Raw genomic sequence first — 143,087 nt, forward strand, 5'->3', positions numbered from 1 at the left:
GTTACAAGACAAAAGCCCTACAACTTTAAAAATGTGTGATGTGTACCATTGTATTTTGAACCATTTTAACTTTGCGCTCCAAACTTCCAAGATTTTACTAATACTTATCGTGTTTAATTTCATACCATACATCAATACTTCGTACCCCATTGTTTTACAATTCAATGAGAACATTATTTTACTAATTTTCTTGTTTAATTGCAACACATTTTCAAAAAAATCTAAATCTAAACAAGAAATTATCCTCGGTACGCCGAAAGATGGCATGATATGTACATAGTCCAAAAGTAAGCAAGCAGTTCGAGACTTGTAACGACATCTACAATAGTACAAGAGCTATACTGGACTTGTCGGATAACAGTTCAATACATATAATCCCATTTGAATAAAAGGGATCAGTTTTTTCCATCATCGTAACTTATATATTCTTACTATGTACATGAAAAATATTTTTATAGATATATGTAAGTTGGGTGTTAGTAACAATTAATAAAAATAACTACTTCTAAAAATTTTGCGCATTTGTTCTTTTCAGATAAACGTCTTTAAAAATGTAACGTTAATGAAAATACAAAACGAAATTATTTCTATTTTCGAAATACTTTCAGTTATAACAAAAAAAAAAAATTTTTAGAAAGTTAGAGTTTTAATGTTTTTACTTTTATTTAGTTAAGGAAGATTTGATGTAAAATTATTATTTTTTATCTCCAAAACGTAGTTGAAATATGGCAATATTCATTTTGACTTCCGGCTGTCAGCTGATAGACTCTTCGTAAATTGCTTTCCAACCAAAACTAATTTCGATTTTCGCACAGAGAAAACGTCAGGCACCATTCAACATGGGCTTGAAATACGCGATCAAAAGCTAGTTGTAGCTGAAATATTGCTCTAATTGTAGTTTTATTGTTATTATAGTTTCGTTTTACATGTATATTGTGTAACTCATAAATTAGTCAAAAATGGATACATTAATCTTAGGATATCACAATTATGGCGTTTGTTGATCATTAAAAAATTACGTTCGGTTGATCATTTTCTTTCTACTTAATGTCTGCTTTTCGTTTGTGATCGTCTGTTTTGTTCGCGTTTACGTGTTTACTCGAAATGGTTAAGGAGAAGCCTAATTCTATTCGTATTTACGACGACGAAGGATTCCGACGACGCGCCGCTTGTATATGTGTACGATCGGATGCCGAAACCGAGGTTAGTGTTGGAGCGCAATATTAATAATAATAAACATTTGAGTAAAATGTGTGAGTAATGCGGCGTGGTCTGTCGGCGTAGGTGCTGCTGGTGACGTCGTCGCGGCGACCTGACAACTGGATCGTGCCGGGCGGCGGCGTGGAGCCCGAGGAGGAGCCCTCGGTGACGGCCATGCGCGAGGTTCTGGAGGAAGCCGGCGTCATCGGGAAGTTGGGCCGCTGCCTGGGCGTTTTTGAGGTCAGGATTTCACTACTTTAGTTTGACAGATGTTTTATGTCAAAATGTCAGTCTTTCAACACTATTGTAGATGACCATGCTGTTATATTTTTTTGTTGAATCATTCTTAAGTGTATCCTGAAGTTTTATTTCTTTATTGCTCTAAAAGTATAATACTCTGATTTTAAAAATGATATGCATGAAAAGTGTAACTAATATCAAGATATCATCTATATACTAAAACAAATTAGTTGTCTTAAAAATGATTAAGTTACTATAATGGTAAATTAATTTTCATACAATTTTTTTCTGGTAAATCATATTTTTGCAATAAGTTTGATAAAACTTGATTTAACTTATTACATGTTAATATCAATTGTTGAAATGATGTTACTTTTGATTTAAAAAAATTAGACCATGGAAGAAAAAGTTGCTCAACATTGTGACGGACTAAAACTCACGCAAAACGGAATTACAGTAAGGATAGAATCATGAACAACAGATAACACACTATAAATCTTATTGTTAGGTAAAGATTGAAATTACAAAGCATGTTACTGGTGACCCGTGTATAGCAGCAGTATTTACCAACATTTTTAATTAACAAAGATCTAGTTTTTTTTTCTACTCTGTCCTCGGCGGTATTTCCAAACAGTTACGACTTAGGGACCTTCAAGAAAAGAGCGTATACCTTCCTTAAAGGCCGGCAAAGCATCTCCGATTCCTGGCGTTGCGGATGTCCATGGGCGTTGGATCAAAAAACTTTCGGTCCGTTGCACGTTTGCCCCCTTCTCCTATAAAAATCTAGTTTCCCTAGGAACAATTTTAGATTAGATTCTACATTTAAACTAAATAGTACCTACATAAAGATTAATAATAATATCACCTTCATTAATAATTTTGAACAAAACCTTAAGTCAATGTTTCAAATTTCACCGGCAATTCTGTGAAATAATACTATAGCAGCTGAAATAATAATATACAGATCACTTTGTACAGTTTGGTTTACAAATGTTACCGTGTTTTTAAACAAAATAATATAATTTTGTATGAATGCCAATACATAATATACAAGAACATTCATTCTAATTTGAACTTTGTGTGATTTTGTTGTTAATTCTACAATAGTTTGAAAATATTTCACATGACCTTCCTTCATTCAAGGTCACACAAATCAATCATCGGAATTTTGCTGTCGGATATGTTTGAAATTATTTGAAAAGATGTAAAATATTTATAAAACAATATTGATACATTTGTTACTAAGGGTTATTTCATCAACCTGCCCTTTCCTCTATGTAGTCTCCATAGTACTTACTAGTCTTCAATACATCCCTATCAGCCGTCATATCTGTCTACCTTTACACATATCCTCTTTCACACAATTCATCCAAACATACTATGGTCTTTCATTCCGTTTGTAACTACCCACCCTCAAACATATTACTTTCTTGTTTATGTTTTCATATTAAATTTTAAATTATTTTCAATTTGTTGATATGAAAAAGTAAATGAGGCCATAGCATATCAGCGGTATACCACAACTGTATAAACCACATGAAACTTGATACATTTGTATCCATTTACAAAATTTAAGCAATATCCACAATAAGGTAGGAAATATCTTGTTTAAATGAAATTATTATAACTTCAAAGAACATGTTTTATGTATCAATGTTTTTGTTAACCTTTTCACTAATCACTTGGCACCTCCACTCGGTAACAATTGAAAACGAAAAGAAAACTCTGATTGTACTATCTATGAGTAAAAACAATAAACATATCTTCAATAATTAATACCGAAAATGTAATATTAGATGTTATAGCAGCTAAATAGTTAAGCTGATGTTTTTTGACACCCAAAGAATTTGATTAAAAAATGAAACCATAATAGTATTTCGGCATGTGTGCTTTTTATATTTTTAATAGCCCTTTAATTGAATCAATGGTGTTTATATTTCATATTTGTGACATTCAAATTCCAGAACAGAGAACACAAGCACCGCACAGAGGTGTATGTGATGACAGTCACCCAAGAACTAGCCGAGTGGGAGGACTCCCGGCAGATGGGCAGGAAGCGCCAGTGGTTCTCCATCGACGATGCTCTCGCCCAGCTGGCGCTGCACAAGCCCATCCAGCGCCACTACCTGCAGCAACTGAAGCGTTCCAAGCAGAAGCCGGACGACGCCCGCAGCTAACTTGAAGCGCTGCAAGCGCTTGCCAGCTAAGTCCATAGCTCGTAGGTAACGGCTAGCTTGCGACGCCTAAGTAAAGGTGTAACACGATTTGCAGTACCGTACCGCTCGCTCTGCTCCGCCTCTCTGAACGTTCTTATCAGCAAATGTTGCCACTCATATAGGGGTAAATTATTTTAAATATTTTCTTTAACATCTCAAGATTAAATTGTCTCAAATATCGTGCTGTATTTAGATTATGAAAAAGTTTTAAATCTTGCCAACGATTACTGCGACAGATAATCGTCAGTCCCTTTCATTGATTTAATATTTTTCGGTATAGTTTCTTTTAAATTGAAAATTTTATCCCGACAAAAAATACTTGAGCATTACAAAATAAAAAATTAGAATTTTTTGGTAAGAAACTTGCTTTTTCAGTAAAATACATAAATGCATGGAATATTAATCAAGACACTTGTTTTCAAACAAAAAGTTCTGTACTTAGCATTGTCACATAAAGACGATATTGACGTAAACACAAAATGTGTTGTAATAAGTAAACAGTGTCTAAATACATCAATACAAAAAAACTAAACATTTTCATAGACCTATGTAACAGTAGGTACTATTAATGTGAGGTTTTCTAATTTACTTATTTATTAAATTATATTAATATATAAATATTGACGATGCTACATTTATGTTCGGAAATGGTGGAAAATGTATGTACTATATGTTATAAATTGTATGATTTGGGGCTTTTGTATTTATTCTAAAATTCATTAGAGTGTTTCTTCATAATAATATTGCTACCGGAAATATCAACTTGACAACTTGATGAAGTTAAAATTCATTATATCATTAACCATTGCTTTCTGAGACCTAAATCTCTTTATAAAACATATCATCCCCATCATTATATTTGAATAAATTATGTTTCTAAAGAAAAAAATCGTTATTGTGAGAAAACTATAAAAGATAGATATATGCTATCGCGGACTTTTATTTAGCACATTTAAAGAGCTACAATTCGTTCATACATCATTTTTATGTAGGTCCTATAGTTTAGCCTACGTAAGCGCTGAAAGCAAAAATGTCCCTAATTTTCGCAACAAATTTTGAAGCTATATTCAAAATCTACTAGTCTTCTAGTTATTTAAAAAAAAACAAAAATGGGACCCATCTGCAAGCACTTCCTTTCGATTAAAATAATTTTTATCAAAATCGGACCACCAGGGGCGGAGTTTCGCGGTAACACACATAAAAAAAAAACAGTCGAATTGATAACCTCCTTCGTGGTTTAAATGGGGATTTTAGTTTCAGAAACCCACTGTAAAAGTATTTCATTTGACTCATAGTTCATATCATGTTTTGTGTGCCTCAGGATTTGATTGAAGTAGGTTTAATATGAAATGGGCGCTCTTTGCTGCTTGCAAGAATGGCTACTAGCTTATTAAGTTATGACTAAAGGCTGATTGTAGAGTGTAAACGTTAATAAATAGAGAGATTTGTATGTACTAATTTAACGTACACATTTAGAGATCAATTCATAAATTATTTACTTTTGTTTACATACAAGTAAGTCTGATGTTAGCTTGATATGCGGACAGTTGGAAATTTTTATGAAATTGTTAAAGGTTTATATAGAGGCCATTACGAACTTTATCAAGTTAAATTAGTACAATCTGTTTCAAAATTATAATTTCTAGTAAATTTACAAGTCCGTCATTTTATTTAGATTTGTCGCATTTTACGTAAGGGCCTTTCTATACAATTTTGTATGTCTATGATCATCATAGTCTTTGCATAACAACTTATATATTTTTTAGAAAATTTGAAGATATTTTAGGCTTGTATATTTTGGCTCGATAATGTAATGAATGAAGTATCGATGTTCGCGTAGAGTTGTGACGGTACTGCAAATTGTCAGTTTGGCGCGCATTGTCTATGACAGCAACGTCAGGCTTCACAAGATGGCGGACCCGCTAGTACACGTAACTCTTGTAACATCTCCTTTTTCTATTTTTACGTATATTTTTATACTACGATGGAATAAATGTTAATTTTATTTTGTTAGCATTAAAACAAAAGACATACAATCTCTATTTTTTTTATTTTAAATTGATTTTTTTTTGTTTTATAAGATTCCTCGATGACATTTAAAGAATAAATTTTATATTGCTCTTCTGTAGAGTTTTGTTTGACAATAAATGCGCCTTTGCAGTGACAATACGAAAGAAGAAAATACAATCGGTTAAAGTTTCAGTTATAAATCAGTTTATTATTAAAAATTATACCACTTTTAAATTTCTTAATTCATTATAGTTACGAGAACGTAAAATTCTTTATAAGCCTTTATGTAAGAAAGAGATGAAATGAAAAAGTGTGCATCTCACTTTATATCCTAGTAATACTAGCTAAGTAAACCCACAAACTGATCACGTTATTAGGGTAAGCGTAAATTTGAACAGCGAGCGCGAATTCTACATTAGGGTCATCGTTGACGTGCACTGATGTCGCCTTGACATTCGCCAACACTGACTTTGCATTGATGTAGTGCATGTTCAAAGGGAACCCGAAGATCTAGAAAAAGTCGGCAAACATTAGCCTATATCTAATACAACTGCTTAAAAAGTCCAAATAGAATGACAACTGAAATGACCAGTGATAAATCTGTCTGGTGGATGAAAATCTAGTGCAAATTTAGTGCTTAATTTTTTAAATTAAGGCATAAATAACTTACCTTGTATGTAGCCATAAGTTGTTTTAACCTGTGACCCGGCTCGGGTCTACGATCCGTCGTGTCGAAGGACCAGTACTCCCATTGGGGTAAAGTCTCCCGTAGCAACGTGCAGTAATATCTAATAAACATGAATAAGGATTTACATGGAACTAAAGTTCTCTATTTAGAAGACCGTTATCATCAAAATGCGGTAAGTATATCATCTCAACTTGAAGGCCTATGAAATTAACTTTAACCTGTTCCAAACAGTTTTAGTGCGAGGTCGCCATTTCTGCACCTTGGTCATTAGCTTAGCCTCGAGCGAGTCCTGCAGTCTGCAGACATCGCTCGGCGCGCGGTACATCTCCCTCACACATCTCACTGGCTGACTGACAAACTGTCTTGGTGTGTCAAATACCTACAATAATAAAATATTTCATCATCAGCTCACTATACGTCCACACCGAGGGGCTGGGAGCCTACCCTAATTTAGGGGTGACTAGGTCATAGTCAACCACGTTGGCCAAGTGCAGGTTGCATCACGATGTTTTCCTTCACCGTAAGAACGTCGGATAAATGTATATATGAAAATAGAAAAACACATTGGTACATGTCGGGATTCGAACCCAGGACCTGCAGATTGCAAGTCAAGTGCTTAACCCCAAAGCCACCGACGCACGAATAGAACCGTTAAACGAAATATTTAAGAATTTTAATATAATTATACTAGTATAATCATATTTCACTTGGGCTGTGGGGAACGTAGTCTAAATGTATTACGTATATTTAATAAACTATTTTACCTGTTGCCAATCTGATGATTTAGAAAAATCAAAGGAAACAGTTTGGCAGTCTTGTGATGACTGAATATTAACCCATATCTAAAAATAAAAATGTGGAAAACAATGCATGTATAAGAATTAAAAAAAAACTGTATAAATTAACATGAAGTTTTAAGGCTTATAGTACACGTAATGTTTTTTTAAAGATTTGAACATAAAACTACATAATATTAGGTCCTTACATTTGAAATTGGCGTTTTTCGTACTGGCCACTTTAATCACGAATTTCTCCTCTTTGGTAAGGAATTCCAAATTCAAATTTGTACAGCTGTAGACTCATGTATTTGTGGTTCGATGACCGTCATTCATTTGTTTTTTTTCTTCTGTTTTTTTCTGTTTGCGTCACTCATTTTACAAAATGGAAAACTTAAAATATCGCATTATTTACGAGTACGAGTTCCGCCGTGGCACTAGTGCTGCGGAAACGACTCGAAGGGTGAATGATGTGTATGGCGGTCGTGTTGCAAAAGAAAACACAGTTCGTTTTTGGTTCCAACGTTTTCGTTCTGGAAATTTCGATCTGCAGAACAAGCCCCGTGGACGGCCTGAGACTCAAGTTGATAATGAAGAGTTGAAGGCTATTGTGGAAGCGGATCCATCGCAAACCACGTCCGAGTTAGCTGCAGGCTGCGATGTTAGTGATAAAACTGTTTTAATTCACTTGAAGCAAATTGGGAAGATTAAAAAGCTTGAAAGGTGGGTACCTCACGAATTGACTGTAGCAAACCGGCAAACGCGCGTCGACTGTTGCGTTACATTACTGAACCGGCACAATAATGAAGGTATTTTAAACCGAATCATTACCTGTGATGAAAAATGGGTTCTTTACGATAATCGGAAGCGCTCAGCACAATAGTTGGATCCTGGCCAGCCAGCCAAATCCTGCCCCAAGCGAAAATTAACCCCAAAAAAGTTACTTGTAAGCGTTTGGTGGACTAGTGCCGGTATTGTTCATTACAGTTTTCTCAAATCTGGCCAGACTATTACGGCTGATGTCTATTGTCAGCAATTGCAAACCATGATGGTAAAGCTAGCGGCTAAACAACCTAGGCTGGTCAATCGCTCCACGCCACTGCTGCTTCACGACAACGCTAGACCACACACTGCGCAACAGACGGCTACTAAATTAGAAGAGCTTCAATTGGAAAGTCTAAGACATCCTCCGTACTCCCCGGACCTTGCTCCAACAGATTACCATTTTTTTCGAAATTTGGATAACTTCTTGCAAGGGAAAAAATTCAACTCCGATGGGGCAGTCCAAATCGCCTTCAAAGATTTTATTGATTCCCGTCCGACTGGTTTTTTTAGTAAAGGGATCAATGAACTACCTATGAGATGGCAAAAGTGCATAGAAAAATTTGGTTCATACTTTGATTAATTAAATATATTATATTAAAAAATATTCGACTTTTTGTTCCTCCCATACAAAACGCCAATTTCATATGTAAGGACCTAATATATGCATAAAAATACTTACATTGTACTCGTCAAACACAAAGAATACCGTCTTAAGAGGACAAGCGACGTCTCTCAATTCAAACTGTTCACCACTAACCGCATCATAAACGTGCCATACGAAGTCATCGCTCTTTTTAAAGAATCCTCGACTTTTGTAAACTTGATCTTCGCCTGTTGTATATTTACGTGTTATGAGATCATATTTTACTAGTAGGTATGTACTCAAGCCGCGAGGTAAAGCTAAACCTGTCACTACCCAGCACTTGATGCCTAGGTGAAGGAAGTAACTGGCCAGGAGTATCGTGTGATCAGTCGGAGAGCCATTGAGAACTTGTAGCAATTCCTGATAAATGAAAGATGAATTAATAACCTTTTCATACCATATTTTTAATTGTATAAGGTGAAAAGAGCAAGCCTCCTAAATTCAACGAAATGGCGAAGCGACCGCTACCCTTAAAGATTCGCAATTTTAGATGCGTTGCCTACCTTTAATCGACGGAGGAAGAGACGCAAAGAGACTATTTCCCCTTCCTATGCGTATCCTCCAACAAATTCTATTCTACTCCCCTATTCCTATCCGTTCCTTATAAGAAAAGAGAGGAAAGAAGACTAAATTGAGGCCTCCCAAACACACACTCATCAAACTGTACGCGGAATAACTTCCATTTAGCGTGTGGTCGCGGCATTGCACCGGGCGAGCCGACCAATTCGTGCAACAGATGTTGTTGCTGGTGTCTGCTAATGCGATGAAACATTGTCAAATTTAGCGATGTCATCCTGATGATGTGATACTAATTTGATTGTTAGTTTACAACCATCACAAAATACTTCATTATAGTATGCAGATAATAATAAGTAGAACTAACCGATCCTGTCAATGTAATAATTTCAGTCCCTGGAACTTCGTACGTCGGTATCAACGCTACATATCTAATGCAGAAGTTCAACGCTTTGGATAACTGACTATCTTCACTTCTCCAACTCTCATCGAAACCACTGTAGGCGTTCACTTTTTCTTCTTTTAGAGGAGAACTCAGTTCATTAGTCTTTCCACTACTTTTAGAAGAGCTTTTTGAATGTCCCGAGCTTTTAGATAGCGCAGATCCTGGTCTCTTTGGATTCTTTGGAAACCATTCCAAATCCGGTATCGGTATAGGTTGTAGAAATTCTGTGACACATATATTTTTTCCTGAACTACCTACATAAGTTAAAGATATACTTCTAGAAGGAAACTCGTTTAGATAACCAGTAAGAAAATAATTTAGATGTTTTATAGTCCGATCATCATTGGAGACATTAGGAATTGGTTGTGTGTAAGTTTGTACTTCGCCGAGATGCGACAAACTTGTCGTAATTTGTAATGTGAGGAAACAAATGTCTTTCTTTATCATTCTCTTCACTTGCGGTATCAGAGACCTGGCCTCGTTCGGTTCGGATGAGTTCTCATAGCCTATTAGCAATGGCGGTGTTGTTAATTTAAAAGTACCCCGGAGCTACAAACAAAATATACAAATGTTATAAAAGACCACTAACAATTCCGACGGCGGCAGTAAAACTATAACAGCTAATTAATTCTTAAACTTACTGTTCCTTGGTTCAGCACCGTAGTGAGAGGTAGCACCAACTTTGCGAGCCAACGCCCACAGCGGTGCTGTTCGCTGCCGGACGCATCCTGCACTGACCTCGCGCTCACTTTGCACTCGTCGTACACGTTCACATGTATTGACGATAACGGACTAAATCTGGCCAAGTTAAAACTCAATACATATTTTATTGGAAGCATATTTGTTAAGGATATTGCTGGATTAAATTCTAGCGTGATCTACTTTCACGATCAGTTGAAACATCAATTACCGGAGACAGTAGAGACTTACTTAGTCCTTATCTTCAAGGTCTGGTTCCAAGAGGGGTAGCAACCAATGCCCGGCGCGCTCTGCGCTGATGTACCGTGGTAACTCAACCTCACGTACGGTCGTAATGGACGTACTTTAAAGCCTAAAAGAATATGACATAGTAGATACTTATATTATTTGTACGAGTACGCCTTATATCGTTTTTCCTTTAAAATTGCAATTATTAAAAGGGTTCAAAATACCAGCAATCCTCTCGGTGTCCTCATCCTCATTTTCAGTCAACAAATCAGCAGCCCTGTCTGGTAGATTGAAAGCTCTCAAAACTGTCGCTTGTATTTCTTGTTCCGTGGATTCACACTCCCTTAATATCTGATTTCTCGTTACATGAGAGGAGATCGACATTGACATCAAATTACTTTGGTTTGATAAAATGCCTCTGGAAAAAATATTAACTGTTATTTCAGTACAGTACAGTATAATCCATCGATCTAGGGTATTTCAGTGTCATACCTTAAACTTAAATCTTTAAAATCCTTAACCACATCTCGGTGTGTTTTCTGAAGAAGAAATTCGTTAACGGTTCTTTGCACATTTTCATTCAACCCTTGAATATATTTAAGACCTAAATATCTTTGTAAATCAATAGGATCTATGTCTTCGCTATCATCAAAGTTGTGTAAGTCTATCAGTCGGTTGGTCCGCTGTAAAGTGCTCAATTGCTCTGTAGAAATTTGACTAGAGAACAGAGGTACCAATTTCTTCTCAATATTAACAAAGCCACCCTTATTCCTTAAGAGTAATAACCTAAGTCTAATACTTTCATCACTGTTTTCATCAATAGCAAACACGTATTCATTTTTTACCCTAATTCTACATATTTTCTTTAAAGAATTTACAACTTTTTCATCATTTTCTATATTGCGATCGTATAAATAATTTATCATTTGTATTAAATTATTAATGTTCGGTTTATCTATGCCGTTTAAATAGCGTTTAATTTCTTTCTCTACCTGAATTGAGTTTAACACAGCTTCGTGACTATTTTCGTTAAATTTTTCATTCCAACCTATCTTCATGTTAACCTCGCAAGCTGTGTTTAATTTACCTTTAAATAAATTCCCGCTTTTTAATCTCACTTTGTTTTCTGTTGCTATTTCTTTTATACTAAAACCACTGCCTACGTATTTATTACTTGGTGGTATAACATAGTCAGCATAGGTAAAATTATACGGTTTAACATCCGCTTGCGTTATGTTCTTTTTAATTTCTTCTATACTCAAATCTGTAGACGAAACCTGAATATCATTTTCATACAAAATAATGATAAGGATTTTGTTCTTTGGTAATATTTGAACGGAAAATGTTTCTGATATTTTCAAACTGTGCACAAAATCTTCAAAAGTGAACAGTTCTGATTGGCATACAAAAACATCATCTACGTATATCTTGAAATAATAATCATTGGATCCTAAAACATGAACAGGTTTTAATAAATCTTTCATATGTTTTTTACATTTCAAAGTTATTCCTATCTTATCTTTCTCTAATATCCTATCTACTAAAGTTTCTGTGTCAGCTTTGATTTTAACCTCGTCTATTACTAGTTTTGGTTTATTTATATTTTTCTTTTCAACTCCATTTGAATTATATTTAGACTTATTTTCTTTATATTCGAGATAAGCGTTCGCGTATTCGAATTCAATTTTATCAAGCAAATCCAAATACTCCATTTCAAATGCATTATTCCAATCTCTTTCATAATCATCTTTAGTTATTGGAATTTTATTGATTTCCAAATAATAATTTACTTCTATTCTATTTGTTTTCTCCCTAACCATTTCTACATCGGACCACAAGGAAAGTATTTTATGTACAGTTTCTTTTTCTTTCTTTAACATTTCCATGTACGCATCTTTATAATAAAATAATGCTCTAGTGTATTTTAGAAGGGTAGCATCAAATCTTACGCCATCCTTGTTACTGTCACTAATTTTAAGTAGCTGTTGTCTTAAATTGTTCTTAGTTTCTCTACTTATTTTAATATTTCTACATAACTCTTTTAGTGAGTTTTCAATACTCAGATATTCATTGTAACAGTCAATTAACTTCACTATTAGTAATGTTTCGAGGGAAAATTTATAATGATGAATGAATTTCATATTTAGTATTTCAAAGTTGAGAAACTTCTGACTTTGTATTAAGCCATCATCAGCTGTGTAATCAGCCATCAGTAGATTAAACATCACCGGGTCGGAGTAATGAACGCCGACTGGGAACTCCTTGGCGCTTGTATTTTCAAGAACCTTCGGAAACGTCGGGCTAAGATTGACAGGATTTGTTAATTTTCGCCTAAAACATAAAATCGTCAATATTTTTTGGAGATCGAGAGTTTTTTTTTATTCTATGAAGATGTCAATAAAGTCCACTTTTCAACATCAAGTTTAGTAGCACTTGAAAAGGGGGCTTTATCAACTACAGATGAGCTCTTTAGATACGTAGTATTCCACTACAAACGCATGAGTCATAGGATAACATGGTGAAACATGGATTTTGTTTAGTTTTTCGGCCGTGGAAAAATACTGTAATATGTATGTGTTGTTTAAGTAATAACATGTGTGTCCCTATAACATAGACCTTTTAAAAATATACGTACCCTCGTTCAACATCTGAATGGTTCCATTTCAACATTTTTAATGTAGCAGTTTTATGATAAACATTCTGTAGTTTGTCATGATTTACGAATTCAATAACATTCTCACGTATAGGTAGTGTCGCAGAAGTTAATTCCGAATTAATTATATCCATAATACTAGAGGACTTATTATTCTTCGCTTTTTTCTTTTTCCCTTTACTTTTTTCTTTAGTTTTTACATTATGCTGAGTGAAGAAATCGTAAGCATTGATATGTTTTGACGACGGTGATATAGTAAATGTAGTTTCTTTTACCAAAGCATCTTGATCAATTTCGTGATATTGTTCTGAATCACTTTCATTATAAGTTTTAACGCAGTAGTTCTTTAATTCAATATTCTTAGACATTATTATTAATATTATCACGAAATACTATTTCGACTATACTGTCGTCATAGTAACGAAAGTATACAAACAAAATACAAAATTTTGACATTTTGGCTTTATTTGATTTTTTGTTGTTATTTTGAAATAACTGAGATTTGAAGCATCAATAACAATTTTATTTATAAACTAGCTACCGCCCACGACTTCGTCCGCGCAAAATAGAAAATACACAAAGTGTTTAATAACTGAGACAATTGCATTGTTTCATTTTGAAAATAAAACATAATATGAGCTTCTTTAGATTTAATGGTATAATTTTGTTCCCGGAAAGGATAAATTTTTGTAATTTTATTAATTTTCTATGTTGAATGTTGTTGCCTGGCACAGAGCGTATGCAGCCTGGTAAAAATTTTCATTGGCAACACTGATCAAGTGTCAAAGTCAGCATTCAATCAAAACAAAGTAAAAGTTCATGTTAGTTATATTTGCGCAATAAACCATTAATAAAGCTGATAATAATGGTTAAATTTTCACTAGAAGACAGCGACCCTTATTACTTAACGTTATCGGAACATCCAAAAAGATTTGACGCTGATAGTCCTGTTACGAACGTATTTTTCGACGATACCAATGGACAAGTAAGAAATTTTTTTTTACATTTATTCCTATCGTATAAGGTATGTAATTCTACTTAAATTCTAGGTATTTACGGTCCGATCCGGTGGAGTTACTGGGGTCACCGTCAATAGCATGGACGAAACAAAATGCACTTCGTTTCGCATGGAGGATAAAGGCCCAATTATTTCGATAAAATTATCATTGGACCAAAAAGTATTAGCAATACAACGTAATAATGAAGGTCAGAGTGCGACTGTGGAGTTTGTAAACTTTAAAGATTTAAGTCCGACAAATGTGGAATACTCACATACATGCAAGTGGAAAAATTCTAAAATATTAGGATTTGTTTGGCCTAAAGCAAATGAAATTGCATTTATAACTGACCATGGCATAGAGCTATTACAAGTTCTGCCTGAAAAGAAACAACTTAAAACACTAAAGAGTGTTTCGTTCAGGTACTTATAACTTTTATTTATAAAAAATCTCACTTTTAAGAAATGTGATAATGAATAATGATTAGTATTTTTAATTAACTTATAATTACAATCAATACTGTACTGACACTTGGCTCCATTTTAATGACAAACATAATTCAATATTCACAGATAAAAATATTATAATTAGGAGACCCTTAAACCAAAAATAATGTTGAAAATAAAAATTAAAGTATGAAAAAGATTTAAGGGAAGGGGATAAAGGCTTGTCTTATTTTCCAAAAAAATAAAGTTTTGTGTTATTGGTTAAATTTGAAATTGTATGTTTGGATAGTTTTAAATAACCGAGATTTGAGTTTTGAGATTAGTAATTTTTGTTAAATTTGTTCAGTTGAATATCAAAAAACTATGTTATATACTTATAATTATGTCATAACTTGCAGTGGTGCTTGGTTCTCATGGTGTGCACGGAGTAATATAGTAGTACTGGCGGGCAACAATGGAGCTTTGCTGCAACCCTTTTACTTCAACAACTCTACCATCATCAAGTTACAGAAGTTGGAATGTTAGTGTTTTTATCTATTTATTATTTATTTATTTATTTATAACTAGCTTTTTACCCGCGACTCCGTCCGCGCGGAATAAAAAAATAGAAAACGGGGTAAAAATTATCCTATGTCCTTTTCCTGGTTCTAAGCTACCTGCCCACCAATTTTCAGTCAAATCGATTCAGCCGTTCTTGAGTTATAAATAGTGTAACTAACACAACTTTCTTTTATATATATATAGATACAGTGTTATCCTTGGAAATACAACTGTCCCACAAAAGTATTCAAAATAATTTGACTGTAGGATCAAAAATTATTTTTAAATTTAAATTAATATCAAATAAAAGTAAATAAGTTAAGTGTAATAAATATTTTTTGAGCTTTTTTAAATTTCCCTTTGCTACTTTGATCCGTAATGACAATTTAATTAATATATCTATACAGTATACATATTAATTAAATTGGAGTGTATGTAATTTAAATTCGAAAATAAAAATTATTGTCTATCTATATGTCTGTCCACATGACCATGTTTGTTATGGGTAATCTCTGGAACGGCTGGACGGATTTTGATGGAACTTGGATGAGAAGGTGGCTGATGCATATGGACATGTTTTACTTTTTTTAATTCTGTACTGTTGAAGTCCCGAGCGACAGTTAGTTAAGTTATAAATATCTAAAGTTGAAAATGATTGTAGTGATATATTTATTTGCAGTGGAGACATCGCGGCCGGTGGTGGAGCGTGACGTGTGCATGGTACTGGTGGCTGATGTGACATGGTGTGCTATCTTCCGGCACGCACTCACAACAATCGCAGCGCCCGGGCCAACCGAGGTATTATAGGATTTAATTTGTTGGTTCATGGTGAATGATAAATGCTGCACTTTCGTCTAAATTGTTGTAAATTCACTTTTGTGCAGTGAGTAAAATGTTTAGAGCCACTAAAACATTATTTTCCCCTATAATAAGAAACTTTAAAAAATAACGACCAAACTACAAGCCTTTTATTTTTCATTAAGGGCATTCTTTACTGTAAAAGTCTATGTTTCGTTCATTCGTTACTGTAAAGAATAAAAATATATGTTTAAATATTTTTTAAATTTTAGTTGAATACGATTTCCAGATATGGCTAATGCCATTGTCAGGTTCAGGTGTGAATTACACGCACATACTGAAGACTGGACTCATGGGGAGATTTGCCCTCAGTGTGGTGGATGACCTGGTTGCTGTTCATCATCAGGTTGGTATTGTTGAAAGGATAAATGAAATGATTTTAGTAAATTAAAATTCATGGAGTGAAAAACCGCAGTGTTGGTGAGGCCATTCTAGACGGATTTACATTTACCATCAAGATTGATGATATATGTATGTAGAAGAATATAGACAGGTGTGTCAGAAGAGTGCCAAATGTAGATCCGTGGTCTCTGCCTACCCCTCTGGACTGATGTATGTTGTTGTATTTTAATATTATTTCCAGTCAAGTCAAACATCCCAATTGTTTGACATAATGGAGGAGTGCAAGGTGGAGAACAACACAGTGGTACACCTGCCGCTGGTGCCCGCACACTCCATTAGGCCAGCCGTGGTGGATGAACAGCCCTGTCCTATGTGTATCCTTTACTTTATCATCAGCCCCATTGAGGGGCTCGGAACCCACTCTAAGTTAGGATTAGGCCATAGTCAACCACAGCCCAGTGTGGGTTGACTTCACATATATTTTTAGAATTTCTTCGCAGATATGTGTAGGTTGGTTCAAATCGAAAAACACATTGGTATATGGCGGAATTTGAATCCAGGACCTACAGATTACAAGTCAAGTGCTTAACCCCTGAGCCTTTGAAATGCAAACCGATTGAAATTTAATGTTTTGAACTTGAATAAATCATACCAACCTAGAGGCTATGGTTGGAATGTTATTTGGGGGTGGGCAGAGTTAGGAAGTAGCTGATTTTTCCAATATAAAGGTATCCTGAGCTGGTGCACAGACTCGGGCAACTGGGTGATGTTCCAGCCAGACTATGTGATAGACGCACGCCGCGGTTGTCTGTGGCGTCTGCGTCTTACACCTGCGGCACTCGTCCACAATGTAACTCATACAAACATACATACAATTCATACTAAATTTGTAACATGAAAGTTTTTAAGTATTTTGTTCCCTTTGTACTCCTAAACTAGTAGATAGATTTTGATAACACTTTGATACACTAGAAGTAACAGATTAATAAATGTTTATAGAGTATAAAATAACTAGCCGTCGCCCGCGACTCCGTCCGTGCTCAATTAAAAAAGAAAATTTAATAAGTAGTCTATGTGTTCTTTCAGACTATTCTACATCTATGCAAAATTTCAGCGATACCTTTAGTAGTTCTGGAGATACATACTTTCAAATATTCATCCATCCATCTAAACATTTGCATTTATAACATTAGTAAGATTCCTACATTTAGGAAAGTGAAATGAAGTGATACATGTCGTGTCATAGATCGAGAAGGATGACATAGGTAAGATAGTGTCATGCCTGCTGCGGCGACGTGGCGGTGCTGACGTGGTGCATCACTTGCTGGCTCAGCTCGTCGCCAGTGCGCAGCTCTACCTGCTACAACTTACACACGCTTTTGATCAAATTAACTCTGTGTACAGGTATCTTACTAATATTATGTCTTTTCTCCCTCTTGTTTTCACTTTGAGTTCACATTTAAACCGAGTCAATATGTACCTTGTGTAATTAATTAATTTATAAGTTTCAATTTTAACTAGCTTTTGTCCGCGACTTCGTCCGCGCGGAATTAATTTTTTTTATATCTCGTCCCACGGAAACGGGATAAAAAGCATTCTATGTTTCCTGATTCTAAGCTACCTCTATACCACAATTTTCAGCCAAATCGGTTCAGTCGTTCTTGAGTTATAACTTTTTTATTGTAATATGATGTAGTTTTTAAGTGCTGTGATGGTGATTGTCAGACAGTGGGCGGAGGCGGAGCTGGCGCGCAGCACTGCGGGGGGCGGTGTGGGGGGTGTGCGCGCGTGGGGGGGAGCTGCGCTTGCACAACACGAGGTGTGCGCGCGAGTGCTGCAACCGCACGCAGACAATCCCTACATTGTGCAGGTAACTTCATACACAAACTTCTGTTTAATATAACGAGAAGTATCATATATTTTCTTGTACATTCAATGAAGGTGCTGACGTCGTACGTGGCGTCTTTGTGTCGACACGGACTGTCTGTGTCTGCGGGCACGTGCTCGCTGTGTGTGCGCGCGCTCGCGTGCGGCGGGGGAGGGGGAGGGGGAGGGGGGCGGCTGCGGGCGCTGCTGCGACGAGGTGCGCTGAGTGACTCCCGGCCACTGGCATGCCAGCTGCTGTCACTGGCGCGGCTGCACCCCGCCGCCACGCAGCTGGCGCTCGACATGATGTACCGTCTGCGAGCTAAGGAGGTAATCTCACCCCCATACGTACTTCATTTCTCACTAAGTGAGCTCTAGCTATTATTTAATTAACTGTTAACAGACTCTTAGTACGACAGTAGATGTAATCGTGCGTTTCCATTGATATAGATTTAATTAAGTGAAAAAAATTCTAATGTTCCGTTGCCTTATTATTTTTCATATACCGTTGTCTGAAATAAGTTAAATGCTTGTGTGATAACACCATATTATAAAAGACAATTAGTATTTGCCATTTCTTTATCGCTGTGAGGTCAGATCTCGCGACCTCCATTGTCAAATAACTTCATTGATTATACATATGTATGTACAATTAAACTATTTCTTTGATACGGACAAAAAACATGATACTCCTGTCTCAGTATCATTTTATGACTTCAAATTATGACTTAAAAAAATAATTTTATGATGTCAAAAGACACAAATGTAGGTTATGGAACGTGTTCCTTTATAGAGTAACTATAAACATAAGATGGGCATTCCGCACTTGTCAGGAGATAGTGGAAGTCCTGCTGAGTTGCGAGGAGCCGGTGAGCGCGGTGGGCGCAGCTCGCCAGCTGGACCCCGCCGGCTGGCTGGGCCTAGCGCCGCGCAAGTTGCTGGCCGCCGCCCACGCCCACGCCGTCCAGCGCGCCCAGCCCCACGCCTTCGTCGCCGTCTACCACGCCCTGCAGGCGCGCAACGACAAGCTCAGGGGCTCACCGCACTTCCTCAAAGGTATCGTATCTACTTCACTTACACACACCAAGTATTTTCATCGTAGACAACCAGAATATTTAACGTCGAATTACGGATACCAGTTAATCTTATAATGATAATAATAATAATAATGTATACCTTCGTATAGCGTGGCGACCCGTCGCCACGTCAAGCGTCGCCACGCCAACTATTCGGTTTACAAGTGAGCCTATAGATGTTTCACATCAAAAAGATATTTTTTTTTAAACAATTTACAGGTAACTTGCGTAATGTAGACACACCATGTCGTCACATGATGCAATATTATTTTGAACACCATTATTGATATGTACAAAATTAAATAAGCAAATGTTTTTACTTCAATTTATGTAAGTAAATATCTATATTTCTTGTGTTATATACAAAATGATACGACGTAGATAGTACAATTAGGTACATAAACGTGTTAAATTGTTATGACATCGTGTCGAAATCCAAGGTCACGAATATTATCTAATCAATACGCAACATCACTAAATTCAAGAAAATTTTAATAATAGTCATCGTCAATGATTTAATTCAAATCGAAATATTGAAAAAGTAAATTAATACTCCACATAAAATAAGAAAACTAAAAAAAAATAGAGAAAATTCAAAGATATTTAAACTGTACTTGGGTATATAAGAGGTTATATTCATTTAAGTGACTAATATTATTATAACAGAACTTGAAAAATTAAAAAACGTGAGAATATTAACAACAAAAATGGTAACTTGTGTTTGTTACATAAGCAAAAGCAAGTATCGTATCAAAATAACGACGGCCAAAGGTTAAATGTCAGTCGCCATGTTTTCATAGTGTGATAAACCCATGAAAGTTATGGTAACACTGATAAACATTATTATAAAAAAAGCCACGCAGATGTCCACTGTTTAATTTCAAATTTTACTATGCAACTTTACATGCATTTAACATAGGACAATTATACCCACATTATCACAATTTTTCTTGTAACATGTTAAAATTATGTCTTCACTAGCTGCTGCCCGCGACTTCGTCTGCGCGGAATAAAAAAAAACAATTAGTAGCCTATGTGTTCTCCCAGACTATGTTCTATATCCATGCCAAATTTCATCAAGATCCGTTGAGCCGTTCTAAGAGATACCTTCAAACAAACATCCATCCATCTAAACTTTCGCATTTATATTATTAGTAAGATATGATTTGATTCATTCCCCTAAGAAATAAATCTATGACAAATATAATTGTCTAATTATTGCATCATTGCATTAAAAAAGCAGTTGATTTTGACTTATCCCCTTTCAGGTGAGCAGTGTGAGAGTTACGTAGAATACTATGAGAAGGTGACAGCGGAGAGATGAATCCTGCAGACAGGATAACCGACTCTGTGATCCCACAGTATTGCCAGACAGAACAGACGCTAGCTGTTGTTTTTTTATAACTATTGTTATATGTTGAATGTTGACATATTTGTATATGACTTGTAATATATTTTGTTATGAATAAAGGAATTTTATATAATCATTTATTTACTTCATTAGTTATAACACCTTTCATTCCTTAACTTGTAAGTACAAAATCAAGTAAATTAACTTATTTAACTTTACAGTATGTGTAATAAAAATATTTAATGAATGGAAAAGCTGTGTAATTAAAATTTATGTTCTACTTCCCATATTAGATTGAGATAAAAGATTGATAAGATTGACATAATTTAAATTTTAAAATTTTAAATTTAAAAAGAATTTTTGTATCCAACGCAATGCCCTTATCAGCAATCCTATCACTCTGGTCAAGCAAACACATTCACGTTTGCAGCTTTTAATCAAATAAGTAAAGGACCTGATTAATAAAACAATCAAAGTTCTGGAAACATTACTGTAATGTAAACATTTAATAGCTTATACAAATTCAGTATTAAAACTTAATAACATTCATAAATGCTTCTGAATACAAAAAATATATTTGGATTGGTGTTAGGCTTACATGTGCACCACAGCTCGGATAGATTTGCCAGTGTGCATCAAATGGAATGCCTCATTGATTTCCTTTAGTGGAACATTGTGAGTAACAAACTCATCCAAAGGCAGCTTCTTGTTAACATATTCATCAACCAACTTTGGAACACTTTCACGGCTCTTGTATCCTCCAAAAGCGGTGCCTTTCCATGTGCGACCTGTCACCAGCTGGAATGGACGAGTGCTGATCTCCTCTCCTGCTGCGGCCACTCCGATGATGACTGATACCCCCCATCCCTTATGACAAGCTTCCAGGGCCGCACGCATCGTGTTCACGTTACCGATACATTCAAAAGTGTAGTCCAGACCTCCATCAGTCAAATCAACTAGAACTTGCTGAATCGGTTTGTCATAGTCCTTAGGGTTAACAAACTCGTTTACTCCAAACTTCTTGGCCACTTCAAACTTATCATTGTTAATATCGACACCGATGATGCGCTTAGCGCCGGCCGCCTTGCAACCTAGTGCTACAGCCAACCCAACAGCACCCAAACCAAATATAGCGCAATTCGTTCCAGGTTCCACTTTAGCAGTGTTCAATGCGGCTCCATAGCCGGTCGGCACGCCGCATCCTAGAAGACAGACTTTGTCCAACGCCGCTGCTTCGTTAACCTTACACAACGAAATTTCCAGAACAACCGTGTATTCACTGAAAGTGGAACATCCCATAAAATGATAAAGTTCCTTGCCCTTGCAGCGGAATCTCCTAGTACCATCGGGCATCACACCTTGGCCCTGGGTTACGCGAACTTTTTGGCAAAGATTGGTCTTAGGGCTCATGCAAAATTTGCAAGTGTTGCACTGGGGCACGTACAGCGGCACGACGTGGTCGCCGGGCTTGACCGACGTGACGCCTTCGCCGACGCTCTCTACGATTCCACCACCCTCATGACCGAGAACCACGGGGAATACGCCTTCGGGATCTTTACCTGACAGAGTATAGGAATCGGTATGACAGACGCCTGTAGCTAAAATCTTTACACGCACTTCGCCGGCTTTAGGAGGATCAACTTCAATTTCTTCAATGGAAAGAGGTTTTCCGGCCTCCCATGCGACTGCGGCTTGACATTTAATAACTTTACCGGCTGTAGACATCTTGTTCAATTCGGGTACGACCGATTACCGCAAGCGAATAATGCAAATTGAATATTTAAATTCAAAATTACAGTACCTAGTACTAGAGAGGTTAATTCCTATAGTGGCGATGGCGAACCTTGACACTGAGCTCCAAACTTCAACTCAACTTGACGCTGATAAAAGATATAGTTTACGTAAATTTGGTTTAATATAGCGAAGTTGGTAAGTTTCAAATTTCGCGCTGTATGGATGCTTAAATATTTTGTAACTTAATTAAATATTAAAGTTATTTATATATTCATTGATTAATCTCTGTGATTAATTAAAGGCTGATAAGAGCATTTTGTAAAGAAAATTTATATAGAGACAAGAACCTATAAGCAACTTTAACCGAATCTAACTTCAATACTATCACTAAAATTGCGCGCACTATACCGCTGTATTACGTCATACAATATATAAATATCAAGTGTTGACCTTGAATTTATAATTTGAGTCGAGGAAATGAATTCACAATTCAGAAAACATTTCAAAATGCTCTTGATTTAATGCGACCACATGATATTCTAAATAAAATAAATATTTGTGTAGCGTTGTACAAAAATGTAAGTGAAATTTATTTCTAGCTATCCCAAGAAGTTGATGTAATACTTTGTCAAGTATTCCCTTTGGTTTCTCTCCTGATAAAACGGAACGCTTTTAATTTATGTAACTTGGTACTTGGTAACACTAAATAGTTGTCATTGTCAAACATGATGTTTGACTTTAAAACATAACCAAAATATTGTTGATTTTCGTTAAGAAATTAACGCGTTACACCTTTTTAAACAATGGCGAAACTACACAATTATTACGTATTGTGTCCACTTATTGATCAGAAAAGTTTTTTAGGTATCACACATGATAAAGAAGAATCCAGCGTTATTGTATCGCTTGGCCGGAATGTGGTTAATAAGTATCGGGTATGCTAATATTTTAATTAAAATGTTTACTTACATTTTTACATCGTTTAATAACTGTACTCGGATTAAAAAAATGCATTTTGAAATTAAGTTATTTTATTATTGACATGTGCACTAAAATTTAAGAGGTTATAATCATATTTTATTGGATTTCGTTTAGCTCTCGGATCAAAAGCAAGTCGGCGGCTGGACATCAAAGGACCACATAACTGCCGCAGTTATTTATGACAATGAGCAAGATCACTATGTTGGAGTTTTCAATAACAATGCAATAAAAACATGGAAAGAAGACTCTGATAACTTGGATAAAATCAAGAAACAGAAAGTATGATATTAGAACATCTATATATATAAAAGAAAGTCGTGTTAGTTACACTATTTATAACTCAAGAACGGCTGAATCGATTTGACTGAAAATTGGTGGGCAGGTAGCTTAGAACCAGGAAAAGGACATAGGATAATTTTTACCCCATTTTCTATTTTTTTTATTCCGCGCGGACGGAGTCGCGGGTAAAAGCTAGTATTAATTAACTTTGTAAACTAGAATATTTGATAGTGAATTTAATGTACTGTAGATAAACGAAATTGATCTTTTTAGGAAATTTTATTGGAAATAGAATTAATGTAGTGATTAACATATTTTAAAATTACTCTAAATTCTTTTGTTTTCAGTTTCCCATGAACATTTTGAAGCTCATAAGAAGAGGAGATGAGTCTCCACTTGTTATATTTGCGAATGGCAACTGTGCAGCTCTCTCATTTGCATTGGATAATAGAAAGAGCATTGAAAGTAAAGCCTTGATAAAGGAAACAGACTCAATAGTTGATATATCTTATTACAAACTCAATAATACACCACATATTTGCTATATTATTAAAAACAACAAGGATAACTATGAAATTCTAACCTGTCCCTTGAGAGAAGAATTAGGTGATATGGAGAAAACAAAACTGCAAAGGATGAAAGTGTCAAGAACTGAAGATGTTTATGTAGTTGGTCATCTTATTGCTAAAGAAAAACTTGGAGTTTATATATTATGTAAGTATTAAGACTATTTTCAATTGTACCTCAATTATTCTCTGTTATCTGTGAAGTGTGAATAACAGCATTGTTTTTTTTTCAGGGAGTGATGGCAAACTAACTGTTTACGACTTTGAGAAAAAGAACTGGAGAACAATTGGTTCAGTTCCATGGATATCTACATTTTCCAGTGTTTCCATTGCATGGATGGGGAAAAACCATTTGATATTTTTTGGTAGCAACGTGGAACAGGATGGGGCCATTATTGTGGCGTATAATATAGTGTTGGGTGTCGGTTCCTGCAAGTATCCAATGAAAATGTACACCGAAAGTGCTAAACTTTACTGTTTTGATAACCGTATAGTACTAGAAGCTTCCAACCATATTGGAATGTTGCCATATGTCGTGGAAACCAAGAGAAATCTGTCCAGCCTACTCGGATCTCACGAGGTGACAAAAGATGAGTCAACAGAAATTGCAGACTGGGGCACACCTACCAGACCATTATATCATAGTAGTGAAGAAATTAAAGATTTAGTTAATTTAGGTCTAACAGAAAGAAGTATATGCTCACAAATAATACCATTGTTGTTGGAAAAGAATGACCATAACAAAATTGTAAAAGTTTTAAATGATTTCAAAGATGTGCCGGAATCAATTTTAGTTCTGTTACTCTCATACGCTATTAAATTAGTGAATCCAAATAATATTGATGTTACGAATAACGAAGAATTCCTGAGAATATGTGAAAGTGATTTACAATCTGAAGGAGCAAGAGTACATAATAGTAAATTGAATTTCTTAAACTATGTGCTACAAATACCAGTAAGCGATGCCACACTTGTACCATATTTGCGAAATGGATTGACTCTTGACAATGCGTTATTCCTCATGAGCTATATATCCTATTTACTTGTTGATTCGGAAATGGAAATTGATATAGAATATGAAAGTAAACTGTTAGATTGGTGTACACTACTGATGGATGCATTTTACCAACAATACTTGATGACTAAAGATGAGAAAGTCACATTTGTTTTGGAAACAATGAAGATAATAGTAGATAATCTCGTAGATCAGTTGATGGTAGTTGACAGTCTGTTACCTAAATTACACCAAACTGTAAGCGGAAAACAGGCAAATAATAATGTAGATGATTTATTGTCATACACAATAGAACTGATGGAAATATAGTTGTAATTTTTAAACTTTGTTTTATTTCTTCGTCTCATGTATGATGAATTTTCACCAACGCATAAGTATGCAGACTTTTAGAACCTATCTTGGTTAAATCTAGTAAAAAAAATTTGGTGGCATATTGGAAAATATTTTAAAGAATAAGATTCAAGTAATTAATTAATAGATTTTTTATTAGCAGCTCTTGCAAATTGGACTACCATGGGTTTCTCTTTAAGCATAAAACCATTTGTCTCAGTCAATGCATTTTCAGCTATCCTAACAGATGGGAAAGTGACAAAAGCCTGCCCTTTCATTCTACCCTCTTGCATCACCCGAACATCAAAACCAATTTGTTTATCTTCAGGTAGATTTTCTATATAGCGTCTATAAATTCTTGTAACATCCTGCTCAGTGACTGTTTTCGCTAAATTTTTTATATACAACCTCATTGATGGCTGACCAGGATGGTAATTTTTGAAAACGGGTAATACTTTCATGTCTCTATATGAAATTCTGTTTCTTACTAATTCACTTCTACTTATTGTTGGCTGTTCTGGTTCCACCTGTGGTTGTTCCTCTTGTGTTTCCGGAAGTTCTCTCTCAAATTTGCCAAGTTCACCGATAACTTCAGGTTCTTCTGTCGGTTTTGTCAAGGCATCTTGAGGAACTATTACTGATATTTTCTTGGCTTCAGGAGCTGGGGCTACTGTTTCAAAAACTTCTTCCTGGTTTACAGTTGGTTTCTTTGTTTTTGGTAAAGTCGCTGTGGACAAAACAGCAGCTGGTCTCTTTCTTGTAACAGGCAAAGTATGTATTCTACGTCTTGGTAAACTTGAACATATTTCTTTGTTTTGTTCAGTCTCATCACTTGATATTTCTGACTCGGGTTCACTGGGCACCGCAGGTAGCTGGATAGTAGGAGGATCAGGAAAGAATTGTTTAAAAGTATCTTTGAAAAACAATGATGCTTTTTCATTTTCAACAAATGATGTATCAAGTGACATTTTATTCATAAGATGTAGGGATTGTATATAAAATGGTTTATGTGTAAATAAGTTATAAACAATATTTACTACTATGTTAGGATCTACATCAGGATATTTGTATTTAACATGTACTGGTGGTGGCTGGTAGAAATTCACAGAAGGATTCCAAGCGTTTAGAAGTTTTAAAAACTCTTTTACATGTTTAGTTGTAACTGAAGTTTTCTCTTCCTCATATTTGATTTGATTGACTGGTTCCTTGTCAAAAGAAAATTCTACTATTAAACGTCTTTGCGCGATTTCAAGCTGATGTAATCTAAATAAAGATTCTTTAGCCTTTTCGATGGTAGCGAACGATGCAAATATATAATTACGCTTTTTAGGGGTTTCCCAAACCTGTATGGCTCCAAAATGCATCAAAAGCTGTTCCTTGTCTTTAAAAGATAGTTGTTCAGGCAAATGTCGAATGATTAGCACTTTTGACATATCTACAATTAAATCAGCTTTCAGTAATTATACTCGGAATAAATAATTTATATTTATTGACAGTTAGACGCTCATAATAAGTCGTAGTAAAATATTTTCCCAGCACATCAAATCAAAACAAACTTGACATTTGAATTGTTTGACAATTGATTTTTTTGAAGACTTGACATTCATAAAGTGACAAAAACCATCCACGAAAAAAAAGTTTGAAATCGGTACACACTCGGTACTCATGTAAAGATAAACAAATCATAAAAAGCTACATTTAAAGGTTTAGTTTGCTAGTAAGTTCTTCAGTAGCAATTCCTATTTCTATTTCTACGGTACTTTTGTTAATATTTATTTAATAATTTGAAGGTTTCGAATGCTTTGTTTTTTCCTTTTGTCACTAATGACAGTAGCGATGAAAATCTAGGGGTTTTCTAACGATTTTCTGGATCACAATAAATCATCAACTGCACACACCACACTGCATTGACTTGGTTGGATAAGATTTTGTTGGATAAATAAATCCAATTTCGTATCATGATGATGTGTCATCTGCATCTGTCAACACAACTGTCATCCAGTGACGGACAAGTCACAACAGACGACCGGCGCGGCGTATTGTGTCGTTGGCAATCGGCAACGTAAAATAAAACTTTAATATCTTAAAAAGTAAATAATAAGTGCCTTATATTACGGCTGTAACATAAGTTAAAAAGAAAACAGTAAAAACGAGTCACTATGACAGATCAACAACCAAAAAAGTCTGTTAAAATTGTAGTCTTAGGGGATATAGGTAGAAGTCCGCGAATGCAATATCATGCTTTATCATTGAGTGATAATGGTCTAAAAGTTAATATAATCGGTTACACGGACTCTTCTCCGCTTACAGAAGTACTTGAAAATCCAAATATAACCATAACACAACTTCACAGCTGTAATTTTGATAAGGGTCCGAGGTTTTTACAACTTATATTGAAAGCAGTTTGGCAGGCCATAAGTTTGTTTCTAACTCTTCTTATAACAGGAAGTTGTGATTACTTACTTTGTCAGAATCCTCCAGCTGTCCCGACTCTGCCTGTGTGCCGACTGTACTGCTTAGTTACAAGAACAAGATTTATAATAGACTGGCATAATTATGGACACACCATCATGGCGTTATCAATATCTCCGAGTCTTAAAATTTTACTGAAGATATACACTTTTTTAGAAAAGTACTTTGGTCAGTCAGCACAATATCATCTTTGTGTCACATATGCCATGAAAGAAGACTTACTGGATAATTGGAATATAAAGTAAGTTTATTTTACAAAATTCATGTTTAATTTAACAATTGCTTCTTCATATTTTGCACTAACAGAAATCATATTGTTTAGTTTTCCTACATTGTATCTATATTTAACTTCGTATAATGTAATCTGTTAAAATTTCTAGTGCTACAGTGTTGTATGACAGACCACCTCACATATTCCATCCAATAACTCTTCAGGAAAAACATGATTGGTTCGTTAAATTCTGTCAAAAGTATCCAGAGCACTTTCCATTACATGATGTGGGGAACTCTGTTGATATAAATATTACACCTTTCACTCAAATAGTAGACAATGATGTTAAACTAAGACAAGACAGACCTGGATTACTGTTTAGTAGCACCAGCTGGACTCCGGATGAGGATTTTGGTATATTACTGGAAGCATTACAAGGTAATACAAAATCTTTTTCTCATAACATCCTTGTTTTTTTTTTTTAAATTCTTAATACATTGTCACTAACCACTATTATTATTTAGCATGAAAATTAGTGCTACTGTTTATATTAATATGAATATTATCTATGTATTAACACTTGGCATGTGGGCATACTTCTCCGCCGATTTACACGTGCAGCGGTGGTTACTATCGGGTTTCCACAACAAATCTACTAAATACGTACTTTTACATGACCTGCACTCTTGTGACAGACTGCCAGAATATGTTGCCCGCATGCCAAGTGTTAAATAAAAAACTTGAGAGGTGTCAAGGGACACCCGGATGGAACGAAGTTCCTTTCAATTAATTAGTGAAGGAACCAATGTTTATACTATGAATAAAAAACTTAAGTCTTCTCAAGAAGTACATTTTATTTCTATGAATTTTCGTTATATATTGTCACGTCGTTGCCATGGTGAAGTAGCGCTCATTCGTCTATAGCAAAAAGTGTCGTGACAACTTTTCGTAAGAATTTTTTCCGTCTAGCCCCCTTTCACAACGCGCGATAAGGAACTTTGTTGCAAAAATGAATATGTCATCAGTATTAGGAGTAGTATTAAATTTCATTGTTTAACTTTCAGTGTATGAAACAACACATGATTTAACTAAGAGTCTACCAAAACTGATTTGTGTGATAACCGGCAAAGGGCCCATGAGAGAGCATTACTTAGACTTAATAGCATCTAAATGTTGGCAACATGTGACTGTGGTCACCCCCTGGCTGGATGCCAGTGACTACCCCACTATGGTGGCCAGTGCTGATTTAGGGGTTTGCTTACACACCAGTTCTTCAGGCTTGGATCTACCTATGAAGGTTGTTGATATGTTTGGGGCCGGTTTACCAGTTTGTGCTGTTTCTTTTAGATGGTAAGTTTACAAAAATTAATTAGTTAACATAATATAAGCATTTTATGTCCCACTTTTTTTTATGTATCCAACAGAGTATTGTTTTTGTAAATTCAACTTTAAAATTATAGCACTAAATATTATAAATGGCAATAACACTATTTTATTTATGTAAAACAATTTTAGTCTTGAAGAGCTAGTGCAACATGGTGTTAATGGTTATATATTCAAGACAAGTGATGAACTTTCAAAGCTCATAGTTGGCTGGTTTGAAGGCTTCCCCAATAATGATGAGAAGAACAGGACAGCTCAAGAAATGAGAAGAGAACTCACCAAATTCCAAGAAACAAGATGGGAGGGAAATTGGAACTTGAGAGCAAAGAAATTTTTTGAATGATTGAAATTTTATTAGGTATGGCAAATAATTGTTACAGAATAAAAATAATTATAGTGTATAAGATAAAAAGGGACTATTTTTTTACCTTTATGTGTTTTGAGCACTTTTTAATATTTGAATTGTTTATTGATGTGTTGATTGAATATGTTGATCGTGAGTCATTATTTAATACTTTAGAGACAATAAATATATACACAAAATTTGGTTTTGTCTTATTTTAACAAAAGTCTATAGAAGTAAACAAATGGTGTAGCTAGGTAAAACAAAATAAAAGTAAATAAATCTTAATATACTTATGTATTCAAAAAATATGATTTTTAAACGCACACATGGTCACACTTACACTAAGAGTCTTTCTATTTCTTGTTGAATACCCTGAATTTGTGGCTTTAACTGAGAGCCCTCATTTATTGTAATGGAGCATGCCACAATGGGACGGGAGACACCACAAGCTCGGCCCAATGCTTGTTTGGATCTAACAAACACATATGGCACATTCTTGTCTTCACAGAGTATAGGAATGTGTAGAACAATTTCCAGAGGTTCAGCGTCCGCCGCCATTATGACGAACTCTGATAACCCGCGGTTCAAAGTTTTCGTCGCCTCGTTCGCACCCTTACGCAGCTGCTTGTAGTTAGCCGCCTGTTGGACTAAATTCAAGATCTTGGCGGTGAGGGCAGCGTCAGCCAATGGGTAGGCTTTAGGATTGACAGCCGGTTCATTTTCAGCCTAGAACAAAACACCATGCCATCTAAATATGATACGCGAGTTAATTTATATGAATGAGTGATTTCCCCTCTTAATGATATAAAAATCGCTTGCATATTACTACAAGTGGGATTTAGAGTATAAACTTTAGATTCAAGAAACAAAAATACATGAGTAACAAACAACCGCACGGTAAACATAACCTCCAAATGTACACATGGATTAGCGGATGCATAAAATGTTCTCGGTAGGGTTTTTAACATACATCTTTTTATTTATAATACTTAAATAAATATTACACTTACCATTTTTATCAAAAACTTTTATGAAATATCAAAAATTAAGAATAACCTCTCAGCGATTTCTCGCGTCACTGAGGGATTATCTACTATTTTAAAAGAAAAAGCTTTTCGTGAAAATGTTAAAATTTGTCTTTCTGATAAATATCAGAAATACAACACTATGAGATAAACAAAATTAATACAAATCACCACGGTTTAATTTTAATTCAGACTCCCGGTCCCGCTTAAAAATTTATCTACATAAATATCAGCACACTTTATAAGTGAGTGAACCATAGACAAAAAAATTATCTCACAGTGTTGCTATGAAAATTCATAAATCGAGAAAGATAAATATTATCTCTGCCTCATCAATACCATCAAGGCTATCGACTTGCATTTCATAAGTTTAAAAAAAATTGGATAAACGTGATAATAAATGAACACTCTTCACTATATTATATTTTATTAATAAGGTAATGTTAACTAACAGAGAAATTACAATATTTTATATATTCACAATTACTAAAATTATTGTTGAGAAAATATGTTAACACAATTTATAAACCGTATAGCATACAATGGATAAATCTCACAAACTTATCTTACTAATATTAAATGGCGCTAGTCACTCCACTTCATACCTAATAATAAGTTTTATAACATTTATACAAGTCAAACACTTCTAACTTGTATACAGTGTCCATTATTCAAATTTTATAGCTATTTGAAAGCTAATACTGAAGCCAATTTAAGTTGGCTTCACATACCTATACTAGTTTTTTTTGTACATGGTCTGATTGTTTTGAGTATTCTGATTGGAGAGGAAAGCAAGGTGACCTTTGGGGCACTTGTTAGCATAATGACCCTTGGTTCCGCACTTGAAACATGTCACTTCTTCCAATGGCTTGTGCATGAGACGGAGGCGATGAGCATTGACATCATCAGTCTCGTTGGCCGGCTTGACATAACCGAGGGCTCGGTATCTCGCTTCCTCTTGTTTTTGTGCTGCTTCTCTTTTCTGAAAGTTTAAAGTTACATTAGATATTGTAATAAGTTTATACAATAATTAGTTATCTATGAGATATTGATGCAATGCAATGCTTCAACACTTTCTGTCACTAAGCTTTAATGCGTCTTATAAATCATCAAGTAAAATTATTGTTGTGAACAGGAATAGAAACATTAGATTTTAGGTATATTTAATGAATTAAGAGTATGAAATTACTAACCTCTTGAGGAATTTTGTTGCAAGATGATGCCTTATGCCCAACTTCAGAGCAGTAGTGGCAGACTGGCAATCTCTTGGCATCTTTGGTCTGCTCGGGTGGTGCAGGAAGCTCAAACCTGGGATGCATGTATTTGCAATTTGGCCCATCCGGACAGAAGCCTGACAAGTAATTTATGCACAAAACTCTTCGGACATGCCTGTGTCTGCAGTGTGGGCCGTGCCGACAGAAGCCTCTGTCATACCTAAAGGAGTTTTAGTATAAATAAATTAAGAATGGCTTAACTCACATATGATTGCCCAGTGGTGGCACCAACTAGTTTAGGACCCGTCAGGGTCTTAATTAATTTTTTTATAATGTCTCACCAGGGTATTAATACATTGCAAGCAGAGCTGGGCATTAACTCGTTAATCCGTTAATCGTTAATTAACGAAGTTAACATTTTGCTTAATGGATTAACTTTTAAGTTAACTTCAAAAAGTGTTAACGCTTTTGTTAACTTCCGTTAAACTCGACTTCCGTTAATAAAAGTCCGTTAATCGTTAAATTAGAAACTTGGAGACGTGCTGTCATTTTGTTTGAATTACGTGCCATGCCACGCTCGTAAGTTCAACTATGTTGGGCGACTGTCGGCGACTCGAATGGTGAACGAACGAGTTGATAATTGATATATGTGAAGTTCGCGTGCTAGTATGATGCATAGCGTCTGGGAAAGACATGACCGACAGGACAAAATCAAAAGAAGATTCGAAATAGTATATTTCATTACGAGTATATAAAACAAGAGTATCTAATAGCCCACATTCCAAACGCTCTTCGTCCCTGCAATACCCTCCAATCCTTTTTTGAGCAACTGTATTAAAACAATTTTTACTCGTGCTTTTTCTTTAGCTTTTCCAAACTTCTAAAAAGAAAATCCTAATTTGTTACAATATCAGATTTAATGATTTGATTCAATGAATTAGGTTAGGTTTCATTTTATTTCATCTCCATTTCATTTTCATTTCATATTAATAAAAATAATCTACTGAAGACTTGGTCGTTTGGACATAGTTCCCTTTGCCTACCCAGAATGGGTAAGAAAACAAAAAAAATCTCTGTTTGTATTCTTTTACAATTGGCGCCATTTTTCCAATATTTTTGTTAGTTGAGTTTATTGTGTTTTTATTATTCTATTAAATTGCTTCATTTTTTCGCAACTGTATTAAAAATAGTTGTTTAGTTGTTACACGTGCGGAACTGTCATTACAATTTGTCGGAACTCTTTTCCGCACTCGTAATGAAATATACTATAATGCATACATACTTGTCTCCAATACTAATTTGTTATAGAATCTATAATCAAATTACTATTTTAAACAAGTGTCGCCACAATAAGTGTGAAATTAGTATGTATAATTTTGGTATGGTTAACTGTTAACGATTAACTTTAACTTGCGTAAAATTTTCGAGAATTTAACGCTTTAACGATTAACGAAGTTAATTATTTAATTAACGAATTAACGATTAACGAAGTTAACTTTTTGATTAACTGTGCCCACCTGTGATTGCAAGTATATTTTATTTCAAGTTAATTCATATGGCTGACTTACCATGGACAGTCTTTAATCTTGCTCTCAGGATCAATATGTAAAAATGGACATTCTTTATTGTGGCATGCATTAAATCGGGCGTAGAAGTAACATTCCGGCATCTTAGACATATCATACTCATGGAGGAATTCACATTGATCCCCCTTCTTACAAAGCCCTCTTAACCAATGCTTGCATACCACTGTGCGGTCGCCGCGCACATGTCTGTACGGGCACTGAGGACCATTGTTGCAACCTCCAGGGTTACTGTAAAATTCGCATACCGCAGCCGTTGATTCTAAAATTAATGGTTAACATTTAAGCCACAGTACTGAAAGGTTTTCCGGATCAATATACATTTAACAAAAATAAATTAAATATATTTTAATATTATACATACTATCCATTCCTGGAAATGGTAAAGGTAGAGCTCCATATTGCTGTTCCAAAGCGTAATCTATATCGAACTTAATATGGTCAACGTTAGCAACAAGTACTTCCATTGTTAATTGTTAATATGAAATATTTTTGGCGATAAGATGCGATTCAGTATTCAGTAACGTTAATTCAATTTCTTTTATAATCGCGGTCTTTTTTGATTTCGCCGAAATCTTCAGTAACGTTATCGAAAAAAACAAAATGCTACATTGAATTTTGACATTTTTGACATAATTTATAGAAGTATAGAACAAAGAGTATGTAATTGTTGTATAACAATAAACATTCTTGTTAGTTTTAACATTAAAAGTCAGAGGCACAGTAATGTTGTTTTATTTAATATAATCATATTAAGTTTTCACGACACCATTTTCACAACATAATTTTGAGGCGAGAAGCAGGAGCACAGATTAGCAATTTCACACACATATAGAATCGAGTACGTTCAGAAACCAAATAACAGACACGTTCAAAATCTAACAATTCATCGAAGAAATGACAGTGACAGTTGTCAGCCAATAAAAATCTAAAATTTTGATGCTTGGAAATTCAGATATTTGGATTTGGTGGGATATTTATTTTTAAATTTATGAAGATTAGAAGTAAAGTTAAGATAGAAAGATGTCTATCTCCGATTTAAAGCATTCGTTAAGAAAGTTAGAGTTTCCAGCATGCGCCAAAGAAGCATTATTAAAAATTGGTAAGCATTTTTAATGACTGAAAAGTTTGTTCTCAAATATTTAAATGCATTTCTATAATTAATACACCTCATACTTTAGCCAGTCTAATGTAATATACTCTACTATTTTCTCAATGTTTTCAGAACAACTATTGGTGGGAAGGGTTGCGCCAACAAATAAACAAATGGATGCCGCAATGGAAATTGTATCAGAATTTGTGTTTTGTGAAGCAGACCGTCGCGGCGGTCGCCGAGGCGGAGGACTAAACCCACTCCAAGAATTGCAGCTCATCGACATTATTTGCGACTATCTGTCTGCTTGTAATAATGAGACTACTAAGAATACAATATTTCTATCTCTATTTGGAGGCATGGAAAATCAGCGGAAGTTAAAAATATTGTGTATTTTGGCTAGCATGGCTGTGTCTGCCTCTAGCACTCCAGTAAGTCACTCTCAAAAAATAAAAGCTGTAAATGCTGCACTGGAAATTCTTTAACAGATTGTAGGTCTGCCATTTAAAATTCTAGTTATGAGTTTTCAAACTTAAAATCAGCTTTGAGCTATAGTTTAGTAATTTAGAGGGTATTTTGTTCAACATGTTACTCCACAACAGCAACTCTTAAGTTGTGTATGTTTTATAATCACTTATATTGTTTGTTTTTTTTGCCTTCTTATTTTATCTTTGTTATCAGGTGCTCCTTGCAGTCGGTGTGTGGCTGCAACAGATGGGGTGCTCATCACCTCAGTCTTTGCAACTCATAGAGAGTATAATCCGAGATCATTTCTATCTTAATACGACAAACCAAGTGGCACTACAGTCCTTGGCTGGCACAGCTCCACAGTTTGTTTCAAACTTTATCACATCTGTCACAGAGTTGTACATGATAGATGGTCAGAATCCTATAAAGTTGCCTCCCAAGAATCTTCTTGAGGTTATTACATTGTGGGTTAGTATTATGTTAAATAACTCTTTAACAACAATAGAAGATGTTGTTGTAACTTAATTGTGGACTTTGGGTGTCAATTGTATTATTGTTTTCAGGTGTATACCACACCAACACTGTGTACGTCAGCCCAATTAAATGCAGCAGCACTACCTAATGGTGCAATACCTATGGCAGCTGTAACACCATTTGCAGGACTTGTTAGATGGTGTGCACTCGCACCACTGTATATTGATCGAGGTAAAACAAAACCTTAAAAAGTATTTTTTGTTTGTATCTATGTAACACTAGCTTTTACCTGCGACTCCGTCCGCGCGGAGTAAAAAATAGAAAACGGGGTAAAAATTATCCTATGTCCGTTTCCTGGTTCTAAGCTACCTGCCCACCAATTTTCAGTCAAATCGATTCAGCCGTTCTTGAGTTACAGTGTAACTAACACGACTTTCCTTTATATATATATATAGATTAGTGTTGAATCATCACTATATTTATATTTTATAAAACAGATGCTGAAATGGTAGAAGTCCAAGTTAAGAAAATAAAACTCGAAGGTGAAAAGTCTCTGAAATCTACTACGAAGGCACAAACTGAATGGGAACTGTATATGCAGTTGCAATTAGGTGTATTGCAGAGTATGCGCGCGTGGCGGCGACGCGGTCCGCCTGCCGCCCTCAATGCCCAGCGCATCGCCGCCCTTACGCACCCAATCAGAGAGTACACACAGCGCCTCAAAGATCGGGGGTGTGATATAATCCAAGATGATAGCTTGCAAGTAAGTCGCCAAAAATTATACTAATATTTAAATTGTTTAAATTGACCTTTGAATTTAAGGGACCTAAATAATTTAAATAGTCATTGTGTAACTAAACCCATCTTTGCAGGAAAGCCTTGACAGGATTGGCCAGGCGGTGCAAGTGGCATTGGCAAGTGGTTGCGTTTATGGAAACATTAACCACCTGTTAGCAGCACTAGATTCTTTACCTGAGAATAGGTTACTGAAAATTGTTGTAAAGGCACACCAACAGGCTATCTGACAGGGTCTATATGCAAAGGATTAAGGACCAACTTGACAAAATTATAAAACATAAAATCCACAGAGTAAAATCTTGTGCTACTAATGAGAGTATATAAACTGTGCACTGTAAAAAAGTTTTTCATCTGTGGCTGAAGAATTAGGGCAGTAACCAATTATTGGTCTTAGTATTTAAAAAAAAAAAGAAAAAAAAGACCAGTTCCATTTTGTAAATAATTGTATCATAACTCACTAATCAAGGAATTGCTTAAAGGTGCGGTAAACAATTACAATAAATAGTAATATGTGTATAATTGTGTAAAAAAGGTTATGAATAAGTTTATTTTTATTATATTTTGTAAGATATAATTAATTATTTTCCAAATTACAATATGAAATTAAAAATTATGTTTGCTTTAAGGCCATTTTATAAAACACATTTTAAATGAAATAATTGGTAATTATTAATTATTTTATTAAAAAGGTTTAAATCTTCTACTCTGTTTAATTTGTGCAATTTTTCTTTTATCCTCTTCAAACTTTTGCCTCAGTGCAACAATATGTTTCATTTTAGATTCCCTTATTTGGAAAGTATAGAAATTTTTCAGTTCCTTTCTCTTTTTATTATTTTCTTCTTTAGCCATAATTTTGTTTTCAACTTTGTCGGAGCGAGCAAAGCTTTGCACTTTCCCTCGTTTTGTCACAGTAACCCAACCTTCATCATCTTCCTGCTCCAATTGTTTTTCCTTTTCTGCAGCACTCTTTGTATCCTCATCATAGGATTTCATAAACTCTTCTATGCTTTCTTTCAGGTTTTTAGGTAACAATATTAAGTTATTATATTCTTGTATCCATTTATCCATACCAAGTTTTATTTCATTGTCGGTATCATACATAGGCTTTAATTTTGTCAGTTTTAGGGCTTTGTCAAGCTGTGCAACTTTTTTAAATACTATATAGGCTATTCTAAACCTTGGATTTAATGTTTCTGGTAAAAATGTTTTGGTAGGTTTTTCTTCTATTTCATTGGGTTTATTACAAAAGTGCACGGAATGCACCGTACCAGCTTCTTGAAAGGCGTTTATGAGCCCTTTTTCATCTGCATATGGTGGCAAGTTGACAACGAAAAGAGTTCGACCTGATGGTTTGTCAGGACTATGTTCTCTCACAGAATGCTCTTTAAAATAAATGATATGGGGGGACACCGACTCCTCAGTGAGTCTTAGTTCTAAACCTGAAAACATAAAGTTGGTGAGTAACAATTTGAGGAGACGATACAAAGATATATTTTAAATTAAATAATTACCTTTAAAATCTTGGTTTCTTTTATTGGATTTCATTGTTGTTGACAACAGTCTCCTAATTAAAGTTGTAATGTACGGAAACGATGTAAAACAGTTTTATTTAAAGAAGTCACCGTTAGTGAAGCATTGGCATTGTTTACAACTTGCATGCAATTGCAAAAGCTAGGTTATTTTTATTTGTCAAATTGAAACAAATCATAGACAAAGATCGTGTTCTACAGAGAGAAGAGCATCCAAGAGCAAGTAGAACAGTGGTGGGTAACCTTGGAGGCTTTTTTTGCAAACTATTTTAACTTTTACTTATTTCAAATATGTTATTCAATAAATTAATCCAAACGAAAAATTTTCGACCCATAATTATTAATAACTTTCAGATGTAGCTAGGTGTTAACGAATTTAACGTCCTTTACGTTAGAACACCAAAGTTTAATCTTTGTTTTGTGACATTGATATCAATTGACATATTTCTTACAGAGTCTATGACACATTGTATTTTCTTGTCTGTTGGCATAGGAAGTTGGTGGAGAATCGTTTGTCTACATTAAGTTTTTACAGTGTTTTGGCGTTATTTTACGGCCATGTGTGGTTTTATTTATACATTGAACAAAATTCCTAGTGATGCTATCCACTTCAGTAAATAATAAAGTTAAAAACTCAAAGGGATCCGAGAGTTCCGACGGTTTAGATAGAAATGAAATCGGTCAAGAAAACACAACGGATGATAAGGTCAGAGGTTATGTTGGTTCGTACGATTCAACGTCCTTTGGCGGACCGCACAGAGATGGTAGATTTCGGAGCCGAGGGCGTATCACTGAATTCAGACATTCACGAGGGAGCGGGCGAGGTTCCGGTCGGGGCCGCGGTGACTTCCCGCCAAGGTCTGAACATGCTCATGATGAGAATTCCTATAAATATCACGAACCGTTAGGACCGTCGAATAATGACGCCTGGTCCCAAGGAAATAGTAATAAATTTTATGATAGATCGGAGCTTGTCGTCAATCTGCCTGAAGATCCACGTATATCAAAGCTTTTACGTCGCTTGTGTGCGGAAGTTGATGTTGAAAAGTCTCTGGTTATATGTAGTAAACTGCAGGATGCGGTGATGCTACCTGAAAATGCAAGATATATACGAAGATCTTATGAAATCTTAGTGGAATCACTGTTGGATGTTCTGTTTGACGCTCCAAGTCCAGAGACCAAGGAGAAGGCAGCAGTTGTCTTGGGAAGGATTGGTTATGTTATGGGACATGATTATAAGAAACATCTGGATTGGATTCTGATGACATTTTCTGAGCACAACACATCTATTAAACATTATTTGACTCTCTCTTTTGTTGAAACATTTCAACTAGATTTTAAAACACCTACCCTATCTGACTTTGCGGAAATGACTCTAGATCGTTTACAGGAGATTATAGAAGGTACCGACTCTGCTGACGTGTTTATGGCTGCCATCAATGCCATGATTGTAATGTCAAATTTGTACCCTGAACATTTTGCAAATCACTTTGTAGATACAGTAGATATTCTTGTCGGGTGGCATGTTGATAATGCACAGCCTAAGAAAATTAAAGAATTTGCTCTTCAGTCTTTATTCAAACTGAGCCGCCATTGGCAAGCAGATGTTGGATTTTCGGTAAATCTTTTAAATCAATTTGTTGAAGACATGGTGGCCTATACAAATGAACTTGAATCCAATAACCATGAGTCTGAATCTGATTCTCACGAAGATTGTATGCAGAAAATAGCATCATTTCTCAATGTCTTCAACACTGTTGCGAAAAGCTTGGGCACCCTGCTTAGTCCAACAGTTTCTCAAACTGTCTCGTGGTCGTTCCTCACCGAAGCAATGACGAAAATAATTCAAGTATTGACTGAAGTGCTAAGTGATGATGTTGAACCAGATTTGATAATGGCAGGTAATGAAAGTATTACATTGCTCCTGAAATATTTGCAGACAAAGGCAACTTCTTGCTCTTCAACACTATTTTCACTAATAACTGTGGAGTTGACAAAATATCTATTGATTGACACAGACGTCTGCCTCAGCATTATCAGTCTTATTTCCATAACTATTAAAGAGATAGCTGCAAATCTACCATTAGAATTTATCACACAAATTATTGGCCCTCAGTCTTTACTGCGGCCTTTGAGGTTTACAGATAATACTAAAATCCTCACAAATGTTATGTTGGTGTATAGTAATTTCTTAAATTTGAAAAATATCCCCTTATTACAAGAAACATACAAGTTTGTCTTGATGGATATACAAAATGCCTTTTCTGTTATTATACCCGGCATAAAGATCATCCAAGTTGAATATGCAGAAGAGCTTTCCAAAGAAGATGCAGAGAAAAATATATTGTTCTATTTACAATGTCTGTCTGACCTAGCTAATGCAAGTAACTCCATCATTGGTATGTGGGCATTGAAACCGAGCATTCTAGAGCTTTTAGCAATCAAGATGTGTCCCCATGATGAGAATTTTATAAAACAAAAGCCTGCATTGCAATATGCTATATTGTATTTACTTTATTCCCACTGTAAGAAGAATAATCACTTTATTGCATCAAGTGACTTGGTTACTAATACTCAACAGAGAACAAGTGATATTTACAGTCTATCAAATCTAAATATTGGTGATGTTTCAAGTGTGAGTCCAACATCGGGCCATTTAGCAGTTATATTAAACACACTGAGTATTGTTTTAGAAGAAGACGTACCACAAGAAACATTGTTATTGGTATTAAATTGGATATCAGATATTTTCAGTCAGCTTGATAAATATTTGCCCATTGTAAGCTTGTCAAAAGGTTTCTTGGTATTAACAACCAACATGCTGATGCATGCCCACAATTTCAATGAAAATGTTACTCTCATTGTTTTACAGAATTGTCAGCAATTACTAAAAAATAAAGGTCTGGTGTGGAATGCTATGTTACTAAAAAAAATGGCAGTAGTATGCATTTTACATATAGATAATCTGAATAAATCAGTGTCAAGTGTGTGTAAGGAGGTACTCTTTGAACTGCCCTGGGATATTGTACAACAAGAACTTGACAGGCAGATGGTTAAAGTTTTTACATCTAGAAAGGTCAGCCTGACAGTGCTTAACAGTGACACAAAGCTGAATGCTTTAAAAGAGTATCTGATGAGAGGATCATTTACAACATTATCAAATATTCATTTCAAATCTATAATGAATTATTTATTACAGTTATCAATCACTGACAAAAACTTGTTGATCAATGCCTTCTTAGTGTCATGGCCAATACAAGGACAAGACTTAGATGAGAAAAATTTACTATTCTTTCGCGAATGTGCCACTTGTTTCTCTTCCATTTGTGTGAGCTGGGCACTCTCTGAATTGGCACAAACTTGTATCACACTAAAATTGAGAACTGCTTTGGGAAAACCACAGGATACTTTTACGAAGATAGAAGGTGCTTTAAAAGCAATAGCCAGAGACGTATCTTCAACAGAAACTAAGTATGTAGCTGACGATGACAATAAATTGCTGGATATTGTAGTTGCAGAGCAGGTCCGAACACATTGGTTTATTGAGTTCATGACATTCTTGGAAAAGTACATTTATAATGCAGCCGAAGGCACAGCCACAGTCCTGCCCGTTGTTGGAAAACCTGTAAGAACATTTTTTCATACAAACTGGCCAACCTGTCGAGAATGGCAAAACAGAGTACGTCCAGCCACATTAGCTGTCAGCTTACATTCGGGCCATTTCGGCGCTGTTATTTATCATGCGTCTCTCATCCTCCAGGCTGCACTTTCCAATACTAACATCGATATTGAGGCTATAGCAATTAGTATGGCGCGAGCGATTATCAAAATTCAAGAGCCGGAAGTTTTACATGGTTTATACATATGGCTGAAACAAAATTTTAACAAGAAACTACCCTGGTTGAAGGGGGCAGCTGAACAAGCCAATTCCCGCTACGAAGTTGCAATCGAATTTTACAAGAAGCTAATTGCCGAAAAAGATAGCTTTGACACTGATTCTAACACAGTTCTCTTAGATGCAAAAGGAACTAAATTTGTTGAAGAGCAAATAATAGATTCTTATAAAAATATACAAAGTTGGGAAGATATACAAACATTAAAGATTTATAATGATGAAAATAAATCAGATTCATATTGGGAGTGCTCATCTGCGCTTAGCATGTTTGAAGATGGCGAAGAGATCACTGATCAATTATCCGACTGGGATATTTTACGACCTGAAAGTACAGAATTGTCCAAAAATACTTGTTCTTATCAAGGCCTGTTAAACAAGATCGAATCCACTTTGTTGTACACGGCAATTAATTATTATTATAATGATTACGACGATACATTCGATGACATCCTTCTAAATTGTAAGACATTGCTCAATTCAAGCGCAGAAGAATTTGCGAGGACGAACGCTGTTCATCTTTTAAAAGAAATTGCTGTACTGCAACTAGCGAATCACGGATTGACAAGTGTGATAAAGAACGGAAAAGCAATATTAAATCCATTTAAACCGTCTGTTGTCAAAGATCATAAATATGGAACGCAGCTGAAAAATCTGAGCAAAATTTTGTGGTGGAATCAATACTTCACTAAATTAAACATGACTGAAGAAAATATATTTTATACTGAATGTTTAAGACTTGATGTCATAAAAAGTGCAAGAAAAAATGCTAACTTGGGCATGGCTAAAAGAGAACTTCTCAAACATTTTAAGCAAAACCATGCATTCCAAATGTGTATACACAATATTGACACTTTGGATGACATAAGCGATTTACTGCTGATGTCTAATAATACATACGATTTAGACATTTGGACATTAAACAACGCAACTGCTTTGGCGGAACTTTGTAAAGTTACATATGCAAAAGAAGATACACGAGTACGCGCTATCAATTTGTGTGCGAATATTGCCCTTGGCTTTTCTCAGCGACTTGCTATGGGCGAACAAAGCTATGAGCTAAGAGAAAAAGGAACGAGACTACTGTTAACGCTTTCGAAATGGGTACAAAGCGAAAACGACGAAGTAATAGATAATGATTCACCCTTAATGAAACTAGTATCAGCTTTACCTGAAATCGGCTTAGTGGATAATAATATTTCTGAAAACGTTATTCCACTTTCGGACTCGGCTGTGGGTAAATTGTTGCAGTTTGGCGTTAATCAATGCCCGGGCCTTGCGAAAGCTTGGGCGAGTTTCGCCTCATGGTGTTTTAGATGGGGACGTAAAATGGTGGAATTCAGCTCCAAAACAAGGGAGCAGCTCACTGATAACGATAAAATTCAAATAGAGGGAGTAATGATCGGATGCTCTCCGCAGGATTTCGAGGCTGTGTGTGAAATTTTATCCAAAACAAAAGCAACTTGCGACGATGAAGATATCGACTGGAATGAAATAAATACTTCAGAAATGATCGAGAATCACCTACGAACTGTGCCCTCGTTAAACAACGCTTTCCCAGAACATTTGGCATTGCTTGTCGACATATGGCGTCAAGCGCAAAAAAGAGTATTTTCATACTTTGAGCTCTCTGCTGATGCTTATTTTAAATTTTTACAACTTATCTGTGCATCAGATTACATCAACCACAGTGGTGAAAATTCTGTAGTAAACGCTACACTGCGATTGTTAAGATTAATTGTTAAACATGCTATGGAGTTACAAACAGTCCTCGAGTCCGGATTGGCAAACACTCCCACGCAACCATGGAAGGTGATTATACCTCAACTATTTTCTAGACTTAACCATCCCGAAACGTATGTGAGAAAATGTGTTTCCGATTTACTATGTCGGCTGGCAGAAGATACTCCTCATTTAATTACATTCCCGGCCGTCGTGGGCGCAGTTGAAAACGAACAGAACAGTTTAACGGAATTGAGTGTTCCCCGGTCACTTTTGTCCAACGAAGATGTCGAAAGCGATGAAGATAATCTCGATATGGAAGACAATGGTAGCGACAAAACAACAAATAATGAATTAAATTCTTGTTTCCTCGACATGGTGGAAACATTAGCCAAACAAGCCCCGAAGACTATTCTACAAGTAAAATTGTTAGTGAAGGAATTGCAAAGAATAAATTTACTGTGGGATGAACTGTGCCTCGGGACATTAGTCCAGCATCATTCTGAATTTAACAAGCGATTGACTCAATTGGAAGCCGAAATTGCCAGAGTAAAAAATAATGTTAATTTATCTGCGGAGGAGAAAGAGAAGCTGATCAAAGAGAAACATCGAATTATTTTCGAACCTATCGTATTTGTTTTAGAACAGCTGAACCAAGTTACATCGGCTAAACCTGAAACACCACATGAAATAGCCTTCCAAGCTAAATTTCAAAGTCTTATAACAGATGTTATTGATAAAATGAAGAATCCACCGAATCCCGATAAACCGCAAGAATCATGGGCGCCTTTAAAGCAGTTACAGATAAAATTGCAACAAAAAGTCAACAAGCGCACATCGTATATTTTAAAGATGTCCGATATTAGCCCAGTTTTGGCTGAAATGAAAAATACCGTCATTACAATGCCGGGATTGCATACAAATCAAAGAACCGTTAGGGTAACGATCAAATCCGTGGAAAACAACGTCGCTATCTTACCTACGAAAACCAGACCAAAGAAATTAATCTTCTACGGATCGGACGGTAAAGCGCACACGTATCTCTTCAAGGGGTTAGAAGATTTGCACTTAGACGAAAGAATTATGCAATTGTTATCAATAACGAATACTATGCTGGCGCGCGACTCCGAGAACAACGACAATCAAACATATAGAGCCCGTCACTATTCCGTCATACCCTTGGGACCGCGGTCCGGCTTGATCAGCTGGGTGGACAACGTCACGCCGCTCTTCGCTCTGTACAAGCGGTGGCAAAACAGAGAAGCAGCAATTATTTCCGCCAAAACCAATAAGACGGTGAACGTTTTACGTCCCTCAGAGCTGTTCTATAACAAACTGAATCCTCTACTTAAGGAGGCGGGCATATCGACTGAAAGCCGAAAGGAGTGGCCCGTCTCGATCCTGAAGCAGGTGCTGCAGGAGCTGACGGCGGAGACGCCGTGCGACCTGCTGCGCCGCGAGCTGTGGTGCGCCAGCGTCACGCCCGACCACTGGTGGCAGACGACGCGCCGATACAGCTACTCGCTGGCCGTTATGAGCATCATCGGCTATGTGATCGGGCTCGGTGATAGACATCTGGACAACGTGCTCGTGGATCTGACATCTGGCGAGGTGGTGCACATCGACTACAATGTGTGCTTCGAAAAGGGCAAGACGCTGCGTGTGCCGGAGAAGGTGCCGTTCCGCATGACGCCCAACCTGGTGGCGGCTCTCGGGGTGACCGGCGTAGAGGTGAGTTTTATTTTGCCTTTGTTTTCGTGTTAAAAGTCTCTAAGCTGAGTTGATGGTATCGTAATAACCGTCAAGTAGATTAAGAACGACTGCGGGACAAACATACAAGTATTCGTTTTTGTTTATATAGATTTCATTTATTCTCCTATTCTCTTGAGGCCACACACACATAGACGTTTAATGGTTCTAAAAGTAAATCACTCTTTTTAATTACTCAACTACTCTTAGTGTGGCAGACTTTTAAAACTTATATTTTCTTAGTCAATTTGCGTCCATACTCTGTGATCAAGACCTTGTCATTTTTTTGGAGCGCATTAAAGTTAGCAACTATTAAATTCGATCGAGTTCTACAAGCATCAACAGTAGTATATAACGTGTTAACTCTGTGTTAGAAGAGCCAGCCTGATCAGTAGACGATCAATACAAAGGTTCAGATCACACACTCCTTAACCACCTCGTTTTGGTGAATGCTTCAGCGCGTGGTACGACCCGAACGTGCCTCGTAAGATGGCTTTTTAAACCACTTCCTCGAAGTGCCTTGAACTTGGTGAGCCTTAGGCAAAGTAGTTAATTTGCAGATCTTTAACATGATCCCTACTTATAGCCCTCTTTCTCAAATGATCCAAGTATCTGATATTGCAGATATTCATAGGCATTTCTCACTTAACTCTAGGCGACCAACCGCCGTTCACTTATTCTAAAAAAGTATCTGAAGTTTGTATGAGTTTTATACGTCGAAACAAATTCAACTTTTCATTATTTTTGAAAAACAGAAAGATGTATATTTTATACGTGTATTTCTGCAGTGAAAACTCACGATAAGATCCCGTTTTGATTGACACAGTTAGATTAGAGTAAGAGGATAAGAAAAGGGATGTGGTAAATTATGATGCACATAGAGTAACTCAGCTTTATCATATCTACCAATATTACAATTCATATCTTAAATATATTTTTGAGAGTTTGTACTGTATAAAATTAACTTCATATTGATACTGAATATTCTATATATTTTACATAAGTTCACATATATTTCATATAGAATTGTCTCAACATTTTATCTAAAATTGACTACATACAAGTAAAAGTTAAATCACAGCGCCATCTATGTTTTGAAACATGTACTTGTATGCTTACATTATTTCTACTAAGCGTTACTAGAGGGCGTCAGTATTCTTTGAAGTATTTTCATACAAATTGTTAATGTTAGACAATAACTTTTCTTCTATATTTTATCTTAAAACACAGCAATGCTGCCGTCGCGTCGTGAAGACTCTTCTAATTAAAGTATTTACAAGTTTGTTTAATAATTTAATTTACATCAAACATCTTTTTATAATTATCATATCATTAACATCTCAATTAATTTGACGGATAACATCTTTATTATATATTTTATTTCATCATCGCGGGGAACTTATTAAAATCTGTCAATAAATATTCAACAATAAAGCTTTCATAAATTTGAGCGTAGACTTGAACAGTTAGATACCGGATGCGAGTGCGAAGTGCGGTACCTACACTCGCTAACAACTTTAAAATCTAGAAGCGTTTTGCGTTTCCCACTGAACGTTCGATAAACGTTTAAAGTTACACACTAGACCGCATCCGGAGGTCCGTCGGCCGGCCGGTGCACCGGCGTCGGCCCGTCGGGCGCGTACGAGGGGTTGGTGTCGCCCCCGTCCGAGTCCACGTACCCCACGTTTTCTATGATGCGGCACCGCGCCGTGTCCGGCTCGTGCTCGGCGTATAGCAGCCGCGCCGGGGTTCCGCCGAAGTCGCCCAGCACAGCGGGGGCACTCGACCTCGTTATGGAACCCTCTCGGAGCGCCACGGAGCACCTTTTCCTCTCGGGCGCAGGCGATCCTCGGTATTCAGAGGTGTCGGGCCGCTTGCACCGCAGCAGTTTCGCGAAGGCGGCCCGAAAGCCGGCATTCTTCCACGCGTATATCAGAGGGTTGATGCCAGAGTTGGACATGGCGAGCGATGACGTCAGCCGGTACACTATCGGGTTGTGCAGCGGAATGATGGGCAACGTCTGGGCGCACGAAACCACCACAAACGGCATCCAGCAGATCGAAAAGGAGCCCAGGACTAAAAGCACGACCTGGAACACAAACGATGATATTTAAAAATAAAAGTAATCATTTTAAAGTTATTGCTAAAGCAATTCATTAAATACGTCCGGTCCGTATAAAAATGTGAGTAGGAATATTTTGTCTACTATGATAAGTAAGAAGAAGAAATCTATGTACCTGTATACTCTTCCAATCGTTGGCGCCGGCGGGGCAACATGAGGTAGCGCGCAGGCGGCGTGCGTGGCAAGTAGCCTCTCGCCAGATGCGCCAGTACAGCACGAACATCACCATCCAGATGAGCGAGAACATCGGCGCCAGGATGCTCGTCGTGTACGATTTAGGCACCACCTGTCAATAAAATAATGTCACATAGTGCTTTCGATTTATTTAAAAAAAAATGTGTGTACAAAAGTCGTAAGTTTAATTTCGAATAGGGCAGTGTAGTCATTTTTACGCGATCGTTATTTTTTTGTAAATACACGTGATGACGTATGCATAATGATTCACTGATAACAGATTAGATAACGTTTGTTTCTAGCACGTGGTAGGTGTTGAATTTTGCGACGTGTTTTTGTAGTGTTATCATATATTTATATAAAAAATAACAGTCACTCCATTCATATAAAACACATCGATACGTATTTCTCTGGTTTTGTCGTGCAATTGATACTCTTATGACGCCTCACTGTTTTGTCATTTTTATTTATCTGTTTTTATATAAAACAATATTTATCATAAGAAAGGAATGATCATAACTCGTTTACATATACTTGAATAAAAATGAAGTATTTTTTTCTTTGTTTATTATTTTAATTTTATAAGACAGTATCGGAAGAGCACGTACCAGGTTCATTTCGCAGGCGATACCGTCGTGCCAGTCGTTCCAGAACATGGGTATGCAGGAGATGCAGAGCGCAACCGACCACGTTGCGCTCATCAGAAGCCGCGTCACCACCTTCGTCATGTAGCGACTGTAGTGCAGCGGGTGCACGATCGCTATGTACCTGCCATGTACCGATGCATGTCTCACTTCAAATGTAACGTTCTCAGCAATAAGTGCATACGTGGATTACAGATTAAAGGTATCGCATTTGCCAATAAATCAAATTGAATGGATAAAGATAAAAAGCATTACCTGTCGACGGCGATCGCTATGATGTTGTAAATGGATGCGAGACACGCAAGTATGATGAGGATGAATCTCATGAGGCAGGACCACTTGACTTTGCCGAAGTCGTCATCGATGTAGAAGACGAGGTGGTAGGGCAGCGTGAGGCCCACCATGAGGTCAGAGATGGCCAGGTTGAGTACGAACTGGTTGGAGACGAGCGAGGAGAGGCGGCGGCTGAGGGTGACAGCGAGGATGGTCAGGGTGTTGCCGCTCACGATGAGCAGCATCAGCGTGCCGTCCATGATGCTCCACGCCCAGTAGTTGTAGAGATCCGCGGCCTGCTGCGCCGCCGCGTCCGTCGGCACGCTGTCATTGCCCACCACAAAGTCCATCCCATCGCTGGCCGCGATCGCCAGCCTCCCCCACTCGGAATCGTTCGACGTCGTGCTCGAGTTACGCACACATCGTCTCACAACCGACCACCGCACACGTTGTGTCCGCACAACAAACTATGGTCCTTTGCCGCACTCGCTTCGCGCACATTTTCCTCCTCACCCTCGAGCGTTGCGCCGCCTGGAATAAGAGAAAATAATGTTACCATAAGTATGTTTTAACATATCGCACGCCGCGGTGCCTTGAAGTCTTTGAATGCAGACGGCAGTCGCACGTAAAGGTGCGACAAGGGTTTCAGCGAACACGCTCGCGTTCCCCGCAAATTGCTTTGCAGCGTCATCTCGCCTACTTTATCGCACTTCACACGGCGTTACTCTAAATTACATTTAGAACTTTTTAGAATTTACGGGAAAAGCTAGGATCGCTTTCGCTCTCCGTTCCCTGATGAATTATTTATTTCAACCGGTGGCGCTTCGTCGATTCGCAAATTGTAAGTCGGGATCGTACGCGAATTGTTTCTAAAGTTTCCAAGTGTTTTCGCATCGTGTGTCCTGTAATATTAACGATAGCTTTATTACATTTCGTTTTCTACAAATTGGATGAGACGTGCCGCAGAAAAACAACAATTCTATTTAATGAATTATTCATAGAGTATCTGTTGAGAAATGTTTACGTAGCACTTGCTAATATTATTAGGTATCGCATTTAGGACCACTGTGGTTTAGTTGGAGAATTACGTAACCGTGACCTTGACACCGACTGAGATCTTATCGATCATGGAATGCTGATGCGGCAGGAGGCCGGAAGTCGCCGCAAAACAAATGCCGACTCACTATTTTTATTATACCAATCGAACAATAACAGAACATTTGGATGCTAAATTGACGAAATTAACTCTTCATGTATTTACAAAATAAAATAGTTTGCTTGATCAAACTCGAACTTGAAATAGACTCAAACTAAAGTAATAATAACATTTCTACTCTACTTTAATTATATAAACCGAAACTGGTTAATTGAAAACAAATTATTTCAGTAACGTGTTACAGTAAAATTTGAATTATATTCAAGATCTTACTAACATAAATAACAACGATACAACTACGAACGTTTGTTGCAGTGCGACTCGGAAAGTTTCTAAGCAATATAATCTCGGAGACGCGGAAATACCGTTACTAATATTATCTTTGATACAGAAATAGAAATTTTGTTGATATTGAAGTTTGTGAGACTTATTACGATTATTAGATTTGAGAATGAAATTGTTTTGGTACAAAATTTTAACGAAAATATTTTATTTTTTCGTTTTTTTTTTAAATCTAAAAGTATTGTATGGATACAATAATCTTGTTATTCAACATTTGTATTACACAATAACACGTGTGTACTAGAAATACACTTTTGCGACATCTACATCTCCTGAATGTAAGTTGTTTTATAGCCTTTTGTGACCCAGTCTAGTTTGAGAATAGAAATAAGGTAAATATAGATACATAGCAATGCTTAAATTAAATTAAATCTGCGGGATCGCTTCGGAATTTCATCTCTTGTGGCCTAACGGACTGGCTGAAAATAGTTATTGATAAATTCAATCGAGCTCTTAGTGGTAAAAGGGTTTTAGATTCCCATTAACTTTTTTGTAATAGTTGTTAAACTTTTATTGTATAAATGAACCAAAAGCTAAAATTACAGACACAGAAAAAAATATAGTTGACGGCTATTATAAAATAACTTGAGACCCTGACAATGTTTCTGAACAAAGAAAAAAAAATGTTAAAATGTGATAAACAATAACGTTTAACATGCAAAAGCAATTTAAACTAAATTCGATATGGTGCTTTATAATTTGTGTCAAGCGACAAGATATAGATCTGATTCAAGGTAATTTTCTAGAATAAAACTAAAGGAAACAAATGTGAACGTTTTATTAACTATGTAGCCTTAATTGATGATTGAAATACTTTTATTTGATTGAAAGACGAAAAGAAAGACTTCGAGAAAGTTTAGTAACGTGCATTCTTTATTTTGTATTAATTCGTTCAAAATGAAATTGCAATGTTTTTAAAGAGCGCCATCGCGAGTGAGCTTAAAAATATACGAGTGTCCAATTTGCATCGTTTTGACACTTAAATTCCAGAACACGAGCCTTTTCCCAATGTTATTCTGTACACCGATGTGCTCACAAGGGAACAGTACAATTTCATTATTTTTTTACGTACTCGTACTAAAAAAAAAATTATTTTAAATTGCGTTTAGTTGAAAGTATTTGCTAAATCTATCCCTAGCTGCAGCGATCAATAGCTATTAGAAGTCTACCGGGTCATTGAGTTTACACAGAGCAAGTTACGTGCTTTGAGTTAGGACAAGCCGCTGCATTTCAATGGAGCCCTAGTATTACAACTAGGGCGGCGCCACTGTCGCCGGTGGAATGTCCGTTGGTGAACGATCTTCGATAATGGTGGGATAATGTCTCATTAATATGCATCGCGATTGCGAGCAGCAGTGATCTGCTGCTCGCAATCGCGTCCGTCGGGAGGAATCCCTTGTCTCTCCGGACCCGTATCGACCGATTACAGTAGTTACGCTAGTTTACCCGGTAAACAAAGGAAATGATTCTCCGAAGATAAACGGAACGGAAAGAAAATTACTTCATCTATTCGATTACACAAGGAACAATTGCGACTATTGTGACTTTTGTGCGGAGTTTTATGTTGAAAGTTTTAATAGTTTAAGTTGAATCTTTTTGTTTGTGATATTTTTATATGATAGTGATTTTATTTTTAAATAGTTGTCGCCTGCGGCTCCGTCTGCCCGAAAAAAAAACATAATAAGCAGCCTATGTGTTCTTCAGGTTATGTCAAATTTCATCGAGATGTGAGTTGTGCCGTTCTGGAGATATCTTCAACCAACATCCATCCATCCATCCAAACATTCGCATTTATAATATTAGTAAGATTATAAGATATTGAGGTAGAGTTATCGATGGTTATTTGCTTACGCTTCTAATTCCGACCTCCAAAATATTAATCTAATTTTAAATCAATATCGTAAAGCCTTCCGTTTATATAAGGTAGCGTGGCGGACTCGCGTGCGACCTCTGGCGTTCATTTCGCAACAAATGTTATAAATATTTACAATTTGAACTTGAAATTCATGCTCAAACTGTCAAGGCTTCTCGCCGGTTAAATTAGAGCCGTAAAGCTTTGACGACAAATTGGCAAATCCGAAATGACGCAGCTACGCCTACGTTATAATAACTTTTTGTTGAGGAAAATTTGACGAGGCCTTCTAACTTTGTAAGGAGTATTTTTTTTTTAATCACGAACGATATTTATATTTCTTGTCTGTAAGTTGATTGTTGATCTCAAAGAGTGTGCTTGTATTATATTCAGACTGTAGAGTAGCTGTCAGTGGTAACATGGGACTGGCCGTGTGTCAGTGTTGTGTTAGGGCAATCTTTTGTCTATCATTGTAATAGCCACGGATCGATTCATTCAGCTCGAAGGACGTCAGGCCCGTATAGGTCGCCGCCACGGAAACATTTTGTAAGCTTTCTATTATACAGTTGTTTTGTTTAACTATCGAATCATTAATACGTACAGTTTTGTACTATTATTTACTAATTGAAAAATGAATCTACGATAAAAGGCAAACATTTTCTATATGCGCCTTTATATGGTCAATTTAAATGTTTACAACAAAATTTCTTTCTGTCGTAAACATTTACATAATTTTAAATGTCGCTTAATATTCCATTTCAAAGGTGATAAAATGTAATTTCTAAATCGTTATGTTTTAAAGATCGTAAAATAGAAGTAAATTTATCGTTTGTTTTAGATAGAAGGGGCACAGGATCACTCGAAATCTCAGAGCGGACGATAAACTTCGCATTTACGTTAATACTCTGAAAATGACTTGATTTGAGTAATTGCTATAGAATTTGTTTATTACTATCAATTGTAGATTAAATTTATGCCAAAGGTTTTAACGACGTTTTAACAGAAATTGTTTTTCGACACCATTGTTTTGTTATTTCTAAGTTCTATGTACATCGACACTTTTGAAGTTAAATGCTATATTTTTTGGTTTTTTATATAACATATGTTTATCGTCTGTACAATTTAATAAGATTAATGTTAAGAACGACGAAAAAAGATTGGCCTTTTAAACTTTTATGTACGGAAGCCTTTTTAGATAAAACAAAATTATTGCCTCCATTAGCGGTGTATTGTGAGGGGAATAATAAAAAGGACGCGGGCTCGATTCGGCAAACCGCGGCGTCTTTCATGTCCTTGCAATCGATTTCATGACGCGTCATACAAGTTTTTGAAAAACAAGCTTGTATCACTTGATTTATGATAATAATGTATGGATATCTCAGTTATTATTAACGCTTTTGTTGCACTCATCTTGCAATGAGATATAAACCAAAAACATGATGGCGAATGAGTTAGTCCTTCGTAGGAGCTTGTATTTTTAATTATAGGTGATAATAATTAATAATATCCAAACAAACAAGTGTGGTCCGGTTATTAACACGTCAGTCACGTCAGTTGTGTCATAATCTAGTCGTTAACGTGTGCACGCCGCCGCAGCGACCGCGCCCGAGAGTAATCTCTAACCCATTTTATAACTGCCCGCCTCTACCCGTTAGAAGCTCGCAACTGCTCCGATATCAAATATTACGCCCTTGATAATAGACATTTCATTCATATTGGAATTCTATAGATAACAAATCGATTATCATTGGTTTTTTTTTTTAAATTGAACATTATTAGATGTTTCAAGTTAATGAAAATGCATCCTAAAGTAAGCAAGTTTTATACCCATTTACCGTGGTCGGGTAATGTTATATTTTATTATGTACGTGTCAGTTTACATAGGAAAGCAATATTTCAGTTGAAAAATCATGGGCGCTTGCGTGAACCGGGTCTCGCCTTGGCTTTGTCATTATAAATTCATATCGCTCGTTCCCAACATCAATGGTTCGAAGGTCGTCTATGAACCGTTGCTATCACGAATGCACGAACCTACTCCGCGCCCAACTGATCACACATTCATGAGCCGTGCCCTTTCTCCTATAAATTGTCACTATTTTTGTAACTGGTTGCATTGGAAATGCGGCTTTTGTTACACTACAATCATATTATTTGTATATATTGTTGTTTTGTAACACTTTGAATTCTGAATACTTAGATGTTTACGAGAACGTTTTATATGTAAGCTTTAAAAGTACATTTACACAATGCGCGTGTAATTTTAACTGTGACATATACGTTATTTTATTTAGATCATAATTAAGTAAGTGCGTTTTAATTTAGCGAGAAGGCGGCCTTATCTTTTTATCTGGTCGTAACGATCCACTTCCTACATTGGACCAATCTTTACGACGCCAATTAAAAAGGGTACAGTCACGGTCGGCAATAATTGAGCGCCGTAAGTTGTTTTTTCTTTTATGTTGGCTCCATTATTGATACCCAGCGTGGGAGTCGTTTTATCAATGGACGATAGTGCGCGGACAATTAATCTCAATTTGCGACGGCTTAGTGCGAGTCCGGTGCTGGACAGATGAGACCAACTTTTACTTTCATTAATTCTTCCGAAAGATGCCTGATACGTTGCGACCCAGTTTTAAAAATGTCGTTGCTATTTTAGCTTTATTGAGAAGATTCAAATACATTTTTTTCTATTATTCTATTTCACCTATACGACGGTTTCTTGGAGATTTAATAAAAGTTGTTTAAAAATATTTGTAAAATAAATAACACTTTACGCCATTCACTTCAACAACACTCCATCGGAATTCAATTTGACGCAAATCTTTCTTTATTTTCTTTTAACGTTTATAACGTGTCAATATTGTCTGGTGCTCCAGTCACACTTCGCAGACGTCCCCTTTGTCGATGTTGAATTTTCTTCTATTTTTCTTCGTACACATGTAGCTGTTAATTCCGGTTAAGCAACTAAGACATTTATAACAAGGGAATAGGATTGAATTTCCGGCACGGTAGTCAGTGTGACAGTTTTCTGAGCTCACACCATTCAGACATTTGTTTGCTCCGTGATAAAACATAATAATATTGTGTGTTCAAGGGTGTTCCCGCTGTGTGCGACACCCTTATAGCAAACACCTTTTAGGTGAGGTGTATAACCATTATCCATAAAAATCGTGAATACGTATATATCCAGAGTATGTTTTTTCCAGGCAAAAGTTAACAAGCAATTATTAAGTTAGTCCTTTTCTGTTTTATTTTTCTTTCACTAGGTAAACTTTCTCAGAGAGTACGCTTTCAACGAATAACCCGATGATTCGATATTAGCTTCATTTTGTTTTGTTTATTAAAGAAATTTATTTGTTAAAATAATTTTGATTGAGTCTTAAAAGCTTTTGAGTCTACTCTCATCAAACATTTATTTATTTATTTATTTAAACTTTGTACACATATAATTTTTGTGACATTACATTAGAACATACTCATTGTTTCGTAATACTCATATACATCATTTTAGATTCAATGACAATAATTTCAGCGGTTTTTTTTAAATAGTCTTTTTCATTTTTTAAACTTATTAAAAGATAGTTTTTCTAAAAATATTGATGTTTTCTGACATAATCTCGTCGATATGCAGTAAAAGTTTGAAGTATGTCTAGGGTACTTAAGAAGCTTATCGTTGAGTACGCGGGGTAGGGGGCGCTGTTTGCGCTGTTATCTCCGTTTAACTTAAAGGTAGGCTTGCCGGATTAAGTACGCGAGCTTTGTACATATATTTATATTTCATTAAGTATGTTGGTGTTTAATTACTTTCTGTTTGTTTTAACGTTCTCGTAATAATCAACTTCATATCACGTGTTACGTTTTAAAGAACAGGGTCAATGCAGACGAGATTATTGTAATAATATTGTTTGTTTCAAATATGCATGTAAAATTATCCTAAGTAAATACTTATTTGCCATCCATGCTCAGAAATACTGTATGTATTTGTTTAGAATTTCAAAGCAATTTTTTAAATTTTACATATAAAAAGAACACAATGGTAGTTATTACTGTACCTGTTACAGCACAGACTCGATATCTGTTAAGATTGCTCGTTGAGTAAATAATTTAATTACATTTTATGTTGTGTAAAAGTCTAATGTAGTCTATACTGAGGATTAAATGTAAGACCTTTATCTAAAGTAATGTCAACGCTAAGTGAAAAGTTTCGGGTCAATGCGATGGACCATAATTTCGTTTTCCGTTTTACGATACTATAGAACATTGAGCACTAAATATGGTCGCAGATCGCTAGAGGTTGCTTAAATGATACTTTGAGTATAAGTTATGATGAGTCTATAATAAATGTCAACACTCAAGAAGAGACATGTCAATGAACTAGATTTAACTTGGGTACTAAATTATATAAACTGGTTTGAATGTAAATATCTCGGCTGTAGCAAACAAATGCTAACAATTAACTTAATAAAGTACCGAAGTTGTAACATAAAATACAAGGATCGCTTGATATATTGCCACGCACGAGTTTACACATGACTTGAGAACAACAACAAAGAAGATTGCGCGCAATTGATTAATTATAAAAGATACGTGTAAAAGATACCCATTAAATTCCCGAATAATACAAAAAGGTATTTGTTTACCTTTTATAAAATATTCATTATTTTCAAAGGGCGAAACTTTGGGAATTTCGGATGCCCGCGTGAAATTAGTCGAGAGAAAGAGCGGGTCGCGCCATTTTGGATTGCAGACATTCTTTGAAACATAAATATAAGTCATTTTGTTGAAGAATAACACCTTTAAAAAAAGGTTTTTGTATTTTTATCTAAACATTGTAATTGAATTAATGCTACTGTCGACGTATCGTTGAATTGATTATTTTCTAATTTAATGTTGCAATGTTTAATTATTTAACTTTATTATTACTTACAACACTATATTTATGCCATGATAATGTAACTTATCACAATATCATGTTATAACTTTGCTTCGTAATACCATTTCACTTTATAATTTATATAAAAAACTCTCCAATGTGTATAAATTTAATTAAGATAACCAATGGTAATGTTTTGGATACGCTCTACAAAATAGATAGTTTACGCTTGGATTGCGTTTTTATTACATGCGTCACGCATATGTGTTCCGTTTTAAATCATTCGTGCGGTTTGTCTGCGTAACAATTAATCGAGGTTAGCGATTATTGACAATGCGCCGCTTCATTTGTCGCTTCTGTATGTCGACTGGTGAGCGGTTACCTTTATATATCTGTCCCCCTTCTACATTACTATGGTTGCACGCTTTATTGCCCATTTAGCAATAAGTGTTTTAATTTCTATAAATTAAATTCTATGTTTTAATGCATTTGCTTGCTCTAACTAAAGGAACTAACACAAAAATCAATTATTAACTTTCCATTGTAGACATGTCGACTTAAGATTTGTTAAGTTAAAATCTTCTGTTATAGTTTGAACAACAACAAATTTAAGGCGCTATTTTTGGTTTATTCTAATTTTAGCCAGCTTTTTATTGCACCACGTAATTTCCGCTCTCATTGTTTTGACGAAAAAAAGGCAATCGTCAAGCCTTGGTGGAAATATCTAGCTGCAAAGTTTCAGTGTTGAATACTTTATCTACCCGGTGCTGCGGCCCCCTCCACTACATTGGCCACTTCGTAATAAATTCTATATTATGATATGACGTAGAAAATTACAGATATCGTTCAAGTACAGGATCTCATTCCCTAAGATTAAAGTAATTCAGTGGTATGCGTTTGCGGTATTTGATCCATCTTTCTCGCTTATATGAGCATGCAGATAGAGCATATTATAATCCAACATCTATATATAAATACCCTTGACTATTTCAATGGATTTGTTCCATAATGTCCATTATTATCAAATATAGCCTGCATTAGGTAACAGTTGTCGTATTTACGCCCACGCACATTTCCTTCAACATTTATTTAGAATCGACTACTTTATTGATGATATAAATTGCCCGTACATGTTTGCGGTTTATCGTTTGCGAAATGCCTTTGGGTCGCCCTTGCGCCCTCAGCCCGCTCGTATCCGGTGGACTGATATCTTAAACCATATAACAAGACGTGGAATAAATTATAATGACCTCTGTTACGATTTGAAGTGTTCTGATTTCAATGTGTTGAATGTGATACTGCTATGGAAATATAATCTTCTATATTTTTCCTTCAGAGTTAAATATTGTATGATAAAGGTTAATTCTAATAAGTTTGAAATGTAAATAAACGATTTCTAACTTGGGGGTTTCTGTGTAAGTCAATACCTGTCTTTCAACTACTAGACTTTTAAATTGTGATAGCAGTTTATTTGAATTTGAAATAAATTTATTCCAACAAATGTATTACAGTAGCTGAATGTAAAACAAACTTTATCTTTGTCAAAGCAATTTCTCGCAATAGCAACTATCCGAAACTCATCGCGAGGAATTCTTATTTCGTATCGTTCGAGAGCTTTACGTATTCCATACTCGATCTCTTTTATTGTATCGTCTAAATGTTGGACGAGTTGGTGATGTTCGATTGTTCTTGTGTTGTGAGTACACAGCTTGTGAGCTTTGGTGTTCATCGTGTTAGCACACGAATCAGCTTTGCATTAGTACTCCAAGTTATCGCACGTGCAACGCGGCAGCCTTCCAGTGCAAACATTCAAGGTCGCTCGACGTGACCTATTTACGCGGCCGTAATGCACAAAAAAATAAATTGTACCTTAATCCAGAATTGATTTAAGTTTTACGGAAATAAATATTATTTTAAAGTGAATAACGAAATTTATTTGATGTTCGGAGGAAAATTGACTTTTCTTTATTTTCGTATCGTGGTAACAGCTGGTGATTGTGCTCGTGTAATAAATGATTCACGGTCGGTGAAGCGATGATGGAATGAAATTGAATAAAAATGATAAAATTCAGACGAAATCGGCCTGTCGGTTACATAAGTGGGGGCGGAGCTAGGTCCGCTGAAAGCTTACGTAAGGAAGTCTGAACATTCACTGAAATATCAAAAGGTTCGTTTGTTTAATTCGTACTCCATACAAAAGCCAGTGGGAAGTGTGACACTAAGGAGACGTTTTACTCTAGAATTTTGTTTCTGTTTTTTTTTTTTATTTTATATCAATTTTAGTGCTCACTGGAATTGTTGATTTGTGAAAACTTTTACAATTTTGTATTGTATATTTTGTGCAGATATTTTGTAATTGTTTTATTAATTAAAGTTGTTGATGAAATGATTATTAACAGGCGACAATGTTGAGCGGGAGCAATCGCCGAGCAACCCTACATAAATATTGTTATTTACCTCTGCGACGATACCATTCACGTCAGGAACGCGTTGCCGGTGCGTTTCCCGCCAAAATGTTTAGTACAACATTCGCACTACATTATATTATTTCACGTATATTTTAACTTCAGTTTACCACTCACAATGACGTGTTACATACGCGAAGTTTTCCGAGTGTTTTAGTGAGCATTAGGATTGTTTTGTGAGAAACGTCCGATCAGTAGCTCGGTAGGCACGCAACTGCCGCGGCGGTCGACGGTCGGCGGCGGTCGCACAGTAATTCGGAGACCTCCACAACTGCTGTAGCAAAGGGCGCAATACTTTTCATCCGCGCAGCCTTCGCTTACTAGCTACAGAGGCACATTAATATTTAAGACCTGACCCTTTTTATTACTGTTTTAGTAACAGTCATTAGAAATAGCTGTAGGTATATTTTATAAATTTTTAATAAACAATTTTCCATTAAAATTCTCTTGATAATGAACATGTTTATTTACATAAGGGTTAATACTGAACTCGAATAATAGCGTCGGAAATAGGGCATGAATTTAATTGATGTTTCTGAAGAAAAAAATGGTTATTGTGAGAAAACTATAAAAGATAGATATATGCTATCGCGGACTTTTATTTAGCACATTTAAAGAGCTACAATACCCCATACATCATTTTTATGTAGGTCCTATAGTTTAGCCTACGTAAGCGCTGAAAGCAAAAATGTCCCTAATTTTCGCAACAAATTTTGAAGCTATATTCAAAATCTACTAGTCTTCCAGTTATTTAAAAAAAAAAACAAAAAAATGGGACCCACCTGCAAGCACTTCCTTTCGATTAAAATATTTTTCATCAAAATCGGACCACCAGGGGCGGAGTATCGCGGTAACACACATAAAAAAAAAAATACAGTCGAATTGATAACCTCCTTCTTATTGAAGTCGGCTAATAATGTTACCGCTCGGTTGTTTTAAATTTAACCACTCAGAGTTGTTTATATAGTGTATAGCTTATATAAGCTATAACATCATCAAAAATAACTAAAAAATCACTTTTTTAATATTATTTATTTCTTTTCTAACGATGTTCACATGTTTTAAATTGACAAACACATTTTTTTAAATAATGTTTAGGAATATTTTGCGTCAATTTTGTTTATCCCTTTAGGGTAATACGATTGTGAGAGCTTGTTAAAAATGTTAAATAAGCGCCGGAGATAAATTGAAGAGTGCTCGTTTAGAAAAAGTTACGTAATATGCCCAGCTTTGACATAAAGGGGGCTCAGCTCGTGTGTTGCGGATTGTGGATGAAATTTTTAACGAGAAGCTCCTGCCGCGTTCACTGTCCCCGACGCGCATAATGTTTCGAATAACGTTTGTGTGTTTGTTGTTATTAAATTTATCGTATCGTTTCATAGTATACATAACTTACTGCGGTTTCTAGAGGACTATTTACTACACAACTTTTTAAAAGCTTCCTAGTTAGTCGTTAAATTAATGTGCTTTGAAAACTTTCCATTTTGTGTGTATTGGAAATAGACGTTTTCATTTGATTCCGCCAAAAATAATTTTACTCTACACTTGTTGTTATTAAAATAAAGTACTATATTTTATCCTTATCAGTAACATTGCATTAAGCAAATGCATTATAAAGTATAATATAAATGGTACTTTATCTGGGAATTAAAATAGAATTGAAGATATATGCGGGAAGCTGCCAGAAAGTAAATCTCTAACATGTGCTACGACCACATTACATGCCTTGCGGACGCTTGCCAAATTTTAAAATTTTCATTTTGAGATTTTATTAAAATAGAGTAAGTTTTAAAAACAGTAAAGATAGTCGAACATGTCTATATTTACACAGCTGTTTTGATTAAATGTAGTTACGCAGGCAAATAGTTGTCAATGGATTTTTAAGTTTCACCAGAGTGTATTTTAAATTGGAAACGTTTCAGTAAACTTTAAGTTAAACTAAATTACTTCAAAATAACTATTCGTAAATATATTTCATACAATGAATGCTTCTTAAAATACGTCAGATTACTTTCATCAAAAGTTAATATTTCACACGTTTAAAGTAATTTTAGTTTTTATTATTTCATAAAAATAGGCTATATATTTCTGGAAGTTAAAACTTAAGTAATGCCAAGGGTAAACTCGGGAAGAATGTGACGCAAAGTATTAACATAGGGGCGCTCAAGGATATTTTCTACGGATTAAAATGTTTCGCCTTCATAACTGCCTCGTTTGGTTATAACAAGAGAAAGGAAAAGTGTACTTTGTTCTTCGTTGTTAACAAGCAATCTTTTGTAACTGTTAAGAAATGGGGAACATTGTATCGTCGCTTAAATTATATATTTGCTGTTACAAGGCTTAAGACACGCCTGACAAATGTCTGATGACAACAACTGTCAAACTTGTATGACAACAAAAAGCTTTGCAAATCTTAAATAGGTAATTTTTTTTTAATTCTTTTAAAAAGCTCTTTCAAATTTATAAACGACTTGTAGCATCTATGGTAAGATGAAAGCTATGAGTTATTTGGTGCTAAGTTGTTTGCCAACTGGCTGTTAAAGAAAAACTAATACGGAGATTTCGAGCTGGCAGCCAAAAGTAATTTTGTCCATATCAATAGCTTGACATGAACATCTGTATAGGTTAATTTTAACTCTGCTTACCTCTAGAGATAAGCAAGTTTAAAAAATTAAAACAAATAAACTCTTTTTTAATCATCAAATCTTGTATCATCAATAAATCGACTTTTTCATTTAAATTTGCACTTTAGTATGGTCCAACTCTACACTGTCTTTGTCATATTTCTTCAAAGTCTATTTTAAATAACGATAAGATTCGACAAAATTAACGGATTATGCTTAGGCCTTACGGATTTGAGATCATTATTATTAAATAATTAAAAGTTTAATATTTACTTTTTAATTGTATCACTGTTGCTGAATAATTTATAGCTTAAAATGTAAGCTTTTTGGCTTTCGTTATGGTAAGAGCGACATAAAATTGTCTGAAGAAATATTTTTTTTAATACATACATTTCTTAAGGATAGTTTTAAATACAATATTTTCATATTATAAAGGCACTATTCTGGAATTGGACATTAAATGTTTTTTTTTCTGACGTATTCAATTTGAAACTTTTTCTAAAAGCTAAATTATTTTTTCAACTGCCATATCACGGGCGTTTCTTAAATACTATATTTAAATCAGATGACCTTCGTGTTTGGTCGACATTATTTATACTAACAAAAAAATCGTTGTCATTCTGTGCCTTGTAATATTGTAAACATTTAAGATTTTGCTTTGATGGAAAACGAAAAAATATACGCAATGTGCAAATGTTTTATTAACATTGAATATATTGAATACTTTGTGTCAAAACAAGGAATAAACTTAGAAGCATATGCTCATGACCTTTACTGACATTGAAAAAATATATTGAACTGCCTAAATTCATTAGTCATAAAACATCCAATGCTTGTCTTAAGCCTTTTTTGAAGAACTCCGAGAAGGCAACCAGCGCTGTGTAAAAAACGTTTAGCCACTTTTTAGTATTCTAGCTCTTCTTAACTAATCTAGTTTGCCATTAACTTTTAAAACCAGCTGTGGGCTATAGGAGATGGGAAACCGCTGTTTTTTTATTTTTATCTTGACACAAAGAATTTTTCAAAGGAATCTCGCTGCCTAGCCGGATGTTTTCCCCACTAAGTGAATATCCTTTATTTAAAACGTTCACAAAGTATTCTCAGTTTGCTAATTACGTCACACTTTGGTTAAAATAGAATAATTAAATCCTTTAGTATTCCTACGTATTTGAAGTAGGCACATAATTTTTTTTGTTCTATGTAAAGGGTATAAACCTGGTATTCCGGACAGCAAGCCATGTTACCGAAGTACTCATGGTTGTCAAATAATATTAATTACACAATTACAGTGTAATTTGTACTAAAAAAGGTCATAGTGATTTATACTGTGGCGCAAACAATGGCCCATTATAACAATCATACGTGGATTGTTTGGTGGATTGCATCGAGCTCTCATTACCAACAACTGCCCCCCCCCCTTTACTCATCATCATACTTAAAATAATTTGAATCATCGTTCCTTATGCGTACTGCAAAGGATTGGAATAAGTTGCCGGCGTCAGTTTTTCCGTCCAAGTACGACGTGGAGGCCTTCAAGAGTAGATAGGCATTGATAAAACTAGCGCGTACCATATTTAGACCATCATCACTTCATCCTGTGGGATCGTGGTCAAGCGCTAACTTTTTCAATGTAAAAAAAAACTCTTGCCCCCCCCTCCCCTCCGGGCTCCGTAACAAATCTTCATTGTACGCTTTGGGCCGCGCCGAATGGCCATTTCGTATCATAAACCTTAATTTATAAAACTCAGAGTATGTTATTAAGATTCTAAGGGATTTATTCTTTACTACATTGTGTATTATTATAAACAAACTATTGTTTAATCTTATCCGATTTTATTTAAGGATCTCACGTATTATTTCGCATTAGTTTGTCCACTATAAAATCTACACGACGCTTTGATGATTGCCTTTAGCAATGCTAGATTTAACTTCCAAGCGCTACCTCATTAATTTACCCATAACGGGGACTTTTACAACGTTATATAAATGTGGTATCATTCTAGTAAACTTCTAGGTATGTCAAAATTTATGAGGCGTAATAATTCGAAAGTGTACTTGAAAGTTCATACTGAACACAATTTTGGCAAATATTGTTCGTAATATGAGTAAGCTATAACTGTAGTTATCCTACTAACTATAGACTATATCACCCTTAAATTATGCTGCACTGAATTGGTGTTATTTCGTCAACCAGTTCAATTATTACTCTATAAAACAATTCGTATAATTTTAATAAATCACGAATGCAGAATGTTATTTGCTACAATCGATACAGGGCTACGTAGTGCTACGCCAATGCTACGCGAGCGCTACGCTTTAATGATGGCGTTCAATTGTTTTCCTTTCATTTATACAGTCGCAGTGGATGTTATTCTCTCATTCAGATGCATTGTAGAGTGTCGCTCGAAATATCTCGCCGTGGAAGGTAGAGTGCAAATTACGTAACAATATTTACAATTTGTTTACTGTTCTGTGTTGTTTTCCGAATAACAATTTCGTATTCATTCGCTTTATCTAAAAGTTTACTATTAAATATTATATGCTCAATGTTTTAGGTTAAAAATAGATTTTACTACGGCTGTTGATGTTAAAATACGTAATAAAAAAACCTTTGTAGTGAAAATACTTCTAGAAGCTAAATTCTTAGATGTAGCTATTTACTTGTTTCTACTTATATTCATTAATGTTCAGTTTACATGACCTTGACCCATTTGAAGTATCTGTACATAACTAGGCTTTCAGTTTCTCTTGTCCTTGCTCTAAAAAGATTCAAAGAGTCTGCTTATTTATTACGTTTGCACGTGAAGTTTCAGACAAAAGTAAATACATTTAGAGTTTCCAATACGTAATTACGCTTTAAAAGCTTTTGTAATTGAAGGCCGAGACAAAGTTAAACTTATTATGAGTCTAATAATATATTTACTCAAGCATACATTTGCTATGAGTGATTGTTTTATGTTAAACTAGCTTTTACCCGCGACTCCGTCCGCACGGAATAAAAAAATAGAAAACTGGGTAAAAATTATCCTATGTCCGTTTCCTGGTTCTAAGCTACCTGCCCACCAATTTTCAGTCAAATCGATTCAGCTGTTCTTGAGTTATAAATAGTGTAACTAACACGACTTTCTTTTATATATATAGATTAACAAGACTGTAACTGTCGAACCAATACAAGGAATATTTATTTCAACCAAGACTTTGTTACATTAAATAATTAAAACAGAAAATGTTTTTTTTCCATAGCGTTAAAAAAGCATCACCGCTAACGCTTTTTTAACGGTAACTTTTTTATACGGTTGACTTAGGTAGTTGACTGTCGTCGTTCCTGACCTAATGTAGGCTCCAGTCAAGTGTTGCATAACACGCTCATGACATTGAGTGCGCTGGCCCGTCGCCAGGGGGCGCCACGGATACTACTCGCCCAGATAATACACATGTGTTACGTAAGTGTCCTTGGCAAAGGATAAACGAGACAACGAATTTGAATGTGTACTCTATTTTTCGAGTATTGTTAAACGAAGTTTTTTTTTCTAGTAGTAGAGGTTTTAAATACAAGGTGAAGTATGATTTTCAAGTAATAATAAACTTGAAGAATTTGTGAGGACCTTTTCGAACATATTAAGAAAGGGTACGGATTGTTTAACATAAACTGCGACCCTTAGGGATCAAACAAAGAGATAAATAAAGCTAAGTGAAACGTATGTAAACGTGATTTAGCTGTGGACTGCGGACCGCGGTTAGGAATATATATTTTATTTATTTTATGTCTTATTTATATGCTCATATCTAACCCTAATTCATAAATTACGTTTACCAATTATGTATATGTGAGTTCGAACGCCGCTTTATTTGCATATATTAACAATTTAATGATGTTGTTTCAGGTAAGATGCTTGTTATTCATGAATACATGAATATGCTACTCCAATGTACGTACTGTTGTGTTGAGGTAAGTTTTATTATACCAGACATTTGGTATCCTTTTGAAATGAATTATTTATTCAATACTGTTATTGTTGAAGTTTTAAAGTTTAATTTTATATAAAAGTAGCTTTTACCCGCGACTCTGCCCGCGCGGAAAAAAAAATAGAAAACGGGGTAAAAATTATCCTATGTCCGTTTCCTGGTTCTAAGCTACCTGCCCACCAATTTTCAGTCAAATCGATTCAGCCGTTCTTGAGTTATAGTGTAACTAACACGACTTTCTTTTATATATATAGATGTTAGTTAACTAATTAAAAGAATGTCTTTCTACCATTAATTTTATCTTAGGAATAAGAAAGTTTAATCGCTTATTTTAATTAAATTATTCAATACATCGTAGAAATAATCAAAATAAAAATGTCTGTTTTGTACAAAATGTAATAACCATTATGTAAAGTAGCGTGGATAGTAATGGTATTGCTTCTATTTTTGGACCAGTATTTTATATTCAATAACATTTACTCAAGATTGATTTCAGCCACTTTGCCATCTTACTTTGATAACTTAAGATTGTGACGTCATCTGCCTTTTTAGAAGTAACTTACGTCATGTAATGCATAACATATTAGGACAAAGGATAGTTCAATTTCATTGTTAATCTAATAATAGTGGACACTTTTTAATTACGTTATAAATAATCAAACATATAATATTTTATAAGTATTTTGGTGTCTGTAATTAAAGCCCGTATGACACGTCTTAAAGGCTAACGTAGCAGGAACCGAATGCGGGCTTTATCGGTTTCTATTTGAATACTTGGTGCTTAACAAGTATATAAAACTCTGGGCTTAAACCCGCGGCCCCACGTGTTGCTGGCCCGATAGCTGGCACGCTGCCAGGGGTTCGTCCCAATGTCACTGGCATGTTGGTCGCTGCCGGCGCGCCGCTTTCATGCTGAAAATTGATTCAAGTTGTATTAACTTGACTTTAATGAAGGTTTTAAGTTCGGGTCAAGTTATCGCGTGAGAAATGCTTTTAAAAAACAGAGATATTTAAAAGAGTTTTTTTTGTATAATTATAACAAGTATTATTTGAACTGTTATCTGAATAATGCATATGCTTGTTTTTTTTCTTTTATATGTGAATATATTCTTCCTTGTATGTTACATTATATAAAGATAATGTTTAGTCAAAAACGATTAGGAAGTTCATTTTCAATGATTGAAAAGTATAAAATATTTATCTGCAATACTTAAATGTGCAGATATTAACATATCTGCACATTTAAGTATCTCTATACACAATGAGGGACTCAAATTATTTTCCTGTTTATAGGCGGGCTGACGGCGTCCACAGTACACAAATTTTATTATACACCCATATCTTTATTGCGCATTCAAAAAGCTGCCATAAAAAAATGTCATAATAATGAAATTTTACCTGTTAATAAAATTTGTATTATGTTTCCTGAGATGTCCGAAGTCCTTTATGAGAGTACATCGCTTCATTCCTTCCGGTGCGCCCCAACTCACGTCACGTGACAGCTCCGCCAGCGCCACTGCCGACACCAGCGCCTCTAGCGGACCTAACCTGCAACTCCAAAACCCGGGAGCACGCCACCAAGCCACCACCTTGTCATTGTTCGACTCATAACCGAATTATTTTGGTGGAATAACCACCAGAAAGCCCTTGTCTGGACTTCGGACATCTCAGGAAACATAATACAAATTTTATTAACAGGTAAAATTTCATTATTATGTGTTCCGTTCGATGTCCGAAGTCCTTTATGAGAGATCTGTTTGTTATCTTCTGGTGGCTTGTGAAATAAGAACGCAACAATGTGATAAAAACACTTAATTTTTCGTTAAAACGACCGTTAGAGGTATTTTGATCACTAATCGCAATTTAATCGATTCGGATGATTTGTATTACTAACCCGGAAAAAAGAATATCCTGATACAAGTAATTGAAAAAGCGATTGCTCCAGTTTTGCTCGGCTATGTAGTACACATATGCTTAGCCTTTTCGTGGCATCATCGTCATTCTCGGGCTCGGAGCCCACCGTAAACTAGGGACGACTAGGCCACAGTCAACCGCCTGGCCAATGTTCGGCTTGGTTGACTTCACGCTATGTTTGAAATTCTATGCAGATTTTCGTGGCATCGAATTTCCGTTATGCAGTTGCGTATTTACATTACATAAATAAACAGAAAACGTCAAAGTACTATCAGATGCAATTTAACTTACACCAAGATAAACATGTGAAGCTGTAAAGCTCTTTCGACATATTTAGCAAGATAAGTGGTCCTGAATCAGTCTTTATAATAATATATTATCTGAGAAAACAATAACTTACTCAACAGTGATAGAAGTAAAATCGTTATTTTCTACGGAACACGTAGCCATGCGTAAAGCTAATACGTGAAATTTTAGTTATGTACGACTTAACATGACAAAAAGAAAAGAGAGAACAAAATAAGATTTTGCAATGTTTAAAAGTCAACTGATTTGACTAACTAACTAACTACATTCAAACTGTTAGACGGGGAATTACAAGATTGTCGGTACTTAGCATAATTTGTATTATGAACAAAAAATTAATTTCAAGTTAAGCGATTTATGACATTCCACTTTCAGTTAGCTTATTTTAGGTAATGAAACGGCTAAAAAGCAATGAAAACATCTTATCAATATAAGAACACCTATAAATGTATGTTTCCTTATATGTACTGAGATCATATCACAAAATAAAGCGACGTTCAATCTATGAATCTATCAAGCGTTACAGCCCTTCTAGGGGCTAGGTTGGCTCATGACAGTGTGTCGGTGAAACTGACCCAGAGGGCAAACCATCGAAAATCTTTTCTTCTTCGGATGCTTGAAAGGTTTCTATTCAGAGGAGTGCCACAACATATAAATTTTTCCGTCACTGTCAAGTGTGTGTTAACGTATGGTATAAATAGCAGCAGGGAAAGCAAAACTTTTCCTGACGAAGTCGTATTCCAAAATCTATTGAAAGAGTCGCGACAACATCTATTCGAGTGTAATAAGTCGGCTGTATTAAAATTTGTTAAGTAGCGAACCGTTATTACCGCATCAGCTTTGCTGTTGTTAAGCTTAACATGCCCTGCGGAGCCTTATTGGTCTGGTGAGCGGTGAGGAGCCGTGAAGTACTGTCCAACTTTGAGGGACAAGTACGATGTCTAAAACTTTTTGCTAGAACCGGAAAATACTTTGTCAATCTTGAAGGCTCTACAATTGTACTGTCCTGTTTGAGGGAGCAATACGTGCTATCAGGTCGTTCACCAGTGCAATTACACTTGTCAATCTCTGAAGGTATACATAACGTAATACTGTCCCAGTTTAGGGGAGCAGAACAATATCTAAAGCAGTTCACTCGTGCCAGAAGTACGCTTGTCAATCTAAGACACCTTACAGTCATACTGTCCTAGCTTAAGGGAGCAGTAGGAGCTTCGAGGTGCTTGACTGAAGTAAGCTTTTCAATCGCCGAAACGTTGCGAATACTACTGTCTGGGATTGGGTACTGTCCCAGTTTGAGGAAGCAGTATGAGTTTCCATGCTTTCTTTAAGGAAAAACAAGCGTCTGTCGCGCTACAGTTATTGGCAATGCAACTTTCCCCGTGGGGTGATGAAAGTCGCAGAATTGAACATCCTAAGAGGCAGGGCCAGCTCAAGAGGTCAATTGCCAAATGCTAAGCGATCTCATCTCATCTTTTCCCGGGCAAACATTTTGGAAGTCTTGACTTGTTTTACGTGTAAAAGCGTGCGCTTGCGAAACAAAATGAGCTTGCGCTTAAGCAGCGATACGCGTACGTTACGTAAAACTCTGCGTTTATTCACAATCAAGAAGTCGTTCAGGTATTTTAGTTGACATAAACCGTGGTTGCGAAAACGGACGACCGGCAAAATTGACAGATGTACACAGCATCGGTGCAACTGCAGACACGTCATCCGCTAACATATGTGACGTAATGGATTAGCAGAAACGAAGGTCAAGCTTCAATGACAATCGTATGTCACCCATATACAACCGCAATGCACAGTACAAGTTCATTACAACGTGATCTTAAAATATTCACCTTAAAAGCCGAAGTGTGCAGTCTGCGCGACCTTAGCGCCATGAAAATATTGAGCCATCGATAGGCGACAATAAATTTGTAGATATCGAGCATATCTGTAAGGAACCCGAATACTTAGTACCACAAACTATTTCGTATCAAAATAAAACTAAAGGTTGCAACTCGATTAATTGACAACATAGTATTAAGATAATGTTCGCTTTGTCTGTTGTTCTCTGCTACTGAGTGTACGGGTAATAGCGGGTACTTATAAAATTGGAGCTACAATGGCATGACTATCGTTACATCTTTTTTTTTTTTTTTTTAATTAAATTCTTACACAAATGTGTTCTAAAACTAGTTGATATGATTGTATCACTTCTAGTACAAAGAAAAATCTATATATATAAAGGAAAGTCGCGTTAGTCACACTATTTATAACTCAAGAAAGGCCGAACCGATTTGACTGAAAATTGGTGGGCTCAGAACCAGGAAACGGACATAGGACAATTTTTACCCAGTTTTCTATTTCTTACTCCGCGCGGACGGAGTCGCGGGCAAATACTAGTAAAAAATTTATTAAAGGTGATTAATAAATAAAAGGTAATTAACTATGGTTGTTATTAAAACTCTGGATTCTACATGGTGAGATTGCGCCAGACAGCCACCACAAATAACCTATAGTCACCTTGTTTTATCCTAATCCTATTTATTGCCCCTCCCCCTCTTTCTTTTTCGATAATGTCAATATTCGCGACTGTTTTGAGTACACTTGGTACGATTTAGAATAATAACTTCTAAAAGGGGGGTCCAATGACAGCCATTAAAGGAATTTTCATGCAGCTATTCTTAGCAACACTAAACCGGGTGGCGACTCATTGCATGGCATAGACGTACAAATAACTTATTTACGAAGGTTAATAATTTGACCGCACTTTGCTAAAGTTACTACTATGCCTCTGTATCAGGCGTATGAATCATTAGACAGAAATCTATTTAACAATACGAACAGCACGTACGCGGTACGAGTTTAAACAGCTACAATGACAAGAATGTGTAGCGAACCTAAGAGGGCGTGTCGTGGTGAGCACTGCCAAAAAGGTATCTTGACACACTATTCTACAGCTTCGTATATCGTAGCACTTAAGGTTGAGTGTAATCGACGTACTAAAATTCGTCCAGTACGGTAGGATTATCCATTTGAAATAAATGTATTTCAATAAATTAACATCTTGGAAACATATGGCACGTAGAATATATTTAAAAAACAAATGACATGTTAACGATCTTGGTTCATTGCAAATTTCGTTATAGACGATTATTACACATGTACCTTGTAATTTTCTTTTTATTTTTTGCTAAGACGGTGTATACTTTTTCGGTTTGAACAAAAGAAACACTATGAAATAGCCTTTTCGATTAAGATTATACTGTAAAAACCAAGAGAACAGTGAACTTTTTTACTTGTAATGACATTTATTTAACTAACTATTCTATAATATCGAACTATTTGCGAGGTAGTTGGCTTCGAATTCGGCAATTCGTACGGAGTTTGACACGTCCCAACGATTTCCTGATTGTTACAATACGCTTCAGTAATCTCATAATGTACAAATAACACGTACGCAACATAAAAATAATGGAAGTATTATCGAAGTATTTCAAATAGGTCAATGAACTAGCGTTCCGTAATGTGTAACGTCAACATAAGTATGTAAAACGACATCGATAACGATATAAAATTTCCATTTCCTCCATGATCTTTAGTATGGAGATAGCGAAGCTGAAGCCGCAGCTCACGCAAGGTTCGAGCATCGCTATCGTTAATGCTCGAGCTGGAATTGGTTCTTCGAACCGCACAAACGTCTCGAGGCTCCATCAGAACTTACTCGTTTCGTCCATTTGTTCTGCAGCATTCGGCAACGACGACTTTCCCCGTAGGGTGATGAAAGTCGCCAAGTTGAAAACCCTAAGTGGCTGAGCCAGCTAGAGGGTTCAACAGCCGGCTGTTAACGCTGTTATACTCACGACCGTCGAAGTTTTCTTGTAGACTCTTCTAATGTCACGTGACGCACTTTTCAAAATTTTTTAACTTATATAACTTTGTAATTAAGAACTTTTTAAAGAAATATTTGTTTGAAAACCTAGGGACGACCGTTCGGTTTGAAAAACGACGCAACAATGACAAGGTGGTGGCTTGGTGGCGTGCTCCCGGGTTTTGGAGTTGCAGGTTAGGTCCGCTAGAGGCGCTGGTGTCGGCAGTGGCGCTGGCGGAGCTGTCACGTGACGTGAGTTGGGGCGCACCGGAAGGAATGAAGCGATGTACTCTCATAAAGGACTTCGGACATCGAACGGAACACATAATAACCTTTATATTGCCCTCTATCTATTCCACCGAAGTATTTTTAGTACATCGATATGTAAAATCACTTGTATCGATGTGTTCACGACACGAATACAATGGTTTTGTTTGCGTGCGAAAGAATTTAAAAACGTCTCGAGCATGACAGATCTAATTTATTCTGTTTTATAAATAGAGTTTATTCACTTGATATTGTCGTGTTGAATATTAAATATTTGTTTTTGTAATCAGAGAAGGAAACTGAAACTTGGTAGGTATTTTTTATTGATTTAATTCAGTACACCATTTTTTTATTAAGTTCGATTATTGCATACTGTCCAAGATATATTTTTTTATCATTTAATTGTTTAATATTTTAGTCATTAGATATAAACAAAATAAATAAAAGAATGATTGAATTTCACATATTTTAAATCCTATATTTAAATGTAGATTACGCGAAGTTTAGGTTTATTATGACTGCATCTTTTGTTAAAATAAGTGAAGTAAGCTTGAGAGTTTGCAATCATTTAAAATTAACTACTGAGAATAGTACAATGTAATCTCATAGGTTCAAATACGGTTTATTAATTATTTAAGAGGCATGTAGTGAAACACACCGTCTTAAATCGTGGGTATACACTATCGTAGCATTTGTACAAAAACATTGCTGTCTCTTTTTTATCAAAGAGATTGCTAGGAATGGCAATATATTTAAAAAAAGGTATTTCAGTTGTGAAAACTTACGGCGAAATGCAGTCTACGTAGTTTGTAGCGGGTCTACGAACCTCACGGGCATAGACCCCGTTTTATTGTTTCTCAAGTTCGTTGATATTTATGTAACAAATTAACTACGAAAACTAATTGTATAACATTAAAATTATTACTAAATGCAGAGTTTTTACATATTTACAGAATGTTTAATTCTGACGATGATTACGAAAGAAAAAGCTGTACGAAAGAAAGAATGTATGTGGATACCATACGAAAATTTTCATGTGCTCGTAGAACATAAGAATATTTTTAAATACAATCACAGGCTATTTGCAAATATCTTGTATTGGAATACAATGTGTCTATCAATATGTGAGCAGCGCGCGTGCGGTTTGCGTAGGCAGAAGATAAGATAGTTATATCGCCGCTATCGTCCGCGCCCGCAATTATCCAAGGGAAAACACTTGAATACTTTACTAAAAGATGTATGTATTTAAATATTTCTACAACTTTTTTTATTATAATGCCAGTGTATTCATCTCAACGATTCAACTTAAACACGAATTTAATTAGATTTTTATAAACCTTTTACTTTTTAAAAACAAATTAATCTAGACTCTAGTCAACTTCTATAATATGCTATTCACAGGTATAAGGATTTTTTATAGAAAAATCAAAAAAAAAATAAAATATCGCATCAGAACTTTCTGAGATTATTCTCCATATGCTGTTGTAGTACAGTTTCTAAAAGAGTCATATCCTGGTAGCAATATTTAAAAAACAATTTCTTAATGTTTCTTCTCTTAGTTAAAAGTAAATGTACTTGAACATATAAACATAAGACGACAGCCGGTCGTTTTTCATCGTTAACGCTTGTCCCATATATTTGATATGTTTGGCGAAAAATCTGTAGCGAAAGAATGTAGCGAGTTATTATTGTATCTCGTGTTAGACTCAACACACATTATTTATGACCTTAAGTTGATACATTATTAATGCACTAGCTTTTGCCCGCCACTCTGTCCGCGCCGAATTAAAAAAAACGTTATAAGTAACCAATGTGTTCTTTCAGACTATGTTCTACATTTGTGCTAAATTTCATCACGATCCGTTGAGCCGTTCCATATATACCTTCATATAAACATCCATCCATCTAAAATTTCGTGTTTCGCAATATTATAACTAAAATTAGTTCATGAACACAGCATGTTCATAATGATTTTGATTGTAAATTACAACACATTACGATTTTTAAGTATTTATCATTAAAAACTAAGGCCTAGTCACCCCTTACTTAGGGTAGGCTCCGAGCCCCTTAGTGGGGACGTATAGTGAGCTGATGATGATAAAAAACTAAGCATTTCTACTGCTAACTTCTATAATTATCACCTTTAATATTTTAAGCTTTGGTCTATTTACTGTTTGTGTTCGGTACAGATGTACTATAGCTCGTCATTGTTTGAATTTCGCGGTTGACCAATACGGGTTTTATGTTGGTAGGTCGACTCATTTTTATTCTCCCGCACAAGCGGGTAGTTAGAAATCCCTCTCCGCTACGGACGGGCGCGGAGCCTGCGGGGGGCTTGTGCGGGGAAGGAGTGAGTCGACAGAGCGCATCGAGTCAGCATAAAAAGTGGTCGGCAGTTGGATAGCACATCGGACGTGTCTATATTTAGCGTACAGGGTCGCTAAATTTACGGTTCCGCGTTCGGTTCGATAAAGGACGCGTCTATAGGGCGCTTACGGGAAGCGGTGCATCGGGTGCATCAGGAGTGCAGCATTGCTGGCGCCTTTAGACTGTATGACAGTGACTTACTTGACTCGACTGACACCGACAGAGTGACCAGGCACCTGCAGGCGGTGAACGGGGCATCGAGTAGGTAAGTGCCAGTTCATATATTTACAATATTTACGCCAGGCCTTGTGATACGTAGTTTAAGGCAGGTTGTGCCGCGGGACCCGAACCCGTCGTGTACGGCACAATGCGATGGTAGCAGAGCGTGGTTAGGTTAACACGTAGGTTATAACCGCGTGGTTATATTCGGGTTACGTGTTTTTCGGGTACGTATTTGCATTGCTTGGCGAAATATTGTAACGTCCTTCTCGCGCGGAATATAACAGAATATAACGGAATACAACGGAATATAACGGAATATAACGGAATATAACGGAATAAACAATATTATAACATATTACGTCGTACAATATAAGGTAGGTTTTCACTCGGGTCGTTTACGTTAAATTTATAATTGTACGATTGCTACGTAATATTTAATTATACAGCGGCGTTTAGGGTTCCGTTTATTGATTTTGTATAGTTTAGATTATTTAATTTAGGGTTCTCTCATAACGGTTTTATATTTTGATTTAGTAATATCACGGTTTTTTCTAGTATTAAATTATGGCTTTTTTACGCAACGGTTTTTTTTGTAGTTTATGTTACGGTGCATAATATAATTTGGTGATTTTTTAATTTGTTTTTTTTTTTATATTACGGTTAATAATTTAATTTAGTATTTTTTTCGTTTGGTAGTTTTTATGTTACCGTCGATAATTTAAGTTGGTCGGTTTTCATTACGGTTGTTTTTTTTTTTTGTTTTGTTTTTTTTTATTAGGTAATTCTTTGTAACGGGTTTCATACATTTGGTTAAGGCGAGAATTATCTACCCACCATTTAGATTTTTTTTTTCCTTTAACGACCATTTGTAGTAAGCGGTTTCTGGAAGCATCGATAATTTTCTACCTTCGATTTTTTTTTTTTTGAAATTTCATTTTATTAATCATGGCCGGCAAATATACCGCTAGGATAACAGGTGTGCTGAGATGGCTCGGCTCAGCGGTTTTGAATATTTCTAGGCCGGACCGTGAGCAAGCCCTTATGGCTAGATATCAGGTTCTAGACGATCAAATGGCGGATCTATATGCGGCGTACCGTGGCATTCTAGAGTTAGGCTTAGAAGCGGATGCCATGGCTAAGATTAATGCTGACATTGATCAGGCCGACGACCTGGCTGATCAAATTATTCAGGCTGTTGGTTGCCTTAAGGGGTCAAGCGCTGCTGACGCGCGCGTTGCTGCGGAGTCGGAGGCGTCACCAGCGCTCATGAGTAGATTGCCGCTGCTCGATTTGCCACAATTTAACGGTGACTTGGAACAGTGGGTTGCTTTTAACAATTTATTTGAAAGCATTGTTCACAGTCGTAGGGATTTGACCCCTGCTCAGAAGCTTGCCTATTTGTTGGCGTCGTTAACGGGAGAGGCCAAGGGCCTTGTCCAACATTTAGGTCTTGTTGACGGTAATTATGATATCGCCCGGGACTTACTCAATCGTAGGTATCAGAATGTTCGGCGATTAGCAGATAGTCATGTTGCTGCTATTCTAGGCCTACCTAGGATTTCGGTTACGCAGTCGTTGCGCACACGACTTCTAAATCCTTTGTTAATAGCGGTCAACGGTCTCAAGGGTTTGGATTTACCTGTGTCCACGTGGTCGTTTTTATTATTGCACATAATTCTTTCCAAATTACCATACGATTTACAACATAGATTTGAACTGGAATACGGCGGGGACTCCGCCACTCATCTTCCCAGCTTTGACAACCTAATTTTATTCCTGGAGGATGAGTGTCGTCGAACGGAGAATCTTCCCCCTCCTCCCACGGGGCCGTCCGTCGGTACTCGTAGAGCGAAGCCCGCTGATATTCAATTACCGGCAGGGTACCGTAACCGACCACGTGTGGTTAATGCAGCAGTGGCACAGACACAGGAATCTCGTTGTAACTATTGTCGGGGCACAGGACACGGTGTTACGGGTTGTCCCAAGTTCCGACAATTACGCTGGCAGGCTCGGCGCAATATTGCTCGTCAGCGCTTTTGGTGTTATGGTTGTCTAGGTAGTCATCTAGTCTCGTCCTGCCAGTTGAATCGTGCGTGCGGTCAGTGTGGGGGTAGACACCATCTTTTGCTTTGCGGGAACCGTAACGGCTCGTCTTCAGGTAATTCACAGGAACGGGTAGCTTCTCCTGTAGGTGATAGGAACATAAAAATTGATGGACAATGGGCTGGTGCTATTCAACGGGTATCCCTTCACTGTGGTGTGCGGTCTCCACCACGGCTTAGGGCAAACAGCGGACGGCAATGTGTTCAGGGTTCACCAACGAGCACGGGCGGGGGGGCGCGTGACTCCTGCAGCGCCCCTCAAGCTGCGGCAGAGGAGCCTTGTACGGGCGGCGCTCGCTCGCCACTTCACTTCATGGACTGGCCTCGGTTGGAGCGACGCCGGCCGCATCAATCGGATCATCAGGTGGTAAGTGATCAGGGTAGGATTTCCTCACCGCGACTTATTAACAATCATTCTCCGGAACGTTAATTCGTTCCTGTCTATTCCATCGCAATGCATCTCATCGCTTAGTACGGTTTCACTGTCCACCGCTCAGGTTCGCGTCGGTTCTCTTCGGAGTAAACAGGTAACCACGCGCGCGGTTTTGGACTCGGGTTCATAGGGATGCATTGTTTAAATACGGTCGGTGGAACATTTACGGTCGCGGATCGACCGGGTACGGATTACGGATTTATTCGCGGAACAGGTAAAGCGAATTGGATGGTCACATAGATTTTATTAGGCCACTTGGTGGTAAAGCGAGCAGTGGCAACTCTCCCCCAGCTCGTTTAATTTTGGGTTTCGAATTACGGTTTTAGACGCAGCCAGATATCGTCTGGCTGGGGCGGGGGACTGTTCGGTACAGATGTACTATAGCTCGTCATTGTTTGAATTTCGCGGTTGACCAATACGGGTTTTATGTTGGTAGGTCGACTCATTTTTATTCTCCCGCACAAGCGGGTAGTTAGAAATCCCTCTCCGCTACGGACGGGCGCGGAGCCTGCGGGGGGCTTGTGCGGGGAAGGAGTGAGTCGACAGAGCGCATCGAGTCAGCATAAAAAGTGGTCGGCAGTTGGATAGCACATCGGACGTGTCTATATTTAGCGTACAGGGTCGCTAAATTTACGGTTCCGCGTTCGGTTCGATAAAGGACGCGTCTATAGGGCGCTTACGGGAAGCGGTGCATCGGGTGCATCAGGAGTGCAGCATTGCTGGCGCCTTTAGACTGTATGACAGTGACTTACTTGACTCGACTGACACCGACAGAGTGACCAGGCACCTGCAGGCGGTGAACGGGACATCGAGTAGGTGAGTGCCAGTTCATATATTTACCATATTTACGCCAGGCCTTGCGATACGTAGTTTAAGGCAGGTTGTGCCGCGGGACCCGAACCCGTCGTGTACGGCACAGTTTGTATTATTTCTTAATGTAACTATTGATGTCTATATAATTTATTTGGCTACATATGTCTAAGCGTTATTATAATATATAATCCGTGTTATATACTTTACCTAATCATTATCTATTCAATGCAATGTGCAATTAAGCTTGACGTTTCAGTTATGTAAGGGGTTAAGTAATGACTTGCTCATTTCAACAGTTATCTTGTTACATTGATTTGACATTGTGATTGACTTGAACGACGACATTGATCAATTGACTAATGTATCACTCGTGTAAAAACTTACTGAATATTGAAATAAGATAATGTAATTTTTTAATTAATTCCGAGAAATATCGTCAAACGAAAATAGCGCTACAAATTTTATGTTATGCTAAAAAAATTCATGCTACGCTTAATTTTTCCAATTAATATGTAATTCTATAGAGATTACTTAATTATATTTAAAATTATGAACACGAAAGCAATTTCAAGTTACCCTTTTCGTTATATTTTGTGTTAGCAAGTCGCACCACCTGCCGTAAGGCTTCAAACTTCGCAAACATAAAGTTAGGCTTCTGCGCTGACCTACATACTGAAGACTTTTTAAACACGTTTAGATTAAAAATTGACAGAAGAAACTTTTTTTGATAAAATATTTAGTTTAATTACGAAAAGTCGTACGTATTACCGTGCTTACGTGTTACATGCATGTATAGAAAATTCATTAGAAGTGTGAAATGTATGCCTAAGGCTTTTAGCTTTAAATTAAATTAATGAAGAACGGCTTAACTCAAGTATGATCTTCCGGCACCGACTAGTTTCGGACCCGTCTGAGGTCCATCTTCAGGGCGAGTGTTTATTTTGAGATATTCGCGGTCGCGTCGCGTCTCGCACTGAGTTAAGCCGTTATTAATTTATTTGTTATATATCACGAAAGTTTAAACAATTTAATTGATTATAACTTTGTCTTGAGATGAGTTAAGTGCAATGAAATGTAAGAGAATTATTATCACAATCTCGAGACATTCTCTCTCTTAGCATGTATATGGTGGGATTAGCTTACTTTGGTCTTGTTCACTTCGCTCTATCATAGATTTGACAGTCATCCATGTCTTTTAAGCTTACACTTTTAATGAATAGTATTAGTTAACGTAGCGATAGATTCCAATCGGAATGCTCGTTGCGAAAAGGGCGGAGGGAGACGCCCGATATTTTTCCTCATTAGTGGCGGACACTTGACCCATTTGCTGCACTGAGCGCCTGCTGATCGATGGTCTTGCCAGTGCAGACACGCTCGTCTTCCTACAGGCACACTAATACGATCTAGGTCATCCTAAATTTGCCAACATCGACATTCATGCAACTCGCAGCTGTAATGCCTTTATTCAATTTCGACTGATCGTTAAGATTTTTGTTTCTCAACTTTTTCTACGGCCTTAGCAAAATTAAAGGCAAACTATTTTTCTTAAGGATAAATCCTAAGTTTCTAGTTTTGATGATATAAAACCTTAATACTTTAAATACATTCGAGTAAAATTTGTACGCAAATTCGGAGCAATTATAAATTCTAGCTGGCTATATAATACAACGTAAAAGATTTAGCGATGCCAGTGCCCTAGAACTAAGTATACGTTTAATTGACTTGGAAGGCAGTGACATTGTAATCTCACAGATGGATCCCGTTTCTAGGTCACTGCGAATATAAGGCACTTCGTACACAACGCAACATAAATAGTCGAAACTAATATTGTATGGTTGCGTCGAGAATATCGAGTTGCTTGCGCTCCGGACACACAACGTTGAATCGTCGACGCGAATCGTATATACGGTTAGTACAGGCATCATATTCGTATCATTTGAAAATTGCAGCGACTTATCTCATGGCGAACTTGACAAACAGGCATTGCTTGAGTCGCTTAGCGAGTCAAATCGCCGGCGATTTACATGGCTTTGTGTACGAAGGACCTATATGTGTAGATAGTGCTAATTATACTTCTTAGTACACTAAATGCGTCAATTACTCTTTCTCGTTATGTGGGAAAGTATTTTTTATTTATCGCTTGATAATCGCATTACTGCTTAATATTTAATTGTTAAATGTTTTATTAAAAAAAGTAAATTAAAAAACGAAACTCTGTGAAAATGATGAAAAAATATACCGAGCTAGTTCAGGCTAACTTTTATTTGTTTTGTTTTCTACTTCACCGACATTCCAAGTTACCTTGTGTAGTTAATTAACGTGAAGCGAAATTAAAATTCATTACAAAAACTTAAATTTTATATTGTATACTATAAAGTGCATTTTAGAGTACTACGTTTGACTGTTAAAATAAAAATTATGTAAATAAAAAAAAAGTAATCTGTAGACGACATAAATGTATAATTTAAAACTTGTAACTTCTCTCTTATGAGGTCTACGTTGTGCTACGAACTGCGTAGCACTAACTATAATTTGATTAATTTTATGCAAATGGAGTAAATTAAATATCTGTTAAAGGAATATTTTTTGTGGATTTCTTTTTCTTATTTTATCTTAATGCAATTGTTTAGAAAGATGGATGGATAGATGAATGTTTGTTAAAAGTTATTTTCAAAACGGCTCATCGGATCTCGATGAAATTTGATATAGATGTAGAGTATAGTCTGTGAGAAAACATATGCTTGGCTATCATTTTTACCGGAAATAGTTGCGGTTCATGTTAGATATGTTTTTATTTCATAATACAGTCACTTGTTCTTAATACTTATTATCGTTAAACTTGTTTTATAATTATTTCATGTGTGCCCCAACTATGTCCTTTTCTTTGTGTTACGTCACCGTTTGTTTGTGCTCCGAAAAAAGTTTCGATTCATATTAAGATGTTAACATTAAATAATAAATGTTATGTATCGTGTAATATATAACTTAGGTTAGTTTTGTATTAATTTGGATAATGCATGCATAGTGTAGGTATTAAATCGGTGCTTGAGGTCGTGTGCCGTCTCGGGAGCGGTATGCGCCGGGTCACTGCGTCCCAATTCTGAACACATTTCATAAGCGTTCCTTATGTTGAATATGACTACGATATGGCAAAGGTATTTACTATGTTATGTTAGCATTTCATGCTAAGATATTTGGTTTATTTGTGAGGAAAATCAGAGGAGTATAGCAAAATATTTTGTGTCGTTGAATTGGTTATGGTCTTATGGAAAGAAAAGATTTTGTACTAACCTTAGAACTATGTTTTATCTCTAAACAATCCTTACACATGTTTGTTATCGTAATGTTTTAGTGGGTAAATGTACCATAAAAGATCTACCAGAAAATCAGAATAGTTGGCATCTAATTATTTTGCGATTTACATAGGATTTCTTTCACCGCCACCGCTAGATTACTTGGACGGTTTTAGTTCATGCCGTTTACAACGATTTATCATTTATTGTACTCGTACGCTTCAATATCACCCAGGGCGTTATTCTATAAACTTGTACTCAAGGTCGTAATCAAACAATATATTTTGGCGCATTGAAATCATATTGAATGTAAAAATAGTATTGTGTGGTCGACAACAGCGTGTCCTAGAGGATGTATCAGGTCAAGGTTGTAAGCTGGCTGCGAGCTGGCGCGTCGCCAAGCTAGACGTCCTTCGGGGCACCACTATCGATCTGTGACATTGCCCGCTACCGAAAATAACATTATTGTTATAAATTGGCTCTGTTGCTATGCCGGCCGTTTAGATAATAAAATAAAATGATCATACATAAATATCCCTTAATACCTTAGAAACAATTCCTAGTATGTAATTTATAAATTGAATATACATTTTGAAGTCAATCAAAACACGATTAGGAAAATGTTCAATAAATATGAGAAACTACGAAGGCGATTATCACAAATATTCTTGGTATGCCTACTGGTCGGTGTTCGCTGCAATAACCGCGTTTGTAGTTTCAGTTAATTGTCAATTAACTGGAATCCATCTTCCAACGTCCATCGTGCTGCGTCCCAGCGCACAATCTACGCTGCAACACAAATCAAATTATCGGATTGGATTTTCGCATCAAAAACAACGCCAACGTTAGTTTTGATATTATAATCAACTAGAGCACACACGGAGAAAAACCAGCTCTACTTCTTTGTAGCCATGACTACTATTGTAATATTTGTTTAGCTTCTTACCGAGACAATGACTTTGAGACTTTTAAGGGAATGTAAACATTTAAAAGTTTTTAATCATAAACTATTTCATTGTTTAAAATCGTGCCGAGTTACTAACGCAGTAATCCAATCAATATTGTGCCAATAAACAGAGCCTTTGGTAATTTCCATAGCGCTTGTTTCTATGCGGGTACATGTAAGAGATATTGATGTCTGTTATCTTGTATAGAAACTGTGTAATGTTATCGTTCAGTCTAATAAGCGATTAAGCTTCTAATAATCAAGCAGTCTAATAAGCGACTAAGCATCAAAACCATCATGATGACTTACTAATTTCCGAATGTCAGCCGAGCGCAACACACTGTTGATTATATGATGACAATATTTTTCATGATTTTAGTATGTACAATAGTAGCCACAGATTTTTGTACGTGTAATAAGTCGTTTGTATTAGCTAAATTGGTCCAAGGAGCAAGGAAAATTATTAAGTTATTAATAAAGTGTATTGTAATCTTGTTAATAAAGTTAACACGTAAAATATTTTATATTTTAAATGTAAACGCTACGCCTCTTTGTGTTATAAAGTTCTATATATTAATCAGGAGATATTTTATAACGTCTAAGTTATTTTTTTAAATATATATTACAAGGTGGCAACAGAGCAAGCGGCCACATGAATTTGCCGAAATGGCGAAGTGACCGCTGCCCATAGACATTCGCAAGGAGGAGACGCACAAAAAGAGAATATTTAACCTTCCTATGTATCTCCTCCTCCATCAAATCCACCTCCCCTTTCCCATCCTTTCCTTATAAGAAAAGGGATGGGAAGGAAGAGAGGACTAAAATTAGGCCTAAATTAAGCCTAAGTACAAAAATTTAAACCGCCTTGTCAATACGAGAATCATAGCTACAAAGTGACTTTAAATTTAGTTGAAAAAGTTGTATTTATTTATCATTCTTTTATCCAAACATATAAAAACAGTATCAATTTTAGCTATTGTTGTGACTTATTTTATTTGGAGGTCGTGTAATTTTTTGCGACCTTTTCCTTTTTTCCTTTCTTTTATTGTTCTGGTAATAATGTTAAATCTATCGTTATGTAAACCCACATTGTTCTTTTGAGCGATCGCTGTAATATAGCTTCAACATACTGTATTGTTTATTCAACAAACAAGGCGACTGTGTCCCGCTCCGCTTGTCTTTGTTCAGATGTCGTTACGATCAGATCACTTTTTCAAACATTAATATTGAAACAGCATAATAATTTTGTACAAGCATTATCTGTTTGTTTTAGTATTTCTTAGATTCGTAGGCCCATTGAGATTTATGAAGTAGATTTATTAAATCAATTTAGTTTTGTATTATCAATATTGTTAGGACCGTTGAGGGTAGCCACACAAAAAAAAGGTTTTATAAGGAAGTATGCGCTGCTGCTCGAGACAGTCTCTTTCCATCCGTCATTGCGGAACGTCTGACATTTTTGTTTACTTACGTTCGGTTAAAGTTTATACTACAGCGAGGATTATTATGAAGTAGAGTTAAATTCACTGTTTCGCTGTTAGTTTAATTCCTTTAAAATACTTTTGCATCAAATATCTTACATCAGAAGTGGGATAGGATCCGCGTGATTCTATCCACTTTGCTCACTCTGTGCTTGTGTTTGCATTTTCGTGAAAATAAAGGCTAAGAGAAAAATGTCAGAACGTTACCGTGATAATCGTTGTAGTCGCAGTAAGTTGAGTCGACATCAGAATCATACCGGTGTTCGCGAATCAAGGGTAGCGTGGACCAAGCCGTGTATTCTGCATGGGAATATGTGAGTAGTGAGGCTCACGCGCTGTCTGTGTATTTCACAGCAGAAAGGATTGTGGACGCGATCTATTCAATTTGTACTGCGGTAAGATCGAACCAATATTTTTATATTTCAAGTTTTGATGCCAAATAAGTCAACATCAGACTTTTCAATTAATTTAAAAATGTATTCTTTACTAAATACTGAATTTGAATACCTCGATCAGTTTATTAGTGAGGGTCAGGTAAAGCCGAGTCGTGGCAAGATTTAACACGTTACATGCCAACATGATTTTTTCATTTTAAAGTGAACTTGTAAGGCTAGTCGGTTGCGCTGAGCGTGTTAAGCCATTACCTGAGTCAGACGTATGTCATTATGTCATAATAGTCATTGATGCCCTTTATTAGTTCAGTTTGCTTTGTCCATGTATTGTCGAGATGCTCTGCGTTGCGTAGACTGCGGGATACTCAACTGCAGAAGTGAGATTGTGAACGGAATATGAGACGTTCTGTATCAGGAGATGATGCTTCTAGGGTATTTTCAGGACTGACAAACTGCGGGTTGCCATTAATATCATGTAAAGGACGGACTGCGGGACGCTTGTCCTACATTGTGCCATGGTGAGGGGAGTGGACCCCCGAGACATGCTCTGCTTTTTTTTTTTTAACGGTGAGACATCTTATGTTCGTATGACACGCAAACGTCGTGCCTATGTTATACGAACGATTGTTCGATACTACTTGCGTATAATAAGCGAACGTCGTGCCTATGTTATACGAGTAGTTATGTATCTGACATGTGTGTAATAAGCGAACGTCGTGCCTATGTTATGCACATGTAGATGACACATGATATGCGAACGTCGTGCCTATGTCATGTGCTGAAGTCATTTGTGTAGATGAACTATGCTAACGTCGTGCCTATGGTTCACTATGTTGTTGTAAACGAACTATGCAAACGTCGTGCCTATGGTTCACTATGTTGTTGTAAACGAACTATGCAAACGTCGTGCCTATGGTTCACTATGTTGTTGTAAACGAACTATGCAAACGTCGTGCCTATGGTTCACTATGTTGTTGTAAACGAACTATGCAAACGTCGTGCCTATGGTTCACTATGTTGTTGTAAACGAACTATGCAAACGTCGTGCCTATGGTTCGCAAAGTTGCAAAGAAGTACAGGAGGACGAGGACGTCCTCCAGTCAGGAGAGGCCGTGTTAGGACCGTTGAGGGTAGCCACACAAAAAAAAGGTTTTATAAGGAAGTATGCGCTGCTGCTCGAGACAGTCTCTTTCCATCCGTCATTGCGGAACGTCTGACATTTTTGTTTACTTACGTTCGGTTAAAGTTTATACTACAGCGAGGATTATTATGAAGTAGAGTTAAATTCACTGTTTCGCTGTTAGTTTAATTCCTTTAAAATACTTTTGCATCAAATATCTTACAATATGTTTTCTTTACTTTTATATGTGTATTGTTACATTTGGTACATTGTTAACAAATAAAGAAATTTAGAATACTAGAGCCTTTCTTCTTAATATTATAAAGCTCACTGCGAATGTTTAATTGCAAGATCTTAATGCGTTTATATAGTGATCTAACAGTACTGCGTGTGCGCAGGGTATATTCCGTTTGGCGTGCGAGCACGTGCTGCGCAGCGTGCGACGCGGCCGTGAGACGCTGTTGACGCTGCTGGAGGCGTTCGTGTACGACCCGCTGGTGGAGTGGGGCGGCGGGCGGCGCCGCGGGGCGCGACACGTCCGCGCCGCGCGCGCCATGCTCGCCGTCAGGGTGCGCGAGATGGAGCACTCCATCGATGACGTCACGTAAGTCACACCCTCAAAACTACCTCAAGCGACCTCATGTTAATGGTCTTAAGTCATGCGAGAACATCTGAAGGATTGCTATTGAAGGAGTACTCCTAATATTAGGTATTGTAAATTTTCCTCGAGTGAATAACTTTAGCAATTCTCGACGCACGTAATACGTAAACTTTTATTGTGGCCCATAAAAAGAGAATCTAATTTGGGTGTGCACGTCCCCGCGCCGCGCTGATCTCGCGGTTAACATGAGCGACGTATCTTTACGGGCCGCCGATAACTCTGTACGAAAATAAGGATATTTCAGAGATAAAACATAAAACTTATTTGTTGTGCGTGATAATTTACTAGAAGTAGTACCGCCTTAACTTAATAACCTTATAATAAATATTATTTTATTGGACATCCAGTGCAGAATTCAGGTGTAAGTTTTTAGGTAAAAAAGTTATTAATATATAAATATTATTTCAGAGAACAGCTTATGTCAATATTACCCGATGTTCAACAAGCCGCAGAAAAATGGGCCGCAGAAAACGAGGAGCTGCAGTCGATAGAAACAAAGCTGCAAGACTGCCACCAACAGATGGCCTTGATTAAAGAAATAGAAGCTTACGGCCCCAACCTCAGCAGCCACCCGTTGTATGCGATATCGCAGAAGTATTCATCGTATAAGCAAGCAAAGAATGCCGTCGAGGATTCGATGAAGGCGCTCATAAAGATATTAAACGATTTCGACACTCAAATAGAGAATTTCGCCACAACTAATGAAGTGTTGAATGGACCTCAGCTGATGACGTGGGTTCAAGAGTTTTCGGGCACCAACGAGGACGACGAGAGCTCAATTTTTGAGCACATAAAAGAATTTATGACGAACGCCGGCCAGAGCTCGATGATAACGCAGTGCGAGCAGGCGGAGACGGAGCTGAACCAGAGCATGCAGCAGATGAGCGGGCTGGTGCGCAACTGCCTCGAGCTGCTGTCGCAGTACGTGGCCATCTCGCAGTACTACCCTCAGAGCCGCACCGAGTACCACCGCATCGTCATGTTCCGAAAGTACCTGGCGGCAGCGCTCGACACCAAGCTGCCCGAGGTCTGCCGCGAGGTCTCCAACCAGGTCACCGCGCTCATCAACGCCGACGCCAGCTCAGGCGACGCGCAACAGATTATCGCCTACAACTATCGTCTGCAGCAAATAAACGCCGACGCAAACGTACAACTTAACAAATGTTTAGAGAGGTTGCAACTGGAGGGCGGGCCCGACGCCGTGACTCTGGCGCAAGAGGCGTACACGCAGGCGAAGACGAACATAACCAACTGGGTGAGGGCCGGAGAGGGGAACGCGGCCGCCCTCGAGGGCGTAGTCATCGGCATGCTCTGCAACTTGAACAGAAGGTTCCTGATGCTGGAGACGGGGGCGCAGAGCGCGGGCGACTGCCTCGTAGACCTCACCTCGCGGGAGGGGGAGTGGTTCCTCGACGACATGAACGCGCTGTCGGTGCAGGCGGTGGAGCTGCTGTCGCTGCTGCCGCTGCAGGCCGCCGCCGCCGAGGACGAGGCCATGTCGGCGGCCGTCGAGTGCGTCAGGACCGCCAACCTGCTGCTGGCGGACTTGGTGCAGCTCAACTACAACTTCAGCACCATCATATTACCCGAGGCCTTGAAGAAGATTCACTCGGAGGAGCCCTCGGTGCTGATAATGATTTCCGAACTGAACGCCGTCATCATGAACTCTCCCGTGCCGCTCAACGATCTCTTGGCGCAATTGGAGATGCATTTCAGATATTTGGTTATGGATATGGAGGTAAATAATATTTTCGTTTATAACTCGCGGTGTCGCAGGAGACAGTCGGCGGCGTATTGACAGTTTGTTGTGTTCAGTCGCCGGCGAGCGGGGCCGCGCTGCTGGCGGCGGAGGTGCGGGCGCGGTACGAGGCGCTGCTGTGCGCGCCGCGCGAGGCGGAGGGCCAGGCGGCGGGGCGCATGCTGCTGATGGGCTTCAACGGGCTGTTCGCGGCGGTGGAGCTGCGCGCGCGCGACCTGGCCGACCACCTGGCCGCGCCCACCCCGCCCGCCTGGAGGAAGATCGACCACGTCAACGATGCTATGCACATGTCGGTAAGTTGCGTCGTCGTCGTCCTCCCGTCTCCGTATGGGATGCCACAAGATGTGTTGTGTAAGAGGCGCTCTATGGTCGGTGTGCAGGCGGCGATGCAGAGCCCGGCGCTGCGCGCGGTGCTGGAGGACATCTTCGTGGTGCGGCGCGTGCAGACGGCGGCCGAGGTGCTGGCTGCGTGCGCGCAGCTCGCGGCCGCACACCGCGGCGCCGCCCCGCCCCTCGCCGCGCCCCTCGCCGCGCCCCTCGCCCCGGACGACGCCCAGCTCGCCCGCCCGGTGCGCAGGTCAGTCGAGGCACACATAGCCTACTTTTCAGTAAACACCAAAAATATTCAAACTTTTTTTCGCCAAAATCGGTTTATTATTAAAAGAAACGCAAATATATTCGCGAAATATCACTTTTAATATACTGTACAAATAATAAAATTTTATCAATTATATTTATAATAGGCGAAACTTGTATGTCGTGATTAACAGATACACTGCGGAATACGTGTCGCGCTGTGTGCTCGGCGTACACTCGAAGGCGCTGGCGACCGTACTGTGTCTGCTGCTGCGTCGCGCCCGCCTCGACCTCAGCGCAGAGGTCGAGCAGAAGGAGATCGGTAACTCGCGCAACATTTCTTCTTCTATTGACACGTAGTCGAATCGAAACATCGATGTCGATTAATTAATAAATGTGGTTGTAGTTAAACAAGTATTATGTCCAGGTGCTTCCTGGAGCGTGTCGCTGGAGTCTCTGTGCGAGAAGGCGGCGGCGGCGGCGGGCGGGGGCGGGGGCGGGGCGGCGGAGCGGGGCGCGGCGCTGGCCAGCTCGCTGCAGGCGGCCGCGGCCCGGCTAGAGCGCGCACACGCCGCGCAGCGCCGCCTGCACGCCGCGCAGACCTCCGCACGCGAGGCGCGTCTGCGTAGCATAGCGCACCGACATCTGCACGCAGAGGTAACTACCTCCCTCCCCCACACTCCCCCCTCCCCCCGCACATAGACATAGATAATATGCGGAGACGATAGAGTGTAATGTTTGTGTGCAGGTGCTGAACGGCAGCGGCGAGCCCGGCCCTGCTCTGGCGAGGCGAGCGCGCGAGCTGACCGCCGCGGGCGAGCGCCTGGCCGCCGCTACAACGCGCGCGCAGTCCCTCGTCACCTCCGCCCACCAGAGGTACATAGAGAAACACATCACGTTTTCCACTCTATATGGTCTGTTCTGATAGGATGAACGTAACGGATGGAATGAATTTGTGTGTAATCAGAGTGAAGTGGGGCGCGGGCGCCAACCCGGCGCTGCGGTCAGTGGTGCGGGCGCTGGAGGCGGGGTGGGCGGGCAAGCAGGCGCGTGCGGCGCGGCTGGCGGCGGCCGGGGGCGCGCTGGCCGGCCACGCCCGCTGCGCCGCCGCGCTCGCCGCCCCCGCCGCCCCCGCTGCGCACTCTGCGCACCCGCCGCGCGCAGCACGCACACTGCGCACTGCACTCGCACACTGGGAGAAGGTACCGACATACATATACGAGTTCATGTAACATTCTTCCATCTCTCTGCTATTGGACGACGACTAAATCAAACGTAATATCGCATCAGGCGTGCACGCTGGCACAGAAGTACTCGCTGCAGGTGACCGCAGTCGAGGAGTCGCTCATGGAGATGCTGCACCCGGAGGGAAACATCGACGCGCACTGGGTGAGTGTGGGTCTCGAGAGAGAGGGGGAGGGGGGGGGGCGAGGTGGTGCAGCCGGGCCGCGACAATACTCCGCGTGTCCTCGTGTGTCAGGTGGAGACGGTGTCGCTGCTGGTGCGGGAGATGGCGAGCGGCGTGAGCGCGGGCGTGGCGGCGGGGCGCGCGCGGTGCGGGGCGGCGAGCGGGGCGGTGCGGGCGGCGGCGGGGCGGCTGGCGAGCGCGGCGGCGGCGCGGGCGCAGCTGGAGAGCGAGCTGCGGGCGCCGCTGCAGGCCGCGCCGGCCGACGCGGACCCGGCGCAGGAGCTGTGGGCGAGGTGGCGCGCGGCCGGGGACCTGCTGGCGAGCCTGACGCAGCAGGACGCGGAGCCCGCCGCCGCAGCCGCCGCCGCCGCCGCGCTGCAGCGAGACCTGCCCGCGCTAAGAGACTCACTCAAACAGTCGGTTTCATTTTATTATTAATTTATACTTTATCTACTCATTCATTTTCTATTAACATTTTTAGAATTAATATATTAAATACAGGTGTGATATTTAATTTTAACATCTTTTCGTCAGACTTCCTAACACATGGACGGAGCAAGGTAGAAAGTTGACGAGACAGGCGGCGATTACGACGCCATCTAAATCCGCTGCCAACTCAAAGCAAGGTAATGTAGTTACATATACATTATCATACGTTTTGTTATCACAATAAATAGAAGAATTTCGTGTAACATCTTCCTGACGTTGCAGTGGGCGGGGCCGCAGCAGGAGGCGGGTCCGGGGAGCAGCGCAATGCGATGGGCGCGGGCGTGTGGAAGCGCGTGCGGCTGAAGCTGGAGGGCCGCGAGCACCCGCGCCGCGCGCTCGCCCCGCACGACCAGGTACCTGCGCGTGCGTGCGCACCTCACCACCAGCTCGCCGCGAGGCGGACGTACTGATGTAGTCCTGTGTGTTGTGCAGGTGGACTACATAATAAAGGAAGCGACGAGCGCAGAGAACCTGTGTATGATGTACGAAGGCTGGATGGCCTGGGTGTGAGGGAGGCGCCGCCCCGCCCCGCCCCCCGCCCCACCCCGCACCACACTCGCCCCCCGCGCCCGCGCCGCGCGGCCTGCGCGCCCGGGGGCCGCACCCGGCGATGTCCCGGCGATGTCCCGGCGACGTCGCGGCGATGTGACGCCGACTGCGACGGTACAGAGGTAAGGAGCTCGCTCGCACCGCGCGGGCGAGCGAAGGTGTCCCAAGTTCACTCCTCGGTTATGTTCTCTTCTATGTGGAGTCCTGAGGCTGCAGCTCGGCCCGCTCACGACGACGCCTTACCCCTTTTCTGTACTTTGTAAACCGACAATTATTTCATTGTAAAACATTACTTTTCTTGTCCGACTTTATATTCGCCGTGCAGCGGGTCCGATGTATTTAGCGTTAGATTATTGTTTCTAAGATGGCATGTTACTGCGTTATGTAGCAGAGGAAAGGCATTGCGACATCAACAAGTCACGGTCACCTCGTGGCCCGTGTAGCCTACATCTTGTTTCTTGACGAACAAAAAAATTCAACAAAAAAAATCGACTCTATAACGAACGAGACGTCATGTTCTAATATTTAACAATGACAATTGTAACTAACAAAATAGTCGCTTCCACCTCATCTGTAGTGACAGAACATGACATATTAATATTAAATAACAAATATATACAATCTTAACGTATATATTTATGTATTTGTAGTTTATATTACGTTGGAACTCATCTTCGTAGTTTTCATACATCTAATGTTTGTGAATCTATCTAATTATTATAAAAAAATTAAACAGACTTCAAAGTTACATCATTACAGTAGACAAAAATGACTACCGTATTACGCAGGCTAGAAATAAACACGCAATATTGCTTTTCTATTAGTAAAGTACACAGTAAATATAAAATCTCAGTAGATTTTGTTACTTTAGTTATCATTTTCTAACCTGTTCTAATTTAGCCAAGTTAGTTTAATGTGAGTTTTAAATTCAAAACACAAAATTAGTTTCAATAAAAATTACATTTGAGTTAATTTCATTTGTATAATGATGTCGATAAAACAGTTTATCTAACTATAGAACTTCAACTGCAGTGACACTTGTCAATACATATTGCTCCCTTTCATTATCTTTGATAACAACAGAGACAACAATATATTAATAAAGTGTCACTGCAGTCGATACACAATGACAGACATGTCGGTAAAACAGCAAGCGACCAGAATTGAAGATGAGTTCATTAAATATATATTTACGCGCATTGTATGTTTGTTTGTGCGAATGGAATTAAAATTAATCAACATAACATTATTTGAATAAGATATTGTGTGTTTGTGACAGTGAATATGTTGGCTTTTTGACACGTAACTATCGATTCTTCAACTTTGCGCAATAAAATGATGTCGTTGGTTATAACTTAAAATAATAATACATAGAATATAAGTAGATTGTAGATGTTTGTGTAGGGTTTAAAAGTTGCACTATTCATTACTATTTTTTTTTCTTTAAAAATGAATTTCATTGCTATTTTACATACTAAAGATTATTTTGTTACGCATCGAAATGAATTACATATATTTCACTTTCTATGTTAACATCTATGTATTATTATTTTAAATACTTTTAACTGATATCTTGTCACTATATACAATTATGTAAGAGAAAATTTAATTATTTGCTAAACAAATTTCTTAGATACAATTTAATATCTGTGTTAAAAGATTTAATGTCCTCAGATGAATGTTAAATGTTAGATATAAATGTCAAACAGTAGATTGTCCATGTCGGTAAACAGCACAGTTTAATTAATAATAACTCGATATGAAATGTTTGTCGTGTCGTAGCAATGTATTCACTGAAAGTATATATGAATCGCTTTTTATATGGTAACAATAATAAATGGTGTATGTCTAAATTGTGTTTTATTACGAAATCCTAAACAGTGCCTTTAAAAAAGAACGAAATTCTTTACAGCCAAAGCTTGGATATATTCTTCGGTGAATGGAAATTTTTTCGGAACCCATCGCCCCATTTTTAGCCGACTACAAAAGAAGGATATAGTAGGGACATAAACGTAAGTATGTCTAATACATGTCAAATATAAAATGTCATCTATTTACTTCGGCCGACACCGACTGCGAAATAACAATAATTATACAATATAGACATGTTACAAGAAAGATGAGAACTTTATTTAGAGAGTTTTTATGATATTATTTTGTTTCTTTTTAGTGCATTTTTTTGGACATTATCTTTTTTCCAGTCTCACGTGATTAATGCACGGTTCCTTACTTAAAAAATGACAAATAATACGATTAATTGAGTACCTATTTCGGGTTTTTTGAAACATCACACGAAGTCGCAGGCATCAGCAAAATTTTTTCTTTAAATGGATTGAAAATGAATTTACATACTTTAAGAAATATTTAAACATGACTACATAGTTTGCATGTATTACTTTAGTGAGTGAAGGTGGTAGCAGCGGGCGGAGGCGGTGTTGCAACCAAACTTTATCCAACTCCAGAGTAATTTCTCTCCTCGTCGCATATTTTCTTAAATAAACAACGAGAGAACTTTACTTCGTAACTTCGCAGTTGTTGTTTGATGAAAGCAAAGAGTTATTTCTAAATTTTGCACCGGAGTTAGCGAAGTTTTAATGATGCTTTATTAATTATTGCCAAGTTTTTTTTTGTTAACTAACGAACAAAGTAGTATAGTGTCGATTACAGGTACTAAAATGTGTACATTTATATTTAAATGCGTAGATTCTTTAAGAGACTTTTTAATGAAGCAGAGTTAGTTTTGAACTTCAAGATAATATTGTATTTTATTTTACATAAATCTCATAACATCTCCGAGTATCATAAAGTGGGGATGAAAGGATTTACGGCTAGATAATAGATTCAATGTACCCGAGGCTCGTGAGGTCGTCGACCCGACATAAACACGCAGTAACAGCGATGTCATGCCACCATTATTGTATAGGGCAACACCGCGCCATAAGCCCGGGATATAAACGCATGGTGTTTTATGTGTTTGTTCATCGCAATATATGTCCAAAATTGATGGATTAAAAACGATTTATCAAATATTACGTCATTGAAGGACAAATTAGATGTTTTTATGGATTTACGTGAGGAAAAATCTTAAAAATCCGATTATTTACCTGATATTAAGTTTTCCTAAAGCGATACTGTCTAAACGAAATGGAGTTGTGTCTGCCTAAGATAGTTGAAAATTTATATTTTTATCAATTCTGATTCACGTAAATTCAATTAAAAGTTAGAGGCAATAGGTTTCGTATCTACATAACAATTCATTTGATTGAAGCAAATTGCTATTCTCCTTTAAGACAACAAAAATCTGTGTAGACGTACAGCATCGCCTCTGCATGAGGCACAGCTGAAGAACGCGTCTTTGTTTAACGGCTCTCTTGTGTTTGTCTTCCATTTATGCAGTTATAATGAGCGCCCGAGGCCCTCTAGCTGAGACGTTGCTCCAGATGGAGTAATTTCGCGGGACCCTGTGCACTTTCTTAAATAAACAATGAGCGTACTTCGACGTACTCATTGTTGTTCCTACACGTATATACCCTTTGCATCGTATCAGTTTGAAATCGAGAATGTTTTCTTTAAAAATAATCTTGACGTACTCTTACGCTATTTAACTGGCATACACTAAAATTAAATTAAAGGTTTGATTGAGACCTGAAATATGATTTGTTGAAAATTAAACAAAACGAATAAATCAATAGCTTGCCTTTGGATTCCAAGGTTCTAAATTTATCGACGATTTATTAAAAATACATTCTGTATTGAAATTGGAAATTAATATCTCTTTTTCAACAGTTTATTGCGTAAAGATCGGAAAAATATCTAGCTGTATACGACCAGTACCCGGGTCGAAGCATTTCTTTACCCTCGTGACCCCGTTAGTGTTGCCATCTACAACAAAATGGCGGTGTGTCAATGTCAATGCGCGCGTTAATTGCGCGCTATTCACGGACATAAAAAGGTCGTTTACACGACAAAGTCAAGGTTGTCTAACATGACCTTAATTAATAGTGCACGCGAAGAGAGTGGCCACTTACTTTAACGAGACTGGCTTTAGGAAAAGCTTTAAAAGACTTTCTGGTGTATGATATGAATTACATAAATATTTTTACCCTTTAATAGAACGGTATTGCCAATCATTAATGGCCAGTAATCGTTGAACAATTTTAATTATTATTTTTTACTTAAATTATTCTTTTTTAATATTAGTTTTATTAATATATGACTTAGACATTCATAGCATCTACGAGACCAGCTATGAAGTAAAAAAGGCAATTAAAGTTTTACAGTATTACATTAAATTCTAAATGTTCAACATTAAACATAAGTTTTGAGTTCATTGTGAATTTCCTTTAAATTAATTCACTCAAAGCAAACAGTTAACATTTCGTTACGTAGCAATGAGATTAACTTCAGCACCCGTCTGCAGCAGACTTCGCCCTTTGTCCTCCCCTTCCCTCCCGTGTCTGACGTTGCCTTGTGACGGAACGCGCAATCCCAAGCTCTTTTGCAATGTTATTCAGTTATGATTATGTATTCAGATACATTTGTTAATTAGCGTTGCAACGACTTAAACTTTTGCTATAGAATAACTACCGGATCTAAAGTAAGTTAACTTCTCTATTATTGGAAGATTTAGTGTCATTTTTTTTAATTATCCGTTGATGATCCGTTAAAACTTTACGTTACAGTAAACGTAAAGTTTCAAGATGTTCTATGTTTGTGTGATTAATATTAATTTGCAAGGCGGCGAATTTGAATTTCCATTACAAGGGAACTTGCTGAAAAAAAACACGGAATGAATGCGGGCTTACACTTTTGTAAACACCTCTCAGCGCTATACATGCACGAGGGGTATAAAAGCAAATACGTTTCAGTCCAATTTTTTTTATTTTTAAAACCAGTACTAAATTGTCGCTTGTTTAATCGAAAAAAAAAATCATATGTACAGTTTATGTATATTTTTTTACAAATTTATAAATAATACACAAACATTGGTAGCGTCGTAAAAGATAAAGTTTTATGATCCGAAGTTTTCATTTCGTTGAGTGCACCACATGGATATATGTACATATATAACTTCGCGTCTACATCATTAAACGATTAACTCCAATGCATTAGACTCAAAGTGAATCCAACATGAACATTAAACCTTTGATGGAAAATCATGCGAATTAATTAATAAAACGGGGCAGCGAACGCGATGAGCGACTAATTATCCATATTAGTATGAGATTCAGTACTTAGTTAATGCATCTATATCGGACTGAGTGCCGCCACGGGGCCGTTCACTTAGATGCGAAGTCCATTAGCTCGGCCGCTGGTCACTTAGCAGCTTAATTGAAAGCAACTTAACAGGACAAATGTCTTGAGATCATCAAATTAGTTGTACTTCGAAATTAACTCTGAGAATAACAAGAACAAAAGGATTGGGGAATGTGCTTTGTAATAAATCATTCAAAAATCTATTAGCGAATAAACATATTTATTTATTCTCGATTTTTCACTAAGATGGCGATTTTTTTCATTTTAATTGATCTTTCAATACTAGTTTAGATAAATACTAGTTTTCAAACATAACAAATCAATGTCTACTCTGAATTTATGATACATTTGTGAAAGATCCTCTTTCAGTTATTTTCCGTCATCGTTTTGAAAGCTCCTGCAAGTTGTATGAGGCAGCAAAGGATTGCTACGTTATTTATTCACGACACTTTGTTACAACGAGCTTTGGTTTCAATACAACATCGTTTGATGTATCTGGAATACAGGAATCCCAGGAATGAGATAGGTAGATACTCAATGGACATTTAAACCGACTGAAAGGTAGACTACTTTATTGGTCAATTCAACGTTCTAATATGTGAGTAGTTATAAAACAATGTTTTGAACCTAGGATCTAAAAGTCTTATTATTAATGAGCCATGTGATACAGTGATGTCCTCGCGCCGCCACATCATCTATCAAGCGGCCACAGCGCTGCAACAGCTGCACGTCGAGCGCTGCAGCGCTAACTGTCACCGGTTACTGACAAATTGCATTTAATACAATGTTACAATTATAAGTAATAAAATAATTATTTGTTCGCGATTGTACATCATTGTGGACGTAATTCAGTTAATGTTTAGAGCAACATTTCGACTTTAAAATTATTGTTTTATCCTCCGATCATCAGTCTTCGACGTCAGCGTTCTCATGAACTTAAAAAATATGAATTTGTAATTAGGTTGAGCCAACAACATCTATTGGTTGAATGTTCCGCTCGACCGATGAAATACCACGACCACACAGAAGACAGGTGTGAAGTGGAAGCAATTCCGCGTACAGTCTGATTATTGTGCATGCATTATTCAAACCATGATTGCTTTAATTTCTCAATAGCTCTCCAAGAGAATGTTACAATTTTAATAAGTAATTTCAAGTAAAGGTTAAATATACGTTATTCGTCGGCGAAAAAAAGGTTCAGTGAAATTTTCGCTGTGTGTCGGCGGCAGACGTAGGTCGTTCTCGTGTTATTGTATTCAAATTGACTTCTCAAAGCGTCGCCGGCGAAATTCTAACCCTTTGTTCTTTATTGCTTTGGATTCTTTAAAATTCACAATTTGTAGTTTTTAAGCAGAAATGTTAAACGTTTAGAAATACATTTCTGCTAAAAACTAAAAGAGAATATTTAAGATTATTTATTCAGATGTTAGAATATTACAAATATTACATTAATATTACAATTATTATATTTACATAGAAATAGGTTATGATGTGTAAACAATCTTTTATTCAATAATCTAGAAGATAAAATTAAATTTCAATGGATATAATTCAAGACATTTATATGCCGCCGCACGCTCACTCTGTTTGTATTTACACTCACTATAATTATTTGTGGTAACGACATTTATTTAAAAGCCAAGTTATTTTCATTTTATTTAAACAATTGAATATTGTATAATTTTTACATAAATTTTCGCTTCTTTAATATTGTAATAAATACTAACTAAATTTTTGTTATTTCATTTCAATATATATGTATATCTCGAGAAAATGAAATATGTTTTCAATTTTCTTATTTTCGCATGCATCGTCTGAAATGTATATGCAAAACTTGATATCGAATATATAGGTACAAATCAAATTACATTTCCCAGTAGAGTGATAAATATTTAGAGAGAGCCGACGTTCTAGAACATACTGTGGCCTCTCCCGAGGGAGTGATGTGAGCTACAAGTCTGCTACGGGCTACGAGACTGCTACGAACTACGGAACAGCTCGCACTAGTGATGTGTCTGGAGAGGTGTACAATATTGATTTTATCAATCGATAATTAGACTATCCTAAGTATTTACACTAAAGTGTTTTCTTGGAATACACATTAAGACATTCTTGTATGTATTTTTTTTACCAAACAATATATGTATGTTTTTTAAAAGTAAGAAGTTCATTTTCACGATGCTCTTTGTTATAGCAAACGCGCATAGTATAAAACATTGATATGATATTAAAAAGTACTAGATGTAAATAAAAATTGTAGGCGTGTTATCCTCCCCCCCTCCTCCTCCTCTTCGGGACAGGGCCGGAACTATCTTTACATTCCTGTCACGCAGTCAGAGGCCCGGACGCGTCTGGGAACCCTAACAGAAACAACTAGTGAAAATAATGATGCACATTTTAATCAATGAAATTCTTTCCTAAGAAAAAAAGGTGCTTTTGTTTATGTTACCTAACACTAATGTTTATGTTACATCAGCGTGTTTATGTTTAATTTACAATAAACAAGTCCCTTGACTAAAATTACAACATTCCGAAGAGAACTTTTGTCATATAAAATTTATATTTAATATACTCAGTATCACAACTTGCTCGTAAAATGTTACATTTTAAAATAACGATAGTCGACAGTATTTCAAGAGTCATAAACGATGCTGGTAAACAAATTAACTACAAACGCTTTATGATTTTCATTAAAAAAATAGTAGTTGTTCGTGATGACAGAGGGTGGGGGGCGCGGTGGCGGCGATGCACTCGCGCCCGATTTGCATTTAAATTATTGTGTCATTTTGTTCAACGATACTTCGCGAGTGATGTTTCTCTCATCTGCAAAGATAAAAACAGAATCAGTGGGCATAGCAAGAATATTTGTGACAATCGCCATCGTATCGTTATAGACAAAATTCGTGTTATCATTTTCGGAACGCCTCGATTGGGCGTAAAGTACACCAAAAATTTCATACTAATTTTGACAGTCGATTGTCAATTTGGCGATTTGACGAATTGGCGATTGACAAATACTCGTCCTAGGCCAACTGCTTTCATTAAAAAGCATTATACAATAAATATCAAACACCAACAAGCTCAAAACAAACCCAGTGATATCTTGATTCAATAAAAAGTAACTCGTAGTAAATAACATCTTGGGTTTTATGATTTTTTTCTTCATTGATTATAATTTATCCTAACTACTTTATTTTGGTGATTGATATAATGTGTGTGGCATAAATATAATTTCTTTTTCTACCGCGTTAGCTAAAATATATTTAGTTTAAACAGTAAATAAAATCATTTATCGAATATTTTTAACCGTTCTCTTTGCCTGAACCCGTCTTTATTGTAACTTTTCCGATGAGATTTGTTTCGGGTCACTGCGTTTCAATTTAGAGCAGATTTAGTTAGCACAAACCCTTTTCACTTTAAATGATTCGACAACGAAAACGTTAATCCTATAAAACGAAATTGACATTTTTTATAAACTCGTTCCAATATTTAGTAGTTCTGTCCCCAAATAATTGACATAACTTTTAAAATTATAGTTTATGCTGGAGTTATATCAGATAAATTAACAACAAGATAATGGTTCAAATAAGAAAACAACAGCTGCGGTGACTCGACTCGACAAATAATTGAACTAGACGCCCCCTGGCGGACAAGGTAATAAAAGAACGTTAAGAGAACTACAACTCCGGAGCCGCATCGTTAGACTTGAACTCGAACAGTGCAAACATTGAAAGTATTACAACAAGATGCTACATTCGGTAAGAAAATTATTAAATTTTAATTTAACTTACTTGAACTTTTTGTACTATAAGGAGTAACTGGATAGAGAGGAACTACTTCCCCAGTTCAGCCACCCTTAATGGTACAGCTGTTGACTAGCTCTAGATATTATTGAAACGATCCGATAAAATTGTAATGTAAAAAATATTTCTCAGGAAGAAAAATAAAGACATTAAAGTTTCAAATTACAAAGTAAATAATTATCCTCTCGGTAAATTAGAAACTCGTGTCGAGTTTTTCAAAAGAAATGTGAGCAATTATCTAACTGCGTTTGTTTTGTGTTCCAGAAGAAAGAGGGTAGAGGCGGGGCAGGGAGGTGAGGTCTTTAATTTGTCCACTCGCTGTCTCTTCTTACATTTCCGACACTTACTACTTATCTTCTTTATATATTTTTTAACTGAAAAATGTGTAGTTTACTATAAAAAGCAATACGAAATTTTGTAATCTTTTATAGTAATATGGAAAAATAATAAATGTTATATCGATATAAAATAGAGTTTCAATAACCAACACCACTTAGCACTCGTGGCCACCTCATTAGAGGAACAAGGTCAGTTTGCAGTCGACTTAGAATTTAATGCGGTACAAAACTACATTCATTAAAAGTTCTCACAATGATGAATTTAAAAGTACGCAAATAAACACAGTAAAATATATCAGAACTAGCCATTATAATTTCAATAGTTCTGTAAATTTTTACCCTAAACCCTGCTTTATATTTGTAACAAACTAGCTTTTTCCCGCGATTCCGTCAGCGTGAAATAACTTTCAGACTATGTTGAACATCTGTGCCAAATTTCATCAAGATCCGTTCAGCAGTTACAGAGATACCTTCAAACATACATCCATCCATCTAAACTTTCGCATTTATAATATTAGTAAGATAAACATAATTTTCATTTCAAAATAAATAATATTTGTCTCCCATATGATGCGCCCGATAATTAGCTTCAGTCGCATAAAACTTTTGTCTGTTTTTTAATCCGTCACTGGGAGTGTTTTAAAACTTTTAATAAGCATTCTCTTACGTGGTTAATAATACGAATTTAACTTTAATATTACATTCTACCTGTTTTAAAATAACGTTCATATTATATTCGTATACCAATGCACGCATAAAACCAAATCGTTTAGCATTGGATACAGTTTGTATAGTAGCTATTATACATAGATTTAGACACCCAATTACCGTTACATTTCAATGGACGTCAACGCACCTGCGACTTGATTTATTGTCGCAGGTCCGATTTAATACACGCATACAATTTATTTTAATAATACAAACTTATTTTATCCTGATTTCAGGATTCTAATATATTTTTATAATCCTCACTGTAATATACTTATCAATAATAAACCATTTAAATAACTAAATAAAACAAAACACTGATGTTTAATACAATTTATTGTTCAATTTGATACAGAGTTACATTGGGTTAGCTGTAAGCCCTCGTGTACAATTTAATGTGGACGAGATTATTTGAAGTACGCGAAATACGTACAGACAATATTGAATGTACAGTGCGGCAAATAGATAGATACTCGTAGATACCTAAAAGGTCATAGGTTTTGAAGTTATAGACGCGGTATGCAGGTAAATTTAATCGTCACTAATCTATAAAGCAAATAAACGACTTCGAAGAAAATTATAAGAATAGTATGACAGGACAGGACAATACAAAAATGAAAATATATACATAATATGCATATAAGTAACAATTTTTTTTATAAGTTTGCCCCATTTTTTTTTCCTTTACAATGCTTCACATTTACTATGCTCTACAATATTTCATACGATTTAATAAATACTCCAAAATAAGCGTTTCGTCGCTTTAATTCTATTAGAGATGATAGTAAGTCAGTGAGTGCAGAGGGCGCGGCTCTCGCTCGCAGTAACCATGGGGTCAAGTACCTGTCGCTGGTGGTAATGAGGGACTGAGGGACCACATTCTGCCCTCCCCCTCTCCCTTCCTCACCCTCGTTACGTTTTAAACCTCAATAAAACGTTAGACGGAAAATATAATTGCAGTTTACGACGAAGTTTTGTTATTTTTGTTTGGATATTAACTATGTTGTAATATTATTATGTTTTTTGTTAGATATTATATAAAATGAAATTGTTATATTTACACTCTTTATTTACTTAAAAATAATATTGAATGATTACGATACTAGACAATAAAAGTAGAGCAAAATCAACCATATTTTTTATTTATTTTATTGAACATATTTCTATGACTTATTTACTTACTGGGTTCTAATTTTCTCAATAAACAATAAATATAAGAAATTGACGGATGCTGTTGTACATATATATACTACATTACGTCAATGTATTCAGTTATTAAATTCTGGGGAAATTCTAAAATTAAAAATAACTCGCTGGTCGCATCTAACATTTCCCACGGGCGAGATAAGCTGCGGACATATGACTGACCCACATCCTAAATTGAACTGGCGATATCGTATGAGATTATGTTACGCTAGATTAAAATATTCTAATAAGAATTATATATTTACGATACACGGTTAATATAACTTTGCTGTCGGTTTTTCATTTTAAATCGCAGTAGAAAAAAGTATTTTGTATAAAAATAACCAGTCCAGTAGCGCAGTCAACGCTGATCAAACCTGTAATTTTACGATTGACGAGGACACAGCAAAGCTTTTACCTATAAATTTTCATTAAGTCTGAGAAGTACAATAAATAATACTCTGGCACTTCGTTATTTTGGAAGAGGAATATATTTTTACCGACATTGCCAGTCGATGACCTAGACTAGATCTAAGGGTGGGGTAGGTATATATTTTTATTTCAAAGGTAATTTTATTAGCTAGGCACTGAAAGAAACTGAAATTTTTCACTTATGTGGATCTATAGTTACTGTAAATATGTTAGTATTTCGCAGTGGCATGTATTGGAGATTTATGGATGTAAATACGTAAAAAAAAGTACGAACATTAAAGGGAAGTTATGTTGATTGTTGAGGGTCGGGAACGGGATAAATATTTATGATTGCGCTTTGTTTTGGCACGTTATCTCCGCCAACACGCGTGTACCGCCCTCCGCCCACAGCCCGCGACCTTCAGCTCAGTCCTTAAGGTATGCCACTTGTATCGCCTTTGTGGTGTGGTATTTTTAAGATAACATACTTAATCTTACTAATATTATAATGCGAAAGTTTAGATGGATGGATGGATGTTTGAAGGTATCTCCTGAACGGCTCAACGGTTCGCACTGAAATTTGGTATAGATGTAGAACGTAGTCTGGAAGGATACATAGGCTACTATTTTAGTTTTTTTTTAATTCCGTGCGGACGGAGTTTAGAGCGACAGCTTGTAATATGATAAATGTAAATTTTTGGATCACGAGAATACTCGAATCCTTCATCCGTACCCATGACCGCCAGATTGTTAATCCGTATCCTTAATAATTAAGCTATTCACTAGTTAACAATAAAGCTCATGACATACAGAGAGCTGTAGTTATCAGATAATTAAGTATGCGCGCGACTGCACCTCATCTCACGAGCGAGAGAACGACAAAGCACTCTGCAGTCCCCGCTTGTATTAAATGAGAATGTAACATCGCTACGAGATTCTGAACGTCATTACCTTACCTGTTGCAGCACATTACACGCGCGGGTAAATATTTATCCAATTATGAAATATGTATCTAGAACCGTTTACGTCTTTCCTAAATAGAAATTTAAATCGAAACATTAGCCTCATGTTACATACTCTTTTTTTACGCATAACCAAAACAAATAAAAACATGTTAATCCTTTTATTTTCTTAATAAATATGTAAGTATGTATTTTTAAACATAAAAGTATATAAAACTAGATATACGAGTATATAGTTTAAAACAGATCAGTCAGTATTTCAGAAAGTGAAATGTTTCAACTTAAAGTACTTATTAAGGTATTGTTCATTTATTTATTACTAGTATCCCGCGATTGCGTCTGCGCGGAATTGAAAAAAAACTGAATAAGTACTATATGTGTTCTTCCAGACTATGCCAAATTTCATTGAGTTCCCTTGAGCCGTTCTGGAGATACATTCAAACATCCATTCATCTAAACATTCGCATTTATAATATTAGTAAGATATATTGTTCTATTCTATGTACATATACATATCTATATTAAATATTTCATGTTACATTTTTGCGTTTCCTAAATGTGCGAAATTTCAGTTCACGCGGCGCTATTTAAATGCAAATGTGTTTCAACCACAAACAAGCCTTGTTTCAGCGTTCGCAATGTCAGCTCTAATACTTCATAATTACACTTCGTTATATTTTGTCATTGTTTTTATAAATACACTACATATATATATACATTTTTTACTTGCTAAATGTTCGGTTTTTTTTTCTTAAGAATAAACGTAAAATTATGTACCTAAATTTTCTAACAGACATTATTTTCATTGTTGAATATTAATCAAAACAATTGTTAATTCAACAGAAAATTAAAAAAAAAGGTAAACGCCTGTTAAGTTTATCAAAACTTTGCTGTCTTTAAACAACTTTGCAGCAAATTCGAATAGAAACATAAGAACAACATTTTGTCTTAAAACTTGGATGAAACAAGACTAAGTTAAAACTTTTTGGGACATAAAAAATTAGGTTGATTAAAACACTTTATTATGACATAGTTTAATTTATTTACATAATTATCTCGATCATTACACATCGCCACTAACATAATATATCACTGTAAATTGGCGATGAACTGCGACCTTTATCTCGCAACTCACTAAGACGGTTTCTGAGACTAAAATATCCGTTTAAAAAACTTTGTCTTTATTTTATATAAGATTTTTTTAGCCTCAGAAACACACAGTAAATAAAATAAAAAATTTAAACCCAATTATTTAAATATGCATATAATTTGTATTTAACATTTGGAGACTAGCTGAAGACAATATTAGAAGATTTAGACAAATTATATAACAAAAATCTACAGATTCATAATTATTTATAAGTTTAAGAGTAAAATTATATAGATACAGTCATATTTTTATTAAATAAAATATTCTAGACATATTCATTTAAGTTTATGGATTCTGTCCATCCCATTTATTTTAATACATTTTATAGTGTACAATTTTTTTTAATTAAAAATATTAAAAATACAATTAAGTGTTATTAATTGACCTTCATCTGGATCAAATGAGATTTATATTTTCATGTAAGTAAAAACATTTTTAAGATAACTTTAAATTAATCAATTCATAATAAATTTTTATAAAGTACGTATTTGCCAAATCATTGCGTATTTGGCAAAGTAACATATAAAAGAAACTATCTCACATGAAATATAGTTATCAACTAGTTCAGGAGACAAAGACCTACTAAATTTAAAAAAAAAATGTGTTTTCGCGAACAAAGTTTTTTTTTATACTTGTAACAGTAAAAATATTGAATAAATAAATAAATTCAATCAAAAAAACGTAAGTAAATGTGATATTGCACGAGAATGAAGTTAGTTGTAACTGACGTAAGCCATCTTCAAGTTCTCTCTCTCTCTCTCTCTCTGTCGCACTTGTACATTTCACGTATACATCTGTCTCGCTCGCACCGCACAAGTAGCTCACTTCAGTTACGTCAAAATAATATCCAATTATTTAAATAAATATTTAATAATTAAAAATTCATAAAGATAATTATTTTAGTTTAAGTGACGTATAATTTTTTGCCATATGTTAAGAGAAGCTATTTACAAATTAACATATGTTGTTGTATATAATGTTTATATGTGAGTTTGTCACAACTCTTTGCTTTTGATTTAGATTTGAAATATATTATGTAAATCAGACAAACATAAAGAAAATATTATATATTATATGTAGGATTTTAATAATAAAATAGAGTGGCAAGTGATAGCTACAAGCTTTTAAGTTGTTTGAATTCATGCTTAAAATGTATCATATAGTTATATTATATATTGACAGCAGCACCACTCTTCAGTAATTCTTTTTCTAATAAGCACTTTTAATTACAAGTATTTACTGTTTCATTTTTGTTGGCCAAGAACTCCCCAAAACTGACGACATACATTTAATATCTAAAGTTGACATATTATTATTGGAAATACTCAACATTTTAGACAAAGATATGAGCAGTGCAGGCGGGGGCGTGTCAGGGGGTGTGTCAGGGGGCGGGGCGCGGTGTGTTGTGGGCGGGGCTACCTCTGCTGCGCTCGCAGCGCCACCAGCTCGTCCAGCTGCGCCTTGTACAGCTGCGTGACGTCCTGCAGGTCCAGGCGCAGCTCCGCCAGCTGCTCCTCCTTCTCCCCGTACATCTGCAGCAGCGCGTCGTACTGCTCCTGCAGGCTCTGCAACACATATCACATATAGTATGTCACCGGTGGGGACATCACAGAGAGAGGAGTGTCGGGTGCTGCGGTACCTGGTGGTCCTGCAGCTGGGCGTGCAGGTCCGCCAGCTGGTTGCGCAGTGCGGTGCGCTCGGTGCGCAGCGCGGCCAGCGTGCCCGCCATCGCCCGCGCCGACCCCTCGCGCCGCGACACCGCCGCCAGCGCGTCCTCCACACCCAGCGCAGACACGACCCCCGCACCCCCCGCACCCACCACACCCCCCGCACCCACCACAGACACGGGCGACGAGCGCCCGCCCTCCTCCTACAAACAAATGTCAATTATCATTTTGTTACAAATATATTCGAGATATAAGAGGAAGAGAGAAATATAGGACAGACCGTAGGCCAGAGCGAGGCGGAGAGTGTGTCTGAGGCCAGCGAGTGCGGCGGAGATACGTCCCCGCGCGACGCCTGCTCCTGTATAACACATATTTAAATGTACAGTAGTATTACTTCATCTAAATATTTGTTTTCTTCTGTAACACCTCGGTAAGTCTGCGGCCATTACCTGCAGGATCTCACTGCGCTTGCGCTCGGTGTCAAGCTGGAGGCGCGCGGCCTGAAGCTGCGTCTCCAGCTGCTGCAGCTTCTCCTGCAGCGCCGCCGAGCTGGCCTCGCACTCCGCACGCACGCGCTCCAGCTCCTCCGACTTGCTGCAAACGCGACATCACCACATTCACTGTATTGTTGCGAACAAGAGGAGCTTGTAGTGAAATAGATTGTCGACTCAAACTTCAATACGTACTCCGCGAGGTCCAGCTCTGCGCGTCGCTGAGCCTGCAGCGCGCGCTGGCAGTGCTCGGACAGCTCCAGCTGCTGCGCGCGCGCCGCCTCCACCTGCTCCTCTGCGGCCGCCAGCTGCGCGCGCAGACCCGCCGCCTCCTCGCGCGCCAGCCGCTCCCGCTCGCCCGCCTTCGCCGCGCTCGTCTGCGCCTCCTCTGTACCACACACACAGTGTACACCAGCTCCACAGGCAGCGGGGGCACGAGATGTACACAAGTGATACGTTACCTAGCACCCTCTGCCTCGCCGCGGCCGCCGCGCTGTGTGCCCGCTCCCGCTCCAGTGCCGAGCGCTGCAGCGCGGCCAGCTGCGCCAGCAGCGCCCCCGCCCCCGCCCCCGCCCCGCACTGCTCGCACTCGCCGCGCGCCGCGCCGCCCGCCGCGCCGCCCGCCGCCGCCGCCTCGCGCGCCTCCGCCGCCTCGCGCCGCAGCGCCTCCTCGCGCGCCCTCCAGCTCTGCTCCTCTGCAACACGCGCACGTCACTACGACACGTCACTGCACGAGGCCCGCACGAGACGCACGTGGGACGTACCCTTGGTGCGGTCGAGACGCAGCTGGTGCAGCTGGGCGCGCAGCGAGTCGGCGTCGTGCTGCGCGCGCTGGCACTGGTCGTGCGCGTGTTGCGCGGCGACGCGGGCGCGCTTCGCCTCCGCGGCCGCGCGGCGCAGCTCGGCCAGCTCGCGCCGCGCGCCCTCCAGCGAGGTGCGCGCGCTATCCAACTTCTCCAGCGTGTCCTCCAGCGCACTCCTAGTCTGCGACACGTAAATCAAGTACTGAGTTATTAAATAGACTTAAAATAGGAAAATAAAACATAACAGCTTGAACATTTTTGTAGCAGAAGTAAAAAGTGAAAGAAGGTAATTAGCTTTGCGCTACGCTTGATGATAGTTAAATAAATATAAATTATACAGAAATACGTATCCAACAATTTCCTGGCACTGTGCAGAAATCAGTACCTAATGCGGAGCGTGTGACCTCGCACTTTGCTGACTGACCATCATTCATTTATTCATTAACATCTAATTTACAATATTATCTAACAACTTTATGCGAGAGTCGTCGTTGCATAAAAATGTCAAAGAGATAACAGAGTTGTAACAATTTTTATGAATGTTTTGTGATTTTATAATCAATGTCTAAAAAGAAGATTTATTTTAAACTAGCGACCCGCCCCGGCTTCGCACGGGTGCAATGCAAAATATACCTACTACAGAATAAATGCACAATTTATTTAAGGTACTTAAATGGATAAGGATTAATGCTGTATTGTTTAAAATCACTTCGTAAAAGAATAAAAATGGTTATGCTGGGTTATCCCTAAGAGATAGACATATACCATCGCGGACTTTTTTGTTGAACTTTTTAAGGTGAACAATACTGTAGTACATTATTTTGGTCTATCTCGTAGGGTTCAGCCAGCGTTTGCAATATAAGCGCAAAAAAACGTGCTTATTTACGACATCACATTAGAAAACTTTAAATTTATCAGTGTTTCTCTACTATATTATGCATTTATTATACATACAAACCTTCCTTAAGAATCACTCTATCTATTAAAAAAAACCGCGTCAAAATCCGTTGCGTAGTTTTAAAGATCTAAGCATACATACGGACATACAGCGAAAGCGACTTTGTTTTATACTATGTATTGATAAGTAATTTTATACTATCAATTGTTTTATTCTACCAAAATACTCATTGAATTTTACGTAACAAAAATTGGATATAGTTTACAAGATGGAATTTCGTCGCATCTGCCACGGCCTCCGTGGCGCAATTGGCTAGCGCGTTCGGCTGTTAACCGAAAGGTTGGTGGTTCGAGCCCACCCGGGGGCGATACTTTTTTTTTATAAATATATATCAAAAGAAAACAACAGGAGAAAACACATAATTTTTCAACCGGACTATGTCACTCATTTACTGATGACTTAAAACAATAACCCTTACTTCTCACCATTTATACTTAGCCTAAGATAATAAAATAATTCAAAAACGAATTAATAAATTTACCCGATGATGAATAGTTCGCGTAATGGTTTTACCAATAAAATTAAGAAATATATTAAGTCAACCGTTACAAGAAGCAAAAGAATTAAAACATTATATTCAGCTAGTTAAATATTACTAACGCAAGGCATATTTCATTATAAAACATTTGTACAACAATATTTTACAATCGTACAAGTGAAGGTCGCGACCAATTTGATGTTCAATTTATTATTTATCAATCGACATTCGAGGTCGTACCAATATGTGATATATTAAGTCAAAAGACATTTAAAACTTTGAATATTTTCCGAACAAAGAGTCAAAGGCACATAACAATAACGGTAGTTGTTAACAACACACAAAGATAACAAAAGCATTACTAACGTTTGGAATATGGCCGCATATTGCACAGGCCATGCCTAAACATTTACGTTTTTAGAAATTTCCAGGGCGTGTGTGATAAATACTATCTCATGACAATCTCACCTTTGTTATATTATAAGGTGTCAAACGAGCAAGCGGCTACTTATTTTTAAAACTTGCTAGATACAAGAAGACGACTGTTATCAAAATAAAACGCAGTTAAAACATTGGTTTACATGATTTGATTTTATGACATTAAGTTACGAGTTTTTGCCTAAAATATAACCAAAAATGATAAAATATTTTATTTTACGCTTTGTAATAATCGTACATAAAATGTCGCAAGTTACAAATAAGTATCTCTAGATGAAGATATAGCAAGGACATCTTATAATCATATTTCGTCGCATCTGTCACGGCCTCCGTGGCGCAATTGGCTAGCGCGTTCGGCTGTTAACCGAAAGGTTGGTGGTTCGAGCCCACCCGGGGGCGCGATCTCTTTTTTTATTAAAACAATTTCGAATTACATATATTTTAAATTTTCCCAATAATAAGAAAAACATCTCTTAATGTACAACAAGCTGTAATACTTACAGAATAGTGTTTGTTATTTATTAGACATGTGTATTGTTTAATAAAATAATAATATATAAACTATCGATAGTGCAGTTGATTTGTTTGAACATTACAGTCACAGAGATAATGAAATAGCTGACGAAAGTTTAAATTCCAAATTATAACTGGATTTATTAGACGAACTGTCGAACAATTTTACTAAACATTTCATCTGTATGCTCTTAGACAACCTCATTGTACTCACCTCAATGAGCTCGGTCTCCATTTTCTTGTTCGCGTTGGTGAGCCGGTACACCGCTTCGATCTGGCTCACCTCCAGCTCCTCCTTGGCGGCCGCCGCCCGTTTCGAACGGTCCAGCTCCGACGATAGCTCCGAAATCTTGTCCCTGAACACAACATTCACATCGCTCAGCTAAGCCAACCATACTTTTACTCTCATCCCTTTCTCGTGTACCTGACGATTTTCACAACCATAGCTTCTAACGACAATACTGGAGACTTCTTTACCATATCAAAAAACGAAGTCTGAGATATTTTATGATAATGAAGCTGTCACTGACCTCAAGCCCTTGATGACCTGTTCATTGTCCTTGTCCTTGGCGCGCAATTTCTTGATGATGTTGGAATGATGCAGCTGCTGGCGCGACAGCTGCTCGCCTTCCTCCTGCAGCTGCGCTATCACCTCGTCCCGCTCCTTGATTCCCTCCTCCAGCTCAGAGGTACCCTTGCGCGTCGCCTCCGTCTTCAGCTTGTCCAACTCCTTACGTAGTTGGTCCTACAAGGTCCAAAGAACACACATATACATTATTGGTGAAATAAGGAGCCAATGATGCCTTTGAATCATGGCATTTGGACTTGGAATCTAAGTCTGAATAATACATAAAACATATGAGTATAAAAATAGTAGTAATTATTTTCTACCTGAGATGTGTGGTGATGTTAAAATATGATTGATTTGCCAGGAGTTTGTTTACAAATATAAAGATATTTTACAGTAAAAGGTAAAAAATTACCACATCCTGTGTGCACATGATAACAGCAAAGAAAAATTAAAGGCAATATGATACAAAGGCATCATCATATACAATGAGTAAAGAGCCGGCTATGTTTACAACAAATGTGCATTAACTACAATTAACTTAATCTATTAACAATTTCTTATAAACTTTATCTTATCAAAAAGATTCACAAAAGAATTATATAGTAACTAATTTGCGGCAAGACATTACCAAAGTATTTACTAAATTTTTATTAATTTCTCATCTCCTATATAAAAAAATGTCATCATTAAATTTGCTGAGAAAATGTATTAGTACTGTGACTACAAGGTATTTTAACTTAATAATATAATTGGCAGAGTAATAAATATTATGAGTATTAAAAATATAGAATTTTAATAATAATTATAGTGCTTTTATTTTACCTTTTCTCTAATAGCCTGCTGAAATTTTTTTTCTAATGCCGACATCCTTTGTGTATAATCTTCTGTGATTACATTGATGTCGCCTGCATCATGCTTTGCCAGCAGCGACTCCATCTGACTCTTCAAATTGCTGTTGCTTTCAATAAGCTCAGCATTACTTCGACTTACTTCCATTAGCCTGCTCTCTCTTGCATCTAAAATCTCTGCCATTTCACATAGTCTCCGCATCAGACGATCATTTTCTGAGCCTTGGCTCTCATCACTTGTGTTGCTTTGAACAGATGCTTCCGACAATTCTCTGTTGTGACCACGTATTTTTGTGGCTAGAGATTTTCCCAATACTAAATCCACCAGATTTGGAGATGTTGTGCCATCAAACTTGCCTTGCTTAATGTTGTATTTTCCTGGACTATTCCTACAAAAGTTGTGACCATTATCACCGTTTGGGCTTGGTATTATTTCAATGTCGGATGACGTGGCTGTCTCCACTTCATCTCCGGACGTGTGCCCCGATGTACGGTCAGATCCAATTTTGACTAAATCACTTTTGCTGTCTGAACTGATGGGAGATGTCCGTTCTTTGATGCTCTCTTTTTGTGACGAATCGCTGCTGCCTGGAACACTGGACTGTTGCTTCTCAATATTAACAAAGGTTGAACTTTCTGATCTTAGTAAATCTGTGCTAACATTCACATTGTAAAATGATGAGGAATCACTTAATTTTTCCATAAGGGCATCCTCATGGTCTACTTCTTTGTTGTGGTCTTCTGTGGCTTCTAGAATTATGCTATCATTGTCAGCATTTAATGTCCTGTCGGACCAGGATCCGTCATTAGATGAGTTCTCACTGATTTGCATCTTTTGAGACAATATTGGGTGCTCCAAGTGGATTGGTTCTTTGTCTGCAACTTTTTTATGTATATCATTTTTAAGTTTGGGGAAAGGGCTGATGGGTTTTTCATCTGTGTCCAGGACAGTAGGGGCAGTACATTCTGAGATGGAATTGTATGACATAGTATCTTCATCATCATCAGCAACCAAGCTCACACTGTCAGCTGTCTCTGCTCTCTCTGTGGCTTCACCGAGCGGTGTTGATTTTTTATCTGATATGTCACCTGGTGAAACATTCGAAGAGGTACTACTGTTTTTATCACTTGCATAGCTATCAAAGCCGAGGCATTCTATAGAACTAGGGCTAATGAGACTATCCGGCAGTATTTCAACTGACTCTGATGTTTGTTTTTGGCCTGCGCTGCTACTATTTGAAATTGTGTGCACAGAAACTTCAGAATCAGGAGTAGTTTTTAAGCTGTGAGATAACACCTCCACAGAGTCGGAGCTATTTCTACTTGAAACAAGGGAGAGTCTGTGAGATAACGAAGAGTTACGTCTGTTATCAAATTTAGAAATTAAATCATCTTTCTTTGTGTCCAAGCAATCTGCACCATCGGACATTACTAGCTGACTTCTGGAAAACAGATCATCCTGGCTGCCATATTTACTGTCAGCAATCACAGTCATAGATTTAGCTTTAGGTGGTCGAACAATGGCAGATTCACTTTCGGATGCTTTTTGTTGTTGTTGCTCAAAAAAGGAACCTGCAAAAGATCCCCACAAGCTTTGAGAGTTCGACTTAGAAGGGCTCTCGGTGACCACCGGCTGCTCCTTTATCGGATCTTTTGAGCTTTCGGCACTAACGGTTAGCCCCCATGAAGCAAAGAAATCGGAGCTGTCTTTTTGAGGAGTATTGCCGCTACTCAACGATTTCGTCGGCTTAATGGGAACGGGTTCATCGTCATGCTCCTCGCTGCTTTCATCAGTAATATCTAAGGCTTTATCGATGGTTTTCTGGGCCTCTTTGAGAGCAGTTTTAGCTAAACTTGTCAATCCTGAAGTATCGAACCAATTCATCTTGATTACACATTAGACACAACGATATAAACAAATATATCCATATAGCGTAATCATAACATTTCAGAATCACTGAATGTTGTTGGAAACGTAACACAACATACACTTCAGCACAATTAAATGACGTTTACATTTTACATTCCATTTTGTGTTCTATGCAATTTATCAGGTTTCTGCACTTGCCAAACACTGACACATTAAACAGATGAAGAATAACTACTGTTCAAATCAATATGATTCTATAAATTAGTATGCCTTATTATTTCATTTTGGTTTATAAAATTATTAAGCAGGGACCATTTTATCTGTAATTTTACGACGAAGTCTGACGTTTGATGGTCACAAAAAAGGACGTCATTTGACCTGAATGCGCAGAAGGAGTTGTAACTATATTTTGACAAGCCCCACACAGCTCCAGTGGCGCAATTGGTTAGCGCACGGTACTTATAAGACAGTGTACGTGTGAGTAATGCCGGGGTTGTGAGTTCGAGCCTCACCTGGAGCATAGTTTTTGTGAAGAAAATAATTTTTTTTTAAAAAATAATTAGAGTTATTTGTTCACATCAACAAGGATTACAACTTTTTCAAGTATTAACTAATTCATCTACCAGAGTCCCATCCTTAATATAATCTTTAACTTTGATCATCATAGTTGCATTTAATTTGTTTTCTTCTTATAAAAATAAAAAAACAGTCGAATTGATAACCTCCTTCTTTTTGAAATCGGCTAAAAAGTATAAGTGATCGAAATATGAAAGGGCAACATCAATCAGAAGATCCTAATATAATGGAAAAAAATAAATAAAAGACAATTAATTTTATCAAACGCAAGAAATATTTCGTTACTTAAATTATAAAAAGAAAACAGTAGAGACTATAATTATAACTAAGTATTATTTTATATTTGATATGATGCATTGCATTTTGAAAACTAAATTATTCATAAATATAATCAAGGAATGTTTACGATAAAGTTTTAAAAATATCAATAGAAATATTTAAGTATAGAACAGTTTTTAAGTTTTTTTTTTGTAACTGTCTCTTGATCGTTCATTTTAATGAATATATCAACACTGAGTTAAATTCGAAGTTTATTCACTAGCGACAAAAGTTCCATAACAAAAGCCCAGAATTTTATTAGGCACAGGGTTTTTTTTTTATTAAATTTATTTGTAATGTAACTTTACAAACGTACTATTAGTACTTTTAAGGAAATAAAATCATATTTTTTAAATAATAATATTAAGAAATCAAAAACAAGCAATTACAACAAAAGTATAGTAACATTGTGTTGCAAAATGTCACTACAGAGCAGTCCACTGCCTGGGCCTGTATTAAATTGGTATTACTAAAGTTTTCAATTAAAAACAACTTAATTGATAACATGCTGACCAAACAGTGCAATAAGAAAAACACTTGCCTTGTTGCACTGCTTTATAAAATTGCCTAAAACAATGACTATTAATAGATAACTTTATTTTGACTATAATAGACATAATTGATAGAGAACATTTGTTGAGTTAGATTAGACGACGCCGGTGTTGGCGGTGGTGGGGGGCGCAGGCTGGGAGAACATGAAGGAGGTGGCGTTCTGCAGCAGCTGCTGCTTTAAGAAGTCCTTGGTGGCCGTCTGCAAGTTCTCCTTGGCACCAAAGTTGCACTTCACGTATCCATACAGGTTGGAGCCGGTCAGGGTCAGCGCTATTAGCACCAACAACTGAAATTATTACAGTTTTACAGTATTTATAATTATCATGAACATCTATAAAATAAAATAAAAATGGTTGTTTTTTATCAATTCTTTCACCATTAAATGCCCACCATACTTTCTTTATTAAATAGAATTTAAAAAAAATCTTGTAACAAATATAGCCCATGTTACTTTTAAATTGGTCCAGTAGTTTTTTTGTTACTCACAAAAAGAAATCATTCCACTTTATAATAGTTGTATAAGATAGGGAGAGGACAGAGTCTTCTCACACATAACTAAACTGTAATAGTGCAAGAAGTTCCTATTTCAAGTTTGTCTTTGGTGAGGTTATGATATTTCACAAGTAAAGTAAAGCTATTTCACAAATGTTGCTGTTACGTAATATATCAATAAAATACCTATCAAATATTAGTACAAAAAATACATACCATCCATTTAAACTTAAGTCCAAAGAGACAGATAAGGAAGAAGCCGGACCAGATCAAGGGGCAGAGGATGAGACCCAGCCAAAATAAACGGCTCTCATTGCGATTCACTCGGTTCTAGAAATTTATTAAATAATGCAAAATTAATATTTTACAATTTACTATTGTATAAAATATGTAAGAACAACGAATAACTAATTGGAAATGCTAACGTAAGTAACCAGAACCTGCTATATTTTAAAAAATATAGATTGAATCTATCATAATACATATAAATAAATCAATGTAAAATTAATCTGAAGTGATAACATATAGTATCTTAGAAGATAACAATCAGTTGTTGACTAATATATGTGTGAGACATCCTTTAATATATTCATTACATGTAAACTGTACCTGCCGTGATTCAAAGACCCAATGTGATTTGCCATCATCATCCACATAGTTCCACCATCTCAGCCCAACTAAGAGACGACCTGACAAAAAAAATTAATTCACATTAGCCTACTTTCCTTATCAAAAATGTGATTCTTTGAATAAAAGACTGATTGTGTTTACAACAAAATTCAATTATGATTGTGTGATTATAAATAATATAATGTTTACTTTATTACATATAAGTGTAAAACATTAAATTCTTACCACTAATATTTTTGACAGTCCAAAAATCAGCTGACAACAGTAATATCACCAGTACAAAGCTTGCAATGAACGAGTCGGAGAACCAGCCGCACAGTATATACACCACTATCGCTGAGCTTCTGAATACGAGGTGGAAGAATACTATGTAGGGATGTCTGAAACATTAGTAATAAAACATCAACAAATAATAAAGTACATTGGCAAATTAAAAACTTATTAAGAGTATCTGACAGATTTTTTAAGATCTCACATAAAGTTAAGTTATAAGATCCTAATTAAGCATTAATTTTCACTATTTGTTCAAGACTTTACAAAAAACATATGTTTTTTGTAAAGTCTTGAACAAACAACTTACATCTTCTTTGTGAAATGTTAAAATTTATGACTAAACAATCTATCACATATTGATACATGATGTATTAAAACTTACACAAATTGCTTGTTGGCATTGTCTTCTTCCCCAAAGGCGATGGTGTCGTCGTCCAGCAGCGGCACCTGGGGCACACCTGGCTGTAATCGCGTGGTAACACATCTACATCAGCGGAAGCCGTGCAAAGCTAGTGTTTATCCTAGTCTTTTTAAAAATGTATGCCATGCTAATGATATTTCATGACTCCGTGACAAAATAGGTTAATGCAGTTAAAGATAACGAGTTTATAACTAATGATGCAAAAAAATCACAGCAATTAATTTATGAATTATTGGGTAATTCTTACATTATAAAAACTCTAATCGGAGAACACTAAAAGGGTAGTATAGGTTCAAAAATATTACTTACGGTAGCAGAATTCATCTTTTAAGAATTCGTTTTTTTATCCGTCTGTTATTTTCTCATCAATTTACTTTAAATATGATTAATATTATCTTAAGTGATTGTAAATAATAGCCATTGACAGTTTGACAGCACAGCAATCAGCAATAGACAAAAGAAAACAATTTGATAGCTCTTGTTAATTTTACAGTTTCATTTCGTCCAAAGTTTTATTTCTATTCCAGACAAGTAATAATTTTTCAGCAGAAATTGTTTTGTTTTGTGTTTGAAAGTATATTATTCATAGGTTGTTAATAAACATGTCAGAATCTAGAAAAAAGTGCATAATCAGACGTAGTATCGAAAAGTATTAACACAAGAACAATGTAACATTTATTGCATTTAGAATTTAAAAGCAATGATTATCGATTACAGATATTTTCATTATGAATTGGAAAATATAATTTGTAGGTATGCAGAGAATCATTTCTGTTGTTTTGAAATTGCTTTAGATCACAGAATCGATTTCTGTTCAGTTTCGAATACTTTCAGAACAATTGCATCAACCATTATTTAATATCATTGTGCAGGAACATGTAGTTAAGAAAAAATATTGTGTATGATTATATTTCCATCACCTAATAGGAACTTAAAATATTTTCGACGATTTCTCTTTGGAAATGTCGACATTATTTATTTTGCATTTTTGTGAAAAGTTATCGATACAAACGAAATCGATTTCATTAGGATCTGCGAGAACTGTCAAAATTTTGCAGGAAGGCACATGCAACGCTGTTTACAAGTAGGTACTCTCGACGACCTTCTGTTTGTCGATTTTAGAGCGTTGTATTTTCCTAAACCGCTGTTAGTTTTTGTTTTTCGTACAATGTGTCCAGCCGGCGCGGGTGTCGCGTTACGCGTGTGCTCGTGATCATATATTAAATTTAGTGAGTGACAAGTGCGATTTGCGTAATAAATTTGGTAGTCATGGGTGCTAAAGCGAGTACCGCGAACGGAGGGCAGAGTCCGCGCGCGAGGACATTCTCTACAAGCTCCAGTTCGGACGTGGTATCCGGGGGCGCCGGCTTTAGCTTGCTCCGCGCGATTCCCGGTATCCAGGTGTCGAGCGACCGCCAGCGGGCTAGGTCACTCTCCTCAGTGCCGGACTTGCACGACTCCCATGAAGCCATCGCCATTCCCGCTAACTCACAGAGTTACGAGGCTTCCGCGGCCGCCAGTCCCGACACAGACTCCAGTTCCAACGAGGAAGCCAGCCCCGGCCCTGGCACCTCGCTTTCACTCGGCAGAGTTTACGCCACACACTCCTTGCCTTCGCATATCTGGTCCATAAACGGTAAGTCTTATTCTACCGATCTTAGTTACATCTTTCATATCCTTAAAGTAATTTCTGGTTTTTAGTTCAAAATGAAACCCATATTACATTTAAAAAAAATGTGGGAAAGTTTTAACTTATATATCAAAACGCCATGAATTTGGAAGGAAAACAATGTGTGAAATAAATTATTTATAATAGGATTCTAATAAGACTTTATGTAATATTGTGTGTCAAAAGTATTCATTTTGTGTGCTGATGAATTGACTTTCAAACTGAGTCTGACATAATGTTATCACATTCTTATGTAATGTACTGTTACAATGAGAACAATTTGGATAGTTTCCAAGACAAAACAAAACCCTTGTTTACTTCAACCTAATCTATTAATTTCTGTCATTTAAATGTAATTCCCTGAGAGAGTTCTTTCCTGTGCAATATTATTGTAGTAATCCTTGTGCAATATTAGTAGATTGCTCTTACTTAATTTTAATATTATTATGTATTTATAAATATTAAAAGACTTTTATAAAAATGTGAAATTATAATTGTCATAGTAGTTTTTCCTGTGTATCTAAATAGCCTTAATTGATTGGAAAGACATATCTATATATTTGCATTCTACTGAAGTGTTAAAGCAACTGCTAAAGCTTCTTTGTTTCTTAAATTTATTAATATTGCTTCTTAAGAATTTGGTTAATAAGAAATAAAATTTTTAAAACACTGATGTAATATTAGATTACAAGTAAAGTACAAACATTCTCTCATCTTCTAATCTCACAATATTTCTATTACTAGTGGCTCACAACTGTATCATATGTCATATGTCATGCTTGATAGAGTAATTTTAGTAAAAACAAAGTAGTGCTTTGACTTTGCTTGATAACTAGTGATATATGATATTTTTTTACTAATAAAATTTAAGTCGGTTTATAGAAATTCATTTTTTTATTTAAGTAAATAAAGGATTGGCACAATTCAGAATATAAAATAAGATTATTGTTATATGTCATAGACATATTTATCTCTCTTGTCTTATTCATCTTACTGTACCAACAATTCGACAATTCAATTAATAAAAATTGAAAATGTACATTGGGCAAACTATAAGAGAAAATTATGTTAAATTAATATTTTCTAATGAATATAAAGCTGTAAATATAACTGCTTAAGTTGGCTATGAATATTGTTTTAAGTTCATCTTTTTCATATCCAAGAATTAGTCCGGGAAGTTTATAAAACTGTGACTAAGGCATATGTTGGTGCAACTTGTTAAATAAGATCCTGATCACATCAATTCTTTACACCTCTACTCTCATAAAGGTCATGCAAACTTAGACAAAGTAAAAAAAGTCTAGTGGCAATTTTTTTTAAGGTTAAACAATATGTGATTGCGTAATATTTTTTAACACATAGATTGTTAATTGCAAAATCAGATTACAAACTTCACATGTCTGACAAATATACATAGGCAAGTTGCGAGGGCATGGTTAAAAGTCGTCTGCCTACTACATCAACACGCGTATTGGCGCGTACCGGTTTCAAAGATTTTTGACTTGTAAACTAAATTTACTAGTTAATATTTATTATGAGGGTATGTGGCTGCATTTACGAGCGTACACTTTTATAGACTCTTCCATATGTACAAATGTGTCCAAAGTTACAGATCAGAGCAGTGTTATAAATTGCAAACTATTATCATATTCGTTTTACGAAATATAATTTTGCGAATGATGAATTGAAACCAAAGAGATATAGTTTTAAATATCAATGGAAAGTGAAGAACTTTCAATATTTACTATTAGAAATGTAAATATTTAAGATAACGTTAAGATTTATAAAGAGAGCTAGTCGATGTTCCGCCGAGTCAAAGTCAGAGGAGAGAAATGACGTTGACGCTTGTTGACTGTATCGTGAATGACAGCTGGCGATGATTGCGCGTCTTTTGCGCAGAAGCTGATAATAATTATACGATACAATTGTTTGGTTTATTTAAATTATTTGCGTATATATTTTTACGTCATTCTTAAACTCGTTTGATCAGTTCGATGCCATACAATGCGATAGTCTCTTTAAAATGTCACCGATATTTCCTCATTGAGGTGGTTATTACATTGAATGAACAGAAATCAACGATAGGTGTGTTAAAAAAGACGTGACTCTGTACTCATCTGTTTATGAATAATAACAGAAGCTTAATACAAGTTGAGCAGGTGCTGGCCACTTGTCTCGATATTAGTTTATCTATGACGTCACACGCTCCAAGCCAAACTTTACCATCTGTAAGTGCGCAACTAATTCTTTAATAATACTTCTACATAATATGTATTGTTATTGTTATCTGCAGTGGTTATATAACTACGTCTTTCTACTGAAATTGAAAATTGTAATATGTTCCTCAAGTCTTTATACTAAGCATCAATTTATTTACTACACCACTAGATAAAACAGTAATTTAGTAACACGTTGTTCAGACAAATTGAAATGTCTCTTTCTTTGTTTTGACTTATCTAATTGTTAACTTGGCCAAGGTTTTCTGTCATATTGGATTTGTACATTTAGGATTTCGCGTCGATATCTGATAGTCTCTTATTACTTAATTAGAAGATAATTTTAACTCTTGTTATTGGTCTAATAAGACTCTTACCGCCTTATTACAAAACGTGGTCCAACTATAAAACCTGGTTTAAACCTACATTCGAAGTGGTTTATTTAAAATTCATATTACAAAACGTAGTTTAACGTTAAACCTGGTCTATCTATGGTAACAACTTTAAACCATTGCGTTCCCAGGTTTAACTATTTAGACCACAGATTTAGACTTATGTCAAAAGTGTCAAATTTAAGGTTATTCATTTGAATTTGCTATCCGCTTAGTTACGAGTTTTGTGCCTTATCGGGTTTTTGTTAAAAATCTGATTTGGTAAATTTAATGGACATGGAAGACATTGAAGATATTGAAACAATGGAGATATTAGAAATGTCACGTCAACCTAATAAACGTCGAGTTCGTTTGGATCCTTTTGTCGAATTGTCGAATGAATATTTCAGACAAAAGTACCGATTTACCAAACGTTTTGCGGAAAAAATAGTGGATGGGAAAAGTAACGCACGATTGTGCGACTAATTGACGCAATATTTCCTAAAATATTAAAAATAAAATAATTCTTCCGGATCAAAGAAAGTTTTTAAACGTAGTAGTAAATTAAGTAGTAGGTAATTAATTATTTACTTTCTTCTCAGAAGTCCAATTTGCAGATCATTTTGCATATCATTGATCCATTTTCAATTAGTTTATTGACAATTACACACGTAAAAACAAAGATCGCGCGGGGCGGGCACTTTCAAAAGAATTCCGTTTGACGTGCTTTATTCTATTCCATTTTATATACATACCCGATAAAAGATAGCCAGATGTTACAACTTTCGCAGAAACGGACCGTTTATTATCGAATGACATTTAGTGAGCGAATGATTATCTGTCATAATCGATTGACCGTGGTTCAAATTCTTAGTTTATGAAGTTCTGGTTTGGTCTACGTTTTGTAATACGGATTCATTTAGACCATGGTTTTAGAGATTAAGCTAGACTACGCAGTTCGGGTTTAAACCAGAGTTGTTGAGATTTTTTGTAATAAGGCGGTTAAGGTTTCAAATAGATTTGATGAACTTTTCGACCGCAGTCTTTGCTTACAGTACTTTTGAACATAAGTTTAATGTAATCAAAAACGGGTTTAATATACTTCCCAATATTATTAGTTGTTAAAAATCAATATGTAATGAGGAAAAGCGATCCAAATTTTTATGTGAGGTCACTTAAACCAGTCGGTTCAGTTTTTATCGTAGAGTCATTTTATTATTATACATTTTTCAAACTTTTTACCTTTTCAATCAGATGCAAATTAAATCATTAATTATAATTAAATAATAGTTGATAATTGTAAATCAAAATTGTGTTAGTTTTTTTTGCAAGAAATATGTCGTATAACATTTTTAATACTAGTTTCTTTAAAATGAGCTTAAAATTTTACGTTTGCACATTTCTACGTAGATTTCTATACCGCCTGTGGGTGACCCAGATTCGGCAAAAGATTAAGTGTGCACGGGTCAAGTGGACGTCTTAATGGTTCCTGAGGCCTGTGCAGCACGCCGCGCCGCGCCGCGCCGCACTGCCGGCGCCACGTCTTGCTTGAGCGTACAGCAATCGATGTCTCCACCCTCATACTATGTAGCATAGCGACAACCTGATTACATTTTAATATACTACTGCTTTGATGGCAGTTTACTGTTAAATTACCTTTAATTACCTTTAAAAGTCATATAATTAATGCTTAAGTAAGAAAAGTGTATTAAAAGTAAAAAAGTAAAAGGTACAAATGTTAGTAGAACAATTTGTTATTTACCTATAAAATAATGAATCGCACCATTTGTTGCGTCATATCACGAATGTGGTTTCCCACTTTTTAAAATTAACTATACACAATGTATCAATTTGATAATTATTTTAGTTAGTCATTCTAGAAGGTTCTTTGATTTTATTAAAATTAATTATGTTTTTTTTTGTTCTTGAGGAGGTTAACTAGAAGGGTAACATATATATATATAGATATATAGATATTGTTCTGATGTAGTTAGCTTTTAGAGGAGTTTAAATAATTTATCGCATAAGATTACACGGGATTAAAGGCCAGGCGACGGATTAGTACTTGTATGGTTGCATCCACATTTGTGTCACAACATGTTGCGTCATTTGCACCTGGCTTTCTATAAATCCAAACATAAATTATATATAATAATAATTAATAATTGTCATTGTGTCTTGCGAGCGTACGGGACGTGTTCATTTAAAATGTTGGTTTAAATTTTTACTAACGTAGAAAAAAGTTTGTGAACAACATTATTAAAATTAGTAAATTTGAAAATCTTTTTTATAAACATTCCCAAAAATTTAATTTCTGTTTGTATAAAGTTTTATCACATAACTTTTTTACATATGGTTATTTTTGTTTGTTGTGGTTTATCTAATTAAAAAGAACTAGACATTGTTAGTAACAAATGTAATAAAATTGTGTTAGTTATACACAGTACACAGGCGACATTGCTACGGCTTAAACATGCGTAGACTGCTACGCCTCTTGAGTGCTACGAATTCTTTTAAAACATACAAAATATTTACGTGTAATTGTATTACGTTTTTTACACTTGTTATTTGTACATAATGAATTTTAATTAAGTACATAATAAAATTGTTCGTATAAATCATGAAATTTTACAATCACTTAACAAGTTTAATAGAATTGATGAAAATGTAAAATTTTCATAAGGGTAATTGGCTGATTTTTCTTATTAAATAGCCTTTTATATAACGGTTATATAATATTTACAATGGTATATGGTCGTAATTAATTACTGTCAGACGTCAGTGAGCAACGTAACAGGCTTATTGTAACGAATAACGCAAAAGATACAGCCTCGTTAATCGAGTTATAGCCGAGTTGTGCGCAGACTGAAATATTCATTGTTTATGTTGCGGTGTGCGGCTTCTGAAGGCGTTCGGGGGCGCCCTCTGGTGAAACTTACTTATAATTGAATTTAAGTTACGCTTAGAGAACGCTCGCTTATAACACGTCGGGATTTGTCTGTATTAAGTCCCTTTAATAACGTTTTCAAATGTTGCTAATTAAATTTAAAATTTAATGTATGTACTTTAGCAGAGAACTACTTAGAGAATTACCCGCAAGTATGAAGCTCGTTTGAAACTGTCATGACTTGTGATTAATAGAAAGTTGTATTAAATATTTTTTATCATTAATTATGTGTGTATTTTAATAGGAAAAGTTTATCTAATATTTTGAACTGGCCGGATTTCAATTACGCACGGAATTAAATTAAATGTAAAATTCAATTTCAAATGTCAGTTTCCATTATTTATTAACTGCGTGTTGGCGCCGCGCCAGTGCCTGGCTTTTTATATTTTATTGCCCAATTCTGAAAAAAAAAACCGTCGTCTGACTGCCAGATACTTCTTAAGCGGTTCGCAAACAACTTTATTTATTAACTTTATGCACCACGCTCGTTGCAGATGATGATGTTAGCAGTCTTGTGAAGTTTCATATATTCTAAAATAATGTTCACTTGCTTTTCCTGTTAAAATTGATAGCAACTCATAATAAAAGTAAAGCATGTGCTTTTGTGTGTCTAATCGTAGCTTTGGTTAGTTTACTTAAACTTTTGCTTAAACATACATTTTTATTATGTTGTTTAAACTTTGGATATCCCGATAAATATCGATCGATAGTCGGCCGCGCCTGTCTAGTTCGGTGCCCCTAATAAATCTTCAGAGCTTTTCCGGGTTGGCTGCGCCGGCGCTGCGTCCGCTCAGTGTTTCCCCGATCGCGGTCGCGAGCACACGTGTCGCCATGTATCGTCGTCGTTACCGTGCCACCCTGGGCCTGGGCCTGGGATCATCTTTTTCCTCCTCGTTCTCGACGACCCTCTCGTTCCGGAGCTCGAGCGCGACTGACTCTGTGAGGTCTGACGCTCGCGCCACAGCCGCCAAACTTAAGTCAAAGTACGAGACCACAGGCACAGCGCAAGGTGCGTGTTTATTGTAGGGTCATTCACCTTTAAAAACCTTTCTTATTACTTTACCTACATATATGAAGATAAGACATGTAACGACTGCATTTTTGCAACAACTGATAAGTTTTACAGTTAGTTATAACCTAAAAATTTACACGCACGTGCACTCGCTTAAACAATAAATTTAATACAGAAACGACTTATAAACGTACATTTCTCCAGATTAATCCGGATGGATAATCCTTGTTAAAATGCGGGTTTGCGGCTTCACATTGTTTTATTATAATAACTGTAATTTTTTTAAATTTGGTCAAACAACGACCATGGCCCAAAAAAAACAAAGACTAGTTTTTGGGATGGAATGAAAAATACTTTTTTTGTATAAGACAAGTTTCGATGTTTTTTCAATAATTTACCTTTCATTTCGACACAGTGATGGAAACCTTGCAAGTTTTTATGAAAAGCTTTTCAACGGACAAAGGTATCAAATATTTCTCCAATGCTCCCGACTTATTTATTATAAACTAGCTTTTACCCGCGACTCCGTCCGCGCGGAATAAAAAAAATAAAAAAAGAAAACGGGGTAAAAATTATCCTATGTCCTATTCCTGGTTCTAAGCTACCTGCCCACCAATTTTCAGTCAAATCGATTCAGCCGTTCTTGAGTTATAAATGGTGTAACTAACACAACTTTCTTTTATATATATAGATTTAAACTTTTACAAAATGACGTTTGGATGTTAGGTAACAACATTAAATTCTAAGGATTTTTGCATTCTTTTTCCGTAATTTTATTTTGGTGTTGTTTTTAGTCTTAGTACAATTTTCGCAGTATTCTAAATTCATGTCACATTAATGTTACAAGAGCTTTTCAAGTAGTTTTTTTTTTGTTTTGACAATGATTTCGCGCGACAGTTGCTTTAAGTCAGTTGGTTGTTGTGGGTTTATTTCCGGCCGTATCTTTGTCGTGGACCGTCTTTCTTTGTTCGTCCGCAGATAATGTGATCCCCTCGGGAATATGTCTCTGTATAATGTTACAAATACCTTTTGTTGTGTATCTTCTGGATAGATATTTGTTAGAAGGTATATCCAAAAGAACATAGTTTTTTTTAAATTACAGCTAGCATAAACGCAACCATCGTAAGCAAATTGAGACAAAGTTTTGAACTGAACGTTTATTATTACAGCCTGATCTAAATATGTAATATAATATTTTTACCTGAAGATAAACTTATTAGCAACTGATAGTTTGTTAGCAAAATACTAGAACTAATTCAGGGTTAGTATTATTTAACATCCGTAAGGTTAACTAATCATTAGTTTTCTGTCAACTTTTGAGTCCTCCATTCCATCTGCTTTTGTTTTTCATTTATCATTGTGTCGTTTTAATCTTGCAATCATGCAAAGCGACAAGTTATAAATAATACACTGGTTTCGTTACAATCTAGATTTGATGCCGGCCGCTGCGCTGATGTTAATATTTGATGAGATTTAATGTTGGTTGCTGCACTATTTAGTTCCACTCCCCTACACTCTGTGACTGATTAATGATACACACATAATGAGTGATGTACATTATTTAAATTGACCTACAGTAAGTTACCGGGCACTCGATATGAATTCGATTTGTTTTGACCAAAACGTATTATCCATACTGCACTCTTTGCCATGTAAACGTCTAATAGTGTAGATTTTTACTTAGTTGAACTAATATTTTAAATATTTAAAGCTATTTAGTTCATTGTGAGGTGGTGGCGAGACGTATTGTGCGGGGGCGGGGGCGGGGGTGCGGGAGGGGGCGAATTTAATTAAGGAGCACATCGCTTGATAGTTGTATTAAATTCTCTTTTCAACTTACTCCGTTGTTGCTTGAAATATGAGTATAATTTTCCGCGTTAACTTATCGCTACCAGAGGAAAATTACATTTTGTATACTCTGGTATAGCTAGAGTTTTCTTTTTTGCTTCCTTTGCTATTATTTATGTGCAAACTGAAGATTTCTGCTTTAACATTTTTATGCAAACGTTTTAAATTATTCTATTATTCAGTTTTATTTTTTAATGGTGCCCTATTTTTGCTTACTCGTGTTGTTAAAATATAAACATCAAAACAGATGTAAAACATTGTGTGTTATTTGTTTCCCACTTGTACGTTCATTCAACAAAAACAATGTTAAATTAGCTATGCAACAATAAGATTTCTTCTTCTTCTTTTCAGCCACGTTACGCCCACTGCTGGGCATAGGCTTTTGTATCTTTGGTAGTGTTATTACGAAATTTTCATCATCAAAGCTTTTTACCGAAAAATTGGGTCATAACGATATAGACATGTTTATAAATTGGTTTCAGCGTGTCGTATTTTGTCACGGTGTCCATTAGTAAATCGATAGCTCGCTAGCTGGAATGCAAGCGCTGTGTTTTAGGTCGCAGATAAACTGGAGCGTGGGAATGTCACCCATAGCAGACAGACGACAGGCGATAGTCCTTACCTAATCTGTTACTATCCGCGACTAAGAGCTTGATATGTTTAAACAACACGTAACAAGGTTTCGTTAAATTATTTTGATAAAGGGCTTTCGCAAATTACTTTATAAAACTGTAAATATTTAAATTTCTATGGACGTGTGATTAAAATTCCAATTTTACGTTGATTTTTGTGAGATATATTGCGTTCATGTCGACCTGACAAAGCTTTTCAAAGCGCATTAATATTCGATGTGGTGTCAGCTCAACTGCCATCCTCGCTTTGACAACTCTTTCGCGAGGTTCACGTTGAGAAGTGGAGAATGTATGATAAGTGTTACTTGTAGTTTACGATGCATTGATAAGATACGAGAACGTAATTACAATAATTTCCAAATCACTTAAAAAAAGTTATATTTTTTGATGAATCGTCGTTATTTTATCTACTTAGTGGATTTTATATTTACAGCTGCAAATTATATTATGAAATATTTGAAAGCACCGCCACAGCGCTTTTACGTTGCATGAAATATATTTTAGTAAAACCTTGACTTGCTGCAATTGGATCAAGGTTTTGAATGACGTCGCATTGTGTATTTTTATTGTTTTTTTCTAGTTAAACTATTTAAGTTGACAAGAACAACTTACAGCATGTTCTTTTTTAAATTTTTAATACGACTGTTCAACTTCAAGTTTATTGACTTTTCTACTGAAAATAACAAAACACTTTTGTAAATTTTATATGAAACTAGCTTTTACCCGCGACTCCGTCCGCGCGGAATAAAAAAAAAAAAAAACGGGGTAAAAATTATCCTATGTCCTATTCCTGGTTCTAAGCTACCTGCCCACCAATTTTCAGTCAAATCGATTCAGCCGTTCTTGAGTTATAAATGGTGTAACTAACACAACTTTCTTTTATATATATAGATTTAGATGTGATAAATAAAAATACAGTCGGATTGATAACCTCCTTCTTTTTGAAGTCGGCTAAAAAGATTGCTATTCACGAGATGTATTCTCTAATTATTACGTGTGTGTGCTCTAATTATTATATCAAGTAAAAGTTAACCTTGACCGTGTGCAGTATTGAGATCATTTCATTCATTAATATCTCGAGTATTTCACGTGTGTATAATTTAATTAACGCCGTACTAGAGCGTGAAGTTGATTACAAAAGCGAGATTGTCGTACGGTGCTACACACAGACGTAATGAGGCGTCCTCTAAGCGAACATTTGCTACACTACTTGCTAGAGAGCCTGCACGTTATTGATTAAGACTTTTAAATAAATAATTTTTGTTTGTTGTGATGATTTAGTTCTATTAATTTGGTCAGTATTGTTAGTTAAGTATTTCACAGAACTTAAATCTTACTCATAATATATAAATGCGGATGTTTGGATGTATGGAAGGATGGATGTGTGTTAGAAGGTATCTGCAGAACGGCTCAACGGATCTCGATGAAATTGGACATTAATAAACATAGTCTAGAAGAACACATAGGCTAGTAATAAAGTATTTTTTTTATTCCGCGCTGAAGGATTCGCGGGCGACAGCTAGTTATTTCTAAAGTCATATGTTGTGATACTCTTGTTTTATTTGATGGTAATTTCAGTATAAGACATAATATACAAAGATTTTTTGACCTTAGTGTAAAATGTTCACTAGTTCCCCGTTGTATTTCAATAAAGGTTTACATGTTACGTTGGACGGCTTGACGTGTTTGTTGTGGACATTGAAATTTTGTCTCGTGATTTTTTTAGTGTACATCTGTATGTAATATTATTAATGGCTCTATAATATGTAAATGTAACCCATCGTTTTAATATTGTGGTTAATTTTGAGTGTGAAAAATCTTAGTACATTTTTTCTAAACATTTTTATTTGTGTCCGTTGACGTTTATTTATTCCTATTTAAATACAACATTGACGTAAATCGTCAAATATAAATACGGTTTCAAAGAAAACACTTCAGCGCTACTAATTAAGATTATATTAAATTTTTCTCTGATGACGTCTGGAGAATATTAAAAAAAGAAAACAGCTTTCGTCGCCGAAATAAACTCTGATATTTAGATATGTATATGTACAGGAAATAATGTTTATGATAGTGTATGTAAAGTTTACTTTACAGTTTCCAGTTAACGTTTAGCAAGGCCTTTGCGTCGTGGTAGTAATCAATAATTACGTCTTCTACCGCACGTTGGACATAGATTTATAGCATTATTATGACTTAATAAAGTACATAACTCTATAATTTGACTAGACTAGATAAAATGGCCCAATATATAACAACACTACACTTGCTTTCCTTACGAGTGGCGAGTTTCTTAAGTATACATTTAACAATTGAAGTGTACGATCAAATTTCATTACGTATGATCTGATGTATGGTACGTGAGAATTATGCAGATAAACGGCCATTTGTTCTGCTCACCCGAGCTGCGGTGTCGGTTCCGGATAGTGGCTAAATGCAGCGGTTACTGTACACCAAGGCATTCCTTATACGCCATGGTTCTCACTACCGAAACTTTGTGTTGTCTAATTACACCCTGTTAACTGCTTGTTTATAGTACTTACTTATATTTAACAATATTAAAATGTAAAAGAAATAGACGCCATATTGATACAAGGTGAAATGGAGCGTGGTCATAATTTCTTTTGGTTTATTTGATCTGATAATTCACATAGTAATGTAATAATTTCAATGTAGGTTTCTGTATTAATGTAGGTCGTAGATACAAACAATATGTTTTACGTAGACGCAGAGATTTAGTTCGTACATTATGGGGTCATCGACACGAGATGTGTTTTATTGTTCCAGCGTAGTTTGTGTAACCGAGTAGTGTTTGTTGTCGGGTACGCGAATAGCGCCCACGGCACCTGCCGCGGTGCCCACCGCCCGCTGTCCCACTGACTCGGCCTACATCCGAAAATAGATCGACTATATTAATTTGTGAATTATTGACAGCTTCCAAATTTACTATGGCGATAAAAATACATAGAACGTAAAATTTGGTTGTCATGTTTAATATCAGTTACTTGTATAAAAGCTCAACTCACGAGTGGTTAGAGGGCAGTGGTCTGGGTGCAATATGTTGGTATGGTGGGTGCTGGAGCGCGGCCAGTGGGTGCCGCGTGCCCCGGCGGTCAGCAGCCGCGAGCTCTCGGCGGCTGGGTTCCTTGACCAGCGTGGGCGAACTGCATGCTGAACACATTATAATTATAATATTAGATACAAAAGCCGCTAGCCTTTAGCCAAGTGGTTATATCACAGGTTATTTGTTTGGTTAGAAACAGTAATCGTGGTGTTAGCAAAATATACGATTGTTATTTGTCATTAGATCTGATGTTTTGGCTACTATTATATGTTTTTCAAGTTTTCCTTAGAGTAGTACAGATACGATAGAAGAATTTTATGGACATTATTAGGAATCTTTATCAAAGGTACTGAAGTCGAGGGAAATCTCAATTACATCAGATACCTAATGAGCATAACTATCGTAAATATGTTAGATGTCTTTACGTTAACCAATAAGTTGCCAGATGTCAGTGGGTCAGTCGCCGCAGCTCGCAGCCCGCTGGTAACCGCTCTATTTGTGAACGTGAGTCGATCACTCACTGAGCTATTTCTGTTCGCGAACGTCAAATACGAACAGAGTGTATTTAAACAGATACTGACTTAATTTATGTATCGATTACAACTTATAATATTCAATTTATGCGTACAGTTGCTCAGTCATTAAACCAAAGCGAATCTTTATTTTGAAAATATTGCGTTCTTTGAAATACTTTTTAATTTTCTATCATCTTTTTTTGTCTTTCAAGGCTTAAGTATTATTTGAATAAATACCAACTTCTGCTGAGTATGTCTATTATTAAGGAAGGTCTTCTAATATGTGCTGCGATGCACATAATGTTCTCAGTTCGTAAAATTCAGATCATCGATTAGAGAAGCAAGTTGAAAGTGTTGTTGCACCCACGCCACGCTTTGTTCGGTTCAATTGAGTGCATCGCTTATTCGCTGAAATAATTTGCTACGTCCTGCGACTGTCTGTCTGTCCTGACTCAGATCAAGATAGTCGACACCAGACTGATGCACATTCACACAATTCACAAACCACATACCAGAGAAAAATATGCCATTAAGAATTTACATAATACTAACTATTGCCAGCACCTTTGTTTGCGTGTTATTAAAAGAAGAGCCTTAAGGAACTCTAGACTGCAATATGTATATATCTGTTCTAAATTGCCTCCATATCCGTTGAGCCGTTTAACGTGGTAAGAAACATGTAGTATACACAAACTTTCGCATTTATAATTTACTAGCTGTCGCCCGCGACTCCATCCGCGCGGATTAAAAAACTTAATAAGTAGCCTATGTGTTCTTCCAGACTTTGTTCTACATCTGTGCCAATTTTCATCAAGATCCGTTAAGCCGTTTCGGAGATGCCTTCAAACAAACATCCATCCATCAAAACATTCGCATTTATAATATTAGTAAGAAGTAACAATAAGATTAGTAAGAAGTAAGATAATATTATTACAAGTAGTAAGATTCATGCTATGAAAGAAAACTGTAACGTTCTACATTTCCCTTTATAATATTAGGTCCTTACATATGAAATTGGCGTTTTTCGTACAGGCCACTTTAATCACGAATTTCTCCTCTTTGGTAAGGAATTCCAAATTCAAATTTGTACAGCTATAGACTCATGTATTTGTGGTTCGATCACCGTCATTCATTTGTTTTTTTCTTCTGTTTTTTTCTGTTTGCGTCACTCATTTTACAAAATGGAAAACTTAAAATATCGCATTATTTACGAGTACGAGTTCCGCCGTGGCACTAGTGCTGCGGAAACGACTCGAAGGGTGAATGATGTGTATGGCGGTCGTGTTGCAAAAGAAAACACAGTTCGTTTTTGGTTCCAACGTTTTCGTTCTGGAAATTTCGATCTGCAGAACAAGCCCCGTGGACGGCCTGAGACTCAAGTTGATAATGAAGAGTTGAAGGCTATTGTGGAAGCGGATCCATCGCAAACCACGTCCGAGTTAGCTGCAGACTGCGATGTTAGTGATAAAACTGTTTTAATTCACTTGAAGCAAATTGGGAAGATTAAAAAGCTTGAAAGGTGGGTACCTCACGAATTGACTGAAGCAAACCGGCAAACGCGCGTCGACTGTTGCGTTACATTACTAAACCGGCACAATAATGAAGGTATTTTAAACCGAATAATTACCTGTGATGAAAAATGGGTTCTTTACGATAATCGGAAGCGCTCAGCGCAATGGTTGGATCCTGGCCAGCCAGCCAAATCCTGCCCCAAGCGAAAATTAACCCCAAAAAAGTTACTTGTAAGCGTTTGGTGGACTAGTGCCGGTATTGTTCATTACAGTTTTCTCAAATCTGGCCAGACTATTACGACTGATGTCTATTGTCAGCAATTGCAAACCATGATGGAAAAGCTAGCGGCTAAACAACCTAGGCTGGTCAATCACTCCACGCCACTGCTGCTTCACGACAACGCTAGACCACACACTGCGCAACAGACGGCTACTAAATTAGAAGAGCTTCAATTGGAAAGTCTAAGACATCCTCCGTACTCTCCGGACCTTGCTCCAACAGATTACCATTTTTTTCGAAATTTGGATAACTTCTTGCAAGGGAAAAAATTCAACTCCGATGGGGCAGTCCAAATCGCCTTCAAAGATTTTATTGATTCCCGTCCGACTGGTTTTTTTAGTAAAGGGATCAATGAACTACCTATGAGATGGCAAAAGTGCATAGAAAATAATGGTTCATACTTTGATTAAATAAATATATTATATTAAAAAATATTCGACCTTTTGTTCCTCCCATACAAAACTCCAATTTCATATGTAAGGACCTAATATAATCCCTTCAAATTTTGGCGCTATTGTTATCTAGTTTGTATGTTGAGACGCCAGACATTTCCCTCGCTTCCTCTCCGGCTTTGCTTTACAAGCTACAATGACGCCCTGAACACAGCTATTGTACTCAATTGCTTGAAAGCAAGCCACTTTATCTCTTGACATATTTATCTCAGCGCGTTTACTAAGGTTTTGAAATCTGTAGTCCATATATTGTTTGTAAATTGTAAATTAATTCAAATTAGCAGTAGTTTAAAGACAATTTCATTTAAAGTACTTTTAACCTTAAAAGATATCATCGATTTATGTCATCTGATTCAACTTGTTAAGTGTGTTGTTCACATTATTATTGCTACGATATTTTCAGTGTTGTTATAAATAAATAAACTGAATAAGATTATAATCTTACTAATATTATAAATGCGAATGTTTAGATGGGTGGATGGATGGATGTTTGTTTGAAGGTATCTCCGGAACGGCTCAACGGATTTCGATGAAGTTTGACATAAATGTAGATCATATTCTGGAAGAAGACAAAGGCTACTTATTATGTTTTTTTAATTCCACGCGGACGGAGTCGCTGGCGACAGCTAGTATTAAAATAAGACTCCTTGTTATTTGTTTGAGGGTATACCTACTCGAGGAGGTTTTGTCGAAATATTTTTATTATCTAAGTCTATGTACCTACGCTACGTACTGACAGTGATTGTTTCATAACAATACGAAGAAGCTCTATTCAACTTAGAGTTCTTCTAGTTATTCCTCAAGTGAGTTACGTTGAGGCGAATCTACTTACAAAATTTTTTGTGTAAAACAAAGTATCACCGGTTTTTTTTAATTTATTTATGAAAAGTTTAACCAATATTTTCTGAATTTTTTACACGATATTAACATGCTTTTTAACGTACTTTATACGTGTTACTTAATTAACCATAACAAAGCCTTTGTTGAATTTTAATGACATGAAAAATGTATGCTTGACATACTTTCTTATAATTTACCATATAATTACCATAATAAAGGCTTATCGTTGGTTTTTTAGACCAAAATTCCTGTGTAAAACATATTGTTATCTCTGTCAAAAATTATGAGAGGGATTATGATGTGTTTTAAACAGAGATTTTGGTAGTTTGAAAGTTTTAGATTTTGTGATCAATAACATTCTCATTAATTTTATAAAAATATCTCTGTCAGATTTATGCTTACGTCAGATAAAATCTGAGCCAAATGCGGCTGATAACCTCTGGAATATAATTTTAGACATAATAAACGTCTGCTGCAGAAAAATATCTTCTTAAATGAAAATCATTAATTCAGTTTAAAACTGACGATTTATTTCTGATAGAGATAGATGCTAGTAGACAGAGACGGCGTTTGTCTGTAATAAATTAGATCAGCGCTGGGGTCATTGTCAAGGAGAGTTTCTTTCTTCCGCCGCCGTCTGTTACACATATATTATTTGTGTTTTATTCGAAGCACACGCGACAGGCAATTAAAATGTAACATGTTTTTTAACTCATCATCAACTATAATTATTTTCTAGTAAGTTTACTAAAATTAGGATTTATTATAGCCCATTAAATGTTAAATTGAAAGCTTTCATATTCAAGGGGTTGAGCGAAGGGAAAGCTGACTAAAATAAGGCCTACTTCTCGCACAATCATCGCCCGAAACGCAGAATTGCTTCCACTTCACGTGTGTCTTCTTTGTGGTCGTGATACCTGTCGAGTAAAGGTTATTGCGGGCTCTACCATTGTTAATTCATTCGATCGGTCGATATTTTAAAGTTCATTTTCTAATTGTGAATTCGTTTTCGTTGGATAGATTTATATCGGAAAAAAATCTACTTCATTCTTTCTAGAATAAACGCGTAATGTCAATTTAAAAGTGTAGAGTTGTTTGACGTGGCAGTCGTCAATCAGTGGCAGTGGGAACACGGCCGGTGACCGCTAAATATATCCTCACTCATCCCTCCCCTTCCCCCGAACACATCAGTCTCGGCGACCTTCGCGGCTTTTTTCCCAAGTTGCATCGTCGTCTACATTAAATGTACACTTGTGTGAAAATAAATCACAAGTGATCTACATAAAAACACTTAGAGCATCATTAAAATGCAATTTTATAGTTTTGTAACATACGTTTTTAATATTTCAATGTTTCCATGGGCGTCGTTGAATACCTTGGTGATCCTGCTGCTCATTTGCTCCCTCTTCTTGTAAAAAAAGCTACTCTTGCAGTACTATATCTTGGAGTATTAGTTTATGTTCACCACAAAAATCTGTGTTTTACACAACAAGGTTTTAACATTTAACATTAGTGTCTGGATTAAGATTTACTTCAGTCAAAACAACTCCCTAATCTTTCATCACCATCATTGGTCCAGTGTTTCTGTATTTTATACGTTAACCGTTTACCTACTGGCTGCAGTATCCCGCATATATTTATGTTTCCACAATAACCGGGTAATAGTGTCGGACATGGAGTTATCGTGTACAAGTTACTTGGTGCTATGCCAACTGTCGATATTTATTTTTTGACGCAAACCGCCGCCCGTCCGGCGATCGATAGCGTCGACTGGCCACTAACTAATAACTTACATGTAAATGCAAAGGTTTCAGCGATGGTTAAAATTAGAAAAATCATATGAAAATTATTTTAATTAATTAAAAGACTTTCCTTTATATTAATTCAATGTTTCATGTTATCTCTTATTTTTTGATGTCTCGTTTACTTACTGATTTAAGTTGAAATATAAATATTTTAATAAAAAAAATACTGACTGTTCTGGCAGTAAACAATATTTATGTAGAATAAAAATGAAGTTAATGCGTAGGTAATTGTATCCCGTATACAAGCGTGGCTGTTGACAGTGGGCGCTCCTGACCCAGTTGGCTAGGCGCGGGAAACAAATGCAAGTTACATCAGCTGTACACGTTTTTGGAATTTGTATTTGCTAATTACCACAACCTAATGCTCACCACCTGTCGATTTATAATTTCAAAATTAAACCACAAGTAGTCTACACAAAAACACTTTCGTGTATTCTTTAAAATGCAATTTTTATAAAATTAATGGCAGTTGCCCGCGACTTACTCAGCGCGGAAATAAAAAAAAAAAATCTTAAAAATAAATCACTCGTATTTTTCACGTACTCCACGCATATACTAAGTATCAGTTATTTGATTGTTGTATTATGTTGTTACAATTGATTGGATACGCTGGCATTATTCAATACAGGTTGTTAAACGATCTTGCCTTCAAAGCGTTCTCTCTCCGGTCTCAATTATACACGCTGATGTAATCATGCAAATTTTAACCTTATGTTATATACGTTTAAAAGCTTTATATAAACTAGTTTTACGCTATTTATATATTCAATCCGGTGTTTTGATAATTTTTGCTCGATATATTCACATCAACTTGTTAACTAGTCTTTAAATTATTCCTTTGACATTATGTAAGTATGTATTAGTAATGTTACAGACAGTGTTTCACTAAACATGTGTGTATAAGATAATCTCGATTAGTCATGTAATCCCAAAGTCAAGTTCAGAAGGCGTTCGGTGAGGGTCACGGCCGGGGTGTTGTGTAACGCGATAGCTCGTACCTCATGTTGCATGTTATACAACCTCTCAACTCCCTCGTACTGAATGCAGCCGTCAAATCGCTTTTTAATTACTCATTTATAACGCAAATTTTAGAAATGTTGTCTGAGCTTTTACGCTTTACAAGAAAAGTTATGAATAACCTCAACTTTAACTTAAAAAAAAACATTTAAACATCATCATTTTTTAGTTTTATGTTCCGCAGCTAAGTTAGCTTGAAGATTTTTCGATCGATCACTTTCGGCATAACCTTATTACATAAAGTTGGGGCTCGACTGCGCGCGTTCTACTTGATACATATCCAATCATAATTTTTACTGCACTGCTATTGAATAGAATAACGTTAAAAGTTATCGAGCTTGCTGTCCGACTGCTGCCGAATCAATAGATCAGTGCCTATACACATACAGATGTAGAGTGTCTGGCTGTCTGCATATCGTGTGATATTTCATTTCGGTATCACATAATAGAAACTCATCTTGCATCTATTATTATTTATCTATCGGCTTTTTGGTTACTGCTAGTGATTTGCTTGAGATCTCATTGAAGACAGGTTTTGTAGTGATGCTCAAGTCTATACTTTAAATAGGACATCCTCTGTACAAGATACTCGCTTGATTGGTTCGAAGATATTTTTCCGAAATCTTTTACTTACCTAAGCTTACATGCCTCTAATAGCTTCACGAATAATTTGTCAACTCGGCAACATCAAAAGAAGCGTAACTAAATGTGTACTAGTTTAAAACATGTTGACGTTAATTAGCCGGCGACGGGGTCCGAGGCTAAAATACCCGGGTGTCGTCACTCCGGCCTTGCGGACTCTGGGACGCTATTTTCGCTGCACCCGTTCCGCACTAGATGCATGCAAGCGCACCATTTTAGTATAACTATCGTATGTCTATTAAATGCTCATTAAGATAGATGGAGACGGAGACCACAAATTGTGTTTCTGTGACTGTGGCGTTTAAGAAAATGTATAACTAGCTGTAAATAAAGGATTGTATTTGCTTGTGCGTGGGAAACAAACAAACCAATGCTTAACAAAAGCTTGTTACGCACAGGTGTTGTTTATGAGTACTCTCTTGAAACAGAGTAACACTCAGACAGTGCCCATCGCGGAGGCTCATTAGTCAATCGTCGCGTCGTCAGTCTTCTTATGTGTAAGAAGTTGTTCGGGGCCATCTTTTAAAATCAGTCGAAATTTTGCGTTGAATTCGACGACATAACTCATAATTTTCTTTTCAAGAATTTGGCATTTTACCCGGTGCAGAACTGACATAAAGTTCTTTAAGTTTTTGAAATTAAAACTTACCGAATAGAAATAAGAGTCTTCATCCACCGATTGCAACAAGATGCCCCTGTTTGAATGTTGACACTAATGTTTGTTATTGTGTAGTTAGTGATACATTTTTCACAGGCGCTTTAATTATTTTATTTGTATCATTTTAGTTTATTTAAAAGTAGATAAATCCATTGTTATTTAAACCATATTATATTTAACGTTTGCATCATATTTTAAAGCGTTAAAGCAAATTAATTTGTAAACTTTTATAACTGTGTTTGCACAGACTGAGTCGCTGTAGTTTCACATTACTTATTCAAATGGGTAAACGTTTTGTAAATGACATGATAATACTTTTTAGGTTTAATGTATAATTATATGTAAAAAAAATCGCTAATGACTATCGTTAATCTTAATCGCTAGTATTAAGTAATGGGGAGTAGCGAAAAGTGATACACTTCGAATCAATGAAAGAAAGAATTGATATAGAAATCGGTATTTTTAATAAGTGAAAATAATGACATATTTTATTATAAGAATTTAGACAAAGAAGTAAAATACACCTTGTTCAGTGATGCAGATTAGTTCCAATAGTTAGCACAGAGTTAGGCGCGCTGCATTGGGTACCTCCCACGGATGGGGGAAGTGGGGTATTGAGGTATTTGCATTTCAAATCCAACACCGTCCGCTACATTAATATCAAACGTAAACTCCTTCCTTGTTGTACCTTTGACTATATTGCTTTTTATTTGACTTGCAGAGATGTGAGTTTTGTTATCTTATTAATTTATTCATTTACCTCATACACAAAGCGGATTTATGTATTATACTTTTGTCAAAGTTTTTTTTTTGTTACAGGTAAGACGCTTTCATTTGGTATCCATGATATGTCTGTAAGTAAAGCAAAATATCGACAAATAAATAATTAAAGTGTGTGTGAAACACTTTATTAAAATGATTCTTAAACAAATAATGTTTATTTTATTTGTACAAAAGAAACGAAAATAAGATCAAAAGTATCTAAATTTTTATGAAAAAGCACGAATGCTTTGTATTAAAACAATCAGTGTCTGTGTATTTTGTTATTGTGCGTGATGTGTTTGCAAGGAGGTGTGTCGACCTCTCTCGGCCTTGCATTGTTTTTATTTGATGGAAGGATCCTTTGTGGCGGTGGCTGAAAATAAGGCGACGACCGCAGTCGCCCACGCGGCTACGAGGGGGTCGCAAGTGCGCCTGGAACAAAGAAAGTTAAAGGGGATCTTTATATTTATCTCATTGAGTTTGCATCTTAATTTAAAATGAAATGTCAGGATGTTATATTAAAATTGATAAAGGCATGCTTTTCATGATTGAAATGAAACGTGCTAGTGCCCTTACGGAATTTAAAGTGGTCCAGCGACCTAGATTCTGAAAAAGATCGATACGCAGCATAATCTGAGTTTTAATTTATTTGTTAACCGCTGTCGAATGTGTAAATACTGAATACATATAGTACTCAAAGTGAACCTCCCTCCCCTAACGAAGTAGCGGGCGGCGACTGACTAGGGTCGAACCAGACCCCCTGTGACCTCCGCCTGCGGCTGCTGGCTTCCCAGCGGCTGCACTTAGCCACCAGTTATCCGTTCCACTTTTATAATTCAATATCGTTCCTCTACAACGACGTACACAATGGACCAACAACTTCCACTGAGAATTTATTTCGAACATCTATTTTCGTTCATTTTTCTGAAATTTGGTATACATAATTTTTTTTGTTCTTCATTCCGATTTTCCCAGTATTTTGATACAATCCAAACACGTACCATTCAATGTAAAATCATCAATCTTGTGTACCGTTATTGACCAAGGAGCAACAAAATAAACATGCGGTCATTAATTTTTCTTAAAATTTTCACTTCTGATAATTCATAGGTTTTTTATAATTTATGGTTTTAAAATAAATTTCGCCTGCTATTAAATCAGTAACAGCTGGCCACAATTATTGCTGTTACAATTTTCACAGGCGCTCTAGTCATTGAAATGCTTCATTTGAAAGTATTTCAAATAGATTTGTGTGTTATTTTAAAGAGTAATATGTTCGTTATTGGTATCTTGTCAAACTTTTTTAGACCTATGCTATATACCAGGGGTAACCCGTCATGAGAGTATATTAATTCCGTACAAGATTTCAATTTCTTATATCCGTTCATAAAGCGCGTGATTTTAGTGTTGATTGGTTGAATCTTGAAGTAGTTTGCGTCAATTGCACCAACGTACCGGTTTGTGTACCAGAAAGGGTTCACTCGCTCTGCCAAATGTTTGCGGTTTGGATACTGAGTAATTGTTCACATTTAATGGAACTCACATGAAATGAAACACGACAAATGTAAATGAATACTGTGAATAATTGATGACTAGCTGACCCAAATTACTGACGATATTTTTTTGACTTGTAAACGAAGTCTCTTACAAATTTTGCCATTCACGTGATTCAGAACTGAGTTTTTGTTTTCACGGTTTTTAAATACAAGAGCATGAATAACATTGTCCTTAATTTCTAAATCAACGGCGAGCTTGTAGGAGATGTCATTCAACTCGATTGGCACAACGCCGTGGAGTAATATTAGAAGTACCTATGTGTTATTTACATACAAATTTATTTCTATTGATTTAATCTTTTGCAAACAAAAAGAATACAATTTTACAAGTGCAAGTTATGTATCTTTTTTATATCATATGGTGGCAGACGAGCAAGTGGTCACCTGAATCGGCCTAGCGAAGGGACCGCTGCCCAGAGACATCCGCAATTGTAGATGAGTTGCCTACCTTTAATCGACAGAGCAGGGGATGCACTGAAAGATGATATATCCTCTTCCTATGCGTTCCCTCCTCCGTCAAATCAACTCCCCTTCCCATACTTTCTTTATAAGAAAAGGGTGGGAAGAGAACGTAGACTAAAATTAGGCCTTCGTCACCACACTCATCAGACGGAACGTGGAATTGCTTCCACTTCACGCCAGTCTTCTGTGTGGTCGTGGTATTGCAGTGGTCGACCCGGCTCATTCTTGCACCCAACAAATATTGTTGTTGCGGGATCTACTACTGTAAAAACTCATAAACTTCAATGACAAATTTGATAAAGATAAAAGATATCTAAAACAAATGTCCGCAGGCTCTACCTCGTCATGGGGAAATTTTTCATAAAATGCTTCGTATCTTGAATTCCGAGGATAATTCCTAATTAAATTATGAGAAATTCCTTTCGAGTTTAAGGCGGAGTTATTTTCGGTCGCGTTTGAGCGGTTTTGCTTTGAACTTGTTTCAATTACCCCGACTCTTATTCATTTTGTTCGCTAAACGTAAATAATTGCTAATGTCCTTCCAAATATTCTGACATACTTTGAAAGATATTTATTTAAATAACAACAATACGGCTTAAGGCTTATCGTTTTTGCGTTATTTATGTCTCCTGAAGCAAAGACAAGTATGTATCTACTTTTATTTTTGAGTGAGGTAAGATAGACCTTTATGTCCTGGAAATTTCTTCATAACTTATTTGATGTCTATTTCTTCAGTTTTACATGAATAAACCCAACAATGTAAAATCTCTTTAACTTTGTTCGTTCAAGTTTAAGTTTAATTATAATTGCCGGTAATTTGTATTGTATTGAAACATGATAAAATTTTACAAGTAATATGCTATTTGTAAAGTTAGTACATTTCAAAAGCTTAGAAATTTTGTATAAAGAAGTCTAAGAAGTCATTTATTTCTTCAATTTAATGTTAACTGCTCGTTACATGAGTATAATGATCAGTTCCGTCGATTGCAAGCTGCTACTGATGACAGCTGATGTGACTTTCTTTGTGAGCAGTCGCACGCTCGTGACGTGACACGTACTGCACCGCGCTATCATCTTATCTGCGCCTGCAGAGATGTGCCGGCGACACGACGACGACACGACCGACGACTGATTAGACACATTGTTATCATCCAACGCGGGGCAACGATGTAAACACCTAGGAACCGAATCTTTGTTATATAGGTCATGTCGCGCCCTTATCGGTCACCGGTCACCGGTCTGCTCCCCGGCTCGATCCGCTCCGGCCGCGCCGCGCCGCCGCTCAGTATCGCTCGAGGCGCCGAGGGGCGTGCACGTCTATATGTGATATGTTATCCGCGCATGCGTACAGTTTTCCATTCGGTAGGCTGTGTGTGTGATCAGCTGATTCTGTTTTGTTTGTAGTTTTTTTTCTGAGTGGAGATAAAACAGTGAGGACAAAATGGGGCAAGCGTTTGGCATGACCAACTCGCACAACGACGAGAGGCACTACACAAGGAAAGAGATAGGTGAGTCCACTGGCACTGGAACTATCCTCTTATGTGCTACGTTGTGATGATATAACCATGTTTCATCTTCAAAAATAAAGTTACCTCGCTCGTATCGTGATTGCAATTACGTTACAACTGGTAATTGACGACTAAAACCATTAATTGTTATTCAGATTACATGATGTGACGAATTGGAAGGCTGCTAGATCTTGTCAACGTTTTAATATGTTGCAGTCAATTGTATGACAATGTTATGAAGTCAAATATTAAATGTAACACTTTACCTCTTTACATAATAATGTTAGTAGGAATATTATTAGTGGACAAAATGTTGGGCACACAGAGCGCACTTTGACAGTTCAGCTGCAGTCGCCTGTTAATCTGCCAATAGGTTTCTCCTCCCCCGTTATCAGTTTATAGAGTTCATTGCTCTCTCTTTCTACTGCATTGTTCTAGTAATATCCAAAAATAACTGAAGTTGAATCGAAGAGTAATTCCTATTGACAACCATTCTGTTGTCTAAAGACAACAATTTTAAATTTGTTATCAAGTTTGATAGTATCTATGACTAGAAGATTCTAGTGAGAGGCGCAGGATAATTCAGAGATATCATTTGTTATGAAGTGAGCAAATAGTGACGTAGCCGCGCAAAAACAAACAGAACGGCTACGGTTCTGCGCCGGCGCACGCACTCGCCCGTAAGC

At 36.7% G+C, this 143,087-nt stretch overlaps 16 protein-coding genes and 3 non-coding genes across 20 annotated transcripts in view; 10 read left to right on the forward strand and 9 right to left on the reverse strand.

The window, feature by feature from the left end:
* Positions 1 to 768: 768 nt before the first annotated feature.
* LOC106720777 (diphosphoinositol polyphosphate phosphohydrolase 2) lies at positions 769 to 3,777 on the forward strand. The gene is made up of 3 exons (XM_014515567.2): positions 769 to 1,203; positions 1,285 to 1,440; positions 3,405 to 3,777. Exons 1-3 carry the CDS (start codon positions 1,105 to 1,107, stop codon positions 3,615 to 3,617), a joined length of 468 nt encoding a protein of 155 aa, XP_014371053.1. The 5' UTR covers positions 769 to 1,104; the 3' UTR covers positions 3,618 to 3,777.
* Positions 3,778 to 5,990: 2,213 nt separating this feature from the next.
* On the reverse strand, positions 5,991 to 13,507 carry LOC106720675 (protein CC2D2B). Its single transcript, XM_045680365.1, has 11 exons — positions 13,122 to 13,507; positions 10,979 to 12,817; positions 10,711 to 10,904; positions 10,490 to 10,610; positions 10,201 to 10,357; positions 9,482 to 10,108; positions 8,635 to 8,958; positions 7,119 to 7,196; positions 6,573 to 6,733; positions 6,337 to 6,454; positions 5,991 to 6,176 (listed from the first exon to the last, which is right to left on the reverse strand). Exons 1-11 carry the CDS (start codon positions 13,505 to 13,507, stop codon positions 5,991 to 5,993), a joined length of 4,191 nt encoding a protein of 1,396 aa, XP_045536321.1.
* Positions 13,508 to 13,932: 425 nt separating this feature from the next.
* Positions 13,933 to 20,662, forward strand: LOC106720755 (regulator of MON1-CCZ1 complex). Its single transcript, XM_014515530.2, has 12 exons — positions 13,933 to 14,124; positions 14,189 to 14,559; positions 14,982 to 15,103; positions 15,803 to 15,921; positions 16,211 to 16,327; positions 16,565 to 16,697; positions 17,073 to 17,173; positions 17,570 to 17,727; positions 18,049 to 18,193; positions 18,265 to 18,519; positions 19,023 to 19,245; positions 20,534 to 20,662. The coding sequence occupies exons 1-12, from the start codon at positions 14,005 to 14,007 to the stop codon at positions 20,587 to 20,589; spliced, it is 1,920 nt and encodes a 639-aa protein (XP_014371016.2). The 5' UTR covers positions 13,933 to 14,004; the 3' UTR covers positions 20,590 to 20,662.
* A 484-nt stretch (positions 20,663 to 21,146) lies between these two features.
* On the reverse strand, positions 21,147 to 22,517 carry LOC106720760 (alcohol dehydrogenase class-3). Its single transcript, XM_014515542.2, has one exon. The coding sequence runs from the start codon at positions 22,339 to 22,341 to the stop codon at positions 21,211 to 21,213; it is 1,131 nt and encodes a 376-aa protein (XP_014371028.1). The 5' UTR covers positions 22,342 to 22,517; the 3' UTR covers positions 21,147 to 21,210.
* A 570-nt stretch (positions 22,518 to 23,087) lies between these two features.
* Positions 23,088 to 25,500, forward strand: LOC106720770 (nucleolar protein 11). Its single transcript, XM_014515555.2, has 4 exons — positions 23,088 to 23,285; positions 23,446 to 23,610; positions 23,958 to 24,324; positions 24,410 to 25,500. Exons 1-4 carry the CDS (start codon positions 23,154 to 23,156, stop codon positions 25,498 to 25,500), a joined length of 1,755 nt encoding a protein of 584 aa, XP_014371041.2. The 5' UTR covers positions 23,088 to 23,153.
* Positions 25,501 to 25,623: 123 nt separating this feature from the next.
* LOC106720786 (RNA-binding region-containing protein 3) lies at positions 25,624 to 27,101 on the reverse strand. The gene has a single exon (XM_014515577.2). The coding sequence runs from the start codon at positions 26,952 to 26,954 to the stop codon at positions 25,659 to 25,661; it is 1,296 nt and encodes a 431-aa protein (XP_014371063.2). The 5' UTR covers positions 26,955 to 27,101; the 3' UTR covers positions 25,624 to 25,658.
* A 141-nt stretch (positions 27,102 to 27,242) lies between these two features.
* LOC106720740 (chitobiosyldiphosphodolichol beta-mannosyltransferase) lies at positions 27,243 to 29,995 on the forward strand. The gene is made up of 4 exons (XM_014515504.2): positions 27,243 to 28,234; positions 28,374 to 28,642; positions 29,269 to 29,554; positions 29,720 to 29,995. Exons 1-4 carry the CDS (start codon positions 27,681 to 27,683, stop codon positions 29,928 to 29,930), a joined length of 1,320 nt encoding a protein of 439 aa, XP_014370990.2. The 5' UTR covers positions 27,243 to 27,680; the 3' UTR covers positions 29,931 to 29,995.
* Positions 29,996 to 30,182: 187 nt separating this feature from the next.
* LOC106720749 (NHP2-like protein 1) lies at positions 30,183 to 31,157 on the reverse strand. The gene is made up of 2 exons (XM_014515516.2): positions 30,944 to 31,157; positions 30,183 to 30,659 (listed from the first exon to the last, which is right to left on the reverse strand). Exons 1-2 carry the CDS (start codon positions 30,944 to 30,946, stop codon positions 30,270 to 30,272), a joined length of 393 nt encoding a protein of 130 aa, XP_014371002.1. The 5' UTR covers positions 30,947 to 31,157; the 3' UTR covers positions 30,183 to 30,269.
* Positions 31,158 to 31,472: 315 nt separating this feature from the next.
* LOC106720820 (cleavage and polyadenylation specificity factor subunit 4) lies at positions 31,473 to 34,367 on the reverse strand. The gene is made up of 4 exons (XM_014515613.2): positions 34,120 to 34,367; positions 33,741 to 34,017; positions 32,152 to 32,392; positions 31,473 to 31,940 (listed from the first exon to the last, which is right to left on the reverse strand). The coding sequence occupies exons 1-4, from the start codon at positions 34,220 to 34,222 to the stop codon at positions 31,695 to 31,697; spliced, it is 867 nt and encodes a 288-aa protein (XP_014371099.2). The 5' UTR covers positions 34,223 to 34,367; the 3' UTR covers positions 31,473 to 31,694.
* A 338-nt stretch (positions 34,368 to 34,705) lies between these two features.
* On the forward strand, positions 34,706 to 36,985 carry LOC106720828 (uncharacterized protein C7orf26). The gene is made up of 6 exons (XM_014515625.2): positions 34,706 to 34,857; positions 34,981 to 35,279; positions 35,530 to 35,784; positions 35,880 to 36,021; positions 36,288 to 36,553; positions 36,663 to 36,985. The coding sequence occupies exons 1-6, from the start codon at positions 34,779 to 34,781 to the stop codon at positions 36,813 to 36,815; spliced, it is 1,194 nt and encodes a 397-aa protein (XP_014371111.2). The 5' UTR covers positions 34,706 to 34,778; the 3' UTR covers positions 36,816 to 36,985.
* Positions 36,986 to 37,269: 284 nt separating this feature from the next.
* LOC106720836 (ribosomal RNA-processing protein 7 homolog A) lies at positions 37,270 to 38,267 on the reverse strand. The gene is made up of 2 exons (XM_014515636.2): positions 38,100 to 38,267; positions 37,270 to 38,027 (listed from the first exon to the last, which is right to left on the reverse strand). The coding sequence occupies exons 1-2, from the start codon at positions 38,131 to 38,133 to the stop codon at positions 37,270 to 37,272; spliced, it is 792 nt and encodes a 263-aa protein (XP_014371122.2). The 5' UTR covers positions 38,134 to 38,267.
* LOC106720695 (serine/threonine-protein kinase SMG1) lies at positions 38,168 to 90,916 on the forward strand. The gene is given in 15 exon segments (XM_045680366.1): positions 38,168 to 38,182; positions 38,653 to 45,462; positions 85,879 to 86,084; positions 86,550 to 87,879; positions 87,957 to 88,193; positions 88,281 to 88,477; positions 88,671 to 88,798; positions 88,904 to 89,133; positions 89,225 to 89,352; positions 89,444 to 89,678; positions 89,767 to 89,865; positions 89,957 to 90,300; positions 90,419 to 90,494; positions 90,631 to 90,726; positions 90,806 to 90,916. Coding segments are annotated over 15 exon segments (10,209 nt in total). The 3' UTR covers positions 90,884 to 90,916.
* On the reverse strand, positions 46,876 to 59,577 carry LOC106720846 (D(3) dopamine receptor). Its single transcript, XM_014515646.2, has 5 exons — positions 59,374 to 59,577; positions 48,676 to 49,224; positions 48,385 to 48,544; positions 47,718 to 47,888; positions 46,876 to 47,569 (listed from the first exon to the last, which is right to left on the reverse strand). The coding sequence occupies exons 2-5, from the start codon at positions 49,041 to 49,043 to the stop codon at positions 47,060 to 47,062; spliced, it is 1,209 nt and encodes a 402-aa protein (XP_014371132.2). The 5' UTR covers positions 49,044 to 49,224; positions 59,374 to 59,577; the 3' UTR covers positions 46,876 to 47,059.
* A 15,068-nt stretch (positions 90,917 to 105,984) lies between the features above and the next one.
* On the reverse strand, positions 105,985 to 113,539 carry LOC106720705 (TATA element modulatory factor). The gene is made up of 10 exons (XM_045680367.1): positions 111,477 to 113,539; positions 110,614 to 110,828; positions 110,298 to 110,439; positions 107,658 to 107,877; positions 107,355 to 107,588; positions 107,089 to 107,281; positions 106,852 to 106,996; positions 106,683 to 106,760; positions 106,375 to 106,605; positions 105,985 to 106,300 (listed from the first exon to the last, which is right to left on the reverse strand). Exons 1-10 carry the CDS (start codon positions 113,385 to 113,387, stop codon positions 106,151 to 106,153), a joined length of 3,519 nt encoding a protein of 1,172 aa, XP_045536323.1. The 5' UTR covers positions 113,388 to 113,539; the 3' UTR covers positions 105,985 to 106,150.
* Trnan-guu lies at positions 108,888 to 108,961 on the forward strand. The gene has a single exon. It is a non-coding gene; the product is annotated as a tRNA-Asn (tRNA).
* Positions 109,896 to 109,969, forward strand: Trnan-guu. The gene has a single exon. It is a non-coding gene; the product is annotated as a tRNA-Asn (tRNA).
* Positions 113,540 to 113,798: 259 nt separating the features above from the next.
* On the forward strand, positions 113,799 to 113,892 carry Trnai-uau. Its single transcript has 2 exons — positions 113,799 to 113,836; positions 113,857 to 113,892. It is a non-coding gene; the product is annotated as a tRNA-Ile (tRNA).
* Positions 113,893 to 114,820: 928 nt separating this feature from the next.
* Positions 114,821 to 117,074, reverse strand: LOC106720802 (uncharacterized Golgi apparatus membrane protein-like protein CG5021). 2 transcript variants are annotated; one of them, XM_014515601.2, is made up of 6 exons: positions 116,944 to 117,074; positions 116,596 to 116,660; positions 116,166 to 116,320; positions 115,920 to 115,999; positions 115,527 to 115,640; positions 114,821 to 115,104 (listed from the first exon to the last, which is right to left on the reverse strand). In XM_014515601.2, exons 1-6 carry the CDS (start codon positions 116,956 to 116,958, stop codon positions 114,913 to 114,915), a joined length of 621 nt encoding a protein of 206 aa, XP_014371087.1. In that variant the 5' UTR covers positions 116,959 to 117,074; the 3' UTR covers positions 114,821 to 114,912. The 2 variants fall into 2 exon arrangements, with proteins under 2 accessions (XP_014371087.1, XP_014371079.1); XM_014515593.2 differs by having other exon boundaries at positions 116,596 to 116,675.
* Positions 117,075 to 117,693: 619 nt separating this feature from the next.
* LOC106720874 (E3 ubiquitin-protein ligase ZNRF1) overlaps positions 117,694 to 143,087 on the forward strand; it is a 67,336-nt gene continuing 41,942 nt past the window's right edge. Inside the window, exon 1 of the mRNA XM_014515676.2 lies at positions 117,694 to 118,270. Coding sequence (XP_014371162.1) covers positions 117,904 to 118,270 — 367 coding nt within the window. The 5' untranslated portion in view covers positions 117,694 to 117,903. The remainder of the gene's footprint in view (positions 118,271 to 143,087) is intronic.

This window comes from Papilio machaon, chromosome 12 (genome assembly GCF_912999745.1).
Source record: "Papilio machaon chromosome 12, ilPapMach1.1, whole genome shotgun sequence".
In the NCBI taxonomy this organism is placed as follows: Eukaryota; Metazoa; Arthropoda; class Insecta; order Lepidoptera; family Papilionidae; genus Papilio; species Papilio machaon.

Coding starts and splice junctions, on each gene's coding strand:
- LOC106720777 (XM_014515567.2), top strand. CDS start 1,105: ATGGTTAAGGAGAAGCCTAATTCTATTCGTATTTACGACGACGAAGGA. Junction 1,204..1,284: donor GATCGGATGCCGAAACCGAG/GTTAGTGTTGGA, acceptor CTGTCGGCGTAG/GTGCTGCTGGTGACGTCGTC. Junction 1,441..3,404: donor GCTGCCTGGGCGTTTTTGAG/GTCAGGATTTCA, acceptor TTCAAATTCCAG/AACAGAGAACACAAGCACCG.
- LOC106720675 (XM_045680365.1), bottom strand. CDS start 13,507: ATGTCTAAGAATATTGAATTAAAGAACTACTGCGTTAAAACTTATAAT. Junction 10,905..10,978: donor TTTAAAGATTTAAGTTTAAG/GTATGACACTGA, acceptor TATTTTTTCCAG/AGGCATTTTATCAAACCAAA. Junction 6,177..6,336: donor AACTTATGGCTACATACAAG/GTAAGTTATTTA, acceptor GACTTTTTCTAG/ATCTTCGGGTTCCCTTTGAA.
- LOC106720755 (XM_014515530.2), top strand. CDS start 14,005: ATGGTTAAATTTTCACTAGAAGACAGCGACCCTTATTACTTAACGTTA. Junction 17,174..17,569: donor CTGCGGCACTCGTCCACAAT/GTAACTCATACA, acceptor GTCGTGTCATAG/ATCGAGAAGGATGACATAGG. Junction 17,728..18,048: donor CAAATTAACTCTGTGTACAG/GTATCTTACTAA, acceptor GGTGATTGTCAG/ACAGTGGGCGGAGGCGGAGC.
- LOC106720760 (XM_014515542.2), bottom strand. CDS start 22,341: ATGTCTACAGCCGGTAAAGTTATTAAATGTCAAGCCGCAGTCGCATGG.
- LOC106720770 (XM_014515555.2), top strand. CDS start 23,154: ATGGCGAAACTACACAATTATTACGTATTGTGTCCACTTATTGATCAG. Junction 23,286..23,445: donor ATGTGGTTAATAAGTATCGG/GTATGCTAATAT, acceptor GATTTCGTTTAG/CTCTCGGATCAAAAGCAAGT. Junction 24,325..24,409: donor ACTTGGAGTTTATATATTAT/GTAAGTATTAAG, acceptor TTTTTTTTTCAG/GGAGTGATGGCAAACTAACT.
- LOC106720786 (XM_014515577.2), bottom strand. CDS start 26,954: ATGTCAAAAGTGCTAATCATTCGACATTTGCCTGAACAACTATCTTTT.
- LOC106720740 (XM_014515504.2), top strand. CDS start 27,681: ATGACAGATCAACAACCAAAAAAGTCTGTTAAAATTGTAGTCTTAGGG. Junction 28,235..28,373: donor CTGGATAATTGGAATATAAA/GTAAGTTTATTT, acceptor TAAAATTTCTAG/TGCTACAGTGTTGTATGACA. Junction 29,555..29,719: donor TGTGCTGTTTCTTTTAGATG/GTAAGTTTACAA, acceptor AAACAATTTTAG/TCTTGAAGAGCTAGTGCAAC.
- LOC106720820 (XM_014515613.2), bottom strand. CDS start 34,222: ATGGAAGTACTTGTTGCTAACGTTGACCATATTAAGTTCGATATAGAT. Junction 32,393..33,740: donor AAGATTAAAGACTGTCCATG/GTAAGTCAGCCA, acceptor AAACTCCTTTAG/GTATGACAGAGGCTTCTGTC. Junction 31,941..32,151: donor GCAACAAAATTCCTCAAGAG/GTTAGTAATTTC, acceptor TTAAACTTTCAG/AAAAGAGAAGCAGCACAAAA.
- LOC106720828 (XM_014515625.2), top strand. CDS start 34,779: ATGTCTATCTCCGATTTAAAGCATTCGTTAAGAAAGTTAGAGTTTCCA. Junction 34,858..34,980: donor AGAAGCATTATTAAAAATTG/GTAAGCATTTTT, acceptor CAATGTTTTCAG/AACAACTATTGGTGGGAAGG. Junction 36,022..36,287: donor ACCACTGTATATTGATCGAG/GTAAAACAAAAC, acceptor TTTATAAAACAG/ATGCTGAAATGGTAGAAGTC.
- LOC106720836 (XM_014515636.2), bottom strand. CDS start 38,133: ATGAAATCCAATAAAAGAAACCAAGATTTTAAAG. Junction 38,028..38,099: donor AAGAAACCAAGATTTTAAAG/GTAATTATTTAA, acceptor TTATGTTTTCAG/GTTTAGAACTAAGACTCACT.
- LOC106720846 (XM_014515646.2), bottom strand. CDS start 49,043: ATGGACTTTGTGGTGGGCAATGACAGCGTGCCGACGGACGCGGCGGCG. Junction 47,889..48,384: donor TCGCCTGCGAAATGAACCTG/GTACGTGCTCTT, acceptor TTTTATTGACAG/GTGGTGCCTAAATCGTACAC. Junction 47,570..47,717: donor ACGATTGGAAGAGTATACAG/GTACATAGATTT, acceptor TTTGTGTTCCAG/GTCGTGCTTTTAGTCCTGGG.
- LOC106720705 (XM_045680367.1), bottom strand. CDS start 113,387: ATGAATTGGTTCGATACTTCAGGATTGACAAGTTTAGCTAAAACTGCT. Junction 110,440..110,613: donor CAGGTCATCAAGGGCTTGAG/GTCAGTGACAGC, acceptor TGTTGTGTTCAG/GGACAAGATTTCGGAGCTAT. Junction 106,997..107,088: donor GCAGAGCTGGACCTCGCGGA/GTACGTATTGAA, acceptor TCGCGTTTGCAG/CAAGTCGGAGGAGCTGGAGC.
- LOC106720802 (XM_014515593.2), bottom strand. Junction 116,321..116,595: donor AATGCCAACAAGCAATTTGT/GTAAGTTTTAAT, acceptor CTAATGTTTCAG/ACATCCCTACATAGTATTCT. Junction 115,105..115,526: donor GACTTAAGTTTAAATGGATG/GTATGTATTTTT, acceptor TAATAATTTCAG/TTGTTGGTGCTAATAGCGCT.